Below are 136,969 nucleotides of genomic sequence, written 5' to 3' on the forward strand. Positions count from 1 at the left end.
ATATATATATATATATATTTGATTAATTTTATAATTATATAAAATTTTTAATTTTTATCTTTTAATCTTTATAATATATTTTAAAATTTATATTTTAAAATTTTTTGTTTTAATTATTAACATATATATATAGATAATATTTGTATACAAATTACTAAATTAAATCCATTCTTTCTTTGAAAATATTGTAAAAACTAATCTTATATTATTATTTAATCTTATATATATGCGATCTGTTTTTTTATAAAATATATATATATATATTTAAATATTCATTAAATATATATATATATATATATATTTAGAAAGATAAAAAAATGTGATAAATAATATATACAATGTGATAGAAAAAATTATATAAATATCATATTTTTCCGATCAAATGGCGAGCCCGACACCAGATCGCATTCACGTGCCATTCTTTCTTCCAAATTTGAAATTTATTCTGAGAAGTGTTGAATTTTACATGAAAAGAACAAACTAGTATCATACATAAATATTTTTAAAAATAAAATAAAAATAAAATTATTATATTAATATAAATAGTGTGTTTTAAATTCAATAATTTGTTACTATTTAATTAAATAAATGTATATTATTAATAATAATAAAATATTTTTTCATTTATTTTAGAAGTTTTAGTTATATTTAATAATACATATAAAATCCAGAAAACCACTCAACGAACGTTAGTTACAATATTACGTCAACATAACTCAAAATTCGCTTTCATAACAACGCTAATTTTAATGGACGAAAAGAAACCTTGTGTATTTTGACCGTATTATGCCAATTTAAATTTTTTTTAAAGATTTTTTTTGATAATTTTAAAAAAAATTAAAAGTAAGCAAGAGAAAAAAATTATTTTTTTACTTATTTAAATGTTAAAATTTTCTCAAAATTTAAAAACATAAAAATATTTGGAAGGATATATCAAAATTCATAAACCTTCTTAATTATTTTAAAAAATTCTTAAATAAAAAATATAGATTTAAATGATATTTTTTCTCTATATTTGACTCATATTTATCATTTAATTTTTATATGTAAAAAATTTCTGAATAATTTTTTATGGATACATTTATTCTTAATTAGTTCTTGTTAATATTCTCTAACTAAATGATATTTACAAAAGTAAAAATAAAAATTAGGTAGTCAAGTGATTATTTCTTTTCAAATCGAGAAGAAACTTTCAATAAAGAAGCAATACATCATCAAAATTAATAGTGTCAATCATTTTTTAACTTTTTTTTTTTTTTTGCTTAAATAGGGTGATTTGAGAAATAATAATAATATTATTATCTGTATGAAATAGAAATAACTAAATGTCGTAAAAGGTATTGTTGACATATTTTAATTTTTTGGTAATGTTGTTTTAATAAATGGCGATATAAATTTTTTAAATATAAAAATAATAATGTTGGATGAATAAAAATTGAAACTCTTCTTTTTGTGGTCCCGTGTTATTGTCATGAAACAACAATACGACACACATAAGTGTTGACTAATATTAATCCAACATTTGTTGGCAATACTTTTTATAATACTTACTTATTTTTACTTCTGACAAGTAATTTATTTTTTAATGATCCTATATTAAAAAATTATTTCTTAAATCACCCTATTTAGGTAAAAAAAACCTCATTCACCTCTTCATCCTTCAACTACAAATCTCTTAAAAATTCTAACGACTTCTCTTTGTTGCATAATCTTTTGATGAATATATGTAAATACACTTTTTTTCTTTCTTATTTTAATTAAATAATAAAAAAAAAAGAGAAAGTGAATTCCATGAAATGAAGAACAAGCAAATTGTTCTTGTTGCCTGCAAACATCTAATCAAAATTGTGAAAAAATGGAATGGAGTATTTGAGTAAGAAAAAAAAAAAAAAGAAGATTTGTAATTTGGAAAGGAAAATAGCTCATATGGAGACATAGGGAAGACAATCGAAAAAGGAAAGAACGGAAAAAAAGAGCAAGGGTAACGTGAAACAGAATAATAAGGCAATCAGAGAAAGAATAAAAGGGAAAGTTCGCAAGAACCAAACACAAAAAAATCAGTAAGAAGGACAGTAAAATGTGAAACAGAACAGAACAAAAAACTGAAAGAAATCGTAATCCAAACTCATATACTTTTTATTTTCAATCGTCAACATAAATCGTTCAAAACCTTTATTTTGCATTGTTTATTGTAGGATAATATGTATAGCTGCTCTATATTGTATCTTAAAAAATATAAATGATTTTTATTTTTTTAAAAAATATATATAATTAATTTTAAAACAAGTTCTTTTAAAAATTTTATAAATTTTTAATTAATAAAATAATTTTATAATTTTTTTTAAATAAAATTACATGAATTTGAATTTTCTATTACACTAAGTATATATAAGAACAGGAATCATATTTGTCGAGTCAAAACATGAATTAATATTTTAATAAAAAAAATTATTTTTTAAAAATAAAACAACAATAATTATTATTTAAGAGTTAAATAAATATTTTTAAAATTAAATTAAATTTATACAATTAATTAAAAATAATTATTATTTAAACAAATATTATAAGGTACTAATTGATGTTTTTTCTTTTAATTTTTAATAAATTTTGGTAGTGACTACTAATTTTTCAAACACATTTTTACTATACCATTACGATCGTTCAGGTGCGACAATCTTTTTGGCTCCTCTGCAAGGAATTATCAGCGTTAGCCAAGGCAGAGAGATCAATAATAAAGTGGTTCCTATTAATGATTTTCATTCCTCGAATGCATCTTTATTTTGGGCTTCCTCTTCCTTTCCTGCCACCAAATCTCACGACAACAAGTTTCAATCTCTACTGAGGAACGCAAAGCTCCACTTGGTTGAACTTAGGATCCTCCTCCACATTAGTTTAAAAAACATGCAATTAATTTTTGGAAAAATGAAACAACAAAAATGTAATGGTATACCCCTCCATTGAAAAGTGTGACCTTTCTATTCTTAACCCATATTTCTATTAGATAAACTCTTATTACTTTCATTATAGTCACGATTGGCCTTCATCTAAGTCTCATTACTACAATGTTACAATAATCTCTAAAATCAAACATGGAAGTGTCTTGTATGTTAGTTTGAAAAACATGTAATTAATTAAAAAAAAATGGAACAACAAAACATGCAATGGTCATACATTTTATTGATTAAACATAAAGGTCATTATCCTATACACTTCCATACTCGCCAATCCTATAAGGTATATGTTAGATTATGTAATATAACTGATGGAGAAAATTAAATAAATTTTAAGAAAAAATAAATAAAAAAATTAAGAAAACTAAATCTACTAAACCTGCCCTAAAATTAGAGAAAAAACACTTTTTAATCAAAATAATAAATACACAGATTACCGGCCAGTAAAATTTGCTGGTATTTTCTACAGGGTTCTGTACTAGTGTCTCCACGAGAACCTTTTTCCACCAATCCAAAAACTAGAGTTAAACTTGAACAAGAAGAAAAGAATGACGCGTTAAAATACATACACGTAAATCTGCTCTTACGCACTAATATGGTATGTTTTTCATATAAAAATATAATATTATTGTGGACATGAACAAGCCTTGTTGTGTTAACTGTTGTATGTTGAGGAAGAATGAGTGGCACAACCTAAAACACAAGGAAGAAGCTCTGAATTTTCGCTATCTTCAGTAACAAACAGAAAAGCACAATCCAAGAAACTTCATGAATTGAATGGCCACCAAAATCTCTCTTTCAGAGTGGCCCCAAACACTGTCCACCTATATCCTCAGTTCCCCTCTCCACGTGATGTATGCATCAGAAAAAAGCACCAATTTGTAGATCAACAACACGTGAGGTCCTATAAAATGATGCAAGCTCTTTAAGTTTTTAAATTATTTTTAATTAGATTCCTAACTACCATTCTATGATAGTTTTGTTAAGTGCATATATCTATTTACAAGTTTTCAATTAGTTCAACCAGAATTTATCAAACAATTAAACTTGTGATTTTTATTTCTTAATTATTTAAATTTTTTAAATTAAACTCTTATGCTTCATAAAACTTGAACAAAAGGATTCAATTAAAAAAATTTAAAACCCGAGCATCTAATTTCAAAATTTAAAAATATAGAGGTTTATTAAAATGATTTAGACCTGGAAATTAATTCAATAGTGGTCAATTTCAAATTTGTTAAATTCAAAGTTCAACAGGTCCAATCCAAGAAGTTGAAGGTGAAACAATAATTTAAAATATTATATACAAATAATCGAGTCAACGGTTTAATTCAACTTTTGGATCAATTAAAATTTGAATTGGGTTGATTAAAATTAAATTAAAATTTCTCAAACTCAAGAGACCAATCTCTCTAACCTGAGTCATTTTAACAAAATTTTCTATATAAAGATTAAAGAAGCGAAATTATGTTTCTCTGAGAGTGCACCACCAAATCAATATGTCACAGAGTGACGTTTTTACCACTTACGTAAAATGCATCTGCATTACATAACATTTTTGTCTAAATCTTTTAAGGAAATTTCGTTGTTTTAAGGAAATTACGTAAAACACAGTGATGAGTTATGTAATATGTGACAAGTTTGTAAAAATAAAATCATTGGTTAATGATACACAAAGGAAAATTCACCCAAAAATTTACATTTGGATTTGAATCAATGATGTGAACAGTGAAAGGGGATTGCGAAGAAAGAACGTGAAAGATTCCGAATCTACGAAGGAATCATTCTTAATTAAGACTAAGAAACCTTCACATTTGTCTGCTCCAAGACAGAGACAAGCACTGCACTCTGTTTGGAGGATTAACGAGCCCACTTATCCCAACTACACATACTTTTTCTTCAAATTTCAATTCACTTATGGTACACTTTTGGGCTGAGAAATTGAAATCGCATTTGATTATTCAAATTATTTTACTTATATGTTTGATTTATTGAAATTGTATTTCTAATTATCAGATCAATTTCATGTAATTAAAGACAACTAATTTCTGTTATATATGCATATATATTTAATTCTCAAATCGAACTTTAAAAATTATGGTTTTAAATAACAAAGATAAAAGTTTAATTTTCAATTACGTGTGATTTGATAAAAAAATAAAATAAAAAATGATGTAGTGGTTGGGATGAGAAAAATACTAGACAACTTGGCTGATTGGTTCAACCAGCCCCCCTTTTGCTTTATTGATGTTGAATTGACTCTTTACAATGATATGAATCGGCTACAAAAAGATACAACTTAAAATTAATATTTTATCATTATTGCTTTTATAATCTAAAAGCAGTTGATATGATATTTTTTTATTTTGATCATTTTACAAATCAAATTTTTTATCATTATTATTGTTTTCAAAATAATATTTTTATTAGATAATTTTTATGCGTATAAAATATATCTAATTAAAAATATATTTATTATATAACTATATAATAAATTATCAAAATTAAAAAATAATTGTCATGTTATTATTTTAAAAATTTATATAAATTAATATTTAAATGTTAATTATTCGTGTTAAATATAATAGTTATTTTTCTCATTCTTATATTAAAAAATTCTCTTATTTGATATTTAAAAAAAAATGATTGGTTTAAATGATTAATTATTCTTTAGGTGAAATGATGTCATGGTGTGTGGATAAGCAACTTAAAAACGAGCTAAAAGGAATTTTAAGCTGAATCAGATAATAAGTCAACGAATTTCAAATCATAAAATCAATACTCAAACTGAAAATAATCAAGGTTTATTAATTTAATTTAAACCTAAATATATAATAGAAACTAAATTAACATTATTTATTTAACTTAATTTTTCGGATTCATCGAATTAATTAAAATCAATTCACTCTTAGTGGCCTGAAAGGTTAATTAGGCCAAACCAAGCTCTGTTTGGGACAAATATTTTATCGTCCAATTCCAATCAAACGGTGGCTGCATGTTAGAAGCGCTAACTCAAACATCATTGATTTTTAATGCAATAGAAAGAGTTTTTTCTAAGATATTATAAATTGCAAGTAGATCAAAATGTTTCATGCATTTAGGGAGAAATAGATATATATTAAACACAATTACAACATGACATGATTATTATTTAAAATCGTGTGTACTTTAATGACTTTGACATAAATAGCTATTAAAAAATTATAATATTATAATACTTTATAAGAAAAAATAGAATCTACATATTTCTAACTCTTATAAACAAAGGGTGTTTGCAATTTGAATCTTCTTCCTTTGCTAGAAATAATTTTGATTTAGTTCGTCAAGAGTCAAGACAAAGCCTGTGGTTCTTTCTATTGACTGAAGCGTTCTGGTTGATTCTTGAAGTTGATTATGTTAATTTAGTTGTAATTAAGAAGAAAGGGTCCTAAGGATAAGATTAATGAAGAAACAATGAACAAGGAAAGGGGGACAAATGAACCAACTCAATCATGGGCTCGAGCAAAGATATATTGGGCCGTCGAGTGTTTTTTTTTAACAATTATTAAGGATACAATTAGATATGTGAATATAATTGTTTTAAGTGATGAATTGGTTAGTACAACACTTGTTTGTTAAAATACAAAATGCTCTGCATGTGGGGCTTAGGTATGTCAATTGACCCAATAGTCTTTCATTTTTTGAATTCATTTTCAAATATGCTTTTAGAGAATTTGAAGATTCATTTGTTTATTTTCTTACTGTGAGATATTAGCATTATTTCTCTTAATTGAAGATTAGCCATCTTTTATCTCTTTTGAGCACTGTTAGAAGTTTCAATATGCCTATGTCCTAAGCACATGACCTCTTGCATATCGTTGTGTGTTAACCTTGAAGAGAAGAATGAAACTGTATCATAGGTCTATCATAATTTTGCTTTTAAAACTATGATTCTTCCACACCGCAACATTTACTTCTAACATAGCTCACAAGTTAACTTATTCCTTTGCTGTTGTCCCTTTTTTTATTTTTCACAAATCATTTTCCCTTCAAGATGTGAGAAAATTTTGTTCAAATCAATTATTTAACGAACAAAATTACACGTAATATAAATCATAGTTGCTAAAAGTACACTGAAATCCATTATTATACCTCTTGTTTTTTTTGTTCAACCATTATTATACCTCTGACTCACCCCAACCTATTGTTAGAAAGGGCTTACGGGTACAAATGGCCCAAATTTAAGGCAGTTAACAAAGTGGGCTGAGATGGTTTTCTTGGGCAACACTGCAAAGGTTTAGAAGGTGAGACTTTGGCATGGTAATTGGCTATTTAGCGGTTGGACCAAAATAGGAAGTATAGTAATTTAGAGGGAAGGATTGTCACTTCTCAAATGGTCCAAAACCAAAAGATCCTAATCCTACCCTTAACATTATTAGGTTCTTTGACAAAGGATCCTAATGAAAAGGATCACTGTGGAACCCACCACTCCTAAGGGATTTTGGGGACAGGGCCAAGAAGCACAAAGAGTTCAAAGCGAGGTTTACCTTCTTCTCTTAAAATCAAATCAACGCCCACAAAAAAGTGAACGGTATTGGAGGAATATGCTTTCACCGGCCTTATCACGCAACATCCAATAACATTCAAATTAATTTCCCTCTTGCATCTTCTCTTGTCCTTTCCTTTTATCTCATCTAATTAATGTGCATCAGATTTAATTTCTTGATTTTCTTCAACTTGCATTGGCTATATAATGTCATTTCCTCATAATTTTGTGCCAAAGGTCAACATTTTGCTTCTAATGTGGTCATGCAGATAAATTACGTAACCAACAGAATAGAGGAAAGAAAGAAAAAAAATACTGGTCCAAGTGGGTTATGTAACTCTCCTGTGATTGGTTTTGCCGACATTGATAACGTTTTGAATATTGTTCGCAACATCATGAAATTGGTTTGCTAGTAGTAAACTTGGCTCTAATTTCTAATTTCTCATCCAAATTGGGTTATATATTATGATTAATATAATCATCAATTTGGTGAATAATGCAAAACCACTTCCATCAATGACAGACAAAATATTACTAGTATGTCTTTGTCCTATCCACATTTATTGCACTCCTAAGAAACCATTAGAATTGTTGGATAATTCACCTCCATTATTTTTTAAAGGATATTTTGTTGATTAATGTGTGAGAATTTTCTTAGAATTTCCAGCACCCACAAATATTTTTGTACTTATGTTGACTGACACTGGCAACAACTCTTATACATTTATGCAACTGACAATTTCCACTGTTTGTCTCTCTTTCCCTCACACCACTTTCATTCCTCTATATATATGTCCAGAACCCTACACTTATTCCTACGTACTACTTCCTCCTACCCTTAATTATCCTGTCCATCTTTTTTATCATATACCTTATTCTTGGTCACTTTAACTTCATCTCATTCATCAAAGTCATGAACAAATTTAACAAATCTGAAGTTCTAGTACTTTTTGTCCTAGCTCTTCTCCTTGTGATCACACCCTTGTTACCTTCCTCTCTTAGACCCACCTACCTTTATTTCATCTTCAATGTCCTCATCATTGCACTTGGAGCTGAAGCTGGCCTTCTTTCAGCTTTCTCTAAGCCTTTGGAAGACAGAAAGCAACCACTCTCTGTGACCCAAAAACCTGTAATGCCCCCAGAAGTGCATGAACCTGAGGAAAGGAAAGTTTCCAACATTACTGGGGGAAGTGATACCTCAGAACATAAAGAAAAAAAGGCTAAGGTTGTTGAAAAGTGTGCATCTGATGAGAAGATTATTGGTCTCACAAAAGTGGATAAGGTGAAAAAGTGTCCTTCGATGCCAAGTCTCTTGTGCATAGGAGGTGGAGAAGGTGAAGTAGAAGTGATGGATGAAGAGTTTGAAGCAGAAGACGAGGTTGGAGGAGTTAATGGGCAAGAGCTGTTTGCAAAAGCTGAGGCCTTCATTGGGAACTTCTATAAGCAGCTAAAGATGCAGAGAGAGGAAACTTGGGTTTATCAAGAAGCCTTTTAGGATTGCATTGGCTTTTCCTTTTCCTCTTGAATAAATTATTTCGACAGTGTGAAATTTAGAATCACTGTTATCATTTCTCTTTGGTGGTTCTTCTTCCACTGAATTTGTACAGATTTTAATTTGGATTTATAGGTCAAGTCTGTTTGCCAATTTCAATTTGTATTATCATCAAATAAAGTTCCTGTTAAGAGAATTTCATGTTTCTGCGATTAAATTATGACAAGTCAGTAAAAAGATAATATTCTATATATATATATATATATATATATATACATATTTAAAATTAAGGTTTTTTTTTTAATTAAAGAGATAGGAAAGATAATGTCAGCGAGACGAAGTTATATAATTATATATTTGTAATTGGATTACTGCATGACTATCACTATTTGACTGCGTCTGCTTACATGGCATGTTTCATATTTATTATTATATTTTACAAAGATAAATTATAACATGCAGTGTACAAATTATGGAATATCCATGCATCTTGCCATATAAATGATCTGCAGAGTAAAAGCGATTAACTAAAGAGATGGGTACAATGAGAAGAGTCGTGCAAAACTAAAGGAATAAATTTAGACCGTATAATTATAAAAGAATAATAAAAATTTAAAATTTAAAAATTACATAAGTAAAATAAGTAGTTTTAAAAAGTTGTTGCAAACTTATCTCATCAACCCTTGAACCAACTACTTACTTTTAACATGTTAAAATAGAGTAGCTTTTGATTAATTAAACACAAAATTGGTTTACTAGAGCCACCTATTAAAAATAAAAAAATTATATATTATTATTACAAATTATATATCTTTTTATTAAAAAATTAACGTGTCTTTTTAAAAATATTAACAATATTATCTTTTAATTTTTTTCTTTAAAAAATATACCACTTTTACATAAATAAGAGTAATTATAAACTAAAATCACAAAAGAATATAACATTTATAGTTAAAAATACATAAGAATATTTATTGTTTTGGCTATACTTGAGTTGGCTTCCTATTTTTCTGAAGTGGTGTGATGACTGATGACGTGACCAACTTGTGGGATATTGAAGGACAAAAAGCATGTTGTAAAATTTCTTTATGCAATTGGACGAAATGTATTCAAAATTATGCAGAACTCTGAAAGTGTTACTTCATGCCCACAAATAAGTGCCAGGTAATGCTAGATAGAGCCAGCTGCATATATAGAAAAGAAAGATGACGAGTGTTCAATTTGACAGAGATCAACCCTTATTTTGATTATACACCTGTCATGATTCTGTCGCATCTATCTTATCAATTGCATAGAAAAATACATGACCCCCCATGTTAATCCCCGTTCCTCATATTAAGAAGGGGACACTGTCTTTATCTGATGGGGCACCAAGTCTCTGTCCCCTTAAGAATTTCACAAAAGACCATAAGAGAAATTTGCTAGATTTTCCTTCTAATTAACCTTAGCTAACACACTCACCATTTGTTAACTTTACTTCTGTGTACAACTGTCACCTGAAAATTCACAAATGGAGAAGATTGTTAGATAGATATGTAGACTCCTGTTTATTTCACAAGATGAGAACACATTATTAGAGATGCACAATTTATAAGATAAAGTAACGGGTTACTAATATTATTAGTATTAGATTAGATGTTAACATCTTGTTACAACTTCCTAATATGTGATTCAAAAAAAGAATAGAAGTCTAACATCTATTAATAAATGGTTAGTCGGTTACCCTAGACGCGGGCTTCCTTCTAGATAAGAATATATAGAGGAGAGTCTTTGCATGTTTATCGCAATATGGTTTTTTTTCTAGCAAAGAATAGACAGCCACATATGTGGAATGAATAGTACTGCGGCAAAGGCTAGTCAATCCATATTCTTTGCTATATTGTCATTGTTGGTCTTAAATTTCTGTCAAAAATGGGAATTTTGGGTTTAATTGCTGTAAGGGCACATTCTTTTATTCTTGGGATACTTATATTTTGATTCAAACTTTAACTGGGACAGGAAAAAAGAACGACCCCAGTTGTATGTTTACGGTATTAGTAATCCAGGAAAACATTAAGTTTGGAAATTCAACATTTTTCATACTTTCACTTTTTCTTGTTGACAAAAACCATATCACAGTACTGCATAAAATTATATTTTAGTGCATAGAGATGCATGCCATTTCATTGAGGGGATGGTTAAGTTGGTGACAACCAACACTTAGTAGGTAGCGAGGTCTTTTTCTCTGGCTATTTTGAAGCAGATAATAAGTTGTAATATCTGACAAGTAATAAGAATACAGAATTTTGTCTCTTTCTCTTGCTCTCAAGAAAAGAAAGTCATTGCGTAGACATGCTATTTTGGTGTTTTTCTGTGGGGTCAATTGCCTTGGAACGTTGCTTCAGAATCTCTTTTTTATGAGATGATGCTATATTTTTTTATATAATTAAATTTGATATTATTTATTTAAATTTGCACTATATCAGGGAATCAGAATTTGATTGCTTGTGGTCCAAATATAAATTGCATGGTGTTAGTTTGAATAACGATTTAGATTATTTCAATATATTCAAAATTATTTTAATTATGAAATTAATTTATTTGGATGAATGAGATTGTGTATAGTTTCCTAGAAAAATATAGGCTGCATTTTGTTTATTAAAAAAATTGAAATTGAATAGTATAAAAAATACTTGTTTTGTATTTAGTTTTAAAAATAGTTATGAGCTATAACAAAATAAAGAAATAAATTATTTGACGGAATTTAAATATTTTTAAATTAAAAAGAATGGGATAACTTTTTTCTATCATATATAATAGCATCTAAATGCTGAACAATCAACAAGGCTGACCTCTGCTCTTTCTTCAAAGTTGGTTGTGTTGCATGGAAGCAAACAACATACAACAAAATGTTGGCAGATGACTCAATTTTCTTGTATTATTCAGCTTGTGCTGTTCTTCAACATGTATCAGAATCCACCCAAAGCCAATCTCGATCATGTGAAATCATATTTCTACAACCCAAAAAGGAACTGCATTTTGTATTTCTTAATTGAATCATTAATGTATACTTAGGTTTGTTTACAATTATTTTTAGTTATAGAATAAAAGAATTTCAATAGTGGAGGAGTATATAGAAGATCTCCATACTTGATGATGGGGTCATCAATCAAAGGTAAAATATTCTTTGGTTCCCTTGGGGCTAGAAATTCCATCTGTTTGATATGTGGCCTGCGAGTGAAGGGAAGAAAGAGGGGTCCATCTATGCAAAGCAAAGGATGCTTGTAAAGATCCTTATCTTACTTTTGATGGTTTACTCCCACCATTATTCTTCTGCTCCCTCCATATTCAAAGACAACCAAAACTTCATATCAGTTTCAATCACGGGCCTATCTCAAAATCATCGACAGAATTAAGCTAATGTCATTTTGTGATAAAATTATTTTCCTAAGTATAGTAAAATATTAACCATATCTTCTAAACAATAAATGAAGGTAAAAACTTACATCGAAGATTTAGATTTTGACCTTTCCATTTGCATGGTAAGGTCCACACTCAAGCAGTCTTTGAAGTTATAGAAAATCAGAAGTATAAGTGCACACTCAACCTAAGTGACTTAAGAAGGATCCTTACATGAGTGCTTTCGAATGGATGTATTTGGTTTTTGGGGTTAGTGCGTTTATATTTACTTAACGGGGTCCATTATACAACTACTTAGTGTGTAATTCTACATAAATGACGTTGCCAAATACAGAAATTTCCAAAAGTAGTAGAACACTTGTTGTAACTCAACATGTTTAAGATAATCGCAATCATGAGTTTTTGGTGGCGCAAGGGGGGCTAGATAGAATCCCAGACAACAATAAAAATAAAAACAGCACTAGATCTATAAGCAAAGAACTAAAGTGAAACAAACGAAGGAAGATAATAAAAAATTAAGGATGTATTCAATATAGGCTTAGTTCAAATCAAAGATCTGTCCTTTCCTTTTCCGAATGGTAGAGTACAAGAATGGAATTGATAATTGTGTTCGTCATACATTATTTTATATAACGATGGAGAGCTCGAGCAAATATCCATTCTAACTAAACGGGTGTGCAAACAGAAAGGAGTCTAATTTAAGTGACGGCGAAGGATTCGTCTTGTGTGCAAGCGAAAGAGAGAAGTTTTGTGTGCAAGCAAAGTCCAATGATTATATTTTGGGCTTATCATTTCTTGCCTGCCACAGTGAATAAAATGTCTGTTTACTGGATTTTTCAACGCACTAGTCATCCGCTGACTAATCAGCTGATTCAGCTTAGAATAGCTGAACTTGTTAAAAATTCCTAACTTTAATATTAAACCAAGATTTAATTTCCTAATTTTTTGAACCGTACGTTGAATTAGCCGTAACCCAAATGAGGCATACTTTCCAATCAATTTTATATATTTGAGAAAGGTCTGACCTGGTTATTTGATTGCAAAGAAATGACGTAAGATTAGGGAACTAGGAAATTGTAATAGGGTTTGAATCTCCGTGCATAAATTGACATCCAATTTATACAATAATGATGTTTAAATTTAAAAATTAAATGGGTAATTAACATTATCCTGTTCTTGCAAAATAAATTATAATTTTTCCTTAATAGTATTTTCTCAGATAGTGGGTAACCATTTATTACTAATGAAAAAACCTTTCTCATTTTAAATTGCAACACAATTTTATTTAGTTTCATGTTTTAGTTTTCTCTCTCTCTTCAAAGTTCAAACAAGTAAATAAAAGAAGGAAAATGAGTTTGATGATCAAGGCAATGGAATGAAGTAGGCGAGCTAAAGAAGCAAGAGAAGATGAAGTGGTGGCCCACTTTGTGAAGTAGAAGACTTCGAGGCTAGAGAAGATGCAGCAACGAGAAAAAAGTAGAAAGAGTGGAGGCAAACTTCTCTCTCGTTGCAAGTCCAGATTACATGATTCAATTAAAATTTACGTAAACAAAAATGAAATTGGACATTCAGTTTTGAGTTTGCGGTGAGATCCATTTTAGTTGTCGTGGCTTTGTTTGTTATTCTAATCCAGTTTATATATGAGATGAGCTATCTTGATTTTGTGGGCAAACTACAGAAGTAGTCAAACAGGCCTTGCGATTTCATATACCAAGTTGCACTGCTGTCTGGATAATGCGACAATTTTTAATTTTCATAGGAAATCCAAATAAGTCAATTCTAGGTGGTCCTTGTAAGAAAATTAAGAATTACTTCGCATTGACTATCACACTGATGGGCAAGACATCATATATACTCGTCTAAACTCCCAAATTACAAGTTATCACTGATCCATTAGAAAGTTCACTGCAGCTACGGATAAATTGCCATATGAAACAACAAACAAATTACTCAATAATCGCTCCCCATCATGTTATATTGTCAAAGAATATGAAGTATTCATTATGATGGTGAACAATCCTGTATTAAAACTACAACAAGAGATGAGAGACAACCTAAACAATTATTGATTACAACACCAATCTCACAGATTATTACATTCCTGTAAGGCCCGAATCATGAAGGAAGCTGCAGAGTTCTCTGCCTCCTTCACCCGAGATTTTTCATCCCCTGACATTTTAAGTATACCATCTGCAGTTGCTATTTGAACAGAGCACACAAATTTCTTTTCATGAGAGGGACCTGAATCCTTCTCGATGCTGTAAATCATTGCAGAGTAGTAAGATGATAGTCTACAAGGAGGATCAAAAGCTTCACATAATGCAACTGAACTAAAAGAATAAATAGGAAAGGAAACCAACTTTTGGACCCAAAATTACAACCTTTGATTTTGGCAAGGGTATTTTTAAATGCATGTATAAAAAAGAACAAGCAAAAGATAAATATAACTATATTATGTCACTGTACGTACTCAACATTTGAATGTTAAAATAATGCAACTGAATTGAAAATGAAAGGAAAATCCATTACCAATAATGTTATACGTTCAACATAGGAATAATGATAATAGGGCAGCAGGGGTTACTTACTTATACACTGGTTTGGACCATTTTTTCATCCCACAGAGCTCGTGTAGCTTGTGTTTGGCAGCTCCAAACACGAAGGAACCATCATCGCCAGCACAAAAATCTAACATGAAATTACTGACAGGAAGCAATTCTGCTAGCTTATGCAAAGCAATTTTAGCAGCATCAAGCTTTGCAATGTCCTTCTGATCGGAGGAAGCAGAGGCCACAAACTTTCCATCAACATAGACACTAGCAATGCTTTTGGCACCGTTCCTCCAATGCTTTATGTCAACATGTTTCCCCTTCTTCTGGCAAATCTCATAGAGCATCGTCACCGGTTGAGGCTGTTGCTCCAAATCATCCGGGGTCACCATCGGTTCCAAGAGAGCCCTAAATATCTGCCACAAATCACAAAGCAATTAACAATATCATGACGAATTGAGTGATTGATGTAAACGGTAACGGAAAGTACCACCCAGAGTTTTTGAAGGTCGAAGTTAACGTCGATGTAAACGGCGGCGGCGACGGACTCGACAATGTCGGCGAGAACCTTGGGGGCTTTGACCAAACCACCGTAGGCGACGAGGTGGTTCTCTTGGGAGACGACGTTGACGAAGTCTTTGACCTTGAGGATGAGGGGAGGGGCGTTGTGGCGGACGAAGCGGTGGAGGCCGTAGCGGATGGCAACGCGGGCGAGTTTTTCGGTGCTGACGTTGGCGGCGCGGAGGAGGGAGAGGTCGCCGGGGTCGAGAGTGGGGTAAGCGAGGAAGAGGTGATTGCTGATGGCGAGGCCCAAAACGGCGTCGCCCATGAACTCGAGGCGCTCGTAGGAGATGGCGTTGGCGAAGGAGGAGTGGGTGAGGGCGTCTTCTAGAAGCTTCTTATTTCTGAATCTGTACCCAATGGCGTTCTCCACTGCCTCCAGCAACGTCTGTTCCATCTCCGCAGATGGAGACAAAGACGACGTCGTTCCGGTGCCACAGTAGCTTGTGAGTGTGAGAGTGACGACGGATCAGGATTAACTACCCTCACACGTTTCCCTTTAGTTTTCTGCTAAGAGTGACGACGGCTCAGGATTAACTTCCCTCACACGTTTCCCTTTAGTTTTTTTTTATTTCGGTTTTCTGCTGATAAATACTCTCTCCGATTTTTTTATAAAAAATAAAATAAATTTTTTTATTTTTATTATAAAAATACATAATAATTTTAAAATATATTAATTATTAATTTTTTTATATTTTTAATAATATTATTAAATATATAAATTACTAACTATATCATTTAATATTATAAATATTTTTAAAATAAATTTTATATTTATAAAAAATAGAAGTGATTTAATTATTATTTTTAATTCTAGAAGATAATTTATATTTATTATTAAGATATTTATTTATAATAACAAAAAATGATAGCACTACTTTTTGGTCATCTCTCTCTTTTGTTTGGTCGTGAGTCATCTCAAATAAAAGCGTTGCAAGTTACATATTGTTACGATCATCGTCCGTATGATTGTCGCCCGTTCACTGCCACTGTCGTGGAAGCATCCTTGAAGCCCTTCAAATTTTATTCCTGAAACAAAATCATCAAATTACCATTTTTGCATTTTTATTTATGAAATGTTTTTAAAAAACATTAGACAAATATGGAGTACTGATTTTATAGATATACATAAGAAAGGACAATTTAGTGTGAAGAGAAGAGCAGTTCAAATAATTCATATACGATAAAAACATTTTCTTAAATGAAAGAACAATTATTCAAAAAAAGGCAAACACGTCCATCAATGTGATTCTTGGCTAGACCACCCGGTCGATGATTATTGCGGCATCCTAACTGACTTATTTCCTGCAATTTGCACTCTCCTTGGTATGGACCGGGAACTTCAAGAATTTATCACTTTCCATTGGTGGAATTCCATCGCCATCAAATTATACGTTGCATATCCTTTCTTTCTACAACATCTAATTTATAATCTCAATATTTATCACTTTCCAGTGGGGGAACCGTGTTTAGGAATACAACCCTTTTAAGTATCTTACTATAAGCTTGAACATACTAACTAAGGGGAAAAAAGAACCAACCAATTTACTACATATAAATTACCAGCACGACCGAGTACATACAGTCAATAATCACAATCTCTTTCCGCACAAAAGCAACAAACTTATCTCAAGTTTCAAAACAAATAGTTAATTGGGTCAGAAGTTTATTGAATTCCTAAGTAATATATCAATTATTAAAATAAAGTATTATCATTTTAATCATAACTAGTAAATACTGTATTATATTTTGAAATAGATGGATCATCATGAGTTTGAATTATTTATATGCCAATTAAGAGGGCTCTATTCTCATGTGATATGAGTTTACTGTAACAGAAAGAGCAATTCACTCCCAAAGATCAAATGAAAAGATAGATCATTCCCTATAAACTCTACATTCTTAGTATATGTCTAACTGAAAATGCTATTTTATGTGTCGCAAGTTTATATTTTTTCCAAACACAGAAGGGATGATGTAGAAAGCCCGGCAACGAAGCAAGATCCGTATTCTCACGACACCATCATATGATCGAATCCTCCTGCAGCTTGAAGTGAAGGAACCCGATTGACTCCAATATTATGAAGCAACTGCTGTAGCCACCTCCTAGTAGTTGGGTCTTCCTGAATACGAAAAACCAAAACCAGCTAATGTAAACAAACTAAACATGAATAATCCCTTCGAAAGGACAAGTAAAAAATAATCCCTTTGAAGAAGAGAATAAGCTTTGCTAGTTACTGCCCTACTGTAGAACGGCTTAATTTCCGATTTACTTAATCAAGTAACTCCAATCCTTTTGATAAAATCAGATTTGTATACTAATAATATCACTTACACGAAGGCAGCTATTGAATGTGGCATCTCTTAACATGTCCGGAAGACAGGATCTTAATGCCTCACAAGCACTGCATTGAAATAACCGAAATTTTATCAGAAGCTTGGGAAGAAGTAAAGGCATGGGAAGAGAACTTTCAAAATTGGAGTTGCTATCTACTTAACCAACCTCTGATTATCTGACAGGCGAAGATAACATCGAATGATATGCTTCAAAAGACGAGATGAAGGTTGCTCTACAAGAGCTGCCACCATGTTTGCCAAAACTCGACCTACAGCATAAAAGCGGTCTGCCGTAGTACAAATATATTTCAAACCAAAATCATCCAACAGAATTTTTTGAACTATAAAGGTTGCAACCTGCAGTGATGGAATTTTCATTAGACACAAATATTCCTTTTTACTAATATTTGATTTACATAAAACAGGATCAAGAGATAGAGGCAACAGCAATCAAGTAGCTTAGCATTTACAAAGCACATAAGTACATGAGTACATTAATTAGCACATAATAGTTAATCTATATTAAAGATTTAGCTCTCAAGTTTCAAGGACAATATTCGAACTCATGTAGTAAAAATATTGGTGTTGACTTGCATTTTGATGCAACTAAACATGTCAAGAAGAGTTCGATAGTCCCATGACAAGTCTGAAAGAGTAAAAGAATGTTCTTTAAAAAACACCGACGCCAAGTTCAAATGGTATTCATTTATCTTAAGCCAAGGCCAGCCTCTTCAACGGTGATCTCATTGATCAGTTAAATAGTAGCTAATTGCCTAACACTTACTGTGTAGCACTGTATTTGAACAAGCTTCATATGCATACATGTTATGTTAATCATGCATCATACAAAAAAAAAAAAAAAAAGCTCAGAGAAAAATGAAGAAGGAAATAGATTGTGAGTCCAATTCATCCAAATAAAATACTTTGCCAAACCAAATTGGTTAAAACAAGAATTAGTAAACTTAACAGTTTTTGACAATTCACTGCCCATTTCCATACTGCGCAGGCACAGTGGAATAATCTCTGTTGAAAGAAGGAAACTTATAACATCTGTATCATCAACCTGGTGAATATGAACAGAAGGGAAATTAAACAAATGAAAAAACATAAGTATAAATGATGTACATATGACATAGAAGGAAAAGAATTCAACAATCTCATGAAGGGCTTAAAATAGTTGGAGAACTTTTATTCCCAGATAATGGTGATGAATTCATTCTAACAAGTTGGAATTGTATGTCCCCAACTCCCACTACATTATGCAAAATCTTCACAAGATTGAATTTGAAACTTTAACAGATATAGCAGAAAAACTACCACGAGCATGATAAGACTATAATAAAACTAATTATTTGTGACAACTAACTTTGATAAACCATCTAGCTGTTTCCCATACATTTTATAATAATCAATAATCAGTTGTTACTATTTTTAAAATGACGTATTAATTTAAGTTACTTTCATATGTAATTTTTTACGGTAAAGGCCTTTTGTGACTATTTTTACTAATTGAAATTATTCTTTCTTCGGCATAAGTGTAACAAAAAAATATTCTTCTAATAGTCAAGCGTATGCACCAACAGAATCAGCAAGGAAGTAGTACCTTCACCAATGCACCAATGACACCAAGACTGGTAAGCCTCAAATACTCAAATGGTCTTGACTTACTTGTGGTATTAAGGAAGGGATACAGATATAGAGGTATATGAGCTGCAGATGAGAAAAGTTGTGTAAGAATGAGCAGACAAATATCTTTTTTCATTCAAGTGTTATTTTAATGAGCAAAAACCATGCAGAAATAGATATGTTAATGTCAAAGCCAACTCTATACATTTATATTACCCAAAAAAAAAAACTGTGATATGCTTGTGATTTCGGCCCAAAAGCTTCTATCTATGGATGCTTGTGACTTGTGAGCGTATAGAATTTTGCAATTAAAATTCAGACAAAAACCACAAGCAGAAAGTATGACCGGTCACTAAGAAAAAAAAAAAAAAAAAAACAGGTGGCATGACCAAAGGAGTAAGAAACTCCAATTTCAAGCAAGCAAAACTATTAAGTCTTGTGACGATAGGCAATATTAAGGGAGCACAAATTGAATTTAAAATTTATCCTCATGATTCTTTTTACACACAGAAACTAGTTACTGGATCAAAGACCTTCCAAGCAGGCCTCTTATAATACTTTAATAAATAGGAAAAAGGGAAAGATAATAAAAAGGTTCACCGTTTTTTACTTATTGAACATGCACTATACAAAGGCAAAGAACTCATTAAATGGAATAAGATAGTAATTACAACAAATACATTATAAGATACAGTGGAAACTTTGGAAAGAAGGAACTAAATTTGCAAAAGGAGAGAATTTGTCCATCTATTGAGGTTGTATGTTTATCATAACTAAGAGATCAAATTCAAAGTTGATATGCAGTCTATGATTGAGCTCATCAGCTTGGATTATATCCCTCTCTTGCCCTGATCCCTACTAGTTTCAGAGTGCTCTTTCCCACTGTCAGTATTACTCAGATAGCATCAACCAAATCTCAATAAGCTGACATCATTTCCAGCAATAAATTTTTCTTATTATAAGCACAAGTCAGTGTGTCTTTCGATTAGCTTATTCTGTGTTCAAAACAGGTTACAACAAAAAAATCCTTGAGAGAACTTTCACAAAAAGATCAGTAGAATAGTAGACACAAGTTCAGAGTCCTTGATATGAATGACTAAATTATTATTACCATTGAGGAATTGCATCCTTGTTTCAAGGTGAGATGCCACGCACTACAAGAAAAGCATGAGAATAAAGAAATGTGTTAGCATAACAATGTCACTTTTCATCTAGTTATCACATGAAGAAAAGGGGAAATAAAAGACCCAAGAGAATATAATACACGTGGCGGGACTCATTTCCAAAGCAATTTATTTTCAGTGTTAAGAATAATTTTCAGAGCATATTGAAAGTGTCTATTGTCACTCCTAAACGTCTGTTATCACTCACTTTTAAGTGATTTTTGCCTAAAATACCTCTTTTTTCTCTCTTATTACCATATTAAGGACACTCTCTTAGAAAAATTTTAAGGATATTTTACATTAAAAAAAATAAAATTAAATTGGAGTGGCTATAGACACATGCATATCACAAATGACACACTCAAGCTTGTCGCAAATCAATTCTCACCTGAAGAAGAGCAAGAGCATTGCAAACCCGATTTGATTGTGCTGGAGTAAGATTTGGCGGAGAAAGAACAGGGTATATTGAAACTATTTCCTGGAAGAAAGTAACCAAAAAAAAAAAAAAAAAAGAGTAAGAAACTCCAACCCTTAAAACAATAAATAAGCGAAATATTAGTTTGTTTGATGATACGAATTCATACAAAGGCATACCTGCAAAAGTGCTGCAATAGTACCAAATGAATTCCACAACAAAGGAGCGAGATCCTGAAACAACTCTCTCTTCTAAAAAATATTAAAAAGAGAGAGAGAGAGGGAGAAAATAGAAATTGATGAGCTCACTGTATGAGTGAGGAAGCAGCATTGACAAAGCACGAGAAGACATGCAAGAGAAAGAAAGCGACCATAGCACGTAACATCCTAATTAACAGTGCTAAGCTTGAATTTCAAACGAAACACAATCCCTAACGAATGCTTTCACTTAACGAAAACGACAGAGAAATAGAGAGAGGGAAAAGGACCTTGGAGAGTTCGAGAAGAGCGTTTTCACGGAGATCGGGATTGCTGAGTTCGAGAACGAGGTGTTCGACAGAAGCCATCTTGCGTTCCTTGTTGGCAGAGGGAGGTCCAAACGACGCGGCGTTCATGGAAATGGATTGGGGCAAATTGGCCATTAATTGATTAGGAAAATGCGTGTGAGCGCCAACTATGACTATATATAGAATTTATGAAGCATTGAGTGTAATGAGAGAGTGTATGAGATGAGTGATGAGAGCAGTTTCATTTACTCGTATGTGCGTGCGAATGTAAGCGAGAAAATGGTGCGTTTTGGAAAGACGCCGCGACACATGCTTTGCATGCCACTGAATGCAAACCATAACGCCTGTCTCTGTCACCCTACATTAACATACAATATTTTCAACAACATCATTTCACCGTGTTGTTTTCGGATATTCATTAAAAATAAAATAAAATTATTTTTAAACATATTTTTACTGTGATATATTTCAACACGATTTTAAATGAAATTTCTTATTTTTTTTAAATTAATTTTTTTATTTGAATTATGTGTAATTTTGATCTTTCAATTTATTATAATTTAATATTTTTTAATTTTGAAGTCATATAATTTTGGTCTCTTTGTTAATTTTTTATTTAAAATTTCAATTTTTTCCTTTTTATCTTTTTTTTTAAATTCTAATAGAATTAGTATATGAAATAATTTTATAAATTAAGGGGTAGAAATTTTATTGAGACTGGAGTTTCAAAAGTTTGGTATTTTTTATTTTTAGTTAAGTATGATATTTTATTTTGTTATTTTTTAGAATAATATATTTTAATTTATGAATATTTTGAGTAAAAATTGATAATTTAAGAGTTTTAGATGGAAAAAAAATAGTAAATGACTAAATTTGTTATATTTCAAAAATAGAAAAAATTAATTAGCGTAATAAATTTTTAAGAAGCAATATTGTACATGATAAAAGATGCATTTGGACAACAATTTCATTAAGTGTTTTTTTTTTTTGAAAAAAAATTACACAAGAAATTTGTAAAAACATATATTTGACCATGATACGTATTTGTACAAGTTGAAATAAATTAAAAATAACTAATTTTCATAACTTGTTTTAATAACTTATATTAAAATAATTATTCAAATAAGTTAGAAAGAGTTTATAGGAGTTATATATTGTTTTCATAAATTTTCCATAAATTCTTCTAAACAAACATCAAGTTTATTGAAATATACTTAAAATAATTTATGAAAGTTTTAAACTAGTTTCTTAAACTATTTGCAAACAGTTTCAAAGGTACTCTAAAAAGAAAAATACATTTTGTATTTATTTTTATTTTAACAACTTCTTAGAAATTTCAAACTTTTTTTTAGAAAAGTGTTATTACGTCATGAATACATATTTTTGAATTATTTTTTAAATAAATATAAAATTAAAGAAATATATTTAATAATTTTTATTTGACATTTATAGACATATTAAAAGAATCATATATCCTGCAACCGAACAAAATCATAAATGTTGGTAATATATATTAAATGTTAAGAATTAACAGATATTTAAAGTGGTAAAAATTTAGTTTTTTTTTTTTAACTAAGCTTTTGAATGTGAGTACATTATTGGGAGTCATGCTTTCCAAATCGTTTTTAATTAACCAAAAAAAAATTAGAAATAAAAAAACAAGTTAATTAAAATTTAAAACAATTTCCTACAAATTAACCTAGAAGGTGGTGAAATAATTATTTTTTTAAAGTTCATTAAGATTGATGGACGTTTAGAAAAAAAAAAATTGTGATCACTTATATATATTAAAAATATTTTAGTAAAGTTTATGATAAAATTAATACCATGATAAAAAATTTAAATAAATAGTTAATTAAACTATTTGCGTAAACATATTTAAAATTGATATTTTGATATCAAGACTATGAATGAACAAGACTCCCTTAAAATGAGGTATCTTTTTATCAATAGTGATAGTTTTTTTTTAATGTCGCAATTGATAAATAAAATTAGATTAAAGTAAAACAAAAAAATTTAAAGAATACAAGAAAAAAAAATTAACGCAAATGAATACATGATAGATCAATCCAAAAAGCAATTAATTGAATTATCATTCCACATTATAAAAAAATTATTATCCCACCAGAAAATGTCTTCACAGTATTTCAAATAATTATAGATCAATCAGGTTTTGATACCGTGTCCTCCCAAAAAAAAAAAGAAAAGAAAATCTAATCCTTCATGCAATATATTGGCCACGTTGTAGAGAGGTGCATGGCTATTAGGCTGATGTCACTGGTTTGGGTGCGTCTTTGCCTTTGTGTTCTGAGCTACCTTTATGAGGATTTGGTTCCTTCCCCTTCGTTTTCAACGCGAAGAAACGAACCCATGTGAAAATCTCCAAACCAGATGCTATGGCACCCAAGAGACTCAGAATTCCCACGAATACCCATTTCCATCCCTTTCCCCCTTCCAAAATCGAAATTCCTTGAAATATGTTTATAAATATGATAGCAAGCAATCCATAACCAAGAAAATGATGGTACATGTTCCAATACTTGCGGTAATCATCCGTCACCTTTGGCTTTAAGCGAAAAGCCAACATCTGATAACCAAATCTATATATTACTATCTTCCATCAATTTTAATATATGCAACAAGAATGAAAGTTCTTTCTTATTTTAATAATATGTAAGGTTATCAAATTCATTTTTAAAAATATTAATAAATTTTTAATATTAAACCAAAAAGACAATAAGAAAGAATAAATTTGTTTATTTTATAAAAATGGAAATCATCATTCTTTTTTTACAAATGTAATTAAATTGTGCTTGTAATCAATCCATTTATGAATATGTAATTTTAAAAAATCAATGAATAAATATGTATTTGTTAATCATTTAACACACTCTTAAAAAAAATTGTTTCTACTATTTTTTATTAAACAATGAAAATATTGTTATCCTATTAATGCCCATTCATTTTATTTATTTACAAAAATAACATGAGATAATGTAAATTTTGAAAATAATTAATTATTCTTAAATTCTTAGTTAAAACAGCTTAATCATACACATAATAAAAAATTTTAAGTTATATTTTAAACTTTTGAAACAGATGGGGTATACATATAATATCAATTCAACATTTCTAAGCTAAACTTAATTACTAGGCAACGATCCATGTACAAGTTTCTTATATATGAGAGAGAGAGAGAGAGAGAGAGAGAGAGATTACTTGGATTGTGCTAAATGTAAATATGACAATGCCAAAGGTTCGATGAGTGTGGAAGGTGTAGTATCTTGAAGAATGTCCAAGACTGAGTCCAACAGCCCAGCCAGCGGTGCCGATGAGGAAACCAGATAATTGGCAACCAATGTGCAGATGAAACCACGTTGGCTCCAATTTAAAAGGAAACACTCGAAAGTATCTCGCGATTATAATTCCAATGGGTAACAGTGTTCCCCACCCGATAATGTTCAAGACTCCGTGTACCTATATTTCAAGCATAAACCACCACTATGTATAAATATGCCTCTACACACCCCACAAGAAAAGAATATTCCTGATACAAGGCAATTCTTGTAATTTATTTGTTCAAATATGCGGTGCATCTTTGGAAATAGGTTAGAAATCCACAATGCAAATTTCATATAAAAATTACAACCAGGAGCATTAAAATAAATACGAATTTATGACTATTTAAATATAAACTCAATCATGCACATAGTTAGTCTTAATTATGAAAACTACCGGTGAGAACATATGTAACAAAACAATGTGTTCATCACCACCGCCTAAACTCAAACAATATTTATTATAGGTAAATGTTAATCATGCTTTTAAGGTATTAGTTAAGAAATTAAAAGTAAAAAAAAAATGTCAAAAATATAATAAATATACATTTCTTCATAATTTTCGATGCAATCCAATACAATATTTAAATTTTTTTCAGTTTCTTAACCAGTGCCTTAGCGAGGCCATCGTTGAAGAGAAAATGATTTCTTACCGATCTAAGGAAACTCCGATACTGTCCAGTGCTTTGGCCGCTGCTAGAAGTCAAGTCTATCGTCTCTGTGCTGTCGACATTGCGAAGAGTTGTTGGATGGCTCTTGGGATGGTTATTTTCAATTTTATTCCCTACTTGCCACACATGGTTCAGCCTTGTAATGTTATACTCTGGAGAATTAGGGAGGGTCAATCTAGCATATATGGTGTACAAATTAGACACCTCTTTCGTCATTGCCTTGTTCGACACACCAAGTCCAATGTTTGATGGCAGAAGACTGCAACCCGTTTTGGTTTCCTTGGTAACGTCGTATGTGTTTACTTCTAACAATTCATCTAAGCGTTTAATGCCAATGATAGCTTTGGTTCCAATCATCTCTGCCCTTTTCCCTGGATTCACTCCCCATGCTATCCATCCTTCGGGGGTGTTTATTTTTGCACCAAACAAGACTTCAAGGATTGTGGAGTTTGTGCTATTGTGGTAGCTCCACCCGAACTCAGCCCCAAGAGTGCGCAATCTCTTGCAGTCTGAGATGTTTCTTTGTTGTGCAAGTTTGGTAAAAGCTTCACTACAGGTTTGACTATTGTCACCATAGGCAAGGGAGAGCAAGGCCAATGACAAAATGGTTAGTGGCAATGTAGTTGAGGTTGCCATGCTTTGCTAGCTCTTCATATGTTGTCTCTTTTTCTTTTGTTTTTTGTGGTTGGAATATATATGATACGATATATAGAAAGAGCATTATAAGAAGTGATCCCTTTCTTCGGAATACCAAAGAGTAATTATTACAGTACAGCTTGTTACGTTGTAGTTCTTAGTTTTCCAAAGTGATACATTCTTGCACAACTGCTAAATTAAAATTTTCTTTAGATTTTATTAAAATAAATTATACCAAAAATTTATTAAAATAACTTATAAAAATTATAAACTATTTTCTACAAATTATTCATAAATTCTTCTGTTTCTGCTTTAAACTAACACTCGAAGAGAATCGACAGCTGTATCGTGCAGTGTAATTGTTGAATCGCTTTGAAAAAGATGGACTAAATTTACCCGAGTTCGAAGATTATGCTTCCGTGACATGTTGGAAACCCCCTTAACTTTTTGCTTTGTTATGTAAGTTCCCGAGAGGCATAACAGTCAAGTTGTGGGTGCTTACGTTGTTCTCATATTCGTTACTTTATGAGTTAGTCACCTTCGTTTCATACTTTCATGGTAAGTTTGTGTTGCAATACATAAAAATTCAGAATAGGGCGATGTTACTTAGAAATATACTTTATTTCTCAATTATAAGTACTTAAGCTATTTTAGAAAGTACATGGGTAAAGATAAGATTGATGCTAAGTTTGGATTAAGATAAATGAATATAAAGACAGAAGAGCAGTAAAAAAGTAGTAATAAACTTATATAAAAGCTATAAAGTGCTAAGAAATTGAAAAATAAGGGTTAAATATAAAAAGGTTTATGTTTGATAAATCCTTTGATGATCTATAATTTGTTGTATAATTGGTATTTATAAAGTTAAACTACCTGTTATTAACTCTCACTAAGCCTATTTATCACGTCTTTACTTTTTTATTTTCTAAATCAAGTCTACAAACAGGTAAAATCATAACTAAACAATTATAATGATGGTAACTACTTTTTACTCAATTACTAACTAAAATATCATTATTCAGTAACTAAACATCTCATCAATTGACCACATTTATTTTGTTTTTATTTTTTATTATATATATATATTTCAAATATAATTATGATATGATTAACATGTGATTTGCTTTTTATTTTATTTTTATTTTTGTTTACAGAGCAACCTATAAATTCAATTTTTGTCATCATCTTTAAAGTTCAGGGAGTAATGATGAAGATATATCTTATTCCTTTACTTGGTTATTTTCTTTTCTCTTAAAACAACTAAATCTTTTTACAACCACCTTAATGTCCATCAACAGTGCAATCTAATTAGAAAAATATGTACATTAACAATTCAACTCTCATTTATAAGGTAACTATCTTATTATTCAATGTTCTTAACATACTTGATGATCACCAAGCTTCTCGACTGGTCTTGATTGACATATTAATAATTCGTTGGCACCAAATTTTCCAATTAGATGCTTAATTTCTCAAATAAGACTCATGCTCCGGTGATGATTTTTACGCTATTAGTTCGATAACATTGGTCCGATCATTTTGCCTCTGATTTTCATTTGATTATTTTTATCATAGCAACCATTTTTACACATGTAAACACGTGTGAAATACAATTTTGGATAACTTAATTACTTTGATAATATGCATGGCTATATATTTTAAAATCAATTTAATTTTTTATATAATTAATATAAGAATATAAATCCCTAGACTACAGATTTAAAGGAAAAAAACTAGACGCGATTCTAAAAAATTAAAATTATAAAATTGTGCGCAGTATGAAATGTTTAAACAAAATAACATGTCCGAATTGGAGAGCTGAATTGTGGCGGCTTCTCACGAATTAGTCCCTCTCTCGGTGCTGAATGCTTCCATGGAGTTCAGACCTCGCAATTACAGTGCCGAGCACGAATCTCACGCGCTCCCTCGCGTACGCGCCGATGCTCATCCTCTCTCTGCTCCACCTTCACCTCCATCCATCGCCCAGGTCCGGCTCACATCACGCTTTCTCTCTCAAATTTTCTTTTCGTTAACAATTGCACAACTTGATTACCGGAAAATTGCCTGCGACTATGTAGAATCGGCTTGCGTTAAACTGTTTCGGATGCACAGCGAAATAGATCCGTTTTTCTATTTCGTGAAGTTAGGCTTTCGGTTCTATCAACCTGAAATAAGAAAACGAATGAGTCAGTTAAATTAACTTCTATTGACCTTTCATCGTGTAATTAGTTCAGTAAAATCTGAGGTAATTTGGATAAAGATTCAACCAATCATAGTCATGAATTGCAGGTTTGTAGCTTATGTAGCACTTCAATAATGCACTCTAAAAGCTGTGGAAAAGGAAGGGAGATATTTGGTTAAGTAACTACGATTTAGGACTTATTAATTTGTTGAATTCTCATATTAGGTGGACGTTGTAGATTGTGGAAACACTGATTTCTTTGATCCCCTGAGAGGGACTGATAATGATGCAAAGGCTACTCCTCCCGATGATGACAACTTGAATGAAGCTGCTGATCATCAACCAACCAAGGAGTGGACCTCTTTCAGGAGATTACTAATGCAGAGGTTTCCTGTCTCTAAAATGGTTTCGATTTCTTCAGTAAGTTTTACAGTATTTTCTTTTCCTGGTTTATATAAATTTTAAAGAAGCCGTGCTACATATAAATATTGCGGTATCTAGGGATGGCTGAGGGAAAATAAGGTATACTAGGTATAATGGAAGCATGTTTTGTGATGACATTGTAGACACTTCATATTTGGATACTGCTGGCAAATTAGGTTCAATCACAATTGATTTGGACCATGTGGTACCTCCATCTGCAAGGGTTGTTCTTTCTTTCAGGGTCTTTGTTGGGGCTGACTAGGGGAAAGCCTGGACATTTTTCTGTTTGGAGACATTTAGAGCCGTCTGATGCTGTTCTATTGGTTTCATGTGATCAAAACATGTTTAATTGGCTGCATTAACAGATTAATTATCAAATAATATCTCTCAGCATGATTTTGTGATGCTTGTTATCATAAACACACACACACACTCACTTGATAACGCTGCCACTGTGAACTAGTTGTCTACCCACTGGTATGTTGGGAAATTTTCACAAACTTTGAAATGTTCTTATGAATTAGTGATTGCTATTGTGCAATGTTGGAGGAAGTACCTGTGATATTCTTAGAGGATAGGTCTTAAAAAATTAAGCATTGGTAAATAATCCCTTATATTCTAAAACCAGTTTAGATCCTTTATCTTTAACCGTTCAGTTTTTGTTATAATTATCTAATTATTTTATTTTTAAATTACAGATGCCCGATGTATTAATGAGAAGTGGAAAATGTATGCCAAATTGCCAATATCTATTACATTGTTTTTATTTTTGTTTTTTCCTTTATTTACCTTCATTTAGTTATGTGATGTCTCAATTTTCAGTGCACGATAAATCTTCAACAGAGATGCACTTGGAGGAATTGGATGATCCCCAAAAATTTGCAGATGAGGGTGTCAAGACGATCACTTGGCAGGAGTATGTTTCTCGACTACATGAGCTCAAAGATGAAATTACTCGTTCCTGGCTTGCTGAAGATCGTGTAACATCCTTAAAGTTGTCAATAAAGGTGAACTTTGATGTATTTGATGGTTTCTTATGCAATATTACAGTTTGTACAAGTGAAATCACCTTTTTGCTTTCGAAATCACCGAGAAAGAAAAACATTCTTGCTTTTCTGTAATTCCATTTAACTTGCATTAGATTTTATGTATGATACTCATCTATTTGATTCTCTTGAGGACTTTATCTAGTAGGTTGATTGATATTTCGTCCTTTTGGATTTCTTTAAAGGCTTTGATAGAAGCTAGGAGAATCTTTGATGCTGCTTTTATTGTTAATAAGGTTGTTGATAATGCTACTTGAAGGAAGAGTAAGGGGTTTGTTTCAAAATTATGTTTTGACAGGTGACATAATTGGTTTACTTGATTCATAATGAGAAAGGTTTTGGCAATATATGGAAATGACTTAGTATAGTAATTGTTATTCTTTTAGTGTGTTGTCTCTATCTTTGTTTCTGAGAACTTTAATCTTGGTCTAGAGGAGATGACAAGTGGTATTATTAAAGGTTTGACTATGGATTTTGGATATATGGAAGGTAATCATTTGCAATTTATGAATTTTCTTTAATTTTATTGAAAACAATATTTTAATTGGATACAAGGAGCTTAGAGGGAGTGGCAACCCATTTGAAATCAAACTCATTATAGTAACTTAGTTTTGGAGACGGGGAGTGCAATCATACCAATTTATTTTCATTTCTTGTCTAAGTTGTCATGATATTAGTTAATTATATGAGTTTGAAACTGATTATTGTGTTTGCAGGTTGCTAAGCTTCTGATGGATACGTCGGTATTTGAGTTTTATCCTACACTTTTTGTTCTTGTCACTGATATCATGGACATGGTTGGAGACCTGGTTTGGCAACGCATAAAGCGGAAAGCTGAGTTTACTGAAGATGGAGCTTTACGCTACAACATAGCAGGTCCTTTGTCAATTTGAATCACTCACAAAATGATGTTTACTTACATAATTTTCAGTAATGTAATTCAGTCAGGTTAAGCATATGGCTTGTCTGAGCATGCTAACAAATTTTCAATGCATAATGTAATGCTGTGTTGTTTGATTCTTGATTATTAATTATGGATATCCAGAAATTTTCCTTGGGCATTTCTAATTGATGAAAATCTGGAAGCTTAAAGCTGCCTGCCTGTTGAATCTCTTGCTTGAGTAGGTCATGGAGAATCATGAGAAAGTCAATTGTGCCTAAGGGATTTGTTATAGTTATAGCTGCAGATATTGCTAGGGTAAGACCACAATGGCAATGCTGTGGTGGTCTTGTTGGTGATGATCATATCAGTGGCAATATCATTGTGAATTTGTGATTATGTGGTAGTTTAGATTTAAATGAGAAATTGATGAAGAAATTTGAAATTTAAGAATCTGTGGTTTCTGATTGGTCTAGGTCACAAGGCAACAACTTTTCCATCGCAACTAGGCTCGTCCTCAAATACTTCTAAATATATGAAGCTTATAAATTAACAAATTTAAAACATATTTTCCTAACTTATAAGTCACATATTATTTCTTAGTTACTTTTATTTGAATCTTGTAGAAAACTTTGAAGCAAGAGATATTTGTGCTGATGCTAAAGAAACTTGCTATAACTGGTTCAAGAAAATTGGTGCTGTGCAAGAACTTCTTCCACGCATGTGAAGTCCTTTATCCTTTGCTCTGTATTTAATTTACTCTTTATATGTTTTTCCCCAGAAGTTATTTTTCTTCTCTGCTTGTGTAGGTTTGAGACTTTTTGATACCATGCTTACCCCATTTTTTCCTATTCACAGTTATGATTTCTATGAATTCAGTTTTAAAAGACTGTTTGTGCTCACAAAAATCATAGCTTATATTTTCGTAATTGTAAAGCTAAACCTAAACCCACTTCAACAAAGAAATAGTCATGCTTATTGCCACAGGCCCACAGCTACAGTACACAAAACTAATTTTTTTGGATGAAGCATAGTCTTGTTAATATAAAAAACATTCCTGGGCCTGCACCTAACTGCTTATGCTTTGAGTTAATTTGGTTCTTTCTACGCTATCAAATCCTCTTTTGATCAAGTGCTATGGCATTTGATCAATGCTCTCTTTTTCCTTGGATTAAATTATAAATTCAGCATATGGTTTAAATGGGCTAGCTGCTGGTGATTCATTCACACTTTTATAATTGTAGGGCTTTCATTGGGGGGGGGGGGGTGTGTTAGATATAAAAGCCTAGCAGGTTGCCCGTGTACCTAGCAGTCTACATTTTTTGATCATTTGGTTTCAGTTACAGATGCTGAATAGTTGTTATACAAGTTTTGATAGTAAAACAGTTGAACTGGCTACATGTAGGATATTTTTGGGCCACTAGAGATATGGGGTGCCCTACTCCAGTGTTTATTATTTATAATTCAACATGTTTTGAAACCTCTTGTATACTGTTAATACAAATAAGATTGGGTATAATGTGACAAGCAACATTTTCTGTCAACATTGCATGAAAATTTGTTACAATATAGATCTTTTTCTGGAAACTCTTAAAAGATTTTATTCTTAACATTTTAAAAGCTGTTGCATTAAAAATGATTTCTCACTGAAATTGTACTATAGTTACTTGGAGCTTGCAATATTGCCTTGCTGGCAGTTTCTGCTTGATCAACCCTTAGAAAGTCTCGAACGCTTGGTAATGATGACAAGAGGATTAGGAGATCCAGTGGCATCTGCATTTTGCCGTCTTTATATGGCTCACTGTGCTCAGAAGCTGCCTTCACATGATATAGGTATTTTTATTAATACTAGATATCAATTCTTAGGATATATAAAACATGTATACATGAAACAGATCTGTTTCCAGATAAATTTTGGTCTGACCTTTACATAATACATATGCACATTTGCCCATGTAATTCATAATGCTCTAGCACCCTTGGAAATGGTGATCCAAGACCTCAGTGCAGTCATGAATACTTAGGATTAAATACCTCGGTTTAAAGCTTTTGTATTTCTTTCATAAATTTCCAAATTTAAAAGGCATTGAGAATTTGAAAAGTTGGCTGGTAAACATGTTATTTTACTAGTTATTTCAGAGCAAACAGAATCAATGAATCTTGATTATTGCTCCATACTTTTCTGCATGAAATTTTATGCTCTATAGCAGTTCTTGGTTGCCTTTGAATGCTTAATTTCTCTGTTATCTCTTTTTATAAAATGGGATGCAAAGGTCACTGAGTTTACTCAGTCTGAGTTTAACGTATATGTTTGCCATTATATACTTCTTTCTCATGTTTATTTTCAGAAAACTCATGTCATGAATTCTGCAACTGGAACAGGTTATCTTCTCACATGTGTTAAAGACATCAGAGTTATTTTAATGCAAATCTTGTCAGCCAATGACAGAACTAGTAAAAATGTAAAACTCAACGAAAAGTTTCAAATCAGTCTGATGGAACCAACTATTGAGTATATTATGAAGTGTATATTTAATGGGTTGTCTCAGGTATGTAATGAAGTTCCTCACAACAAGTATACTGGTTTTGGACAATATTATAGATCATATTTCCATATATCTTTGTTATAAATAGTGTATATAGTGTATAATTAAATTTCCATTGGTGGGTATGTTTGCTCTTCTATTTTTAATTTTGCTTGAGCATTTCAAGGGAATGGAAATGCAGGTTGAAACTTGAAACTTAATAAAACAGTATGCACATATAATTAGCTATATGATCAGGGTTCTTCTCATTATTATAATGAAAACTCAAGTCCTGTATCTTAATTGTCAACATGAATTATTATCATTTTTATCTTTTCATTAACTGGACAGTAGAAAAAAGAAGAAAATACTAATTTTTCCTTGTTTTTTCCCCTCTGTATCCTTTGTGTTATGCTGATTTAAGTATATCTTACTGTTCTAAAGAGACAAGTGAATGAAGTTCTATCAGAGCTTGGGTTGATGAAGAATCAACAGGATTTGGGGAGTGTTTCATGTGCTTCAATTGTTCTTCATCATTTACTGAAGGAACTCCCTATTGAAGTTATTAGTTCAAACATTGTGCAGATCCTTCATCTCATTGAATTCAGCAAGGATTATTCATTTGATCAGGTATGCATGTGCAATTTCTATCATGCCTTGAATACTTATGGTGCACATTATAAAGTAATTTAACTTATTCTAGCTGCCTTCTCTGTTTTAGTTTTTCCAATTTGCAGTTTTATTGTTCTTCTTTTTGGTGATACAGCACATGAATTACAGATTGCTTGGATTCAGGCTGTATGAAAGGAAATCCCCACTTGACATTGTCAATGCTGTGTTAGATAAAGTTATTCAGGTATTTATAAATTTCTAGTCCATCTTGCATCATTTCTGAGTTACATTATTACTTCTTTCACAATTTTTTTTTATAGGCTACTTTCTTCACAATTGCATATAAATTCTGTATTCTCTTTCATGTACCTCTCATGGTAGGCAAGATGGTGCCAGGGCATACAATCTTTTATTCTGTTCAATATGTTTAGAATGCAGGGAAGAAGTATTTGTTAATAGAAGGAGGAAAGAGACTGGGAGAGCTTAGTTAGTGTGCTCTTCATGTTAGTCTTTATTTTTTATCGTTTGTTTCTACTATGAGGATATACTACTGTCCGGTCTTGCATTTATTTCGTCAATACATTTTCTCTCTAGTCGCTTTTTTTATCAGGTGTAACCAAAACAAATATAGTAGGATGTATATATTGAAGATAGGGAATTCCCTTAAACAGCAAAATGCTTAAGATGAAAGAAACAGAAAGAAAAATAACTCAAGTAGATTTTATACCCCAAAAAAGTAGATCTCTCGTCTCTAATCCTTTGCATGCTTACTGAAAATAACCCTCACTCGTTTGTAAAATAACTTGTGAAATGTAAATGCATGTATAGACTGTAGGTTGAGCCACATCATATTCTCTGTCTCTTTCTCTTCTTTCTATTCCCTGTTTGTGTGCTTGGTTAATGATTACTACATGTAGACTTAAGGTAAAGGATATTTTACTGACTGACCCTTAACATCTGTTTCCCTACTGTTGAAAACTTGTGTGTTTAGTTAGATGTTATTATATTTAGTTACAGGGTATTAAGGAAAGTCTAACAAGTTAAGGAGGGTGCTAATTAGGGGCTGATTATTGAAAGCTAAACTACTATATACACTCTTTCCCCTAGTATATTATAAATAACACTCCCTCTCATCTTTTTCATAAGACATTTTCTAAAAGGTTTTAGTGATATTTGTTATAAACTTATAAAGCACTTTATAATTTCTATAAAGCATTTATTATTATTTTTTTTTTGTATTTGCTCTTAATAAATAGAGTTAATGAAAACCTAAACTAAAACCAACAAAGGCAAATGTTGATAGTGGAGATAGGTTCAATTATATTAAATGATAGTAAAATTGTCATGTTCTAATTTTAAAAAAAAAAATAAAGAAAATCAATTAACATTAACTACTTCTATTAGTTTGTGTAATTTAGTTAAAGGTCTCTTATAAAAAGGACCAAAGAGAGTATAAACCTTGACTTATTAAATATTGACATGTTTCTGATATATAGATAAATCTCCCAGATTTAAATTTTAACAAATAACATACCAGTGACCCCGCTTATTATATCAAGAGGTTACATTTGTGTAATTGTGTCCAATCTCTGGGCAGGTCTCTGTACGTTACTGTGTATAAGTTAATGAATTCAGATTTTGATAGTAATTTTTACCTCTGTAAAAATGTGTGCTTTCTCATGTGTAGTCTAGGCTCCATTTGTAAGCATGTTTTCCACTGTCATTTTTTTCCTCCAGGTATTTTCATTTGTTCTCTAATTTGGCTGCAACTTTAGGTTATTGCTCAGTATGATAGCCTTGATGAATACCTGAAGGTTGTAGATGCTTATGCTGATCTTATCCTTCAGAATCAGATGGTAAGCTCAAGTGAGTGAATGCAATCAGACTGCTGTTGGTTCTCTGTGTATCTTATTTATTGGGTGCAGTAATTTCTCGTCCATTTTACATGGTATATATTATTTGGGCTGATATGACCTTTTCATATCTGTGACTGTTAGAATATATATGTTGGAGATTCATAATAACTAGAGTAATATTTAATATTCTCTTTTGCAATGTTTCCTCTAAATAAAATCATTTATGCCAGGATAACCTTTTGAACACCATTTTGGAAGGCATTTCAGAGCGCGCCTATAATAAAGGAGTTACAGAGGATGAAATGCTGAGCTTGCAATCTCTCTTGGTGAAGCTTCTGTCTCATTTTAAGTGTTTGGAAGATGTGTTTTCTCTGGTATGTTCCTAATAATATATTGTTGAACTTATTATGTTTCTTTTTGTGTCTTTTATCTATTATTCTCTCTTCAATTCATGGGCTATTAATTCTAGTGGTGATTTGCTTTTTGTTATTATTTTGTAGGATCAGTTTCCTGAAATCTTAGATGTACTATCTGGGAAGTCACAGGATGTTGTCTTTCTACACATCCTTAATATGGCGACAAGGTACCATTTATTACAAACATTTTGCTTTATATACTCCTTCATTAATACATCACCCTTATTGGTACTCATATGGGGTCACTTTGGTTCTCTACTTCATATATGACATATATGTTCTTTGAGAGTTTGAGAATAATAAATTTTAATTTTTCATTTGGTTCCTTGTTGAGTTTATTGATATTTGTGTACAAATTCTATCATGAACCAACTATTGTAAAATCTTAAGCTATTAGGTGAAGTCACAGGAACGACTTTATATTACATCCCTTACACAACCTCCTCATGTAAGAGGCTGTGGAGCTTGAAGCATGGATGGTGTTCAAGTGCAATTATTTTGTGTTGATATTTAATTTTTTATTGGAAGAATTGGTGACGCAAAGTTCTAATTCTAGATCACTTGATCATAGAGGCTTTGATACTCATCATGAATCAACTATACAAAAAGTTTAAGTAATTAGATGAAGGTGCCTGAATGATTTTATATTAATCTTTAACAATCCTTCACTACAGTGGTAATTTCAGAAGGGAAATTTCTTTTAGAATTGTGAAGCTGTGCTGTTAAATCGTCTCTTAATCACTTCTTTCTTACATAATTACAAGGTCCTCTGCATCTGATTTTATTTTATTTTATTTTTTTATGGAAGAAGAAAAAAAAAAAAAAACTGTAGTGGGTGAAGAATATACTTATCAATGAAATAAAACACACTTAAATTTTATACATATTCACTAGTGAATAATGGCACCTACTGAAAATGACCATTGACTTTACTTTAAAGGGACCAAGAAATCCACTATATCCCATGAAACAGGCCAAAATTTCTTGTTAAACTTTGGCATTAGAATCCATTTAAATACCCAAATAGCTACTAACATTGTACTATTCCATAAAACCTTTCATTTCTTTCCACTCCTAAATCCCCTATACTTGGACTTCAAAAGAAGCTGTGAAGTGCCTGGAAGCTAAGTAAATATAGATGATTGTTATCACACAGTGTGTAGGGACTTGGACATCCAAGTCTAGTGACTACTATCTTGGATCCAATTTTGAAAAATATCTTACATGAACTTCGATTTTCTTAAATTAGGAACTACTATAAGGCTAAGGCATCAAGTCAGTCCAGTTAACATTAGTAAGGTTATTCCTACCCAATTAAAATTGATGGCATTTTTTTTTCCCAAAAAAATCCATGGGAAATTACATCCAGATCCTGAATCAGAACTCAATCATGTTTAGATAGTTTTATTTTTCATTTTCAAATGTTTTTCTTTCTTGATATGCTTTCTGTCTGCAGCATACTGTTTATTCTGTCTTCTGTAGTGGTTGGTGAAATGCGTGTTAAGCATTCATTTCATTGCTGATGGAATATCTATTACTATTTGTTAAGCAGGAATGATCACATTAGTGACCCAACGAGCATACAGTTGCTTTTTGAGATTTCTCAGATTCTTCATAATAATATGGAGTTTATGAACATGAAAGATGATGATGGCCAAGTGGCACGCTCAATATCTCGCTTTGTGCACATGGTAACTTGTTCCTTTGGATATTATTTCCATCCATGCTAACTTTGTTTAGTTGTGGTAATGTTGTTCTTGCCATGATTATGGTTTGTTGACTCTAAGTTGCTTCTATTTACTAGGTAGATTATGGAGCTGAGATGGAACGCCATTTAGCATTTTTGGTTGATTGCCGGGGAGCTTTTAGTAGATTAAATGAGCTCAAGGTATCTTTGTTTTTCTTTCAGTTGATTTCTGATAAAGTATACTTTTAATAAAAGAATTGCAGGTAATCTGATGTTGTTCTATAACCTAAAAATGGTGCATGAAGTGTAGCAAGGAAGTACTCATCAATGAAAATAGTTGTTTTATTACTTGCATGGCCTTCCAGAAGATTTAGTGTGCTGTGTGCTGTGAGATCACCACAGAGAGAAGTCAAGCCCAAGTTGGCCCAATAATCCTATTGGCATTGCCAACTGGCCACTAAAAGTTTAGTCTTTACCTATGATATATATTGTAATTGTAAAGAGCAGCCATTAAAATTGAGAATTTAGATGGTAGGGTTATCAGAGAGAGCAGACAAATAATAAAATGTTTATAGTTGTTGCAACTTGCAAACACTTTTGTCTTAATTTTTAATTTTAACATTAGTATTTGTTAATTTTGTGCCAAAAAATTAGATGTCTAGTGCAATACATATCTCATAAGGGTAAGTTAAGCTGATTTTCAGGTTTCTACTTAGGTCAATGCTACTAAGCAATTAATCTTTTAGTGTTTGTGTTATTATTTGTCTGTAATTGTTTTCGTATTGAAATCACATTTTATTTATTTATTTGTATAAATTAATAAAATGTCATACCTCCATTATATTTTTATTAATTATTGTATAAAATTTTAGGGTGGAAGGCTAAAATTGAGCATTTGAAAAACTAGAGTGACTAAATGTGATCAATTAAAATTGGAGAGACCAAAATCACACACGTAAAAAATGCCCTTGTAATTTTAAAATAGTGGTGACATAGTAATCACGCTTCCATGCAGGAAACTCTTGTTCACTCCAGCAATTATTTAGCAATTCAAACATTGAAATGCACCAAGAAACATCTGAGTTTTGTCAAATCCTGCATCACATTTAGTGAAGTCACAATACCATCTATTTCTGCCCAGAGGCAATTTGATCTTTTTCTGGAAACTGCAGAGGTAGGTATGTCAGTTTTTACCACATCAAAGTTGCATGTAATTTTTTTCTATATTTATATAGTCATGGATTCATTTTTTGAACTTTTCAGGTTGCATTGTTCGGGGGCTTGGTTTCTCATTTGGATGGATTGATTGATTCAGCGATCAGCTGTTTGCATACCTTAAACATAATTGATGGTTAGTAGATATGTAAAACCTGTAAATTAGTCACTGAAACATTGTGGAAGTCCTTAGAACCCATAATTGAAATTAAATGCTAATCATTTGTTACTTGTGGCATGTCTATTTTCTCATCGGATGCTAATTTTCTCGGTGCCATCATCAAACAGTGGCACTTAAAAAGGTTTTGAGAACAGTTATCACATCTAAAACTTGTTCATAGTGTCCAAAGTATAAATTGTTCTACATTTTTTAGTAAGTCAATTGCATTGGATAGAAAATCTCAATAATTTGGGCATCTTTTTTTTCTTTTTTCTTCTTTTATCCCAAGTTGGTTATCTAATGATTTGAAGGCATTTATGAACTTAGTAATTCTCTTTTCAAATTCCGAAATGAACTTAGCTAACATGGAAACTGTTATATTTTACAATTAAGTCTCCAATATGATTTTGAAGTTGAACCTATATACATGCATGGTCTTTACTTCCATGACATAATGCAATGGAAAATGATCCATAGCTGAATCTTTGTGAACATTTTTTCCATTTCACTTCATTTATTGATTAACCCAGTAACAATCTAATATATACTTATAGTCAAGCAAAAATGATGTAACAGAATGTAGGTAGGTTATTGGTTAAATTAATTTTATAATTGAATGATCAATATATGAACTGAAATTGATAAAGGCATTCAGCGGTAAATCATGTTATCATTTGGCTCATAAAGTTATATTAACTGAAATGCAAAAGTTTTAGGTGAGCTCAACTTTTGGCATTTTCCCTATTGCAATAACCCAAGGCTGTTAATGCTTAAATATTAAAGAAAATATGATCTATCAAAGCTAACTTCTTCCTGAATATAAGTACCCTAGCAATAGTTCTTAGAAACAACTACTATAAAATTGAATGCGACAATATGTTAAAGACACCCAATATTTTTTTTTCCCAAGAGGGGATTTTATTGAGCGTCATTCTCTTCGGTCTTTTGGCTGCTTATATATATCATTATGTTTTTGTTTCCATTCTAAAAGAATATTTTTTATAGTATTCTTAGATTCTAAATACAATTGACTGGTGATTTGCTTGATTTTGTAGGCTTTCGAACTACAACTGATGTTGAAGGACTAGTTTCTTCTATTAGAAAGTTATGTGGCTTCTTAATTATGGTTCCAGGTTGTTAAATATTATTTCATTTTTTTCATGTTAATTCACTTAAAAACATCAAAATCTCTTTTTGGGATACCTTCACTATTAAAATCTGTAATAGAAACATTTATATACTAGGTCCTTGTATATGTGTATTTACTTTGATTTTCTTTGACTTTATGAAGGTAATTTTAGTCTCACAGCCACCTATTTCCCAAAAAACTTATTTATATTGATCAGCTCCCAATCTTGGTAAGAATACTTACCTCGTTATTTTAATCTCTCTTTCCCGTTTCTGAGTCTTTTTTGATGATTGAAAGCCTTTGCAGGTTTGAACCAAAAATGAGGACACGGATTTTTTCTTCTATCATATTATTATTGACAACTTTATCACAAAAGAGTCTGCCATATCATGCAAATAAACTGGTACAGCTGTCATCTCTGTATTTTATCTTTGATTAAAAGGAACTTCTTCCAAATTGGACAAAACAAAATGTTGAAGTTAGTTAGACAGTATTTAGAAAAGATCTTCTTAATGTTTTGCATCCAAAGTAATGGACGTGTTTTGGTGTTCAATGGTCATAGCTCTAGTAATGACCTTCTCCTTTAGTGAATCCTTCTTTTGTTCCCTGTCACTTCTCTGTCATCCTTTCCATGCCTCCTATCTTATCAACAAAGTTCAGTAATGTCTTTGTGAGCTCATGCATTGACCTGCCAAGGCCTTTCTTTTCCTTTAGGCACAAATTGCAGGAGCATAGCGGTGGGGAGGTGAGACTATTTTATTATGATAATCTATATTTGACCATCAATGTCACTAATAATCTGGAGAAGCCATAAGCCCATAAGCCCATAATCCTCATTCCACTATAGTGTCCGTCTGAGATGTTAGTTCTGATAAGCAGTGTCTAACCAAGATTTTTCTCGAGTGTTTCACCTGTTTTTTCAAACTTGCACTGGTTAATGGTTTACGGTTTTGTAAATCAGTGTTCCTGGCTATTGGCGGTTTATGATTTATGTATCTAAAATCCAAAAGCAATATGTTTTTTTTTTCCTTTCCAGATTCCAGGCAATGACATGTTATATTATGGGGATTCATCTTACTACCAAGAACTCGTTTCTTTGTCTAGGCTTGTTCTTGAGAACTTGCTTGGTGCCGTTCAACAAGAACCTTCCCAGGTATCATCATTTTGGCCTAACAAATATCGTTGATTTATTTGACCAATTATGATAATACTGATTAATATGCTAAAATGAAGGCTGCACGAGGAATTATGGCACTTGAAGCTTGCAATTGTATTGCATCATCTTTCATGGTAAGCTGCTCTATAACTGTTTGAACTCAATTCTCATCACCATTGATGTGGGCAAAAATTGTGAAGGAAGAAAGAGAATTCAAAATTCAAATTATCATTTATAAATTCTCGACAAACATTGCAAACTACTTCCAATTTTGAAGTACTAACCTGACATGGGTAGTTAAATCAACAGGTAGTTGCTCTTTTCTCAGGCATCTCCCTGAGTTTAATCCCATTCAGGGTAACCGTTTAATAGTTATTTGACTAAAAACCTAATTATCAGGTGAAAATATTCTTTGTTGGCTAATAGAAATTTATGTATAACACTGTTCCCTATACGCAATCATATAGTTTGCAGCATTTTTCGAAAGTCATCATACTGTGTTCGTAATCACAAATTGTAAATGTTTTAGCTGCTTGGAACTGGCAGAGTTGTGTGTTTCTGAATCATAAGCAGATTCTACTTGTGTCTTCTAATCACGGTTTCTTTCTTGGTTGTTGGCAGGTAAGCAATGAATTATCGTATGTTTGCCGTACTCTGATCGAAACTGCTAGATCGTGTTTGAGTGCCCAAGACAGATACCTCCAGTCAACCATTCAACTTCTAAACAAGCAATCGCCAACTTCTGCGAAGGCCATGGTGTCTACTTCTGTATGATTGGGGTTCGTCTAGGTTGATAGATCACTTGTGACATCTATTGTAACCTTATTTTCTTCCTCTTTTTATTTTCATTTTATCTGTTCTTTCTCCGTTTGGGTTAAAGGAGCCACTACATCCGTCGTCATACTTTTTGTATTTCCATTCCTTTTCATTACTTTTCTCTTTCTTTTCAGTGGAGGGGGTTTTATTTGTATTAAATTTATTATTTACTTTAAAAATTTTAGTTTAGGCTAACGCCAATTTGCTTATTGTAAACCAATTGTCATGATGGTTTTGTGTTAAGAGTTATTAATTTGTACTACTTGGTCTAATACGAGCAACAAGTTGGATTCAAAAGGTTAGAGTTATTTGACCCTTAAAAATGACAACTTAAATTCAACCCTGTGCGGGTAGCAGATTTGTGTAAGTTCACTTGCATTATTATAATTTATAATAAAATTTAATAAATAATAATAATAGATCAACTAATATATAACTTTAATATTTTAAATTATTAAATTTTTAAGTTAAAAATGCACGATTAATAATAATAATAATAATAATAGTGGATAGTAGGTTTATTTTGGTCAACTAATACTAGTTCAAATTTTATGTTGGATTATAAATTTTTTTAAAGGGATTTGTATAAAGAAGCAGAATGAAAAGCTAATTTTTCAAAAGGGCTACATTACTGAAATGAAAAGCATAGAAAACCGCTTTCAAAATTTAAAAAGCACAGAAACCGAAGTGCAAGGGGGACTAAACTATGGTTATTAGGATGTTACTTTTTGTACAAATTTATAAAATGATAAGAAAAAGTGCCAAAAAAACCACAAAATATATAAAAAAGCAATTTCCTTAATATTATTTCACACAGTGACCAAACACAATTTATTTACGAATGGGTTTGGCCCAGAAATGCAGCAAAAACTTGGGCCATGCTTTTAAAGGTAGGGCACATTCCGAGGGACCGAGACAGAATCATCCTAAAATTGCACTCCAAAACTCATTCGTTCATTCATTCATATACATTGCGACAAACAAATACAATCTCACTCATCGTTTTAAATTTTTAGAGAGAGTGTGTGTGATTAGCCAAGTGGAGCTTCGTTCATCAACGTCGAGAAGCGATGGATCTGGAGGTGGTTGGGCGGCACGCGATGCTGTTCGACGATGACGGCATGGCGGCGTTCGTTAACTCATCGGAAGCTCTGGTGGAATGGAATTCCCTTTCCATCGATCGTTACGATGTTCGCCACCTTCTCTCCGGTCCCCTTCCCCCTCGCCCCAAGCGCCGCTCTCTTCATCCTGAACCAGACCTTGATTTCCAACGCTATCTCGATCTCCCTTCTTCTTCCGACGAACATCCACAAGGTAATCTCATTTATAATTCCTTTTCTTTTTTCTTTTATTATTACTTAAGTTCCTTTTATATCAATTCTCTTATGGTTTATTTTCCTAAATAAGTTTCTGTTCTATTTGCAACTGTATTTGTTGTTGAGTTGTCGAGATTATGTGATGTTTTCAAAACGCTAAGAGATTGAAAGCTTAATTAATGATTTCGTTTTTTTGTTGGATCTTATTCCCTGGAGAGAAATTATAAAACTTTTTGAGAGTTGAAGCTCGTCTTAAGCCAATAGTGGCTACAGTGAGAACAAGTCTATCAAATGCAAGATAGTCTGATTAATAAGGCTACAGTGTTTGTTGATCCGCGCTGCTAACGCCACCTTTAGCATGTGGTTTTGCTGTTTTTTATTGCTTCTTTGCGGGCTTTAGCTTTGAATATTTCCTTACATGATGAAAGGTTTGCGATGAACACATTCTGGTTTATAAAATAGTCTTTTTTTATCATCTTAGTTTTGTATTATATTATGTTGTGTGTATGGCACAAATGCTTTTAATGAGTCACAACTATAGATTTCGTCCTCAAAATTGAACTTTAAACAAATAAGTTTTCAAGTTGTTCTCATTTGTTGGACAAATCAATATATTGGTTTAGATATTGGGGCAACTTGGCGGTGGTGTATGTTGGTTTATGGCTATCAAGTGAAATGTATTTTCAGTGGATGTTGGAACAAATTCTCCCAACTTCTTCCTGAGACTATGTTGTGTTTTTTTGTTTGTGGTTGTGTGCTACAACAATCTTCATATTTGCAGGTGTAATTTGCTACAGTTCCTGTGTCAAAATACAAGTAAGGATGTTTTCACCTGGCTTCAATTTATGTTTTGTTTCTTTTCTGTGTTAGTGCCATTACTGTTTTAGGTGGATGATATTACTGCAGTTGAGTATTATATCTGATTCTGACGATAGATGTCACCTTTTTGTGTTTGTTTAGATGATGGTTCAGATCCAGTGAATTCAGCTAGCTACCGTGCTGTTGCCTTTTCATATGAAGATCCTAATGTGTCTATAGAGACAAAGGACAATGATAATGAGTCTGGTTTCCGTCCTAACTTCCCAGTACCAGAAAGCTTACTCCATAACCTGGTGAGTAACCTCTGTCTTAATGTAAACTTTAATCATGTGATTTTCAGATGTTACTAATTTAATTGACCTTTCATTGTTTAACCAATGTGATTAGGTGATAATTGTCTAGGGTACATATGATATTCTAAGGCTTACGATGTCTAAGTTTCAGATGCTCGGAGCATAAATGGAGTTCTTGTGACTCAAGGTAGCCATTCACAGGCACCTTGTTTCCTTTTGATGTCATGAGAAGGGGCCGTGCAGGTGGGATTAGGATGATAGAAATTCGTTGATTCTTTACCCCTTGAGAGCAAATGGGATGATACATGTCTTCATAAAGTCCTGTTTCTTGATCTTTATCATTATCCAAGTATATGTGAGGTTGTCTTGTGTTTGTTTATAAGATCTTTATGTATATAAATATTCTGCCTGGCCAGACCCTTTTTAAGTTTTTAGTCATGCTAGTTTTGAAATTCACATTTATTGATGAAGAAACACTTTTTGTTTGTTTTTCTTTTCCAGCCTCCAAATGAGAAGGTTCATCAGATTATTTCAAGGACGGCAATGTTTGTCAGCAAACATGGAAGCCAATCAGAAATTATTCTAAGGGTGAAACAAGGAGATAATCCGACATTTGGGTTCCTGATGCCTGATCATCATCTTCATGCGTATTTTAGGTTCCTTGTTGATCACCAAGAAGTTCTTAAAGTTGACAAAGATGATAGCGATTCAACCACTGACAAGAATAGGACTCAGGGTCTTGATAAAACAGGTGGTGCATTGTCTTTACTTGGATCTGCCTATGGATCTGCAGAGGATGAGGATGGTACAACTGAGAATACTCATGACTTCGAGAGAAAAGAATATGAGGGATTTTTTGATACTGTTAGTGCTCGTGCATCTCCAGGAATAGAACAAGCAGAATCTTGCTCAGATGCTGCCAAGAAGGATAGAAGCATTCCTAAAAATTCCATACCCTCTTTGAAAGAAAAAGTTCCTGTCATAAAGCGGAACCATTCTATCAGTGCTGTTAAAACAGCAACTGCAGCTAGGGCAAAAACTGATTCAGTGTCTAATGCAGAGAACAAGTCACAGACTTCTGTGCCTAGTATTGCTAAGATTGAGCTGCCTGTTGTTGAACCTCCGTCTGACTTAAAGAGAGCTATAGAGAAGATAGTTGAGTTCATTGTAAAAAATGGCAAACAATTTGAGGCTGTGCTTGCAGAACAGGATCGTGCTCATGGAAGGTTTCCATTTCTTCTGCCATCTAATCGATATCATACATACTATCTGAAAGCTCTTCAAACTGCTGAAAAGGTGTGTGTCTCAGAATCATCAAAATTTTCTGCCTACTTTTTTTGTTTGATAATGTGATTCATTGCGCCCTGAGAAATTAGATGCAATTTAGTACCTTTTAGGACAAGATCCAGGTCATCAAAGATTGAATGCTTTCTACCCTAATCCTTCCCTCTAAATCAAAAACATAATTTCTTTCATAGACATCATCAGCTGCTGACTTATTAGCAGTTCCTTACTGTTGATTATTCTTATTAGTCGCTACTCATGTTTTTATTGCCATCTGTTATGCAAATTTGTATGCATGTGACATGCATGCTTGTATATATCTCTGTATCACATACGCAATGTCTTTCCATGTCTTTCCATGTCTTTGTGATAAATTATGAATTTTCAAAGCAGTCAAGGTGATTTCTGTTCATCTTTGCCTTTCAATGATTTTCCTTCTGCGTGAAATTCATATCTAAGTAATTATTTGATTTGGGTTCTGGAGGCATTTTGTGCACCTAGTGCATTCCATGAATTTGTTGGGACACTTTCACTTGATTTACTTTAAGGTATTGTTAAATTTGGCTTTGAACTGCTACTTACTGATGTCTAATTGCTTACAGTCTAAGTTACTGGGCAAGGGCTACCAGAAGCACAATCCAGTAGGTCGTGCAGTGGACAATAATACTGCTGTACATGAAGAAAGTGACAATCTTTCATATGGATCTATGGCTTCTGATCTACCGCATGATATGGACAGAAAAGAGAAGTTCAAGATGATTATTGGCAAGTCAAAGAAGGATGGTCAAGATCCAACTACCAAAGACAGCCAAGCTCAGAACACAGTTAGCATGGATGCAGCAGCAGCAGCAGCTATTCTTCAGGCTGCCACTAGGGGTATTAAAAGGCCTAATGTGGAATTGTTTACCAAGACATCAAGTGGTAGTGGTCAAGGCCTTGGAAGTGATGGTGGGTATTTGTCCAGCTCTGGGAGTCTGTATTCATCTCAACCTCAAGGTTTGGTTGAAAATTCTAATCTGACTGCAAAGGCTAGTGCCTCTGCTCCTGTTGCCAAAGCTATCGCAGAAAAAGTAGCTATTGCAGCAGCAGGTGAGGCGGACTCCTCTGAAGCACATATGACTAAAGAGCAAAAACTTAAGGCTGAGAGATTGAAACGAGCAAAGATGTTTGCAGCCATGCTAAAAAGTGGTGTTGGAACATTTAAAAGTGAACTGCCACGAGCTTTATCAGTTGAGCCACCAGGCTCTGGACTTTCTGGTTCTGATGCTGAGGCTAGGAATCTTGTGGTTAAAGAAAGGGAAGGAAGTTCTGTTCCATTTGAAGTGGATAATTCGGATAAAAGTCAGAAGTCCGAGGAGAAACTTACTGTTGATAATAATGAACGACGATCGAAAAGAAGTTACCGTTCAAGGTCTGGTAGATATGAAGAGGAGGAAGAAGAAGAAGAAAATAAAGAAGATAAAAGGGATCGCAAACGATCTAGAAAAAAGCATTGTTCTCATCGATCTTCACACAGCAGTCGGGACAGGCATAAGCACAAGAGAAGACATTCCTCTAAAGACAAGTATTCTCACAGGGGTACTAAGCATGACAGCTCCTCTGATGATGAACATCAACACTCAAGGCAGCATCATAAATATGATAGCTCCTCAGATGAAAAGCACCATTCTTCTAAACGACGACATAGAGAGAATAGCATATCAGAGCATGAACATAGACATTCTCGGCATTCATATAAGCAGTCTAGTTCGTCTGATGCTGAGCATAGGTATCGAAGCAGAAGTGTAAAGCACAAGAGCAAATCTCATGCTGAAAGAGAAACTGACCTGGAGGAGGGCGAGATAATTATGAAATCAGATAAGTCAATAGTAACTGAGGTTGGACGTGCTAGCAGGGAGGCTTCTGCGGGATTATCCAAGTCGGATCACCATGAAAGGGCACCATCTCAATCACCTGAAATAACTGATGTTTCTGATGAACTTAGAGCCAAAATCCGAGCCATGTTGATGGCTAACTTGTAAATGCTTTACACGAGTCTGACAACTGTATTGTTTCTACTTCATAGTAATATCAGATTTCTATGGTTACATCAGGCAGAAATAATTTGGCTTTGATAATTCCTCGTTTTGTAGTTATCTAGCCCTTTGTTTGGTCTTGCCTATAAATTGAATGAAGTATTGGCTGCAAGCAAGAGATTGTGTATCAATCGTCTAATACTATATTAACCTAGAAATGGGTTTTGGGAGACCCTTTTGTGGTATACTACACATATGGAAGAGGAATTAGATAAACTCAAACTTTAATTAAACTTTGCAAGCATACAGTTTCGCCTGAATTCTGATACTACTATTAGTAAATGGTAGGCCGAGATTTCGCTTGAAAGCTCACAAAAAAAAAACCCTGTATACAATTGTTGATGAAAGATAGAAAAACTCAACAAAAATAAACTAACAATATAAGTGATGAATGTGATTACAAAAATAGATTAAAAAAAATAAAGATATGATACAAGTATATAAAAAGACTTGTATTATATCTGTATAAAAATAAAAAAAATCTTAACTTTCCGCAACTGAATTTAAAAATTTAATAATTGTAAGATTTTATTTAAAAAGTGCATTTATTATATTTTTATAACTCTAATACAATAAATATATTTTTTTTAATAAAAAAAAAATTTAGATGCCTAAACCTTTAAGATTGAAATTAACAAAAATACACAAAAATAAGAGCCCAGAGTTAATTAGGGCAAAGTAAGATCCAATAGATTCTGCGCACATCAACAATCAGGACTAGATGTCCTTTGGCTTGATTTCTCGTGTTGACAACAGATAACGTTAAACCGAAACTTGATTTGTCTTTTTAGAGTCCGGAGTTTCCATCTGTTGCATTTCAAACAAAAAGTAACCCTACTATGCCTCAGTTTTCAACCATTTGCGCTGGCATGCATATATATATACAAAGCATGTCCCTTTGTTATAGAAATTTCAACAAACAAATTGAACAGTTGGAACCAACCACAAAGCTGCATAAAAGCAGTCAAGTGATCCAACCCATCCTTTTATTTGACCTATAAAATCTATGATTTTCATATGATTAGATTTTCAATATACATCGTGCAACTGTGGCTCAGAAGTTAATCAATAGCAGCTATGCAAATTATTATGGTCGAAGATAAACCGAAACAAAAAGACCCAAGTTGCCATCTTCTTTACACAAAAACATTATTTGAACATGTGGAAATAACAACAAAGTTGGATTTCGAGCACCTCTTCCTCGTGAAAGATGTGTGACAACGTTGTGTCCGAAACACAAATCAAAACTCAAAATAATTCATAATAAATCCTTTTTGTTTTTTAGGTACATACCATAAATCCATTTTGATTGAATAGTGTTCACTGTATATCCCATTTTTTGGTGTATGAGGCAGAAAGAATAGAGAAATCAGAAAATAAAAATATGATAAAAAGAAAAAGATAAAAGGAATAAGGCGGAAGCAGATGAAACTACATGTACAAATAATTATTATTGTTTGGCATATACTTCAATTTTAGGGTAATACAACGGGGGAAAAAAAGGAAGATAGAAATTAAAAAAGAAAGTAAAATGTAAAGGAAAAAAGAAAAGCAGAGTGAAAGTGAAATATGTTACAGAAAGAATTGAGAAAAATATGAAGTAAAAGGAGATAAAAAAAAATATTGTATTTAGTAAATATTGATTAACCAAGTTTTGGAGTCAATATGTTGACTTATAACTTGCTATGGTTTGCGTTCTCTTCTTTTTCTTGATAAAATTGTTTATGCGCGTTATTTTTCTAATACCGGATAAGGAAACAAAGAAGTGTGAGTTAAGTGTGAGTATTATAAAACCAGGCCTCAGACACATAAAATTTTAAATTTCTAATATTAGAATTGATATTATATTGCATTAAAAACATAGGAAATACATGTATCCTAACTTGTTATATTAAAAAATAATTGGCGATATTACAGTGCAAGAAGACACATTAAATTCTGTAGACCAGCACAATCAAGTATCAAGGTCATGGACAACGTTTGTGTTGAATCCTTCCTCTTCTGTAATGTGGTGCTACCAACTCCTTTAGCCATGTTCTAATATCACCAACTTTCAATTTTTTTTATAAACTAATTTGTAACCACAGCTAATTACATGTTATACATATATTCTCTTATATCTTGAGCAAATTATGAACAAGCACTCAGAAAAAATTAAAAGGGAAAAGTCGACAAAACACAAATCCATACCTTTAATAATTTATCACCAGCGATTATGCATTCCGTAAATTAAATGAAAAGGGAACTATCTGTTTGATTAAATATGTCTTCTTTTCGTAATTAATTAGTAGGAAGAGATATGGTTTATAAATGCATAGTAAATTGACCCGAGAAATTCTCAAATTAAACTTCCAGTATTGCTTGCAGTTGATGCAAGGAGATGGATTAACCATCACAAATGAGTCAAATTTTTCTTTTTCTTTTTACGTTTACATATAGAGTCAATTTAACGAAGCCATTAAAAAAAGATACATGAAAGATTGAGGAAAATTAAAATAAAAAAGAAATGTTGTTGGATCTTGAATGCTGCTAACAATTTATAAGTCAAAATCTCTTTCTCTCGTTCCTGTCTTTTCAGTTTGTAGACCTTTAGAAAACTGCCACGTGGGCCCTTACGCACCATCTTACCTCAGTTCTCAAATCTTTTCCCAATAATCAGTTTCGTTCTTCTCACACGTAATATTTGGTCTTAGTCAAAACCCATTTTTTATTGCCGAGTCCATTGCATCTCTCTCTCTCTCTCTCTTTAATAATTTGTGGGCACATGCATGTAGGGGACTCTTCTCTGATACTCATCCAACAACTTTCTTCCTCCCAAAGCACAGTTAACACATAATAAGACTGCTCCAAAACGTAGTATATATTATATGATTGACATGGAACCCACTTGGAATGATGCCATTGTGAAGGGTAATTCTACTGTCGCACATTCTTCTGATCCTGTCATGTCCTTTAGAGGGAAACCCCTTGTCATGGATGAGCATGATTTCTTCGCTGAGAAGAAAAAAGAAAGTGAAGATGATGATCCAATGGAGCATAGTGTGGAGAATGTTCATGTAGATGTAGGAAACTCTTACATTTCCTTAGATTTAATTATTTTTAACTTTTATCTTAACTATATTTTTAAATGTATTATTCTGTTCTTGTTGTTAATCTATAGACTAGTTTAGATCTTCTTACGAAGAATACCGGTGGCAACAAATCATCAGGGGAAGATGCGGGATTGGAGACTATGGATGATAAGAAAAATGAGGTACGATAATTTGTGCATGTCTTGGATATATATGTATATTTTATTTATATAATTTTATCAAACAGGTAGCACGTTAATGATGTATATATATATAATAAAGTAATTTATGATTATTTGTATGTGTATAGTTTGTAGATTTGCTAGCTGAATTGGAACAGATGAATGCTGAAAATCAACGTTTAAGAGATACGATTGATCAGGTGAACAACAACTACAATGTCCTACGCATGCAACTTATCAAGCTAACACACATGCAGCGTAGCCATGGGGTACGTAATTCTTCTTTCTTCTTTCTTTTTCTTTTTTTAGCTTACTGAATATCAAAGGAATCCCATGAATAAGTAGTGGAATCTATGAATTAATTTATATGAAGTAGCATATCCATCTTAAATTTCTTGAGTTAGAATAGAAAACAAATTAATTCCAGAAATGTTCATATATATCCAAAGCTGAAAAAATGTAATTGTGTGTTTATTTGGTTTTGTGTAGAACAACCGAGTTAATGAGGAGAAAGAAGATTTGATTGCAAGGCCATTTTTAGAGATGGGTGTTGCTGAGAAGGATGAGCCTTCCCATTCCCAGCAATCTCCAGGGGTAAAACTGAGAGAAAACAAAAGTATGGTTGATTTGATGGATCAGTGCAAGGGACAAGATATTGCTGTTTTGGAGCCAGATAAGGTGGATTCTGGAAAGGAATCTTCAAAAGCCAGAATGGAAGAGAAGCACTCTCACGCTGACCAAGCATTAATCCCTTCAGGGTGCCTCTCTAACAAAGTTCCTAGGTTGGATCAAGCATCAGAAACCATGTCAATGATCAAGAAAGCTCGTGTATCAGTTCGAGCAAGATCAGATTCTTCAATGGTAAGTAAACTATAAAAAATTAAATATATTGGCAAATGCAGGTTAATTTTGATCTCCAATAATAACATATACACCTAGCCTTAGATAAAAAGAATGAAAGAAAAATAAAAGATGTGAATATGCAATATAATGTGACAAAAAGAGAGAGATGAAGTGAAAGAAAGAGGGAGGTATGAGTGTATATATGAATATCATTGTTGTTAGTAAAATCAACTAATAGAATGTTCGGGATTGGGACCTTATTTGAATATTTTTCAAAATCAAGTTACCTAGAAATTATAATTTATAAGTGTTAAAATAAATGTAGATTTATGACTAATTAAATATGAATCGAAACAGAAAATTGAAATAAACTAGTGAGCAAGGTGACTTCTAAAATGAAAATGGATATAATTTATATATGTGATGTTGCATAGCTTAATTTCTTGTGTGTCATGAAACTACACTGTTGTCAATTTACGTTGGATGGAATATTTTATAAAGATTGCAGATGGATGCCAATGGCGGAAGTATGGGCAAAAGATGGCGAAAGGGAATCCTTGTCCACGAGCTTATTATCGTTGCACAATGAGTACTGGTTGTCCAGTACGCAAACAAGTATGCATTCTACCAAATTAAAATTTACTCTCCTTTGCGTTTCTTTTTCGGTGTTAGGAAACAAGAAACTGCTGGTGGATAGAAAGAGAAATTAAAACTTAATTTGTTGCGAAATTCTTGCATTAATTGAGTGCAAATTGCAACATTATTAGTAATACATTGGTGAATATACAATTTATTTAATAGAAATCAGTGAAATGTAAATACTTTACTAGCTAGTTTAATGCACCCCAAGTCAAGTACATTTAGATCTATACAAGAATTTCTCTTTTGGCAATTGATCCCTTTCCAATCTCAAGATCAACTAATTTAATTATTATTAGGTTAGAAGCATGCATGTTCTTTTTTTCATTATGTTTTACAAGGCACATAATACGCTCGAAAATGATAGCTTAAACGTGACCATGACTACCTAGCGATCAGAACCTGGATCATTTATTCAGGTGCTTTCTAAGAAATCTTGAAGGATGATGAAACTTGGCTAGTTGGCTAATGGTTAAAATGACATTGGGAAGGATTACATTTTGTCCCTAACATGAACATTATAATGAAGGAAAATGTTCTTAGGGAGAGATATAAAAAATAAGTGAGAAATAGAATTACTAATATATAATGTCACAAATTTCAATTGCCCAAATACTAAAACTGAGCACCAACGGATGGATTTTATGTTTCTAATTTATAGGTACAAAGGTGTGCTGAAGATCGAAGTGTGCTGATTACTACATATGAAGGGCAGCATAACCATCCACTCCCTCCTACGGCTCAAGCAATGGCTTCAACAACATCTGCAGCAGCCTCAATGCTTCTTTCTGGATCAATGCCAAGCTCAGATGGCCTAATTAATCCAAGCATATTAGAAAGTGCTGCACTTCCATGCTCTCAAAACATGGCTACTCTTTCTGCCTCAGCCCCATTTCCTACCATCACACTTGATCTCACTCAAAATGCTTCCAATTCGTCACAGCTTCAAAGGGAACAACCTCAGAACCAACTTAACCTTCTAACTCCAATTTTGGCTCATAATTTTGCATCAGTTCCAAAATTATTTGGACAGACACTGTCTGATCAAACTAAGTTTTCTGGCTTACATGAGTCTCAAGGAATGGACACAACTTCCTCATTTGCTAACACATTCAATGCAGCTAGTGCTGCTATCACAGCAGATCCAAATTTAACTGCAGCTCTTGTGGCAGCTTTAACATCTATCATTGGAAGTTCACATTCAACCATCAATGGCACCAATAATACAAGTGGAGATGAGCAGTGCAATAATGCATGAGACTAATTAGTTTTGTTGGTATCATTTTCTATGGAAACCGGTTTTAGTTTATCTTTTTAATATCCAAGACAGGTAGATTTTGTTTTCTAGTCATAAATATCTTGAGTACAAAGGATCTTACATTGATGAATCACTATATTAATCTTCATTATTTGAAACTAATAAGCTTCAGGTTGAAGAGTTAATAAGGCAGTTGTAAAATTTACCGGAGTCCGCAAAATAAAAGTATTTATGCGTTCTATTTTAGAACTTTTATCCAATATAGTATCTTATTACCATAACATTTTGCTAGCATTATGATCTATATTGTACAAATATATATGACGTGTTTTTAACTCTTTAAAATGGCCAAAGCAGGCTCTACAAAATTTGGTTCTTTTAAACGTGCACGGGAAAAGTTTTGAACTATAACGAGAAGTTTCTGATCTTAAGGTTGGCAATTTTTTTAGCCAAATTTTATTTGAGTATTTGAATATAAAAAGTATAAATAAGTATTTATGATTAAAAAAAAATAATCCCTAGTAATATATAGGATTTAAGAGATTCAATAAAAATATCTTCAAAACTATCGGATCACTTATAATTTTTAAAAATAAAAAATGGTTTTTGTACAACTTTTTTCTTTATATTTTAGGTGTATTTTGTATATATGTGTATGCTAAAAATAAAAATGATTATATACAATATTATCTATGATATTAATTTTTAGTTATTTAAAATTATTTTACAGATTTAAATTAATCAAAAAGAACAATGAAAATGAACTGTTCAAAAGAAAAGGCAGGACTGGCCCAAAAGAAAGAGAATGGAGACATCACAACCTTTGGCCCGTTATTGAAAAACAAAATGTTAACCAAGTCGTCTTCTCTTATGGCATATATATACTGACAGTGATACATTTTGCTTCTTGCACGGTGGAAACGCTGTTTTGTAGCCGTTGTCTGCCTTCAATATAGAAAGCTATTCATTCTCCACAAAGAACCTTCAGGGTATTCTATTTTTAACTCAAAACTTTTCATTGTTGTTTCAAAAAAATCAGTTTTGGATTGTTCTTGCCTCCTCTATTTTTTTATTTTTTTTCTTCTTCTCTTATGATCCTCAATAGTGCTTTTGGTCTGGATTCTACCGCCGTCTCTTCTGAAGCGTGGTTTTTAAGCATATACCTTTATGCTCAAACTATTCGTCTTGTTTCTTGGCATAGAAAAAAGTGATTCCACTCAAAGCAGTTTACTTTATTTTAGGCTTTTTTTTTTTAATTATTATTATTATTGCATTTTAAGTTACTTTCATGTCCTCTTGCTTTCTATATTTAAATATGAAGTTTTTGAAATTTCAGTGTTAAATTAATGGTTTTTATGTGCCTCTGTAATAACATATAAGGATTTTGTTTTGTGCAGCAACTCCAATAGAACACAATGAGTGCTGCTTCTTTGTTATTCTCATGTTCTATGCATGCGGGTGTCTCTCATCCCAAGGTGGCTGCAAAATCTTATGCATGTTGTTTTCTCAATCAGCCATGGAATCTTTTGAAGTTAACATCATCTGGGAATGCTGGATTTTTGAAAAAATCAAAACTTTCTTACAGGGGGGATGAGATTCTGCATAGGGCAGGGGCTGTTCAAGTTGAAAGTGCACCCTCCTTCTCTGTGGGGCAAAAATTTCAACTTGATGATGTGATTGAGGCTCAGCAATTTGACCGAGAGACTCTCAATGCAATATTTGAAGTTGCAAGGAGTATGGAGAAGATTAAAAGTAACTCACCTGGTAGCCAAATGCTGAAGGGTTACCTCATGGCTACCTTGTTTTATGAACCATCCACTAGAACTAGGCTTTCATTTGAGTCTGCCATGAAAAGATTAGGTGGGGATGTTTTGACAACTGAAAATGCAAGGGAGTTTTCCTCTGCTGCTAAAGGAGAGACACTGGAAGGCACGTCCTTTCAATTAGTAATGCGAATTTTTTTATTTGTGGGTTTATTTCATTGTTCTATCAAAAATTGGACTTTCATGGAACTTTGCTTCTTGCAGATACTATAAGGACTGTTGAAGGTTACTCTGATATAATTGTAATGCGGCACTTCGAAAGCGGCGCAGCCAGAAGAGCTGCAGCGACTGCTAGCATTCCTGTGATCAATGCAGGGGATGGTCCTGGACAGCATCCCTCCCAGGTATGAACGAATTTGCTGCTGGATAGTTTAGAAATTTGATGCTCCATTAATAATGTTGCCTATATATTACCATAAGATGATTACTTCTTCCACCCTAACTACATACAGTACTTTTAAACTGCATAAATTGGACCACATAATTTGCATTTGTGGTATTTGCTTTACAGCCCTCCTTTTGTTAAAGCCATGAATTAGCATTGTGCACCACATCAAACTTGTTGCCTTGACTTGTTTCTTAAGGAAATATTACAAATTTTTGGTGAAGTGTGTTACCTTGTCACAAAAACCTTTTAAGTTTTAAACAACACCCAATATTCTGCTAATGTAGTCATAGTGTATTGAAACATAAAGAGTATCTACTTCTTCATTTAATCTCTGACAGGAAGTTGATGAGGTAGAAGGATTTTCAATGATCCATGCCAGTAGTGTAAATTTGGTCCATTTATGAATCATACCTTATGACTCCCACTCAGGAAATTGTCTTTTCCTCAGTTAAGCAGAAGAACACTATTTTCAGTGGCTGATATACAAAGTTAGAGATAGATGTCAAAAACTAGTTGAACTACTGAAATTAAAATATATGGTTTTATTTTTCTAGTGAAACACATGATGTATAGAATTGAGATGGTAATTTCCTGGGTATATCTGGAGTACGCACTTGTTTCCTAGCCAATTGGGACATATTATAGACTTTTCCACCTGAAAGTAACTTAAAAGTATAAATTTTTTCTTAGGTTCACACCTTCATGTATATTGTATTTTCTTAGGTTCATACCTTCATGTATGCTTCATTTACACTTAATCAGATGAATTTTTGTGACCTTTTATCTATTGCTTATGCATTCTACTATATTTCTAATAATTTGAATGGCAAATGAATGGTACTATTTTGTGTTTCAAAACTCTGTTTTTTCAAACTGCTCAGGCACTGCTAGATGTTTATACCATTGAAAGAGAGATAGGAAAACTGGACGGAATTAGAGTTGGGCTTGTGGGAGACCTTGCTAATGGGAGGACAGTTCGCTCACTCGCATACTTACTAGCCAAGTATCAAGATTTGAAATTTTATTTTGTCTCTCCTAATGTGGTTAAAATGAAGGTAAATGTGGCAATACTAGTTGTTATTTCATGAACAGGATAAGATGTTTGAGAAGTTTCAGGACATAATTAGTGATGGAATTTATTTTTTCTATAGGATGACATAAAAGACTACCTAACATCAAAGGGAGTGGAGTGGGAAGAAAGTTCTGATTTGATGGAAGTGGCTTCTAAGTGTGATGTGGTTTATCAAACCCGCATTCAAAAGGAAAGATTTGGAGAGAAAATTGACCTTTATGAAGAGGCAAGAGGCAAGTATATTGTAAATCAAGATGTTCTAAAGGTGATGCAAAAACATGCTGTGGTTATGCACCCTCTTCCAAGACTTGACGAAGTAAGCAGCACATATTGCCATGTCATGTGATATATGTACTATCATTATGAACATAAGCATTAAGATTAAATAAACTAAATTGGTCCCTTAATTTCATACAGATCACAGTGGATGTTGATGCTGATCCAAGAGCTGCTTACTTTAGGCAGGCAAAGAATGGTTTATATATTCGAATGGCTCTGTTAAAGGTATTGCTTCTTGGTTGGTAAAGGGTGCATTCACAGTTCCAAGTGAATAGGATGATCTAATGTCAAATATCCACATGGGCGTTGCAGATAGTGTAAGAGAGAATAAATAAATAAATTTCCTTTCTACATCAGTAAAATTACCTTTTAATTGCAAGTTTTTTCCCCTTCAAATGCACAATGTGTGCTGTGCAGTGTTGCTTTTGACTTGGTACCTTGAGCATGTAGAATGGGCTTGCCTTTGACTTGGTTGCCTTGGTTAGTAAGAGCAATTCCAAGGTTTCTTGTTCCGTCAATCACAAGGCACATGGTCAGCATCAGAGATGCCACGTGTTCTCTGCCTAATATATATGATTACTGCATGATATAAACTCTTAATGCATCTTAAAAACGAGTATATAATTATTTTTTTCGTTATTCTTCATTAATGCATAATAATATTTACAAGATATAATAATAAATAATCTTTTTGAAAATTAAATTTTTCACGCCGTCGAAGTGTGATTTTTTACCTTTATTGACACCAATTTATGTTAAGCTTCCGGGATTTTTTTTGTTTAGAAATGGGCATCATAATACTTCATGAAATTATAAATCGATATCGCATAGTAAAAAACAAATTTACAACGAACTAGTGTTATTAACATTCTATTTTTTTGGGTCAGGTGTTACTAACTCATTCAAATTTGGTGAGGTGTTATTAATTCATGGTCAAAACTTTTGCCGGATTACGTAGACCCTTTCATTCAGTGCCGAACTTCAATTCGATAAGGGCTTCTGATCCAAATACCTCGAAAAAATAACTGGATTGTTTTAGAAAAAGTAATTAAGCCCACGGTTTTTCAACCTGATTTCACTCAACCCAAAGTCGGGCCAGCCAACACATTAAGTATTTATTATTTTATGTTATCAACTAGGAAAATTTACCAATTTTATTCGAAAAATAGAGACCCAATTGAAAAAACTATGATTTCTTTATATATTATTGAACCCAACTTCTACAAGGAGAGTTCGCTGGTTAGTAAATAAGCTCCATGAAGGAACTATTATTGGCAACTGCTGCGACAACGGGAATACCCTCTGATTTGTTTAACTGTAACCAATGAAAGAAACTTGGAAAAATGAATAGACCACATCATTCTACAGCAATTCAACGTCAAGAGTAACGTCAATAGATTACACAAAAAAAAAAAAAAAAAAAAGTTGCGTGAATAATATAAAAAGACATGGAAAAATGAAAGCAGCATCCCTAGTATAATACATCAAAACAAATTCAAGCCAGGAGTATAATTTAATGAAACCCGTTTTTTCTATAGCTAAACAGGCCTGCTAATATGTAGGGAACTTAGGATCCACATTGTGGGCCCAAGACTCTAAGCCCCCAACAATATCCTTGGCAGAAGTGAAACCCAATTTTTGAAGATACTGAACAGCCTTTTGAGAATCATTTCCCCTTCTGCATACTACATACAATTGTGCACTTGATCCAGAAACCACACCACTGTCCTCTTCCTCTTTCTTCAAAGCTGATGATATTTCCGGCAACCTAACCTCTAATGTTGAGAGTGGAATGTTAAGGGACTTCGGGAGAGATACAATCTTGAAATGGTGAGCCGGTCTAACATCAACCAGCACATGTGGTTCCTTCTTAAGAATTATTTCACTGTATTCCTTGCTGCTGATTCTTGATTCACTGGGAAGTAGATTTAACTTCACAGGAGGCTGCATATGCGTGGAATGCATTAATGATATTGAAAATCTCAAAATAATATATTCGAAGACAATTTTGTAGGCTTTTGGGAGGAATTTGATCTCCAACAATCTCATCCAACACAAAGTGCAGATGAAAAATATACATAACTTGAAACAATCTCATTTAAATACAACGGAGGTAGAAGCTCAAGGCAAGAGTAACGATTTCATACCACACGCAAGGGAGTCTGAGTGAACTTCTCATAATCAAATTCTCGGAATTGCTGTTGGGCAAATGTAGCATTTTCTCCACAAGCTTTACACTCCACAGACCTTCCTCTAATTTTGACCTGTGCAATAAAAACATAATCAGTATCTAATATACAAGATCTTGCTATCGTACCATGGTCAAAATCATTATATAAATTGTTGACTTTGTATATTCAATGTCTATCCTTGGCAGGGAAAATATTCTGATAAAAAATGAGGTTTTATCCATTATATATTTACTTTGGGACAGCATAATAACGATTATGATTTGGAACTAACAAGTCTCAGTTTAATTTTGGACAGTCAGTTTGATAAACAATTTCTTATAAGAATTTTTTAAAAGAAATAATCGTCTGCAGGACAATAATTATAATTTAGAGAAAAATTAGTGTGAATGAGGATTGAGGAGAATCTCTCAATAGTATCAATTCCTCTAAAGAGAATTTAAGGCACACATCCTTGAGTGGGAAAAATGTTAACCTAATAGTCCTAACACCACTAGGATACAAAACCCTAACTTTTTATTCAACTAATTGTTTGAAATAAAATCCTAATATATAAGAAAATCCTGACAATCAAACAACTAATAGATGGCCCACTTATAAAATCCTAATAGACAAATGAGATTAATCCTTAATCTTAACACTGCTTTCCCATACTGCATTACTCAGAAATAATCATCCATTACTATCCTCTCAATTCCATCTTAATTCCATCTTCCTGGGCAATACAAAAAATAATGACTATAACATACAATAAGCAAGGTTGTGGAGTTTTTAACATACAGTACGAATTCGTCCAGCCAATGCATCAAAGAGAAGCATCCTTCCTGAGAGTGGTTCACCAACAGAAGCTACAATCTTAATAGCCTCGAGAGCTTGGAGACACCCAATTATACCAGGAACTGAAAACATTAAGAGCAAACGTCAGAAAACCAGAACAAATGGTAAGAGTAGGAAAAATAAAATAAAAAGATTCTAGTCAGAAGTAACCCATGTTGAATGATAAATATTTACAATCACACACATGGATGATATAAAGCCCAGAATCCAGTAATTCATAGTTTGGCTAAATTAATTATAAATGAAACAACTTGAACATTCCACCCCAGTTGAATTTTTCATAACAGTCCTACTAAAGAGTACACTCCATGGTAAACAAAATGAAATTGCAATATGCACAGTGTCCTAATTGCTTGTCATTTATGAGATTAGGAAAAATTTTATGTTGGCTGTGAACGTAACAGTGACAGAAGTATATATTACTGAGTCTATGGCTCAGCTTCATAATGAACATAGGCGAGCATAAGAATTTTGTCATAAGATTGACATTGTTCATGCTTATATAAATGTCTAGGAGACTAGTACTGAAAATTAAAACTGATTCAGCTCACAAAAACACTAGTAAATTTACCTACTCCTAGAACTCCACCGTCAGCACAACTTTGGCAAGCTGTTCTAGGTGGTGGAATTGGAAAGAGGCATCGATAGCAAGGACCACCATTGTAATTGTAGACAGTGAGCTGCAGCATAAGTTTCCATGGTTATACCTCAAATTTATGTGATATAATTGAGCACATAGGATAGGAGTACTAGTTCCTCAATGAAGCACCGTTCTACTTAAATGCCAGAAAAAAATATTTAGACATGTACCTGCCCTTCCAATCCCAATGCAGCACCTGATACAAGAGGCTGCACCACATGAAAACAATTAAGTATAAGGAACAAAAGGAAAAAGAAATGGTTAACTGAATGGAATATAAGAAAGCCATATAATTATACATAGCTTCTCAAATTTACAATGAATTAAAAAATGTGATGCCTAGAGAGAGCAATTGCACAAAGATTTTTAGGGGTAATAACTCAGCAGATACACTTTGAAATTTTTTTTAGGTATCAAGAAGCACATAGGACCCACACAGAACTTCCTTCTTGTTGAATTAATATAGGTATTGCACACTTTAATGAATCAAACACTAAAACCAATGCTGACTCAGAAAGTGCATTCATGAAGGAACCAAAAAATTTAAGTAACAAGGGAAAAGACACGTAGACATCAATTCAAATGGTCACAATTTGTTCATACATCAAAACATTAAGATTTACCTTTCCTAGTACCACACAGCAATCACTGATCAAGTACCTGGTAGGAGCATTATCTGTTGCATCTACTATTAAATCATATCTAACAAATTCACATAATAAAAAAATCACATGGTCAGTGGTAATATTCAAAGTGAAACGGATACGGCAAGCATAGAAGAAGAGGCATCAAGCAAAAAGAAAGATCATATTTACAATAGAAAGCATACTTGCTGAAAATTTCCAAAGCATTGGAATTCTGCAAAGCTTCTTCATATTCCACAACTTGAATAGAAGAATTGATCCTAATATTAAAAACATCTTAGTTCCGAGAACATTGATACAAATATAACAAAATTTTGAAAAGATAAAATTCACATGAGGATTTATTTTCATTTTCTCCATGAAAATTAATGTGACGAGAGGTGAGAGAGCAACATACGAGCGACAAGCTGCAGCAGCAGATTTGACCTTCGGCTTGCCAACAAATGCTTCCGTGTGGATTATCTGAAATACAGCACAAATGAGTTGAAAATAATAACAATTGCAAAGTTACGAAAAATTTCAGTAAATTAACGCAAACACAAAATGCAAGGCACATGTTAACAACTTGTACTCGCAAAAGTAATCACTCAAAAGGCCATTGCCAGACACAAACACAACAACACACAAGATACGTGTAACACCTGCCACATCAAAAGGTGAGAGGGTTTAAAAAGACAAAATCTCACCTGCCTATGCATATTATTGAGCTCAACCACGTCATGATCAATAATACCCAAGCGCCCTGCATATAGATTTTCAAAAGTGTAAGCTCCAAGAAAAGAATAGTCTAATGCAATAAAGATTATAAGTGCCATATTTTACCAACACCAGAAGCTGCAAGGTATAACAATGCAGGAGCACCCAATCCTCCAGCTCCCACAACTAAAATTGATGACTTCAACAGATTTGCTTGCCCTGCACTCCATACACACAACAATGTGGAAAAACAAAATTAAGACTAAAAAAATCATATACGAATGCAGAATATAGCTCTATTTTTCCCACTGAAAAAAACACAAGGAAAATGCAATTGTAAAAGATAATTAAGGTTACTACTTAGAACTAACTATATTTAACACTTCAACTTACATTTGCAACGAACATACTTTAACTAATGAATTTAAATTAAATTAGGGTTAATTTGCATGATATATATAAAGATATAAAATGTTGAAGAGAAGACCTTGAACACCGAAGGAAGGAAGCATGAGATGGCGACTGTATCTGTGGATCATGTCACGTGTCAATCCGTTTGTAGGGTACAATGAAGAACCATCATCGGATACGGCGTCGTTTTGGAGATTAATATCTCTGAGTTGAGCTTCGAGCACTGAGATTTTATGTTCGATTTTGGTCTTTTCGTTCTTCAGTGAATTGAGTTCACGAAGAATCTCAGACGCCGACATAGCCCCAAGCAAAATAGACTCTGTTGACCAAAAGTCAGTGTTCGATCTTTGCTCTGAGCAAACGCCCAACACCAAACAAAACCAGGGTTTTCTAGCTGTAACTGCCGCTGTTTCAAAACTCAATTTCGGATAAGCGTTTCTTTGGATTGGAATATTTGAAAAAAGTTATGAAAATTTTTGTTTTGTTTTCGTTTGACAATTTTTGAAAAATCTATCTGGATTTATTATAAAAATTGATTGAGATAAAATCTAATTCATGTTTGGATATTGTTATTAAAAAGTAATTTTAACTTAATCTATTAACTTTGGAGTATATAAAAATATTAATTTTACATATTTAAATTATAATTTGCTGATTTTAAATTGAGTTCAGTACGTCATATCATTATGTAAGTGATTTTATCTAACGAAATAAAATTTTATTGTAGTTATCTATTACAATTAAAATTTAATTAAATATATTAACATCAATCAAAGTTTGTATACACTTATCTAATCATGCATTATGTATAAGTAAAAATTCAGAATTAGATATTTTTATTATGATTAATTTAATAATTTTACTAACTTGGTTTTTTAATTTAAACATATAAAAATAATATATTTATTAAAAAATAGTACTTCTATACTCTAAATTTATAATTTTTTAAAAAATAAAAGCATGCTATTTTTTTAAAATGAATCTTAAAGATAAAGTTAATATTTTATATTTAATGTATATTTTAATTAATTAACAATTATAAAAATTTTATATTAATAATAATTAAAATTATACTCTTTAAGTTCGGTTGATTCAACTCAAATCATTTAGTTGAATAAAATTAAATACATAAAATAGTATATTTGTAGTTAAAAAAAACACTTATTATAAACCGTTACCCCGTTAAAAAAAAAATCAAATATGATAACACGTGGGAGACTCCCGCATAGGTTTGTTTTAAATTCTAATAATATTGATGTTGATTTTTAGAAGAGTTAATATTTAAAGAAATTATGCACAAAAATTAAACTGAATAATAATATATATTTGAAAAATAATAGTTAAAATAATAATAAAAACCTTTGCTCCTTTTAAGAGTAAGAAATCGTTTGGAGTGAAGCAAACCCAAGGCCTTGCAACATAAAAAATCTTTTTATTATTTCATTTGTATAAAAGTATTTCATGCAATCATTGGTGATAGATAAATGTAGAATATTCAAAAAAAAATTCAATATTTTTAACTCGTGAAAAGGAATTATCTTGATCACATATGAATACGACCCATTAGAGATCTCAACTTTTTCTGTTAAAAGTAATATTTAAAAACCGAACATAGCTTTCAGGGTTAATCATGCTAAGAGTCTAATCAAATTTAGATATAATATTTTAAATTTTATCATTTTATTAAAATTATAATTTTACTTTAATAATATATAATAAAAATTAAAATTGATTGATAAAATAAAATTCTTAACTTTTAAGTAAAAATAATATTAAAAAGAATTAAAATACTACACCTAAATTTAGTTATAAGTAAAATTAATTTTAATTATAGGTGTAGATAGATTTATTGGATTAGCATTAACAAATGGCAATAAATGGATATCTGCATCAAGTTAAGGTGCAATCTTGTCCTTTTGTTTTTTATTTAAACCGACACCACAGCTAAAGTGTCTCAACTCAAATTGCAATATTTTCTCTTTAACATTCCCTCTGGAAAGGAAGAACCATGTCTGGTGCTCAGTTCCACTCTCTTCTTCATGCCACTTCAAGATCCTCCTTGGGAAAGCCTAATAGACCATTCTTAAACAACACCATTAAGGTATCACCTTTATTTTTATGGTTTTTTTTTTCTGGGTGTTTTTGTTATTCTTTTAACTTCCATCCCAATAGTTCTACTTTTATTTGCTTTTTTGCTGTAAAGTTACTAATTTATATTAGCTACTTGCTGTGCAAATTTTTATTCTTTTGTAAGAACGATCCCACCAGGAAATTAAATCAGATAAACAAAAAGAGTGGGATTTTAATTTTTAATCGTTATGTTTGAGAAGGAAAACTTCATTCATGTTTCAGTCTTCTGAGTGATCCTATTCTTGAAAGTGAAAATCAAGGTTTGTTGTACTTGAAAGTGCAATAAAGGGTTTCCTATAGGAGTGATAAAAACTATTGATTTTATGTATTAATAATATGAACATGTTTTTACAGTGACCAATAAGTAGTGTAGTCTTTTTTTGTTACTGAATGAATGAATGAATCAGAATTATGGGCAAGCAAGCAATGGAAACCGTAGTCGTTTGATGGAAGAGAGGGCACCTTCCACAGCTGAAGAGTTCCAAAGAGTTGCTGAGGAGAAGGCCAGGGAAGGGGTGGCAAGTAAGAAAGTTGATAAGTCATATGATAATGCAGAAAAAGAGGGTATTATTGGTGACTCTAAGGATGAATCTGTCAAGAACAGGTATAAAGATTCTCTTAGGAGGGGCGATTAGGAATCTACTCTCTCAGATTTCTATCTATAGTGCAGTCAAAATGTGTAAGATTGTGTTACTTTCAGACAGCTTCCCTTTCAAGTGTTTGTTTCTGCAGTAGAAGAAAGCTTCAATCTTTATTAGTGATATTATGAATCACTCTTGGCTTGTGTATATGTAACTATTTGAAATCCTGGGTTTGGAGGATCAAACTCCATCTTTGTTGTAGTTGATTGTTTGGTTGATTGAATATGTTAAAATTTTGAAATCATGGCCTAGTTAATCGGACAAAACAAGTATCACAAGTTCGCAATTTTTTGTTCAGTTTCTGCATTTAAAGACATACAATAAGAAATTTAATAATAATATTTTTCATTAAAAATTATAACATTTAATGTATTAATACATGTAATATTTTATAATTTGTTATATATAGATTTTTATTGTATGTTTTTGTACATAAATTAATATAAAAAATAGTTTTCTAAATAGGTGTATCAAAATAGAAAAGATTACATTTATAAGTTCCCTAAATCTATTAATTAAAAAATATTATCATTATACATTCAATATTTTAAATTAATTTAAATATTAAATAAATTAGTATTTTCACTTGATAAATTTAAATATATTTGTTATATTCTCATACTAATCTTTTAAATAAGTTTTTATTAATTTTTAAAATAAATACTAAATGGAATATTGTATATATTTATTATTTTAAAAATTAAAAAATATTTAATAATTTAAAAAACTATATACATAAAAATAGAAAGATTTAAAATTATTCCTATTTAAATTATCATTAAATTGGTATAAAACTTATAGAGGTCATTAATTATATTTTATTTGATAAAAAATTATTTTTAGTTTTTAATATAATCATATCATATTATTTTTGTTTTTATTTATTAAGAAAAAAATTATACAAATTAATAATTTCAATTATTTTACTATAATTAATAGCTAAATTTACTAATATATTTTTTATTAATAAGTGCTTTTTATTTTTGAGCTACTCAGACTGTATCAATATTTTATATGAATAAAAGAACATTAATAAAAAAATTATTATTTTGAATTTCTATATAAACAAACCAATAAAAACAATTTTTTTCTTCATCTTGAGGATTTATAAAAAGAAATAAAGATTACTTATCATGATAAGAGAATTTATTTTTTTGTTGGTCGTGTCGTGATAAGAGAATTCAAGGCTGTGTGTTGGGTCATTCGGGACGCGTAAGTGTGTTATTAGCAGAGGGCAATATTAACACAGCCAAACACATCACAGCAGAATCAACAATTCTTGTCACCAAAAAAAAATTAAAAAAGAAACAATTCTACATTTATTGTGGTTAGCTTTTTTTTTTGTGTCAAAAGAAGTAAAATTTGTGGCCATTTAAACACTTCCTTTTCTCCTAAGGTGCTTTCGTAAAGTTAAGTTAGATGTGTCATTCTAGTGAAAGAAATGTTTGAGGGCCCTCCATTGAAGTTATGTTATTGTCTAACCCCAATTTGTAGTTGGGAGGTATCATCCACTTTGAAATTGATTGAATGAGAGACATCACGACCTAATTTAGCACTTATCTTCACTGGATTGTGCATTATTGTGCTTATGCAAATTGGTTCATGTAAAGTCTATTTTATAAGATTTTTTCATTAGTTTATAGTTTATAGTTTATTTTATTACTTTATATGCTTTGGTTAAAATAAAAGTATTTCATAAACAAACTTTTCTCATTAATTCATAATGGCATTATTCAAAGTATATTTTCAATTTATATTTTATAATTTACTATTATTATTTTATCCTTAATATTTTTCTAAAATTTCTTATTTATTGTATTTTTAATATTATATTAGTTATTTCAGTAAATTTCTCATTAAATATTACTTATTTTTATTTTTCATAAAATATTGATTTTAAATAAAATTATCAAAGATCAACTTTTACCTAATTTTTAATTAATTTATTAGCTATTTTTGTCAAACTTAAACATAAGCTATGTACTTGTATGTAATAGGTTGATATCCGTATTGTGAGCTTGAAGGCTACTACGCATGTTTATTGATTTTGTAAATATATACTATTATTGCTAGATCGAAAGGTACGCAACCAAGCTATTAAGTTTGACTTAATATTATAAAATATTATCTATTTAAATAAAAAAAAGTTAACATTAATATATAATTATTAAAAAATAAAAAATATCAAGTTCAATTGTCTGACTTAATGTTAATTTTAAAATTTTGAACCCATTAAAGCTAGCTTAAAAAAGATGATGAGTTAGTTTTGTGAAAATAGATCGAAACAAAATGAGCAGATTCCTTATGTAAAAGGCAAGATATGTATGCCCACAAAGAGTTTGGTAGGTAGAAATAGAATGCAAAATAAATTTTGTGTTACCATTAATTATACACAAACAAATTTTATGTTTGACAAAGGATGAAGTAACCAATAAGTAGTAGAAAGACAAATAGTCAAAGAAACAACATATCAACACCAAGTGTGTTAGGTGTTCTTATCATGCTTGAATTTAACTTTTCTGACTGACAAAAAATAATTTCATGTGCCTTATGTTATGTGTTGTACGTAAATTTAAACTGAATGATGCTAGTTGTTGAAATAGGAATATGGCCAAAACTAAGTACAAGTCCATATACAATTTACACCTGTTAAGCACACATTAAAATTGTTTTTATAATGTGTAATATTTAAATGATACGAAAAAATAATTTCAAATAAAGAAATATTTTTAAAATGTTATTATTATAGTAAATAATATTTTCAGAATTAATAAAAATTCTAATATAGATCAGGTTCTTAATACGTGACAGAGAACTAAAGAATGAGTATTAACATAAATGAACATTTTTTATTTCTCTGAAATTAGGGGCAGACATATTGAGAGTATATATCAAGATTCAGGTGATAGCTAACCAAAATTGTCATTTAATTTAATAAATTTACTAATATAACTACAAAGCTTTCCACTATGGATGGGAATTTTAAATGCCATAAAAAAAAAAACAATGTTATCAATGTAGGTTGGGCTTGAGCTGAACTCCACCCCGTAGCGTATGTATCTCGTGCACTCACTGGATTGAGCCTGAAAAATGAAATCATTTGTTTGGTTCAGTTTATGGGCTTTATTTTAATATTCCCTAAAACATGACATTTCTAAATAAAATTTTGTCATCAGTAAAGATTTTTAAAGTATTTTAGATAAAAAGTTGAATTGTGTATCAGCCTGCAAAAATTAGTGGCTGGAACCAAATGGCTAAATTCAGTTATTCCTCTTAAAATTTTCAATTTCCAAGCAGTACATTGGTTCTTTTTCTTTTATCTTTCAAGTTTTTATTTTTTTGTGTTAATTTGCATCTACCTATGCCATTTTATTTTAATTTCGACTTAACTCTATTAAAAAGTGATAAAATTCGCGCATTAAAAATTTTATTAGCATTTTTTTCCAGCATTAAGTTCTGCCCAGCTGAAACTACTTTCTGACTTATGTTTGACTTTCTGCCATTGCTACTTGAGTTAACGTGATTTTGATGAAATTTCCAGACTCATTAAAAGTGTGCATCTAAATCGTGAATGCCCTGAACCATCACGAATTGCCATTATTGTTTCATGAATTTCTTGCACGATTAATAATTAGTATGCTTCATTCAATGTTGCGACGTTGGCTTTAGCCTATGCCTACGGTGCAAGGTGACATTTCTGGCTTGTGCACTATTCCTTTTACGACATTCAAACATTCTTGCGTTGTAAATATGGTATTAACTGTGCTTCACCGCATGTTCCAATGCCTTTGTGTTTCTTCTATTCCCACAAGGAAAACGACACTTCCTAAATAAAAATAAAAATGTTCCAAAGTAAAAATAGTACTGACCGTGTTGCCACTTCCACGCGCTACATTTGTGCGTTAACAAAGATGGGTTATATGGTGTGACGTGTTGGGTTTCAACGTTCGAACCTTGTGATTGGGACCAATACTTGAATTTTGAGGACTCGAAACAAAGCATCGTGGCACTAAATCCTGCTTGATTTTCGTTTTGGGTGGCTTTTCCATGTGGCTCATGCGAGGCCATTACCCCGCAAATTTGGTTCCATGGAAAAAGTGCTTTTGGGCATGTTGATTCTACCATTGCAACCGTAATTGAAGGATCAGATCATAACCATAGTTATGGAGAAAAAGAAACCCAAGAATCCCGTGATTTGAAAAAACAAAAACCAATTCTTTTCATATTAGTGAGATTTTCAATCCCTGTTCCTTCATGCTCCAAGTGTTGCAAATAAAACTTGCCTTTTTGTGTCGGTAGGTGCAACTATTACTATTAGGTTGCCAATCTATCAAACTCGAAACTTTTCTTTCAATTGACGTTGAAATTCAATAAATTTTCACACTTCTACTTTATTTAATCAGTTTTCTTTCTTTGTGATAAATTTTAAGGTTTGAATAAACTCGCACACCAGTAAATAAAGGATAGAGCCCTCTTTCACCATTTATGCTCACTTTTTCCGTTTACTAAGTACAAATGGTACAATTGGCGATTCCACCTAATGTCCCTAGACGCTTTTTTGCGCCTTGAGTAACAATATTGTATATATCTAACTATATACTCAAATTGCAATGGCAGTATCTATCTAATGCCATAAAACTATAAGTCTATAACCATAGTATATGCCAAAAACTTCTCTATAATCTCTCAATTAGCTAGAAGCTACCAAAGATGGTTCATTGTTATAAACATCACCTTCGGATCCATACAATCTAGCAAAAACCCCTACAAGTGCCGCCGTATTGTATGTACAAGCCTCTGTCTGCATGTAATTGCTCCTGTCATCTTTAAACTGGTCCATTATGTCAGGCCCACCAACGAGGGCCCCAATGAGTACATTGGGATTGGGCCCGGGCCGTCCATACCAGTTATCATAACCCTGAGTGCACCCAATAAAACCCTTGTTCCCATTGTATGATTCAATGGATGCACCCCTATGGTGCACCCTCCGGGGGAAATTGGATCCGTGGCCTACTATGTAGCTCATACCCATTGGATTAGAACCCAAGATGTAATCAACTTGTGATTTTGCAAAGGCAAATAACTCATTGGAACCCGCTTCCCCTTTTTGGCAATTAAGCTTCTGACCTGTGGCTAAGAGATGATCAGAGTACACTGTGAGAAGAAACGACGCCGTTGCGACATATTGCATGTTGTTCCATTGGCGGACATACAGTAACCCTCCTGGGGTGCGCTGCACGTTAGTAACGTTGTTGAGGTTGAGACACGCGCAGAGGTAGTGTTCGGCTTTTGAACGATACTGTTTGAGTATGACTTCGTGTTTCTTGTGCTTCTCCTCCATGAGAAGCTGTTAAAAGCAAAATAAAAAAATTGCATTGATCTCATAATAGACCCAATAAAATTCACAGTTACTCCTTAAAATAAGAACTTTATAAGCGTTTTTTAGACTTTTACTCAAAATAAATGAATAAATAATCTAAAGAAATAAACCATGGCCCAAAAGTGAGGTACAATAGTAGCACTTCTAATGAACCTTTTTTGACATTTTAAAACTTAAGAAGGTAGAAGAATAATTAATGAAAGATTAGAATTTAGAAAAAGGACATGCTTTAGTTGGGAAATGTGTGAGAAAAGAGAGATTTATAATTACCATAGAAGCAATGGCTTGAAGACCTGCGTACTTGACATCCCAGCTGAATTCAGTCATGGCCCAAGTGGTCCCACCAAAGTCATAAGCTTTGTCCAAAAAATAGTTCAAATATTCTTCCTTTTCGGTGGCCCTATAAAGCCAAATCGCTGCCCAAAGTAACTCATCCATGTACCCACTAACCGAAGTATAATATCCTTTAGCCACTCCAACACTCTCATCATATTTCCCCTTAAACTTGTCACCAAACTCAAACAACTACACAACACAACCACATTCATATTATAATATCTATCACCACCAATTATCCATAGTCAAATTAAAAGTTATAATTCAATTAAATTAATCCAATTCAACTGTGTAATGCGTTGAATAACAACAACAATATATATATAATCAGTTACTAACCAAGTCCAACATACCTGTTGCGCATGGTGCAAAAGTAGTTGAGAGTAATGTGGGTTTGTTCTCCTAAACAAAATGGATGCCGCTGCCAACGCTGCCGCCGTCTCGCCGGCGACATCGGAGCCGGGCTGGTTCCGGTCAATCCTATAAGCTCGCCGTGACGTCGTCATGTCCTCCGGCCGCTGCCAACAGTAGTGATCAGTATCGCCGTCACCCACCTGAAAGTTGTCAGTCATAAGCTACATTCATAATTTATATACAGGGTTTCAAGTTCATGTCCAGCCGCGAGTGATGCAACGCGCCATGACGGCGAGTCGGCCCAGAAACTCATGATGAATCCGCTGACTGTTCCGACAACTGAATCTATTCCGCCGGTGAGTTTGGAAGGAGTATTAGCATTCATCCCATTCTCAACGGCGGCGCGTGGGGTAACTAATTTTCAAAGATTAAAAATCAGTGGAATTATAAGAAATGAATTGAAATAAATACCTCAACCCAAAGAACATTTGGTCGTGTGTGGGCCTTGATGAAATAATCGGTGCCCCACTTGATGGCCTCCAGCGCGTGAGAATACTCGCCGGCACCAGCGATTTGTTCCCCGTATTCTAAGACAGCCCATGAGAGGAGTGTTATGGTAAATGCCATTGGAAGCCCAAACTTAACGTTATCCCCAGCATCATAGTAACCTCCCACCAAGTCCACCTACGTGCCCAAAAACACAAACAACATTGGAGTGAATGAAAATTGAAACATGAAACATGGGTAGACAGAAAAAGAAAAAAAGAACACAGTTTAGATAGAAAGTAATCAATGAATGTACCCCTTGTTCTAGACCATCAGTGAGGGCAGAATGGTGACGCCAAGTGACCCTTTGGTTGTGGGGTAAGCGACCTGAACGCTGAGATTCAAAGTAAAGGAGGCTCTGGGAGAGGGCTTGGCCATAGTTGAAGGACTCACATAAAGGAAGGAAGATTGTGGTGAGAGAGAGTAAAGCAATGCATAGTGTCAAAGACGGAGTGTTGTTTTGAACTTTGTCTTTCTTCATTTCTCCGTCTTTAACGTATGAAATATGAATCTCTCTACCTCTGTGTATCAGTGTATATATTTAGTGTAGGGAGATTAACAGGGGCATCAGTCATCATCTTGCTACGTTGTTGGCTAGTATATTTTGTCTCTCATTTGTTTTGTTTGTAAACAAATTCAAATACCCCAATAGGATTTTACAAAATTTCATTTTGAATCAAGGCGCGTGAGGAACACCGTTGGGGTGAATTTCCTCTGTAATTGAACAGCAGTATATATTTGTTGAAGAACACTTGAAACCATAAGGAGCAAATGACTTTTGCGGTTTCGAAATTCTTTTTTTTTTTCTAATTTATTTTATTTATAAAAAATATTATTATTTTTAGTCTAAAATGTAAAAATAAAGACAAAATTCATTTAATGCTACATTTGTTTCGATACTTTTATTTGTTTATATTTATATTAAAAGCACCTTCACCCACCCGTATAACCGGATAAATTCATTAAATACATGAGTTATAAATTTGACCAATTATTATTTTAAATATTTTTAAAAAGTTAACATCCATTAATATCTAGTATTAATTTTTTGCACTTAATAAATTTTAATAAAATAGAAGATTAATTAATTCAACGTTTGGTTTAAATTTTTTTTAAGCAAATTAATTTTACATAATTTTTATAGAAAACTAAAAACATATTCACTTTTTACTCATATAAACGGGTAGATTCATTCTTTGAATGTATGAATTATAAATTTGACCTTTTATTATTTTTTTAAAATATACTGTAAATTTATGATATGTAACTTTTTTTATTAATTTTGATGAAGTAGTTGTTTATTTTTTATAAAAGATATTATAAATAGTATAGGAATATTATTTTGTATAAAAATAATAAAAAAATTATTTATTATCTTACAATGTTTTATATAAATATATTATTTAATATTTTATGTATTATATATATTTAATAAATATAGCATTTAATATCAAAATATAATCATCTTATATCTAAAAAGTCACGTACCTAATAAATATATTGTAATTAATGAATATAATATTTTTAGTTTAAAGTTATTTGCTCAAGTATTTAACATTTTTAGGATTCAAATTTGAAACTATATTACATAATTTAGTGTCATTTAATTCACGTACTCTATAGTTAATGAATATTATATTTAATAATATTGCATAAATTATTTAAATTTAAGGCAACTCATAATATTTTATTTAGATTAACAATTAATATAACAAATATGTGTGTGATTAATTTTACATCTTGTGTGTGTAAATATTGATTTAAATTTGATTTTAAATTTTGTTATAAAATAATTTTATTATAATGAATGATTAAAAAAAAGTAATATAATTCATGTTAAAGAAATAAAAATACAATTTTTAGTATTAGTAAACATGCTAACTGCATGAAAAATCACTTTAATAATATTGTTTGACAGAAAGTTTTAACTTTTAATTTTTTTTAATCAATGTTTAGTTAGTATTTGCCTAAAATTTTAATGTACATATTTTAATTTTCAATATTATTTTTAATTAATCAAAAGCCATACACCTAATAAATATACTACAATGAATTAATATAACATTTAAAATTGCTATTTAAATTCATTATATATACTACACTTATTAAATATACCATTTAATGTCACAGTGCAGTCAATTTTACTTTCAAAAAATATGTTTACAAACTAAATTTATTTTTTTTAAATAAACATTATAGTATATATTTTTAGTTATTAAAATCATAGCAATTATTTTTTTGTTTAGTAATAATGTTTCTAACATGAAAAGTCGTTTACGTAATTAAATACATTATAAAAAAGGAATATAAATTTATTAATATTTTAAAATTAATTTGTAATAATATACTAGTATCATTTAATATAAAAGTATAGTCAAATATACTTTTACAATATGTTTTAAACTAAATTTATTCCAAATAATTATAACAAATAATAACTTTGTTTTGCGGCATTGTTTGTATAAAAAAAAATTCAGACCATTAATTAATTAAAATATTAAATGAATATAATTTTATATATTTATTATAAAAATTTAATAACTTTTATTACTTCGACAATACGAGATTAAATGATAGTGTAAAAATATTTTATATTGTTCTTACATTTTAATCAAATTCAAAAATACATTTTTTTAGTATATATTTTTAAATGTTAAATTCATAACAATTAACTTTCTATTTAGTAATATTTTTTCCAATCAATTTTATTATATAAAATGTCAAAAACTGAATAGAAATATTATAATTAAAGAATATAATATTTAATATCAAAATACTGTCAATTGAAAAAAAAATTATATATTACTTTAATTAGTTATTTTAAATTTAGTTTAAATTAAATAATTATAAAATACAATTAAAATATCTTAAATTTTTATATTTTAAAAGTATACATTACATTGAATAAAATATTAAATAATTTAAAATAATAAAAAAATTGTAAATATAAGTTATATGATAGAAAATTTAATCTAGCGATCAATTTAAGATAAAATTATATAAAAAATTACTAAATCTAATTAAATTGGTAGTTCTTATATTTTAATTTATATTTATTTTTATTTTTTATAATTCAAATTATATAACTGATTTTAAATTTTCATTCAATAATTAATAAAAATATAATAAATATGTAACATGTTATTAATTGCTATATCAATTTATGATTAAATAAAACTATTTATATAGTTAATATATTTCAATTAAATTTAATTACAATTGTTGATAAATAATGAATATGCCAAACTTTTTTATTTTATTTTAGCGTTTATATTTTGCCGTGGTCTAAATCTCTTTAGGTACTAACCTGTTTTTTATTTATGAACCTAATAAACTTCAAGTGAAAATATACTCAACGCTACGAATTTTGAAATTTTACGAGCATTTATTTAACATAATAAATTAAAATATTCATCATCTACAATTACTCAAAAAATGAATCCTACGAGTAGTTTTAGATCCTGATAAACCATCGGAATCAAATATGCAAGTTTGGGGGAAAAACAAAACTTAGGTCATAACAATTGATTTATAAATCATGTTAACCGTTAATTTTAATTTAAAAATTTCGTTACATTGGCCCAACTGAGAAACAAACCCTCACATTGCAGTCAACTTTATAGCGATTTTAATTTATTTTCTTACACAAAGAAGAACGGTACAGAAGTGTTAGGGGGTCAGTAAGTTCTAAACCCATTATTATCGAAGAGCGAAGCTTGAAATAAATGAGCCCTCATGCAAATTAGCGTATCTGAATCTTTGGATCCCCATTAAAATGACCCAAAATTGTTTTTATTTTATTATAATCTGCTTCAAAAATGACGTTTGATTGATTCTAACCAAAATCAATTTTGTCTTTAAACTTCCATTTAAAGTCAAAATGTTTATTTTAAGACAAATTTTTTAAACACAAGTCACATCAATTTAAACTCATTTTTAAACAATTAATTTTAAATATCAAATTCATTAAAATAACTCTTTGCAACACACACACACACACGAGAGACAAAACTGCAGATCTTTAGATGCTTTCATTGGTGTTCATATTAGTGAGATCAAAAATTAATTTTTATTCAAAAATTACACTAAAACCACTAAGTTTTGTCCTCATTCAAATATCAAGCCTATTCATCTGTGTTCCTCTAGAAAGCAAACACACTTTATTATTTTATCACACTATTTATTTAAAAAATATAAGGTCAGGCCCATTCAGATTCACATATCCATTGGGTTCCAATCACTTCTAGCATCCAAGGCATGCTCACTCAGAGACACCATCTAACAAGCAGCCACATATCATAGATTACATGCTCAGATACATGAAGATTGTATATTAAGCACCCAAACCTAGGCTATCAGCTTTCAAGTTCAAACGTCAAATGTTATTCTACTCACTCTTATGGACAAAAGAAGCGTTGGACTTGTAAGTCCAACAACATGGGCAGTATAGTAGTAACTGATAGAAGCTGCATCTTTTGCACCAACCTTAGTTAAACTAGTTAAGATTATGATGCAGGGTAAACCATAACCACATCCTTAGACAAGAGAACCTCCTGTCTGATGGAGCATGGCATCTATTTCATCCCCATCCTCCATTTCAAGCTGCACCAAAAATATGAGTCAGAAACCATACATATAACAACAACAACAACAATAACAACCAAGTTTTATCTCATCTCACTAGTTGAGGTTGGGCCAAGTCAGAAACCATACATATACACACAACAAAAATTAACAAATGTTGACAGTATAAACATTAATTATAAACAGATAATAGCATATGCAAACCTCATCTGGAGTCTGCTCCGATCGTAGGCGACGGCCATCAAACAGAAAAGCAACAGAGTTTAAATCCAGTGACTGTCGTTCACAGTAAGCATTCATAAGCTTTTTCAAGTGAGTGCTCCTCTTGATCCGGAAAAAAGTTTCGTTTCCATCCTACGGTATCGAAGGTCAGATTAGCCTATTCACTCTCATGTATATTCCATACCTCCAATTTTATTATGATGCTATCATATAAAGGTTCAATTGAAAAGCCTAAAATGAGAAAGCCGTAACATTTTGATAAGCCTAGATGGCAAAGTATAACCATTTAAATATAGTGTGTTTAACTTCTGCTTCCACTTGTCAAAAATTAAGCAAGAACACTCCAAATTGTTTCCCAATAGTAAACTAAAATGCTGGATTGAGTATCTTGCTCTTGTTAAAATAGCGAGTGCATGACCTTTACAAATTTTATGAGAATAGCCACTCATCTAAAACCTTGTTTTAGTTTTAAAACCTCAATCAGACCGGCCTGTTCTACCAACTGGACCATGAAACCGCCACGCTTTTTGTTCAATTACCCTTGATAATATTATTTGGCTCAATGCCTCAATCATAGTCGAATCAACTGAACCATGCACCAAAGGTATTCTCAGTTCAATATCAAGTTTTAAAGTTGTCATTAATCTAAAGTCAAGCCTGATATTGTCAAAACAGAAAAGGTACACGAAACTAATATAGAATTTAGGACAACGATAAATAGACTATAACCCTCCTTCCATAAAACCTATATTCAGATCTAAGAGACCTGAATAGCAGAAAAAAGTCCAGATGTCCAAGCAAACAATCATATTCTGGTGCTGCTTGGCTATCTGAAGTAGAGATTCAATATGGAAATGGTTTAATACACATAATCCCATACCTAAGTAAAGGGAGCTAAAACAAACTAATTAAATTCTACTTTATCCAGATGATTAAATAATTTGAATTTCCCTACAGAGGAATTAAATTCTCAGCATAGGTTTGATTGCAAAACAGTTTAACCGCCGCCATAATTAAGCACATCAGGCACAAACTTCGCAGTCAACATTCAACAAGTAATTTTAAGAAAAAACAGAACAAGTTTCTGTTTTTCTTCAACCCCATTAACTCAAAAGTCCCAAACCGTGATCAAAGCCACCCATTAATGCAAAACCCGAAAAATTAAAAATAAATAAAAACGAAGAAAACCTTCATGACAGAAGAAATAAATCTAGAAAAGTAGAAGATAAAGTGAAATTACAAACCTGTCCCTTGACCTTGAGGCTGATGTGTGCAGCTCCCTGATCGGTGGGTTTCTTATCTTCCTCGTTGGCCATGCCCGACATCTTCACCTCAATTCTCCCAAACAACAACGTTTGTTCCTCCTTTCCTCTTAGAACAACTACTTATATAAACGGCCATGAATCTAACCAAAGTGATGCACGCCTTAGATCTTATTGGAACACATGTATCACCCTCATCAATATCTCTCTTCCCGGTCAAACTTTAACTTCTTAAGTCGGTTTATGAGTTATTTGGTTTTTGGTCATTGTTCTGTCAGTTTTTATTGGGCCCACTATACCATTTGGGTTTTAACTCTAGAAGCCCATCAGGATATGGTATTGCTGTATTGGGCCTGCCAACCTTTAATGAAAAGCTTGTACTCAAAGAGAAAATGAAATGAGTCTGGCCTTTCACAAGGATTTGGATGGCCCAAAATTTGCATTGTACTATGAAATGGGGTTGCAAAGAGTAAAGAGAGGAAATAATGAGACATAAGTATAAGATTGTTTTAAGTATATTCATAAGTTGTTGACTATATATATATATATATATATATATATATATAAAATTATTAGTTTATGTTTACTTCTTTAGTTCAGATATATTGTGATAATTTGTCCTTGGAGTTCAAGCATTCTAAATTAATTTGTTGGTTTAAAGTTAAAAAATATTGCTACATATATCATTTATTTGTGGGGAGGGATAGAACAAGGATTAATGTGAAGTATAAACAATATGATGTATATAATTGGGTATACCCCACTTCCACCGAATGGACAAATAGACACCTCCACCTCCTTGGCCTTATCTGTACAATAAGGGCTTCCTCTTTTAATGGTTAGATAAAAACCTCTTCCATTTGGTCATGAGTCAAACACTAGACAGAGACATGGCCATTGAAAACTATATGCCTAGAACAAATTTTTACCCCACAATTTCTCGATCAAACTCCAGCAACCTAGCTAGGTGACCAAATGAACCAACCACGAAAACGTATGCTGAACTTCCTTCATAAATACCCTCCAATTTTAGCTAAAAAAGAAACCGGAAATTGCCTTGTTAGCTTATTTTTAGGGACGAATTCACCTAAAATCTTACGTTTTAATTGAACACTTTACAATTTAATTTATATCAGTAAGCCTCTTTATGTGATAAAAGTTTAAGCTTAAAGAATGAATAATGTATTCATTTTTTAAAAATAGGATGGCAAAAATAAGCTATTTATTATTTAATTATAAAAACTTTAATATTATGAAGAATAACTTTTAAAAAATAATAATGTGAAAAACATTATGAATGATTTTATTTCTATTACGTTTAGTCCTTCCCCTTTACAAATCGTGGTAGTTTGGACACCAAAATATACAATAATATCAAAATTTGTTATACATGACCCCAACACTAGCTAGGAACGACTCTTACCGACTAAGAGAGAACCAATCAAAATGAACTGCCATTTTTTAGTATGAGTGATGCTCCTGAGAGTTTAAGTGTGAAACGTCTAAACTCCCTATTGCTTATTGAGATTTCTAAAATAAATGAAACCAGTGTGAAATTGATATAATGCAGTTTGACTCGATGAAAAATGAGTTTCATAGTGTGCAGAGCATATTAATTTTACAATCAATCTTTATAATTAATGATTTGTTGATAACGAATCAACAATATATCTTTTTTAAATTTATTTTGATTAATCATAGGCAAATAAAAATAATGATTTTCATATAGTAAAAAGAATGTTAGGGTAACAAAATTTTGCTGACCTGAATTGGGATCTTCATTATTTGCATGATCCCATAGCAATGCCCCTTGTGTGGTGTAGAGAGTTGAACCGAAAGAAAGAATACCCTCCAACCACTTCCTTTAGTTAATTCAACGATAATCCCAATGGCTACTATTATTGCTTTCTTTACTGTTAAGATTAAATTAGAGAAAATAGAAAGGCTGAAGAAAACAAGTTACTTTGATGTTTCATTTGTACGAAAGTATCGATTTTATTCTTCATCCGCAAGATTTTTTAATTAGCAGAAGGTCCCCACCGCCCATTGGATTCATAATGGGAAGGTTAGTTGGTTGTTTGTGCCATGGAAGAATGATGCATTTCACCCACTCATCTACGCCTTTATTCATTTTCCTAAATAATTGCACGTCATTTATACTCTACTCATTTCTGTTTCTTACACCATTACATACGGCAAAATCACTAATAAAATAAATTTAATTATAATTAAAATGATAAAAATTACTCAGATATAAAATAATTTATCTATATTTAGTTTTCAATCATGGGAGTTTTGATTGTATAGAGTACAATAATGTTAGATGAAAATGATTACTTTTCTCTGAAAATAGAGTATTGATAAGAAATGAATGAAAAAAGAGAGTTTGGGGTAGGGACCGATGATGTGATAACGACCGCATCGACCTTCACTTAGTATTTTAAAGATTTTGAAAATAACAATTTGACTTTTAAATACTTTAATTCAATCACCCAATGATATTATTGTAGTATTAAAATATTTAACATTATATATTAAGGGCAAACTATATTAATTATGCGCTACTCAAAAGTCATTATTTTAGAGCTAATTTGATATTGATTGTCATTCACTATTTAAAGATTGACTTGAATTTTTACTCATTTTCTATTTAACAGGGTGCCCAAATTAAATGTCATTAAACCTTAAATACACGACATGATCAAACTATAAAGGTTTAATTTTGACATATCATTATCGTTAAAAAAAATGCACACTATCATTTAGTATACTCTATCATATTATTTAATAATATACATATTGATTAAGAAAACTCTAACTCTAATATATCTATAGTAGCTATATAAAATTATAATAATTTCATATCAATCTATAAGTTTACATCTTAATAATAATAACAATAATAACTGTTCAATGGCTAGCTAGTGTATTTATAAAGACTAAGTACGAACATAATTGTGTAGTGTGGAAATCTTGCACTCAAGACAAAAGATTGGAGGAGTAATTCTATCCATGTACACTCCCCCCCTATAGAATAAAGTATTATTAGAAGATAGCAAATTATCTCTATGTCGTCTAACTGTTGGACTACATATGATGGATAAATTCTATTGTGAATAATAATAATTGTGCTTGATATCCGAGAAAAAAAAAAACAACGAATATTTGTACAATTTTTGGTTGTTGCTTTGCATCGAAAAACAATTGGTTATCCTCAAGATAACGAATAATTTCCATCAAATTAGTGGGAAGAAGAAGAAGAAAAAATCCCCACTTGATGGTAGAAATTCCCACCGAGAGTCATAATCATTTCAAAGCAATGGCCATAACATTACCTGGCGTGTGCTTTAATGAAATGCATAAGAAAGAGGGATAGAGCCATTTTCACACACTAGTCCACCATGGAAAATTTCCAACATTCTCATTTGCTACTTCTGTGATTTTCAAACGAAGATAATCATTATTGATCCTGTTCCGTTTCTTCTATCTCAAGTTTTCATCACTAACTACTTGTCCGCTTGAAATGTTGAAGTCTTGCGGCTTCCTTTGGTTTCATATTGAGGTTCCTTTCAGTTGATCTGCACCAGTTGATAAAATAAGGATGCGTACTAAACTTGAGCTCTTTATTAATTGAATACATATATAATGCAATTTGACAGAAGAAAGAAAAAACATTTTTTAGAACTGTGGATAAGCCCTGGTTATCACAGAAAATGCCACAGCCGCATATATATACAAAGATATTTGTTGACTAATTTTTCAAGTGTACCCTATATACTGGGAAATAAAATAGGTTTCAAAATAACTTGGATGCTCGGATAACAGAGATTTTAGGTGAAAAAGAAAATCTTGAGTGCATAGGAAAGTAGGAAAATGTCCACTTTAATTACGTGATTGCCTTCGTTTCAACATCTTAAAACATTTACATTACATATTTTGGGTAGTTGTTTAAACAGATTTGATATTTTAGAAAACAATTTGATTAACTAGTCATAGTTTGGCAACCTAATTAATGTCAGAGTTTAGAATTTAGCCATGAATTAAACAATTGGCCATCAAGCTTCTGATTATTTCGTGGGGGAAACTTCACTATTTAAACAAAAGTACACATGTTTCCTTGTGGCCGTGGGAGTGGGAGCAAGAAGAACGTTAACGCGATAAACTAATACACGGTTTTAGCTTTCCACATACTTAGTTGAAGAAAAAAGGAATTAGAAAACCTTTTACGAGAAATGGAAGAAGAATGAAGGAAGAGAAAGGTTACACACACAAATTATTTGGCCGACGTGATCAAATAAATAAATGACTAATTTATTATACTTTTTTAATGGTTTGAACAAATAGGTGATTGAGCTAACGTAGTATACTAATGTGTCTATATCGTCAATGATAATATGAATGAACGTAAAATCTCATTGGATAAAATAATGGGACAATGCTGTCACGGCGATGCCTACTATATATTATCATATGCATAGTTCTGAATTAATGAATCCCATCCATTTTTTTGTTTTTACCCAAAAGAACCAAAACTAAGGGCATCAAAATCAAATCAAGCATTGCTGGATAGCAAAGTCCAACGTTCAAATTTGAGCAAAATTATTAAATCCTAGGCCCAATTTCTGCAAATTCATCATTGTACCACGATAAAAAAATAAAAATAGAAAAACATGTACCCCCCCCCCCTCCCCCCCACTCACCCTTCACAATCGCATCCTCACCCCGTCTAATTCGTGACGTGTCCTTGTCCACAACGCTGAACCAAAGGAGACACTCCACGTGTACGGTCAGCAAGATAACCCCACTCAAGATCCAACGGACATTATGCTAATATTATATTTTATTTTTTTTCAAAAACTTGGTTTTTTCTCTGTTAACATTTTCTAACCTAACATTAGCGGTTCTGAGATAGTGCATTGGTGAGTGGGTCTCCAACGAGGGTCCCACCAATGCAAATGCATAAAGCGAAAGCTCTTTATCTTCAACCCTCCTGGCCCACTCATTCTCTATAAAATTCCACACCCTTTCATCGCAATCAAGGGTAACTGCTATTTTTTCTTTCTTTCTCTGTTCTGCATGCTCTGCTTCACTCAGAAACAGAGCATGGCTTCTCTCACATTCTCGTTCTCCCTCTTCTTCATGCTTACTACATTCTATGCTTCATCATCAGGTAAATCAGCTCTTGCTTCTTTAAACATGCATTTTCTTTTGCTTCTTAGTTTTTACAATACTTGCTTGCCTATATGTTTAAACGTGAATGCAATCTTTCAACGTGTTTTTCAGAAGCGGGTTCTATCGGAATTAACTACGGAAGAGTGGCGAACGACCTACCTACCCCGGCGAAGGTGGTGGAGCTTCTGAAGACTCAGGGTCTGAACCGTGTGAAGCTCTACGACACCGACGCCACCGTGCTAAACGCGTTTGCCAACTCGGGCATCAAGGTGGTGGTTGCCATGCCAAACGAGCTTCTCTCAAACGCCGCCGCGGATCAATCCTTCACCGACGCATGGGTCCAAGCAAACATCTCAAAATACTACCCAGCCACCCAAATCGAAGCCATAGCCGTGGGAAACGAAGTGTTCGTTGACCCAAACAACACCACAAAGTTCCTCGTACCTGCCATGAACAACGTCCACGCTTCACTCTCCAAGTACAACCTCGACAGCAACATCAAAATCTCGTCACCAATCGCACTCTCCGCTCTTCAAACCTCATACCCAACCTCGTCCGGTGCGTTCAAAACCGAACTGGTCGAACAGGTTATAAAACCGATGCTGGATTTCCTTCGCAAAACCGGGTCATACCTCATGGTTAACGCGTACCCGTTCTTCGCGTATTCGGCAAACTCCGACACGATCGCGTTGAACTACGCGCTCTTCAAGGATAACCCTGGGGTCGTTGATTCGGGTAACGGCTTGCGATACACGAACCTCTTCGACGCTCAAGTCGACGCCGTTTTTGCTGCCATGTCAGCACTTCAATACGACGACGTCAAGATCGAGGTTTCGGAGACGGGTTGGCCCTCCGCTGGGGACTCTAACGAGATTGGAGCTGGCCCAGACAATGCGGCGTCGTATAACGGAAACTTGGTTCGGCGCGTGTTGGGTGGGAGTGGAACCCCCTTGAGGCCCAAGGATCCACTTAACGTTTTTTTGTTCGCGCTCTTCAACGAGAACCAGAAACAAGGCCCAACATCGGAGAGAAACTATGGGCTTTTCTATCCAAGTGAACAGAAGGTTTATGATATTCCGTTGACGGTTAAGGAGGTTAATGAAGCGCCTTCAAACAGCGTGTCGAAGAGTGAGGTTCCGGTGTCGACGACGTCGTTTCGGGGCCAGACGTGGTGCGTGGCGAACGGTGCTTCTTCGGTTGAGAAGCTGGCGAACGCTCTTAATTACGCATGTGGGGAAGGTGGTGCTGATTGCACTCCAATTCAACCGGATGCCACGTGTTACAATCCCAACACGTTGGAGGCTCACGCTTCCTACGCTTTCAACAGTTACTATCAGAAGAAGTCACGTGCAACTGGCACGTGCGATTTTGGTGGGACTGCTTATGTCGTCACTCAACCTCCCAGTAAGTGTATCTTTCATTTTCCCCTTTCAAAAAAGCTTTGCATTAAAATGTGCATCAAGTTAGATTTTAACTTATGTTGACACTGTGATTTGTGAATCGTTGTTGCAGAGTATGGGAACTGCGAATTCCCCACAGGATACTGAATGGACGGAGATGGAGTGGGTTAGGTGAAAACCTATATTTGGATTTTTCAGATGGATTCGGTGCAGATTTTATCCTTTTACTCTTCCTTGGTAGCACGCTTATGTAGGCTTCGAGACACGTGCCATGCTTTTATTGTTTTCTTTCGATTTATTTATAATAAATATATTTATGAGTAGCTTGGAAGATTACTTTCACTCATTTCTTTGTAATTATCCCTATTTATTTTTTAATTAATATATACAATACATTTCTTACCATCCTTTGTTTCTTCTGTGTTTTATTCGAAGCTCGATTTCTTTTTATTCTCTTTAAAATATTTTCATTTTGTTGCTTTGCGAGATAATGTGACAAATTACAACTAGAATCTTTATTGTATGTTAAGCGTGACTTCTATTTATTTAAAGTAGTTAGAACTATCATATACATTTTTATTGGACTATCTAGTACCCAAAATGAAGGTTAATAATTGGCTCAATTAAAAATCATGATATCACGCATTCTCACCATTTTTAACGTAAACGTGATTTCTATACGTATATAAACTAATCACTAAACAAATTGATAGGTTGCCTCTGAAGGGCAAACCAAAGCCCTACTTAGTACATATCCAGCATGTCTAACATGTAAAAAGAATCAGAGGATAAAAGCTTTCATCAATTATTTTTCGTTTATGGCGAATTGGTGTGAACTTGGTTTAAGTTGTTTATTAAATACAATCATATGTTTTTATCAATTTTCAAATATTTTGAGTTTTCGTATGAACTAAATGTTTCCAAACATGCACTTTGTTTGAATTTCTACATTTAACATTATATATCTGAAGATGAAAATTGAATGATATTATTTCTATTTCCCTTATGACAATCAATCCACTCTCATCCTTTCAATTGATTGCAAAATGCAAAATGCAAATCCAAATTATATTGAAAATATTTATATTGGCAAATCACTTTCCATTCGTCTTAATTATATAATAAAACCAAATATTTATTATTTATAGATATTATTCTTTTTCACACATTTTTGTTTTTCTAATTTTATAACACGTACTTTTCAGGCTTATAATATATGATTAAATGCATTTTCAATTGTTCAATTCAAAATGTTTCCTTAAATTTCTATAAGCAATGGTCAATTTTTTATAATTACATTGAGAATAATAAAACATTTATAAATTATCAGTAAAATAACTTTAAACATTTTTAAAGTTATTATTAATATGAGACAATTATTAATTGCCCTTTTAAATTGTCATTTTTAATATTTTCTGACTTGCGTGTTTTTAGGTATATTATTTCCCTCCTCAATCTTATTTTTTCAGTTCTAAACATTAAGTATATGTTCGTTTAAGTAAAAAATATCCATTATGTAATGGAACTAACCAAACCTATTTGTTAAATCTATGTACACAGAAATCGAATTTAAAACTATTTTAAGAATCAAGACTCGTTGATCTCCCTCCCTTTTACTTAAATAATCTTTTCAACAGTACAACTACTCATGATGCGTTACATTTTAGAAAATGCAACTATAAAAGTGTGTTTGTCTATAAACAAGTAAAGGCAAATTCAAACTCAATTTAGTTTGAAGCATACAGCGATTTAAACCCACTCTTACTAAAATTCAAGTGAACATATCCTTGCATAATAATGTAAAGATAACCTTACTCTAAAAAAAATGTTTCAAACCACTCTGTCCTGAATATTTTAAGCTTGTCCTTAATATTTATGGATATATTACTAAACACAGTCTTTTTAAATACATATATCGTATATTTACATTTTATCAATTTATTTGTATGTGTCTCTCTCTCTTCAATCATATCAAAAGCAAAAATTTGGAAACATCGTAGGGTGTAGCCTACAGTGGGTTGCAGGGGGTAGGCAAAAAATTATTTCCATAATTTGTATTCAAACAACTCTACTGATATGTAAAAAATATATATTTTTTAGTAAACAGTTATCGCTTTTAATATAACAAATTGTTATTTATATTCTAAAATTATTAAATCTGGGGGCAAATAATTATAAATATTAAGAATCATGATTTCAATAGGAGATTTACTTGTTATAAAAGGACATAAAATATTACGGTGAAAGACATGAACTTTTTCTCAAAGCTCAAAATCAATTCCCTTGTTTCAATTTTGTTTTTTGCACTGGCAAAAACAATTGTTTGGGTCTCTCACGAAAAACCCCACCTCAAGTATATGGGCTTCTTTAATAGCAGCATTTATTTTGCTTATTGCACGGAACCCAACAATATTATCTTCTTTATGGGTCAACAACATCTAAAGTTCTATATATTTAAATAATGCAGCGTCACTCACAGAATAAAACCTGAAAATGTTAAAAGGCCTCTGGCCCAGCTCTGCATAATTTTGAGTAACATTTTATCTCCTGACCCGAAAAACTATTTTTTTATTTATCTTATGAATGTTTCAATATCTTATTAAATAGTTAAATTTCAAATATTTTTCTTTTCAATTTCTCAAACAAAATCTTAATTAAAAAATAAATATAATTATGAATTAATGTAAAAAACTATATATTTTGAGGAGTCAAATAATCAAATTTAGAGGCTGAATTATTATTATTTTAATTAAATCAATACAATATGCTTTAAGGGTTCACTGTTTATTGAATAACTAGAGAAACCATAACACTGCTCGAGGAATGTTAAGAACTGAGCAAGGTCTGCAACTCATACAGACGAATTTTCTGGGGTGCTGTACCTGTATCCTCCTTGCGAGGCATTGACAAATGAACGGAAATGGAAACTGTGTCTTTTCCCAACTACTCTTTTTCTATTTTTTAAAATATTACCCAATAACCACAAAATTCTTGGATGAAGATTACACTTTTTCTTCGTTGAGATGGAATAAAATCTCGTTATAAAAAATAATTATAAACATCTTTTAATTTATTGTAACAACTTTTTTTTTAATGACGATAGATTCTTAATATCTTACTTTTAAAAATAATTATTAAATATATAATCTATATTCTTTCATATAATAAAATTTTATTAAATAAATATTCAATTAAATTGTATTTTTTAAAAACACTCTGACGACTGATTCTTTTATTGAAAAGTAAGATTTTTTTTTTAAGAGCAACCAAAGTCAAGCTTTGTAGTATTAATGTATATTTAATTTTATATGTAATGGTCATGCATCTACATTTATTTTATCACTATTAAAAATAATTTTTCAGCTTAAATATTTTCAGTGAATTTTAAAATTTTAAATAATTTTAATTCTAACTTTTTTATAAAATTTTTTAAAGATTCAATAAAAATAAAAACCAACATGTATAAATATTTTAATGCAATATATTAATATCAAAAGTAAAAAGTAAAAAAATTAAAATAACTAAAATAAAAATGTTGCTAAAAGATGAAGACTAAAAATATATTTAAAATTAGTTTTTACATTGAATTTACTATTATTTTAACATTAAATTAAACATACGTTCAAATATATATTTAGACAACATATATAATCGTATAAAACTGTATGTTAATATAAAAGTTATAATTTCTAGCATTAAAATAAATTAATATCTAAGTAATTTAACGTCAACTGAAAAATCTTATTAATACCTTTACAACAGAGTTGAAAAAGAAATACATGGATTCCTTTTAATTTATTATTATTCATATTATTGTTTCTTTAAAAATTCTTTTCTTTTTCACGACAAAAAAAATCCCTTTTATTGTAAAAAAACAATTTCCCTGCTGTGATTGCTAAGCAGCCATGGCTGATGAAAGACTTTTTAATTTTGGGGAAAAATATTAGGTCTTGGAATTTATGACATGCAATATAAACATTGAATGGTTGAGGCAGATGAAATTGAAGATTGGAGTAGGATTGAAAAATAAAAACCATAGGGTAAAGGAGGGATAGATGCAGCAGTTGGGGGGTGAGCATATGATATTATTAGTTGGGGTTGGTGTTGGGGTGTTGGTGTGGTGTGTGGTGTGTGGTGTGTGGTGTGTGGACGGAATAATAAAAAGCCTAACCGACCACAGCAGGGGCATGAATGGATAAGCATGAAAATGTTGCGTAACAAAATGCAAATGCAAATGCATTCCAATGCGCGGGTGCATCATTTTCCCGCGCAAGAATCACCCAACAAATAAAAGAAAAAGACAAAAAGCGTGTGTGAGAGAGAGAGATTGGACTTCACTTGAGAATGAGATTATTGCGTTTCCCGAGCACAAACTCGCGTGCCCGCTTCGCTTGGACAAACTAAACTATATTTTTCTTTTTAAATTAAATTCAAAAAAGTTGTGGCCATTTCCCATTTCCCATTTCCCAGAGTCCCCACTACAAACTCTGCATCCTGTCTTCTTTTTTTCTTTCTCTCTCCCTTTCAACTTCTATAATAACCCCCTAATATCAACTAACTTTTCAACACATTTACATCTCTCCATTTTATTTTATTTTTATTGTAATTAAAGTACTTGTATTTCAAAATCATATTTAAATTAATGTAAAAAAAACATTACTCTTACTTTAAATAAAAATTGTATAAAAAAATTAAAATATTGTTAAACAAAATTAATTTTATAAAATTGAATCCATTTAAATTTAATTTTATAAATATATAACTAAACATATGGTAGACAGGTAGAAGTCTCTAGGAGCTGAGGAGTGATTTCTTTTAACACATAAATTCTTCTCATCTGAAATAACTTTAAACGTACGAGTTCATATTTTTATTTTGCTGGTCATTGAATTGAAAATTTATTTTAAAATAAAAATAATAATAAATATTTTTTAGCATATACCTGAATTATTTTTTTTAAATATATAAAAAATATTTATTAAAATATATCTGGACTTGGAGTTTACTCATTTTTTTATTTTTATTAAAAATATTTATGTCAATGTGAAACTTTAACAAAAAAGATTAACAGTCCTTAGACAAAAATAATTGCTTTTAATTAAAGTCACATGCCTTATTCTAAGGCTGTGTTTGGATTAGTGATCAAGAGTAAAATAAGATAAAATAAAGTGGTATTTGATTAAATTACAATGTCATACTAATTATGGATTTATGGAATGATTTCGACAAGCTTTAAACCTCAAGCTTGTAAAATTAAAACCATTAAAACACACGGTAATTAACTTTTCTTTTTTTTTACTCTTTCGTGCTCTTAAAATTTTCCTTCACTACTGCAGAGTCTTTTATCATGTTAAAATGCAGCCCTATCATTCATGAAAAAAAGGGGGAAAAAACTTATAATGCATGTAATGTGTATGTACATGAAAAAGGTTTGAGGTGGTTAAATAAAGCTGCATGTATGTATTCTTGCTGCAAAAGGAACCCTTGTCAAGCTCTCTGGCCTGAACTACAACCCAATGTCCAGCTCTCGAAGCAAGCGCAATGCAGAGGCAGAGAAATGAAGGTGAGTTACTGTTGGTGTAGAAAGAAACGAGGTGGAGAAGATTGAGGAGTTTCTATTACCAATTTACCATTAGACCAGTGGGGTCAAGTCCTTGCCCCTTAATGCACTGTATGGATCCCTATTCTCACAAGGAAAAGCATAACTTAGCCGTAAAGAAAGTTATAAATCAAATTCAATGTTTTTTTGTTGCTATTATAAATCAATTTAATCCCCTATTCACATTTGACATTAAAAAATCTGTAAACTTGACTATTACTTGAATCTTTAAAAATGGTACTGCTACTACCCTAGTCAATTTGAACCTAACGTTGCCAGAGAACAATAATAGTTCCTGAATTTTAATATCCTTCAGTTAACTAGCACTCTGGATGACTAGATTTAAACTTATCCATATCAACATAAAGTTCTAAAAAATATTAATTTTTCCTAAATCATGAGCATCATCTATAAAAATTAATACTGTTTAAGCCGAAAATATACACATTATGGTATGAATAACCTTTTTTAAATATTTTTTCAATTTCAGAAATTTAACTTGGACTACTTTGTTAATTTTTAATGTTAAAACTTTAAAGTTGAATTTAAAAATATTTTTTTCTAAAATATTGAAGATAAAAATTAATCTGTCACAATAACTAAAACCATGAACTCTTTTTTATGTAAAGAACAAGTCAAAGGCCCAAGAACAAATTAATCAAAATAGTCCGTGGGTAGTAACATCCATGACATCAAAAGTAAGCATCTAAGAAGGAGGGTGTTCATAAATCATTAATCACTTATTGTGAGAACCACTTTAACAAGCTATTTTCTTGATAAATGGTGGTGATAAGTTTGCCATTTTTCCTGCTAGTCATCGACTTGAGCCCGTCTCTTTATGCAAAATCTGGGTGCCTCGGCATCGCTGCGGCATTGCATTGCTCGGAGTCAACAATAGTGAGATTGAATATTATAAAAAATTAAGAATCTCTTTTGGGTGAATTTTACTATTCACCCCAAAACATTGCTTCTCACTCTATTCTTATTCTCAACCTATCTCTTTTCCTTTGCCACCATGTGGGTGTTCCAAGATATCTAGAAAACCATCATCGTTTTGGTTTACTACTACTTTATCATCCCCGATCACTCCACAACCCCATCTTTGCCATGAAGGTACCATTTTCCCCTTTCGCTACGACACCTTACTTTCAAGCAATATTTTTATTCATTTCTATGTAATAATTAAAATATAATAATAAAGTTAAGTAAGGTAAAAAGTTTAACACATAATATATGAAAATATAAAAAAATATTTAATGAAAAAAATATTATTTATCAAATTTTTTAATTAATATTCTACAAATAATGGTAAGTGGAAATCTAAAAGTAAAGTTGAAATTGAATGGGTATAAAAACTGCATTAAGATAAATCAGAAATAAAAGGGGCAAAAGGACAATTGGTAGGGGTGTATTTGGAGGGGGCATTACAAATGTGGATAAGATGTGGATTGACCAAGTCACGAGTGAAAGGAGATGACTCTTTCTTAGACGCTGTGTGGTTGTCCACCATCACATCTAATGAACCATTTTTAATTTTCTAGAATGAGCCATGAGGCCAAAATGAACCCAAGTCAGATTAGGGTGGCTACGGTTGTGTGGGTCCACCTTGGGTTGAGTAAGTGACTAGTTCTATTAATAAATATTTCTGGAATACTTTATACTTTATTAAATAATATTTTTTTTTATCAAGCTAGATAAATTTTAAAATTAAGTGAATTTAACCTCCCATTGATTCCTTTATATATTAAATTTACACTTTTAAATAATTTCTCTCAGTTTTATTATAAATTAAATCAATTTAATCGTCTTATGCTGTAAACTTCTCAACTGTAACATTATTAAGTTACACTCTAAATTAAAATTAAATAAATCAGAATATTTTCTATTTAAATTCTAATTTGTATCTGGTAAAAAATAAATAAATTTTATCAGATTTTAACTAAAATTCTCGATGATAAACTTTTTAAATTATTTCATATTGTAAGTCTAATTCCGTCATAAATCTTCAATACACAAATTTTTTTTAACTAACATTTAATTAAGTATATGTTGTATTTTTATGTAAAAAATATGTCATTGTATTGCCATTTTGTTTTCAATCTCTAAGTTGAAAACTTGTTTCAAACCTTGAGTTTATAATTTTTTTCTTTTTAATTTACCCTCATCTATGTGAAGAAAGATGCAGTGATTGTGCATCCTTGTGCCCCACCAATTTTTTTCCTAGTTTTTAAGGAGCTGTTTGGTTCTATAATATTTTTTTAATTTTTTATTTTGTTTAATTTTCTCTTTCATCTACGAAAAGTAAAATGTTCTATCTTTTTTATTTTATTTTTCTTTCATATTTTTTAACTGCTTTTTTAACTCTTAAATAAAGTTTTAAAAGTTTTTAGATGACGATTAAAGAAAGTAGTAAACATCTTAATTATTACTTTTAATTTTAAATGGAATACGCATTTAATTACTTCACAAAATTTAAGAAACATAGTTAGTTTAATTAGTGACATTAATGTCATCAATAATTTGTGTCATTTTTTAAAATTATTGAGACATGCTATCTTATTTTTCTTCGATCTAATTAATTAATTTGTTTCCATTAAAGATATCCTTATAAAAATTCTTTAAGCAAATTTATATTTAGGACCAGAGGCAGTGGTACAGTAATTTCATTAATCAATTGAAGCATAATTAAAATAAAAAAATATGACTTCATTAAAATATTAAAATGATGTATGATATAACTTTTTAATAGAAGATTTTTATAGTTTTTTAATAATGTTTTTTCAATTCATGCAATATTATAGAAGATAAAAAAAATATATAATAAATCTTTATTAAAAATGACATAATTTAATGTTGCTTAATGCATTGATTGTTTTGAATATTATAAATAGTTTTATAACAACTTTTTTTATATAATTTTTTAATTATGCACATTGTTGCACATGGTAAAATTTTTTTAATAAAATAACTCTCAATATTAAGATATTTTATATCAGTTTAAAATACAATAAAGATATTTTTTAAGACTATATAATTAAAAAAAAAACCAACTCTTGAAAATAAGTTAAACTTTAATTTTTATTATGCTAATAGAAAATAGAAATTACATTACACTGTATTAAAATTAAAAGAAGATGTGTGTGTTTTTACTTTTTAAAATTATTTAACTGTCTTTAAGTTACATACTGGGTATTTATTAATATTTTTCTAATTTAAAATAGAGGGACTACTTTCTTTTCCCTCTGTGTGTATATTAGAGAGTATTGGAGAAGGATGTAGGGGCATAGATGGGGAAAGCATTTTACATTTTTTGAAAGTTAGGCTCAATCATGCGTTGGAGGGAATACCAAGGAATAAATGATATAAAGAAAAAGAAATTAATGGGGTCATGTGAAATGAGTGAGCATATAAACATCCATTATTCTCTCTCTTTTCTTTTTAAATATCTTTATTTTAGTAAATGTTACACGTACTATTCACATAATAAAATGTAACTAAAAATGTACTGCTATTTAAGAAAAAAAGGTATCATTTCACTTATTTAATCTTTAATTAAAATTTAATTCAATTTAAACTCAATTAAGTTGGATCAACTTTTAGTCTGTTTGACTAGAAAAAAAGTAAGTAAATATTTAAAATTTTAGTCTATTTGTTTGCTTAAATAAATCTTATGTTGCACAGTTGTTTTATTAAATTATATAACCACAAAAATTATAGAATAAAAAACACGAAAAGGTACAAAGGTGAGTATCAAATTAATTTAAAGTAGTAAATTTATGAATTATAATTTTAAAGATATATACTTCATAATATGCAGTAATATACTATTTTTAATAAAATTACATGCAAAATATATCAACCCTGATTTAAAATTGGGTAACACGTAGTGACATGTTAATTTGCAATTATGTTAATTTTTATAATTGGATCTAAAATTTTGATAAAATTATTTTTTATTTATCATTATTTTTATTAGAATTAACTATTTTATTAATATTTTAAAGTTGACTTATAGTTTAAGACGAAGAAATAATAATAATAATAATAATAATAATTATTTAATTTAATTTAATAAAACTATAATCACAATAAAAAGGCACTATTTTTACTCGTCCGTTTCTTTGGAAAAGAAAAATGGAATTTTAAGTATTAATAATGTAAATCATACAATTTTTAATAATAAAGTTACTTAGCCTCACCAACAAATACAACATGAAGAAGCAATTTTACTAAATTGATAATATAATCCTTAAACACTGGAATCTATTAAAGTTAATTAAAAATGTTAAAATTAAAATCAATGTTTTGAATCTAAAACGAAGGCTATTAAAATTAATTAAAGAACTTACTGGTCTGATTATTTTGACCACTTTTTTCTCGCCATATAACAGTGACCAATAATTGATAGAATTACATATAAAGATATTATAGTGTTAGAAAACAGATATGAATGGTTCACACAGGCGGTTACACGCTGTTTATTTTAAACGAAAGTTGGTTCACGCCACTAATTAATAAAGTTGCTATTGAAAATATTTGGCCGGCTATGAATGCCACTCACGCATCTCACAGTCAACTCCTTCTCCCTCAGCCAAAATCATTGAAGAGAAAATACAAACAAACTTTTTTTTTAGAAGAAAAATTTATTTAGATTATTACAAATTGGCGTAAAATCTGTACAAAATCGAAATCTATTGCTTCACAGGCAGGAAATTTTATTCATTTATTAAGATTTAAGATACAGATAAGATCCCCTGTGCTGTGCGTTTCACCACTCTGCGTGTGCCCACTGAAAAAGCCAAAAAAAAAAAAAAGAGAGAGAGGTATGATATCATGAAAGTGACCTCACCAGAACAAAAGTACACCAACCAACCAAAGGCAAATTTACCCCAAGAAACCACAAGGGCCTTATCGTCATTACACGACCACTCTTTAACCTTAAGTCCTTAACTCACTCTTCCTAGTTTGTAATAAATATTAAAAAAACAAGGTAAAATGACAAAAAAGAGAAGTAGAAGATAAAGGAGGGGATAAAGAAAGCAAGACAGGAGGTGAGTTTGTGAAGGAAGGCAGAAAGGTAAAGAAATCGAGAAAAAAAAAAAAAAGAAAAAAAGAAAAGAAAATGGCATTAGAGACAGAGAGAGGCAGAGAAACCCACAGAGAGAAGAAAGAAGCGAACACGCTTGTCATCCATTTATTATTATTAATATATTTTTTGTGTGTGTAGTTGAAGGAGCAGAAGAAGAAGAAGAAGAGAAGGTGGTACCGCCTCCAACTCTCTCTCTCTCTCTATCTATATTCATCATCTTAGACACTCATCCATCTCCCTAACAGCCATCAAACCCCATTAATATTTCACACCCTGAAATGTCTCTCTGAGTCCAAAGACTGCACCTTTTTGTGTCGGGTGAATCTGGGTGTTTCGATTTCCTTTCACTTCAGATGAGGAGGGGCAGAGGAGGAGCCACTGCCGCAGCTACTGCGGCGGCGGAGGTTGACGGATCCGGTGCGAGGAACGTTTTAAAGGAGCCTCGTTACCGTGGCGTGAGAAAGAGACCATGGGGGAGATTCGCAGCAGAGATCAGAGACCCTTTGAAGAAAGCGAGGGTTTGGTTAGGAACCTTCGATTCCGCGGAGGAAGCTGCTAGAGCCTACGACGCAGCCGCTAGGAGTCTCCGAGGTCCCAAAGCTAAAACAAATTTCCCTCTCTCACCCTTCTGTTACCATCATCCAACCACCGATCCCTTCTTCTACAACGGTTTTCAAGACCAACACAGCAACCTTCATAACATTAACAACCCTCAGAGACCCACCTCTAGCGGCATGAGTAGCACCGTCGAGTCCTTCAGTGGGCCCCGCCCTCACTCCGTTAAGCCTCCTTCTGCGACGCCGTTTTTGACTGCCACTCGCAGGTACCCTCGGACACCCCCTGTTGTTCCCGAAGATTGCCACAGCGACTGTGACTCCTCCTCCTCCGTATTAGACGACAGAGATAATAACATTGTTTCGTCGTCGTTTCGGCCCCCCTTGCCTTTCGATCTCAATGCGCTGCCTTTTGATGATGACGATGCTCGTGCCGATGTTAACGATAACGATCTTCGATGCACCGCGCTTTGCCTCTGATGCTGCTCCTAGCGCAAATTATTTTTAATTTCTTATTTTTTTACCCTTCTCCACTTGATTTTTTGTTATTTTTTTTCTTGCCATGCGGAAAAAAAATTAAAATGATGATGATGATGATGATCAGATGTAAGATTATGGTAATATGATCTTAATTCTGTGAGAGGATGATTCCGAGCTTTTCGTTTCTTTTTTTAATTTTATCTAAAAGGAAATATTAAAGTTAGAAAAAAAATGGAGGAAGTAATTATGATCTGATTGTTGAAGGATGTGTTTATGGATATGGAAGGGGTTTGTTGTGGGTATCTAATGTTGGTTTGGGTTGCTTACTCTCTAATTCTCACGGATACTCTTCTCTGTGTCTATGTATAATACTAGTTAACAAACAAATTCAGTGTTGTTCTAACCTTGTTAGATTTGGTTAGTTCTCCTCGTTATTTTTGGGTAATTTGGTTTCTATTTTTGTTTTGGCTGTTTTTATGTCTTAATTTCGTCATTGCAATGTTAGAACTCATTGCATACTTTGCATTTGGATGATTTTTGGTGGAAATGAATGTTTAGATGATGAGGGGAAACATAGTTTCTCGTGTAGGTACCATAGGTTTTGTTGTAGTTCTCATGTTTTTATTAATTTTATTTCCTTACCCTTGTGACCAAGTCTAAGCAGAGAGGTTCCAAAGGGAACTTTGTTTGGTGAGTGATGTAGGTGGTGATTATTTCTTCCTACCTTTACTTATTTTGTGAGCAATTGCAACAGGAAAAGAACTATCATTTTGCCTCCAATGGTACTCAAGCTGTTTGGCAGCGTGGGTGATTTAGACTTAGGGTGTGAATGATTGGACCGGGAAAAATGATTTCTTTTTTTCTTTTGTGACGTTTTTCTTCTTAGAAATAATGGCTTGTAACGCCGTAAATTAGGTTGTGTAAGAAAAGTATCGACAAATCGCAATTCCATGATTGTTGGTTTTGTCATTAAATTTTAGCGATCTGACCTAACGTTCTTTAGTGGAACACTATGTTAGAAAAGTTTGAATGATGATGCCTTTGTCCTCTTTCTCTTCTAACTTGTGGTTCCTCTTTGAATGGTGATCGGAAAATCCAAAGAGAGGAAGGTGTTGTGTTTATAGAAGGTGTTTGCGTGAAAGAAATTCGGGTTTCCTTGCATATTCCCTTTCCTACCCCACACTTAATGAAACCAACGTGACGCATGTAGAAACCGCGGGAATGATAGGTTGTTCTTGTGTTTGTTTTCATTCAATAGTGAGGATAGATAATAATAATAAGATGCAATAGTAAGGATTTCTGAAAAGTCAACGCAACAACTAACGCCAACCTAAACGCGCACTCTCCGTTTGAAGTGACCCTTCATTAGAGGCCTCTATTGTATCCACTTCTATGTTGAGGCCTAACCATTCTTGCATGCCAACCTTGGTGCCCTTCACCTTGCCACTTATTTCCTTGTCTAGCAATGATATGCAATATCTCTTTATGGGATTGATTAACGCCACACAAATGTGACCTTTGATTGAGATACTACTTGTGGAAGAAATTTGGGAACCATGAATTAGTGAGATCTCAGTAATAAGTTCCCTTCAAATCATCCTTCTCCCTTTGATTTTTAACTTGATTGTCTCTCTCCATTACAATTACATTCAAGCTATAAAGGAAAAACAATAATTGTGTCATTTGTGTGATGTCTATCTTATTCCTCTTGTTTAATGCTATGTGATTGTAAGCCCACTAATATTTGTATATGAAGCTGTCTTAGAAGATTAAGAACTTGGTTTTTTTTTAAACGGATAAACAATATGACTAGGCTTTTGGGCAGCGTTATTTTACCAAAATAAAAGAAGGAAATAAAAGTATGGTCATTAGATGGAACAAAACCGGTTGATGCCCATCACCCATAATCGATTCATTCTTTAGATTAAGATTTGCAATAATGGATTTGGCTATAGGAATTGTGTTCTGAAATGCATTGAATTGTGATTAGAGGCAAGGGTAGGTATCTGAATTTCTTAATAGGAAGTGTTTGTTTAAGTTTGGACCACCTCTTAGTTGCGGGCATTATTCTCAAGGTTGAACAAGTATGTGCCATTGTGCCTTGTTTCATCCACTATTGTCTTACCCTGAAATTTGGGGTGAGGGCAAGTGGGGACTAAGTGTAGAAAAAGTAGTTGACGCTGGCAGGGATTTGTGGTCCACAAACATATTATCTATCATGCCCTCCATTTGCATTATATAGACCTGTTTCAAGAAACAACTATGTGGCCCGATTAACATGTCCCACTAAGGATTTTCAAGCCCGTGACATGCTCATACACGCAATCCAAACGCTATCGCCACGATATGGTAAATTTAAAGACAATCTTTTCTTCTTTGGTAACAAAAGAAACAAATTACTATCTAGTAGTTATTAGTAACTATGATGCTATAGACATTTGAGATGCTCAAGATATAAAGAAATTGAATAACTAATCAATTGGTCTTCAAAATTTATCTTTCTTTATGGCTTTTATCTATCGAAACTAATCTGGCTTACTTATTGAAATCAATTCTTTTCATTCCAAATAAATCTTATACATGCCTTATAGAGTTATTAGTTTTTTGGTATATATTTAAAAATTTGCTGGTCTTGTTCGGTAATTTTAATAAATGATTATTTCAAAATTTGAATGGTATTAATGGCAAGCGAAGAGGAGGGGCAATTGGAGCTTCAATCACAAAAGCAGAAGAGTTCACTCTTTGCTATTAATCGAGCTTTGCTCTTTGATCGGTCCGTTCCCGAGGCTATTTGTTTCATGTTGACTCTTACAGATTTCTTAATATTAATAGGGTCTGTTTAGCGAGTGCTTAAGGACACTGAATTAACAATTTAATTATTTTTATTAGAAATCACGGTAGGGTAATTAAAAATTATGGTGACGTGAGAGTATATTAGTAATGCTATTTCATTTTGATTCTTTAATCAGCATCCTTGATGTATTTATCAGCACTTTCGACAATAACATTATTCAATATTTCTCTTGTTAATGCATGCGGAGCTTGTTCAGGCAAGAAAGATTATATATGTTGGTATGTGTGATTTTATTTCAAGAAGCTTATCCTACTTGAAAATTATATGTATAGTATATGTTTATGTGTGAAGTGATATGCAATTGAAATTGCTTATATCAAGAGGTTCATCTTAGCATTATCTTCCTCTCTCGTTTATATATATATTAAAAGTATTTTGTAACCTTACACGTGTTTTATATATGTAGTATCTGCACACGATTTCATCGAGTTCAATAAAAATAGAAGTTTTACTCGTTGCATATCATTTGAATCTTGAAAACTGTTAACCGACGTGCATATTTTATGTCCAATTGTGACTGCTATCGTGTTCCGTTGTGGGGCAATTTATCCTCCCCCAATTAAAAAAGAAAGAGAGAAACAAGATACAGTAAAGCACTATCCTTTTTCATAAATTATACGAATACCCAAGAGGAAAAAACCGAAACATGGTAAGCAATTCTCAATCTTTTTTTATAACTATTTATAGAGATTTTAAGTGAAGAAAGGAAAAGCGAATCGACTATCATAACAAATAGTTATAAAATAGAAATGTGTAATTTATCCGGATGTGGAAACTATTATTATGATCGGCAATAATTATGTCTGCTACAGCAAATAACAAAGGAATTGGACCATGAAACATTTTTTTTTCTTGGGGTGTCATATTTTCCATAGGCTGACAATTTCTATCAAGTGCGACAAAGATGTTTTATCTCTATTCAAGAAGGGAAAAAGGTTCCGTGATAACAAAAAGAGAAAGAAAAATGTCATGGAGTGTGTTGAACTCGTTGCATGCTTGTTACTTTGCCGAATATTGTTCCTATTTCCTAGGCCTATGTTCCGGATTGATAAAAAAGATGGAACAAAGCAAAATGAAAAAGAATGATCTTAAGTTTCAATGTCTGGATATTTAAAATAGGATGGAATGGAACGTAACTTAGAATGATCTCATTCGATTGAATATAGCTCTTTTTTTCCTTCCCAACCGAATAGAACGGCATAAAACCTTGCGCTATTTCGCTTTATAAAAAAGGTAACCTCGTTCCATCTTATTCTACTCCACTCCAATTTGTTTCATCTCATTTCATTTTAATCACCGTTAAATATCTGATGTGTCATGAAGTAATAATGAATGGTTTACTTAAACAGTGTTCATTCTACAAGAAAAATATAGATGCTTGTCACATGAATACACTAGATTTAAAATTCGTTTAGCTTACAAGATTGAATATGGGGCCAATGAGGTATATGAACAACTTGAAGCGTTCAAAAAACGATACAACTACATCAATGTGTTATCTATTGAATTACGTGTATGTGAAAATTTTATACAAATGGTATTATTCTTTTGTTATACGATTTACCTTCCTGTTTAATCCACCTTTAACTGAAGCAAACCTCAAGCATTATGAAGTACGGAGATAATGAATTGTATAATACAGATAGTGATCATCTAAAGTGCGTTTGTATCCAAAGTGCACAAAACAATTAAGGTATATCCACTATTGATTTAATTTAACGTATACTGTGAACCTAACCCACTAAAATTCAGGGGTAGAGGGACACCCTTGTACACTTCATAGACAAGCTCATTTAGAGGAGCTTTATCCTTAAGACAAGGTTACTTCCCAGATATGCGCCAGTAGTTATAAATCATGTGTCCAAAAATTGAATGCAACGGCCACAAATTAATGCAATTCACATGATAGAGATCCAAAAATCTAATTAAATGTCACATTTTTGGTCATACTATATACTTCAACCACAGAATCGTTATCATGTATAAAGGAAAAAACAAATCAGGCTAATCAACTTAATTCTTGCAAGCACAGAATGTTCATTGGATCACAAAGTTCTAAGGACGTAATGGCATTACAAAGCACAATTGCTCAACTGTATAATATGCGAAGAAACAAGATGTCAATTATATTTTAAGAAATTTCTAACCATAATCTCAAATTAACAAACAAGACTTCAAATATCAGATCCTAGGGTTCCACAGTGGTCACCTGTTGCCACTCTCCATCTACAGCTTCCTTCCATAATGTAACATTGTTGTTCCCATCGGCCACAGCCAATATGTTTCCTGTCAATGACCATGAAACCCTCCAAACGGGGGTCTTGAAATCGTTCAAAATCTTGCCTTCCCATTGATCTCCTTCCCTGGCCACAGTCCAAATAATAACTTTACCATCCTGGGAAGCACTAGCAATCGTAGATTTGGGAAGTCCCAAATTGGGTGCCCAAGCAACATCTCGAACCCAATCTGTATGCATCTGAAGAGCAGGAAAGCAGTCCATCTTCCAAAGTCCATTGTTCAGCTTCCATACCTTCACAGTATTATCACAACCACCTGAGCATAGCTTATGTACAGGATCAAGCAATCCAGCACCTACAAGCGCACCAGGTGCCATCGATGGAGCCCACGACACAGAAGTGACACCAACAGGGTGAGCCTGGTCAATCCTTGAAGTGTCCCAGCCACCATCTGCTCTCGCGGTGAACACCGAGATATTCCCATCCGATGAACCACAAGCCAAGCAAAGACCCAACTCGTGAGGCGCCCAAACCACTGAATTGATAGATGACTTGTGTTCATCAAAGACATGAGCTTGAGTCCATTCATTTTGGTTACCCTCCTTCCATACAATAACACGCCCATCATATGAACACGAGGCAAGTAGAGATCCAAATTTAGGGTGAGCCCACGCCACCTGCCAAACGGGTCCTTGGTGACCAGTGAGCGTTGCTAGATGCTGAGAAGCCGTGTTGCTAACCCCAATTATCTTAATGGTGTGATCAGATGAGGCTGTAGCCAGCCTCTTGCCATAGTAATCCATTGCAACATCATGAACCGTATCTTGATGACCCGTTTCAACCTTTTGAGCAGGCATGTTTCTGCAATCAACACATTCCCCATTTGAACAGTTAGCTCCAAGTAAACATTTTGCAAATGAAACTAAACTAAACTAAAATCTGTGTTTAATTTCTCTTCCCAATGTCGTAAAACCCATCTCAAATCAGACAGCAACATTCAGTAAAATCTAAAAATATATAATTTTCCTAACACAACTAGAAGCTAGCTTCAATTCAACCAAGCAGCTATTTATTATTCAAGCTTTAAGAACAATTCAAAAAATGCAGGAACCAAAATAATAATATTCAAAAACCCTATTTTCCCACGCTCACAATGTTGCGGAGAAATCCCAATCCCACGTTAAAGATAGAAAAATTGGCGGCGAGGACCGATTATGGATGAGATTACAGAATGGCAGAAGAAACGCAACAAGCAATTCGAAAAACCCAGAAATTAACAAACAAAAGGATGAAAGGAACGAAAATGTGAAGATCTAGTTAGAAAATGAACAGATCCAAAGAGAGAGTACCTGTGAGTGTAAGAGAAGAAAACACAGCGTGGATCTCAAATGAGAAAAAAAAAGAAAAAAGAAAAAAGAAAAAGAACGGAACGAGGTGAGTGAGGTGAAGTTAGGAAAAGCTCTGGCGCTTGGAAATCAAAGATCTGCATTATTACATTCAGTAACACATCCCTCGGGACTTTCGGTTTTTTTTTTTATGGGCTACCTTTCGGGTTTATATTGTTATGCTTTGGGCTATTTAGCCCAATTATCTTCCTATCATTTGATCTATGATTATATACAAAAAAATCTGGAGTAGGGACGTGTATAGAATAAAATTATACTAATTTCTCAAAGAAAGGATGTTAATTTAAAAATATGTTAAGTTTATAAATATTTTAATTTAAATCAATGTTACGCTATTATTTAATAGTTCTCTCACTTTTCGTGTATATATTCTTTGAAAATGACAGTTTGAGAAAATATGATGATGGCAATGGTCAGGGGTGAGCATAAGATGGATTAAGCTTGATTCTTATATAATTCGAATTTTGTTCTTTTTGGGCCGAAATTGAACTCGAAGAAGTATATGATAACATAAGAAAAGATCATATCAATTTGATTTGTTAACATAATAAGAAATTTTAATAATTGATATGGTTAAATTGTAAAATTAAAATAGTATAAGATAAAAATGAAGTAATGAGTGATAAGTAATTCTCTATAAACGAGTCAAACATTTTCCCGAGATAGTCAAATTAATTTAGAAGACCCAAAAAGATTTATTAAAATAAAAAAGATGAATAGAGAGGGGGAGACACAAACCTCCATTTGACAATCCGAATCAGCGAGCAAGGGTGAGTGCAGAGTACGACAAGAAGTGAGTAAATTCTTATTTCTTACCTCATTTAGACGAAACTCCCAATTCTACTTCATATCTGTTAAACAAAACAAGGTTGGTTAAAGCACCATTTTGCGCCAAATTGCGCCAACTCTGCTTTCTATCGTCCATACGGCACCGCTGATGGTACTCTTAATCGTCGTATAGCACTCACGTTTTCTGTTCACTAAAGTTTAAAGCGGAACATCTGAAACGCTACGAGAATCTCAAACCGCGATTTAGAAGCTCTTCTGGGATTAATGGAGTTCGATCCGATCCCAATCGGTTCGTGCTCCAAAGACCACCGAACTATCTACCAGGAGTGGTTCAATTATGCTGATTCAGGTGCACCGCGTCTTTGATTGATTTTTTTTTATTTTTTTTTTGCTTTTTTTTTGGTTCTGTTCTTCTTACAAATTTCACCGTACACTTCGTTTTTCAGATGGTGATGGCCGCATTACGGGGAGTGATGCTACTAAGTTTTTCGCCATGTCCAGTTTGTCTCGCCAGAATCTTAAGCAGGTTTTCTTTCTATTTTCCGTTTTTCCTTATGTTCGCTCTTTTTGGATTGAGTATAGGCAGGAATTGGGAAGAGTGAAAGTGGATGTAATTGGAATCATGAGCGAAAAATCTAAGATATGATTGCTTAGTTAGGGGATAAAGAGAAAAGTGATTGAAGTTGGGCATTGTTAGCATGCCTTACCTAATCTTATTCTGTTTTCCTTATGGATGAAATAAAGTGAGGTGAAATTGGAGGGAACTTGCAGTGCAATATGGTTTTATGAGTTGGCCCTATTTTCGTTAACTTCGTGGATTTGTGTAATTGTAATGTATATTTATTTACAATTTCGTTCCAAACAGTAAGTATCAATATGTTGTTTACTTTCAATTTTCATGTCTTCTCTATATCCGCTATCAAGCATGCATTGATGAACTTTGAACTTCATCCGTCCTTTCTATCTTAAATCCCTCTCTATTTTTTTTTTTATCTCTGATTATCAAACTTAATTGTCGGCCTTAAACCAATTTGACCTTTGATATGTGGGAATGAATCGTAGGTTATCCAATACCTACATTGGTTTTGATTTTTTGCTTCAGATTGAAATCTGAACTGATGCTGGTAGGGTATAGAGAATATTATACTGTTAGTGAACTATAGTGTCAACTATTTAGACTTTAAAAAACTTTATTGCTATTTGCTAGTGAAATATTTTAGTTACTCTTATGATGTGGTACTTAAATGTTTCATGATAATGTTTAATTTTGAACTCTTACAATTTCACCTCATGTAAAGGTGCCCTTGAAACTGTTTTATTTCTAACAACTGTAATGGTTTTGGCATTTAATTTTGAGTTGTTGACATATGTTATACTTGCTGATAAATATTTGTGTTGTCTTATTTCTTTCTATATTGTTAACTAAGGTGTTGCTTTGTTTGCTCCTGTTGTCGAAATAAGGTGTGGGCTATTGCTGATTCAAAGCGACAAGGGTATCTTGGTTTCACAGAATTTATCATTGCTATGCAGGTAAAAATGTGTTATGCTTTGTTGAAGTTTATTGGTGATAATTTTCCAAAATCTGATGCATTTGAAATGTAGTTAGTTTCTTTAGCACAATCTGGGCACTCAATAACAAATGATCTGCTGACTAGTGATGGTAAGTTATTTATGTTTGGTTTTTTCTTCTATTTCTTTGTTTGGATGATTTTTTTTATCATTGTATTAGTCTGTAATGCACATTGGTGGTGCTGTGCTTGTCTGCATAAGTTGATTATGAATATCTTCATATAGATTTTACCTAATGAAAGCTTAATTTTTATTTCAGTTGATTTTAAAAATCTGAAACCTCCCACAATGGAGGGTTTGGATGCATTACTAGTTGTAAGTATTTCATTACATGGTTAATTCTTTGCCCAGTGTTTAACATTTTTATGTTTATTTAGTTTAAGTGCTTACTGTTTGACTTTGTTTATCCAGAAGAAAAAGCACAAACAAAAAGAGGTTGATGTAAATGGTAATATATTTCTCATTTCATTGAATATGGGCATTCATATTGATTTTTTTTTCCTTTCTTTCTTTCTCTTGAAAATCCAAGTTAATTAATTAGCAATAATTCAGGTAGTTCTCAATTGGAGACATCACTATCAAGTAATTGGTTTTCTTCAAAGTCAACAAAAAAGGTAAGCATTCTGTTACTGTTATATTGTTTGATTTTGCGAGCATCATCCTTACCTTCCACTAGAAAACATACTGTATATTCATTTCAAGTTTTCAACTAATGACCAGCTTGATTTGCATTCTTTACCTGCTTTATTTCGTTCTGGTTTCATTTAGTGTCATCATGATCTTGAGACATATACATGCCAGAGTATGGTTCAGTTGCTCTGTAATTCTTTTTAAGATGATGAAATAAATATATTTAGGTAATTATTATAGCGCCCTGAAACCAATCTTATTATTGATTTCAACGTAACTGTCTAAGTGATATAGGCCGATAATACTAATGTGATGTGCCTGATACTCCACAGGTGAATATTGATGTTGGTTTAAAATTGTTGTTATCTAATTTCTTCTTTTGGGCTTACAAAATATGCATCTTCCCTTGCATCTATCTCATTTAGTTGCTGATGTTGCATAAATCAAGTTTACTGTACCCTGGGGCCATCCTCTAGTGTAGACATGTCCTCTAGAACCTTTTATCTGTGCTTGTTACTTCTTTGCTGGTTCCAGTTCTATAAACTTGTCAATTTTTTATAGGTTTTTTCCTTGAAATTTGGGTACATATGTCCATAGGTGCCTCTTTCCTCTGTGACATCAATAATTGATGGCTTGAAGAGACTCTACATTCAGAAGTTGAAGCCTTTAGAAGTTACTTACCGATTTAATGATTTTGTATCCCCATTACTGGTCAGTAAGCTATTCTATTTATAAATAACTGGTTACTACATATTTACTGCTGTCATTTTCTTAATGCCGTTATGTTTCTATGTTTTCAATATGGCATAGATACACAATTAGTTTCTTTATTGATTGTAATTCCTTACATATTGTAGACAAATAGTGATTTTGATGCCAAACCAATGGTTATGCTTTTGGGTCAGTACTCAACTGGTAAAACAACATTTATCAAACATCTGCTTAAAAGTAGCTATCCAGGCACGTGATTCTCCTTTCTCTATATCCATATATGTATATCTGTGGCACTGCTTATATCTGATTTATGAATACATAATTCTAAGTCCTCCCACAACTTTCTCCTAATCCTTCTACTTACTAAATGAGGAAAGTATTAAATGATTTTTATGTTAAGATATTAAATGCATTTACTTTTTCTTTTAATACTTTCTTTTTAACTATATGTTACTAATTTTTGTCTTGTTTTCCTCATAATTGCTAATAGGAGCACATATTGGACCTGAGCCTACAACTGACAGGTTTGTTGTTGTCATGGTATGTGTCAGTCAAATTAGTTTCTTTCATGACTGTTTAATACCTTAAATGTTTTCTCAGGTTTATGCTTACACAATTTGACTTGTTATTCTTGATGAGATTCAACTTCTTGGTGAAAGTTATGAAGCACCAATGCCGCTATTTCTTGCAGTGTTGGAGTGTCACTCATGACTCCAACACTAACATTCCTTTGATACTTGTATGACACATGTTGGACACTATTGGACTAGTGTCTAATTAAAAAAATTAACTTTTGACCAATAGGACACACTAGACATGGTTTGGTCATTCAGCTGGCATGAATATGGCCTGACACTTCAAAGGACAGGGCTGTTTAAAAAAATTATTGTGTAAAAAACAATTAAGGTTTAGAAAACAAAAATATAAAAACGTATAATAAAATATTTAAATGATTCTAAATGCTATAAGAAACTTCTCTGAGGAAAATGTAAAATAATGTTGGGGCTTTATTATCATAGGAAATATTAAAGCTTAGCAAGTTATTTGAGAAGGTGAATATATACATTTTGATTCTTAATTTATATATTTTGTTACATTTCAACAATAATAACAAAAGTCTTATCCCCATATGTGAGGTTAACTACATAGATCACATGATACCATTGGACTCGATAAAAAATCAAATTATTAAAGATATTTTGTTACGTTACTCTTTTTTAATTTCATTTGACTTGCAAATGTGCAAATGCACATCCTTTCACATATATTTATGTATGGTGCCATGTCTTGTGTTCTTTATATTTTGGAGATTGCCCTATGTTTGTGCTTGGTAGTGTGGAATATCTAAAATTTGGCCATGAAACTCAGTAATTTGTACTGTAGCATTAGTGTCAAGACTTGATGATTTGATTTATTATAGTTTTCTTGGTATATAAGTTATTGCATTAGTTCTAACTAGCTAATGGTACCAAATACCAATGTACAGTCTGGACCTGATGAGAGGAGCATTCCTGGAAATACTGTTGCTGTCCAAGCAAACATGCCATTTAGTGGTCTTACAACTTTTGGCACAGCATTTTTGTCAAAATTTGAGTGCTCACAAATGCCTCATCCTGTAAGTTGATCTAGAGCCTTTAGAAAATGTTTATGAGATTTCCTTTATAGAACTTAACTATTTTTCAATTGTCCGAAGCTTCTGGAACACATCACATTTGTGGACACTCCTGGAGTTCTATCTGGAGAAAAGCAACGGACACAAAGGGCATATGATTTTACAGGTGTAACATCTTGGTTTGCTGCTAAGTGTGATTTAATACTGCTTCTGTTTGATCCTCACAAACTTGACATAAGTGATGAGTTCAATCGTGTGATATCATCCTTGCGGGGGCATGATGACAAAATTCGAGTGGTTTTGAACAAGGCAGACCAAGTTGATACTCAACAAGTAAGAGCTTGCATAGTCAAACTTCTATTTCTCTATTTGATGGATCTTTCACAAGATGGCCTGGTGAAATCTGTCCTATATTTGGCCCCATGTTGCAGCTGATGAGGGTTTATGGAGCCTTGATGTGGTCACTTGGGAAAGTGCTAAAGACACCTGAAGTAACGCGTGTGTATATTGGGTATGTCACTTTACGTATGTGCATGAACTCCACTCTCAAATGTTAAAGTGTTGTCTTTGACGTGAGAGCTGGAGAGACACTGCTTTGTTTCTACGATCTTTTTTTTCAGTCTTTTTTTGGACGTCAATGCTATTTTTGTGGTGGAAGACATCTTTTTTTGGTCCCCCACCTTTTACTATGCTCTTTGCAATTTAGACATGATATAACTGTCTTCCGTTTCCCTGTTTATGAGATTTCCACATGTTCTTTTGTGCTTAATTAACTATCTTTTGGCAGCTCCTTCAATGACAAGCCTGTAAGTGATGCTGTTACTGGTCCAATTGGTAAAGAACTCTTTGAAAAGGAACAGGATGACCTCCTTTCAGATCTGAAAGATATACCAAAAGCGGCTTGTGATCGAAGAGTGAGTTAATATATTTATTTTGGTTATCATATTAATAGTTTTGCACTAAAATGAGATTATTTAGGCTTTCATGCTCGTGTTAGCAAATAAATTATGAAGATTAAAAGATAGCTGACATAGTCGATATAGTAAGTCTTTTGATCAGAATTTTTTTTGTGAAGTTAATTGAAAAAACTAATATTGTCCGCTCTTGTAGGATCATTTTGTCCATGCACGAGTTTGGTACCATAGAATTTCCTTTTGCTGTGGCATAGATTATATATTTGCCTTTTGTAGGCATTTATCTCTTCTATTTCAGCATCCAGTTTATGATTAATTTATTGAAGTAACCTTGCATAATTAATGTATCATTTGTATATATTGACTATTACAGATCAATGAATTTGTAAAACGAGCCCGGGCAGCCAAGATTCATGCTTACATTATCAGTCATCTTAAAAAGGAAATGCCTGCTATGATGGGCAAAGCTAAAGCTCAGCAAAAGCTCATTGATAATTTGGCAGGTGAATTTGGAAAGGTATGAATCAAACTGTACATCCATTCTGCTTACCTGCTTGTCTCTGACAGTACTTAAAGTGCATATATATGACCGTCAAATTCAATTCAAAACAGGTACAAAGAGAGTTCCATTTACCTCCTGGGGACTTCCCAAATGTTGAGCATTTCAGAGAGATTTTGAGTGGTTACAATTTTGACAAGTTTGAAAAACTGAAACCAAAAATGATACAAGCGGTTGATGACATGCTAGGTTATGACATTCCTAATCTCTTGAAGAATTTTAGGAATCCCTATGATTAAACTTATGAAGAATTAAGTCAGTGATATAATTAGATATTTAGATTAGTTGGAGGACAGTTGTAGCATACAAATTTTCCGTGCTCTTCTTGTAATGAACCCGCATCATGGGATCTTTATGCAATGTGTCATCCGGTGCCGGCTCTTCCGTAGTAGAGAGTTATATTGTTCAATATTTGTATTTTGTACTTCCGTATCTTTTGTCATCAACGAAATGGTTTCAAGACCGAAAATAAAAGGAAAACACAATTATTCCTTTGCCTCAAGTTTGTTATGTGTGCAATGCAGCTAAAGATGATGAAAAATGGGTTGGTCTTCTTGTCAGGGAAATGTGTATTGCTTGCTGAAGTTTGAATCTTGGTTTACTGCCCAACTTGTTTATTTAAACATGGAATTTGAGATTACGTCCTTCGGATATCATTGTCTTAAAGAAATGATACATTGAAAATAACTTATCAAAGTCAATTTTTTTAATAACTTATTCATAAGCTCTTTTCTTTAAAATTCTTAATCATTTATTTATCATATATTAAGATATTCTATCCAGTGGAAATTTTATATTTTTAATATAATGAATATTGTATTTTCAAATGAAACTATTTACACTTGCAGTTATTTTTAATATGTAATAGTATATTTTAGATTTTACATACTATATTATCAAAAGTGAAAAATATTATTATTATATATATATATATATATATTAAAGTAAACAATACTGATGTAATGTAGCATTTTTTTTTATTTGGTTTAATTTGGATCTTATTTGAGTCACACATTTGAATATATGAATAAATTTATTATTGAAAATTTTCAAAACTTTACTTAATTAATACTAAACTGTTTGCTATTCAAACTAATATTCATTGACATGACACATTTAATAATATAGCACAATTTTTTGTTATAATATATAATATATTTAAAATTTTATTTTAATTTTTAAAAAATGATTATTTACTTTTTAATTTTTTTTTACAAAGTTATTGAAATAAATACTTATTTTTAAAATAAATTAAATCTTAAATTGCATTATGTCAAGATTGTTTTGGTAAATTTCTGTAACAAATTAAATAATAAAGATTCTTATTATAATATAAAATATATTTATCATAAAAAATTTTAACTACTTTTACGTTAGGATATATAAAAATATTTCAAAATTATATATAATAAAATATAGTGTTTTTTAAAAGTTATGAACATATGAAGTTGAAAAATTACTATTTTTAGTGATAAATTTTTTTAAAAAAAAGTGATGAAGTATAAAAAATTAAAATTGTCAATGATAATATTTAAAATAATAATAAAATATTTAAAAATATATAAAAAACAGATAAATTGCAAAAATTGTGAATGGCAATTTAGAAAAAATTATAAAATATAATTTTACCAAAAGAATTTACATCTTTGTAATTTAAAAATAAAAACTAAAAAAAAAAAAAATACCTCAACCCAAGGTTGTTTCCATCGAAGTAAAACGTAAGGGCGATATAGTCCATAAACTCATATGGATGTTCCTCTCTCCTCTGTAAGCACTTTCCCGTTTCCATTTCTCTGTTTTTCCATAAACACGGCTTCTCGTAGACTCTTTTTCCTCTGCATTGGACATCCATTTTGAAGTCTTCTTCTTTCGTCGTTTAACTTCCTTAGCTATGTTCTTCCACAAGGTTTTGTCCCGTTTCTCCACCTCTGCTTCTCGAAGCTCACTTCACTCTGCTTCTCGAAGATGCCAACACCTACCCATCTTCACCAATCAAGTACATTCTCTCGTTCCCCAACCATCCAATAAGGTGCTTTGCCACGGTTCCTAAAAAAAAAATTTGATTTTTTGCATTTTTTATGCTTTAGGGTTTTGCCAGGGTTTTAGGGGTTTGCTTAAAATTTTACTATTTTAACCCTTTAAAAGTTGATTCTTACCTTTGTGTTCCATTTGTTATTTCTTTCGATTTTGTTGTGTCCATGGATGGTTCAATTCGGTTCCATGTGTGGCGATATATATCCTAATTGATTATATTGATGAAGGTTCGATGATAAGGTTTCAGCTACATTGCATATATTTTTCAGAGTTTATTCATTTCAATTAGGGTTATGGTTGCTTGTATTGCAGAAATTCGTATTTGTGCAGGTTGGACTAGGTTGTTCAGTGTTGCATTAGAGAGTATAAAACCTAATTATTGCTTTTGTGTCTCTTTTGGGGGTAATTAATCTGTTTTAGCTATTCGTTTTGAATTCAGATACTCAGAGAGCAATTTACGAATGTCATTTTATTGTTTAGAAAATAAAAAAATAAATTGAATGTCTTCTGTCATTTTGATGCTCTTGATTTGAATTGTCCATTTTAGCCAGGGTTTTATCATGGGGTGTTTTGTTATGTTGCGTTAATAAATTTTTTATTAGCCTGTTAATCTTAGTTAGTATTGTATTAAAATAACAAGGGTTTATGAAGTATTTTCTCTTTCCTGGATAAGTATTTAATGGTTGACAAATTTTTTTAAGAAGTCATTCTTTAATTGAAATCAAAGAAAATGTGATTGATGAAAAATTCTGTAATGTGATACTCACGTGCTTTTATCTTCTTCTATTATTTTTTTTTTCGTCTCTTTCTTGATCGCTGTTGTTTTTTAAAAATATAATGTGAAGGATAATTGGTTTTAAATGTCTTTTATATATGAACGAACGATAGGTCCAAATTTTTGTTCTTCATATGTAAATGGTACTACGAAAATTGATTATATGGTGATTATCATTATCCTATGCTCTAGGACTCAGTTATCTTCCTTAAAGTTTTTATTGAGTGAATTTTAGTGATGCATTTAAAAATTCTCATTAAGTTCCGCATACGCTTTCTAATGTTCCAGTTGATTCCAGTTCAAGTCAAATTATTACCACCAGCGATAAATTCATTATCAACTCAAAGACTTGGGTTTTCTTCATTATCTTCAACTGAAACTAATGACAAAGAAAAAGGGAATAATGTACAAAATGGAGATTCTGCAAATGATGACCCTGCAAAAGCAAACGAAGAGGTGAAGAATATTGATCAAGCTGGACAAACTGAACCTGGAGATAAAACAGAGAAATCAGGTTCTAGTTCAGATTCTCAATCTCAGACTGTCAAAAGAAGAAGTGGAGGTATTAAACGAACTGCATTTTCTGATTCTGATTCAGATTCAGAGAGTGAATGTGATCTATCCAGGGATGATTTGATTAAACTAGTAGCGGAGAAGGAGGAACTTGTGCAGTTAAAGCACAAAGAGATTGAAAAGATGAAGGACAAAGTTTTGCGGACGTATGCAGAGATGGAGAATGTCATGGAAAGGACTAGACGTGAAGCAGATAATTCAAAAAAATTTGCCATACAGGTCTAAGTTTGAGCCCTTTTGTACCAAATAATTTCCTTTTCAACTAAGTGCTGAGTGTTTTAAATATTCTGTAGAGTTTTGCAAAGAGTTTACTAGATGTTGCGGACAATTTGGGAAGAGCTTCCTCTGTGGTAAAGGAGAGTTTTTCAAAAATTGATACATCAAGTGACTCTTCTGAAGCTGTAAAACTGCTGAAAACCCTTCTGCAAGGGGTTGAAATGACTGAGAAACAACTATCAGAGGTATATTTTTCTGCTTTTTGTTGTTTCTGTTTAATTGGAAAAGTCAAAGCTAATCTATTATCCAATCTTTTGTTGAGTCATTTTTATAGTTGAAGTGTTTTCCTTTCTTTTCTTCAATCTAAGTTTACATTTAAACTGTTTTGTTTAGTAATGATAGATGGTTAATTGGGTAATGTGAGGCTAAGGGTGATTTGTAGGGACTATGAGAGAAGATTAGGGACTTGTATTTGTTTCTGTTTTCCAATTGGCATTTTTTTAAAAAATAAACATGAACGTTTTGGAAATTATTTTTTTATTCCAATTGCTTATAATTACTTTCTAAATTGTTGTAAAAGAATAGAATTAGTTTTTTGTACTGAATGCACTAAATTTGAGAGTGGCTAGATTTTAATTAAGATATTTAATTTACCGTTTGATTTGATGAGTCTATGGTTGCCATGGGGAATGGGGAAAAGCTTCAGTACATTCCTGTGCCATCGGGTCGACAGTCAGACTCAACTTTATATAACTTATAAGCATATTATGAATTTTTTGCCAGTTATATTTTACTACACATTATTGGTTTGCTTTGAAATAATGTTCTTCTGGGGACAGTAAAGTGCTTCAGCCTTCAGCCTCTTCTAAAGCTAGCTACTTCTGCTTACAGGTACTTAAAAAGTTTGGTGTTGAAAAGTTTGATCCTACAAATGAGCCCTTTGATCCACACAGGCATAATGCCATCTTCCAAATCCCTGATGGTTCCAAGCCTCCAGGAACTGTTGCAGTTGTTCTGAAGGTATCCATAATTTTTAGTGGAACAACTGTGATTCGATTTTTCCAGTTTTAAAGTTTGTTTCAACCCTTAAAAACTCGTGGCATGTGTTATTTTTGGTGTAAGATGGATGCATACTTGAAAGGTGGTGGGATATTTCTATTCGCTAGAGATAATTTTGAGATATTGCTGCATTTGTATTTTTGTTGTTTCTACATCTTCTTTATAATTTTGAAAATGATGAGATACAAATTCCTAGTCATGTTCTCATCCTTCACTACCCCGCTAAGCATATTACTCTTGCAACCCTCCTTGCTGCTCCTTAGAATCATCCCAGAGAATAACATACTTTCATCCTTTCCAAGTGCTTTAGAAAACACATGAGACTATAGTTGCAGTTATAACAAATGGATAAATTTAATTTAGTTACTGATGTAAAAATATTTATTTAATATATATTACCTTACTGTATGTTAATTCTTTTAAAAATAAACCTGTTTGCATATCAGAGGAGCTAGTAACGCACTTTTTCAACACACTTTCTATTATTAGGTTGATTTCATGATGGTGGTCCGTACTCTATTTAGCAGACCCAAGTGCAATTTACCTAATAATAATAGGTGTTTTGCTAGTATTTCTCTTGCCATATCTAATTGTGTTGGACATCAACATAGTTTTTGGTTAATGCCCTGCGACAAGTTATGATAGTGACAAACTTTTTTGTTATTCATGATTGCATGACAAAGGGTTTTGGTTTTATTTCATTGAAAGTTGGGAGGAACGTGATCTTATGCTTGGTTTTGTCGGGTAGTTTATGTAGGAGATTAAAGAAATGAATAAATTATGTCTTATTGTTGTGTTTGCAGGCAGGATATATGCTTTATGATCGTGTTATTCGCCCTGCGGAAGTTGGTGTAACTCAAGCGGTTGAGAATGATGGAAAAGATAGCATAGCTGAAAAAGGGTCATAGGAGAAAGATTCCTGAGTTGATTCTATTGGGTATTGTTTCACTTAAATATGTATCTTCAGAAGCACTATCATGTGCACTCCTTGGCACTACTAGTTCTATTTTCCTTGCCTTTTCCCAGCATGCAACACACTATTCTTTTCAACTGATCTTATATCTAGAGAGTAACATGATAGCATAAGATGGGTTTGCATCCATCAGTTTTTGATTGTATCGATGCTGTTTATACTGAGTCATTATAGTAAAATCTTTGGTAGGGGGCATGCGCGTGTCTTACACACTTTACTAGTTCTAGTCCCCTTTTTTTAAGATCACAATTGATGCAATGTAGCACACCAATTTTATAAATAAATAGTGATGGGGCTTTTAAAATGTGAGAAATCGAGTTTGTAAATTAGAGTTATTACTTAGAAAGTATCTGTCGCCAAAAAGGGGCAGGAGAAATGGTGGCAGTATATTATATATTATCCGACATTTATTTAACACATTTTATTATGTGTATAAATTTTGTTAATCAGACAAATATAATTTGCAAGGTTATTTGTTTAGGTTAGCACGGCATTATGCCCAAGGAAATCATTATATTAGTGATTATTCTTTGTATCATACTGATAAAAGAAAGATGTATGAACACTAATATTATCCTCTTAAACTATATTCTAACACCTTCAAAAACACAAAATATAATAGAACTGGTTAAAATATTTAATAAATTTAAAATTAAAATATTAACTCTTTTCTTAAAATATAAATAAAAGGATTGTATTATGGATTATTTGATATAATAGATTTATAATTTTTTAAGTAATAGTTATTGATTTATATATACTGTTCTCTATAATTATCAAGGAAAGAAAGATAAGGCAAGAGAAAGCCATTATATTTAATGGTAATTTTTTAATCAAAATAACTACCAAGCACAGTTGAGAATAATAATTAATAATTATTTATTGCATTTAGTGATAATTATGTAAAAAAAAGGAGCAATTTTTGGTAATAGTTAAATAGATTGTTTTAATCAATTAATAATCCATTTAATTATTTTATCAATTTAAATTGTTAAATTTTAACCTTATTCATACAAATAAAATGTATCACAAATATTAGGAAAATAAAAATGTTTTTTTTTTAAATATTTAGTTTACCCTATTAATCAGCCAAATATCTTAAGTTGGCCTCGGAAGCCCATCTTTGTCTCCAAATATCGATTTATGCTCTTCGATAAGACTAACACACTGTGATGTTTGATACTTTCTTATTAGAAAATATATTAATTATATATTCATATATGCAAATTAATTTAGAATATTTAATAATTTTCAGGTAGTAATGATTGAAATAGCTAGATTTGTGTTTTACTTCCAATTATTAAGGAATGAAGATAAAGACAATTTTGTGTCAAATGTATTTGTAATTAATTATTTGCTTATATATATATGAAACATGATGTTTATGCTCCTATGACTAACTCAACACTGATAATCTACCATGGAATTGTTTCCTGGACCAATGATTTTCTTTCTAATATTTTCTACTGGTGGTTTTTTTCCTCTTGCTAGAGCCACAAATTGTGGTGGGAATATCATTGCAAATACCATCACTGATGGTCGCTCTGGCCATATAACATTCAGAACTTTTTTAATTTTTTAAGAGTTCTTATAAAATATTTTATTAGTATATAATTCCTTTTTTTTTAGTTATTAATTATAGTTTATTTAATTGACGCGATCCAACAAAAAACTTGAAACTTTAAAGTATTTCAAAGGATCACATTAGTTAGAAAGATTAAAAATAATTATTTATATAAAAGTAAAGATTATTTATTAAAAAAAACTTTATAAGAACTAAGTTTAAATTATATTGCTACTTTTATAATAATTAAACACTTAATTAAGTTTAAATTAAAATGTTACTACTTAATATCAGCAGGTCTATAATTTTGTTTAAATTAAAAAGTTTATAATTCTGTTTGAACATATTCTAATTGTGTAGAGAAAAGGTTTACATTCCCTTAGAAAAGCCATGCATCATTTTGGAAGGAGCTGGTAGCGAGTCCACGCTCATCAGTTACGGTGATCATGGAATAACAGACATAAGTGCTACATTCACTTCATTGCCACAATATGTGGTTGCAATTGGCATTGGCTTCAAGGTTAATCACAAACAAATTATAGAGCAATCAATTTCATTACTCTACAATCCTTGTTTCTAATGCATCATTATTATTATTATTTTTAAATTTCAGAACTCGTATAATATTTTGACACGATTAAATAAGTTAGAAACAGTAGAAATAATAAGATGGAAATAGTAAAATTTTATTAAATATAAAATATTCATTATTTAATCCGTACTTTATTTTTTAACAAAATTTTACCATTATTAAAAACTTAAAAAAATTAAGAAAGGACTTGTTCTTAAAATTTTCATTTTGAAAATGAAATTACTAAACATTAGTTATGTAGTTTTTCACTAGCAGAATTGCACAATGAACGCTGTGGGGAGGTATAGTTCTCTAGGTTTTGTCACAGCCCAACGCAGGGTTTCAACAAATGATTCAAGTGGTTTTGTATTTAAGGGTGGTTCCATTGTTGGGAGTAATAAAGTGAATTTAGGAAGAGCATGGGGCCCTCATTCAAGAGTTATATTTTATGGAACAAACTTCTAGGGATGGGATGCTTGGCACTTCCAAGGCCTGGAGTAAGTTTCAATAAATACATGCTTTCAAAATGATAATGCTTAATTAATTAATTAATAATCTTAACATCTGCATGATTTTGTTAATTTGATTTTTTTAACCTGTAAAATGTTGTACAGGAATAAGAAGATATATATAATAACTTTTAATAAAACTTATAAAATTTATGTAATTTACTAAATATTATCATTTTTAATAAAAAATTTGCTATATATATTTTTTATGATGTGCAATATTGTACATATTAAAAATTTGTTATTAATTTATATATACAGTGTCCGAAAAAACTCACTTATCTAATTACATATCCATAATTAATTTCATTATGCTCTAGTTAATATTTTGGTCAAAGAATTTTATTTTATTTTTTTACAAAGATAGGGGTTTGAATTTTTATTTTTTTTTGGCTAGCTTAGCATTATAGCCAATTCCCACATTTTAGTTGGGCTGTAAGGCCCTAGTAGGGTATGTATGGGTGCATTCAGATTTAAATTCAATTAACTATAAATTTACATGTTAATGTAATTTTAAAATATGTTTATATGCAGTTTGAAACACCTTTTAAATTTAAATAGGCACATTTTTTTTAGTAGCTGGTCATTTCTATTATTTGTTAGGTTCACTTTCTTCAATTAAGTGGTTGGACAATTCTAGGTAAAATTGATATTGTTTTTCACACCAAAAGGTTGAAATAAAAAAAACATTTTTCTTTAATTATAAAACAGTCCAAGTAATTGAATACAATATAAATCCATGGTTTAATTAAAAAATTAATTTTTTTTTTGTGTGTATTGATATTTTATATTATAAAAATATTTTTATATTCTCTGAATTTATAAACAAATTTGCCAGGGATAGATTCACTTACGCTGAAGTTGTGTGTGAAGGAGCAGGAGCTGATACTTCAAGGCGTGTACAGTGGGGGAAGAAGTTGAATCGTTCACAGATAGAACAACATTTTTCTGTAACCTCTTTTATCAATACTGATAGATGGCTCCATAACTTACCAATTATCTCCTAATAATTTATTTTCCCTCTTTTGGCCTTCAAATTTGTTGTATATATATGGCTAAGATTGGCTTAGTTTGGTAATCTCTAACAGTTAATCTTTGTATGCTAACTAAGAAATGTAGCTGTTAATTTATCATCAGAACAAAAATATTAATTACATTTCTAATAAAATGAATGTTCAATTCTTGTGTTACACTTCTCTTCTTATGTTAAATTTAAATCTTTGTATACTAATTCATACCTTATTTTTGTATCAAGCAAGTTATGGTCTAGTTCTAAAAATTTTTATGTTACCTTGAAATTATAAATTGTTATTGAAGGCTTTTAAATCTTTTAAATTGTTCTAAAATTTAAATCTTCCTAAACTTTTAAAACTACTAACATGTTATTTTGACCAGAAGGGATTCAGATCACTTACACATGTAGTTTAGAGTTTAGTTCTAATATCTATGAGCTTGGAAATATATATTATTTAGAGGACCCTCACTTTAATTAATAATTAATCATGAGATTAGTTTTTTTAGCTTCCTAATAAAAGCACATTTTAAGAATTAGCATGTAAATAATAAGTAAAATAATTTAATTAACCAAAATGATGAGACAGGCTAGCCCTGCATATGCTTAACATTTAAGAATCTTTCTTACTATGGATTATATAAAGCAGAAATTTAAGATTTCTTTATTTTTTTTGGAAACGTTTTGTACTTTTATTTTTTATTTTCACTTTAAATTATAAAATTATAATTTTATTTTTATTCTGATTTATGTTTTTGAAATTTGTAAAATAAACAGTAAAAACAGAAACAAGTTATTTTAATATTTTTTATACAAATATTTAAAAAATAATTAAAATTTTTTTTCTGAAACTAAACCACTCCTTAAAATTTACATCATCCATTTTTTTAATCTAAAATATGAAAGAACACACCTATCTTTATTTTTAAAATAGTATTAAAATATGAGTTTAATGCTACCTCTACCATAACCATTATGTAATTTTATATCTCTTAGTAATTTAATTTTAAAATTCTTGTAATCACATTTTGTCAAAAGTTTAGTTAAAATTCTCAAATTCTTATTTTTATTTAAATAATTGATTATTTTTAAGATAAAAACAATTTAAAAGACTTAAGAATGGGAAATTTGATGAAATGGAAGGATTGAATGTGGGGCTCATGATTTTGATTGGGACAAATGTTGGAATTTTCTGATTTAAGTGGTAAGTTTCAAGTGAATCAATGATTTAATTGTCATGATCTGTGAGAATTTTAAATAGTAAATGATAATTTAGAAAATTTAAATAAAAATATCTATAAAAGAAACAACTTTAAAATTTTAAAAATATTTAAATAAATATATTGAAAAAATAAAATTAAGACCAACCTACTGTGAGCCATAGTCTTTAGTGGATTAAGTTAAAAAAAATTAATTTAATTTAGACTAGCAAAATTGAAATCTAAAATGAGTAAAAACTTATTTTTTGAGTCTTAATTGATTTGAGTTAAAAAGTTTAAATTTAAATTCAAATTTTAAAATCTAAATACCACATTTTATTGAATAGTTTAGACCAATTTAGTTAAATAGACACATTTTGAAACAATTTAATTTTAAAGAAACAATCTGAGGAAATAATCATTTTATTACAATATAAAGTTTATCTATGTGGAAGAAGAAAATCATCATCAGTGCAATTTCGTTGGTATTGACAACAAATATTTTTTACAAAAATGATTCTCTTATATTATGTTTTGACACAAGAAATATAGTAAATAAACAGATGAAAGTATTTAATATATTTAAAGATAAAATATTTAACTCATTTCTTAAAATATATGGTTTTCTAATATTAACAAGAAAAAAATTGCAAGAAAAGCCATTATTTTTAAAGGTAAAAAATAAATTAATAATAGTAAAATTTAACAAAATCTAATTTTAATGATAATTTTCATAAAATAATCTAAGAATTTAATAAAATATATTATATGCACTTCATCTTTTTATTATCTAACACTTCAAAAAGTATTAAATAGTACTCCTTTTATGTATAATTTTTTCTTTTTTCAGCTTTTGCAATATATATATATATATATATATATATATATATATAAAATAATTTTTAAGAACAATTAAAGATAAAAATTAATCATTATCTATAAGATTAAATGAGAATTATGTTTAAAAATAATAAGTTTTTGCTACAGTTAAATTAAGTAGTTTATTTTATAAAATAATTACTTTAAATATTTAATAAATTAAAAATATTAATTTTAAAACTTATTTATACAAAATTAGTAATTATTTTAGTATCACAAAAGATTAGGGAAATAAAATTTAAATATTTATAGAATGCACATTTTTAAACAGTGTCAAATATCTTTAAGTAGTTACCGTCGTTGGAAACTTGTCCTCAGATATCCATCTATGCTCTTTATTCTAATCATAAATGACACTGATATTAACTATATATGCAAATTAATTTAGAATATTTAATATTTTTCATGTAAAAATATTCAACTGGCTAGATTTGTGTTTTACTTAAAATTATCAAGGAAAGAGCATAAAGACAATTTTTTTCCAAATGTATTTACAATTATTTATATGCTTATTCCACCATGATTAACTCAACACTGATCATCTACCATGAAATTGTTTCCTCGACCGATGATTTTCTTTCTAATCTTGTGCACTAGCTATTTTTTCTCTCTTGGTAGAGCTGCAGATTGTGGTGGGAAGATAATTGTATATAACATCACTGTTGCTCAACATGGCAAAGGAGATTTCAAAACTGTTCAAGCTGCCATTGATTCTATAAGGAGTAACAATAATCAATGGGTTAAGATTCACATAAAACCTGGCTTGTATATGTAAGTTGAAACGTTGTTATATTAAGTTCACATAAAAAATTAAAGCTAACCACTATGTTTGTGCACGTTGTAATTAATTTTGTAGAGAAAAGGTTCATATTCCCAGAGAAAAGCCATGCATCATTTTAGAAGGAGCAGGTAGCCCAACCACATTAATCTCTTATGGTGACTTCCAAAAAACAGGTTTGAGTGCTACATTTACATCATCTCCACCCAATGTGATTGTGAGTGGCATCACCTTCAAGGTAAATGCATGCATAATCAAATTAAGGATATAGCAAACCATTTTCGCAACTCTCCATATTATTAATCTTTGTTTTCTTAATGTGTGATTACAGAATTCACATAATTTGGGGCATGAATGGACCAAAAGAAAAGTCTTACCCGCAGTGGCAGCGAGAGTATATGGAGAGAAATCTTTCTTCTTTAAATGCAGTTTCTTAGGTGTTCAAGACACCTTGTTTGATGTAATGGGACGCCATTACTTTAAAGATTGCTATATTCAGGGTGCAATCGACTTCATTTTTGGTGCAGGCCAATCTTTTTATGAGGTAATAAATAATATACTTTTTAATGTGCTCTCAAGGATTTATATTTTCAAAAATTAATAAATATTTTTAAATTATTATATTTTATGTTAATAATGTATAAATTCTGTCATACTTTACATTTTTTTAATTCTTTTTCAATATTGAAACAAGAAAGTATTTTTTTTAATAATTTTATTTATTTTTTACTTTGTATGTTTACAAATTATTTTTATTACTAAATAAAGAAATTATAAATATTTTTTTATGATCCATAAGTGTACATACTTAATTCATTTAACATTTACTTTCTAAATCATATAATTAAAACTTGTTCATTTAACGTGGCCTTGCACTTGTTGTAGAGTTGTGTGATCAACGCCACAGGGAGGGGTACCCTTACAGGTTTTGTCACAGCCCAAAGCAGGAATTCAGCAAGTGACACAGGTGGTTTTATATTTAAGGGGGGTTCCCTTATTGGGACTGGTAAAGTGAATTTAGGAAGGCCATGGGGCCCTTACTCCAGAGTTATTTTTTATGGAACATACTTTTCTTCCATAATAACTCCCAATGGATGGAATGCTTGGAACGTCGTGGGCCAAGAGTAAGTTTAAATAAATAATTAAATTAATACACCCTTTAAATAATAACACAAAATCAATTAATTATCACGACCTATCACAAGCCTATGAAAATTAGAAATTAAACCAGGCAAGCGCCAATATATCATACTAGGCACATTTCCTTTTGTTACCTTTTAAGGATACATGAAGTGCATGTCATGAAAAAATACATATATAATTTTTATATATCCTTATAAAGGAAAACAGGTTTTTATATAAAATGCAAAGCTTTAATTTTGTCTTAATTAATTTGTAAAAAAATTGTGCAGGAATAAGTTAACGTATGGTGAAGTTGGATGTACAGGACCTGGGGCTGATACTTCTAAGCGTGTCCCGTGGGAGAAGAAGCTAAATCCTTTACAGATGGAAGGAGAATTTTCTTTAGCTTCTTTTATCAATAAAGATGGATGGCTTGAGAACTTACCAACTATCTCCTAATTAATAATTTATTTTCCCTCTATTGGGCTTCACATTTGTTGTTAATTAGTTGAGTGATCTCCAACTTTTACTAACAAATGTAGATGTTTGCCATATATGAACAATTAATCTTTTGTACTTTTAATAAAATGAATTTTGTTCAGTTCTTGTGTTACACTATTATTCTTTTAATCAAATGATTATTAATAATTTAATAGCTAAACACATAATAAAAATTTTATTATTTTTAATATTATTTTAAAAACTTCTTAAACATACTTTAAGTTCACCAACTCAAATACATATGAGCTAATAAATAATATATAAGTAAATTTCACCGCACATATATAAATTATTTATTAAATTTAATATATATATATATATAAATTAAAAATTATTATTAAATACTACATTAATAAAATATATTATGTTTATTACTTTTATTAAATATAATATATTTCTATGCGGCCATTTTCATCAATAAATTTGATAGAAAAACTTAACACTGCACAAAAAAAGTAATTATTTCTAAATTTAATATATAAAATATATACTAAAAAATTTATTATATTTCATTATTATTTTATAAAACATACTTTAAATTAACAAAATTTTGTGCATGTAAATCGGTAAGCTATAAATTCACTACATACACTAACATGAAATGCTGTATTTATCAAATATAATTAAATTAATTTAAAATGAATATCAAATATTATATATGTTAATCAATATATTTGTTGGGATTATTAAATGTATGGCCTTTTATACTATTGAAATTTCATTATAAAATTTATTACTAAACATTATCATAATTTTAATTACTAAATTAAAAAAAGTAAGTTTTTTACTATATTTATTACTTGAGAATAATATTAACATATAATAAAATATTTATTCTTTTTTACTAAAAAATTAATTAATATGAGATATGCTTTAAATTACTTATTTTATCTGTCATTTTAAACAATGGACCATGATGAGGTGATGATGCATTATGACTCACATAAATCTGCTTTATATAAAGAGTTTAGCTCAAATTATCATTTTAAATTCTCTAATAATTTATTTTATTTTATTTTTTGCATCCAGTCATGGCAACTGAGCTGGATAGTTTAAATAGACTAAGATCGCTATATTTAAGGCAAATTGGACTAATTTTTTAGGGGGTAGCCAATCTTATTATGAAGTGATATAGAATAAAATTAATTTTTAAGTTGCTTATATTTTTTATACTTAGTATTTTTTTTAAATTAATGATTTTTTAAAATAATTTTACCCTTAGTATTTAGTGTGTGTTTCATAGAGGTTAATAAATAAGTAAAATATTAACTAAAATAGTAGGTGTGTAGAATAATAAAATATTAAATAATAATATTCAGAGATATTTATCATATCTATTATATTTTAATCGTTAAAAAGATAGTATTATTTTAGATGAAATGTAATATTAATAATTAGTAGGATTTCATTTTCAGTTTGGTTTTAGATGCGTAAATTAATTATTATTCCTGCTCTTCAATATTTTCAAAGATAATTTGTGTGGGGCAAAAGGTAGAAAGAGTGGCTTGGATGATTGGGAAAGGCTGTCTGAAATCAGAAATAGGGTGAGTAACTAAAGATTTAGAAGTATATAATATAACTTCATTAGAAAACTAGCTATGGAATTTATCATATACCACAGAAAGAACAGGTCCCTTGAGAATATTTGGACCACTCTTAGTATAATTTTAGCAATATTAAAGAAGATGAGTATGATATCGAACTTGATGATGCAAATGTACATTGGATTGCAATTTGGTATAAATGTAAAGTAATTGTTCAGATAGAGGATGTGAAGAAAGAGACACATTTTAATTTTATCCACATGAGCATTCATGCCTTTTTTTTTTTTTTTTCTTTAATGTCTCAACTTGCGTTTAAATCTCAACCCAATATTTTTATCTTGTTTATTTCATTGCTGAAATTTTAAAAAATATCAATTCTTTGTATAGTATTTTTTTATATGAATTTTTGTTAATTTAATATTTATTCAGGTACAAAACACGATAAATAAAGGCAATATGTTAATTTTCTTATTACATTCTCATCAGATTTTTAATATCTCTTTATTTATTTTCTTTACAAAATTTGGAGACGTAAAAATGAGAAATAAAAAAAATAAAAAAATAAAACATATGCTTTCAACTTGTAAAAATAAATTAAAATAAAAAACTTCGTTTCTTTAGGAAGATCTAAGTGATGAAATGAAGGAATAATGTTTATTATGGGAAAAACACCTTTCCTATAATTTCATTGATGTAAATTATCTTAATTTCGGTGACAAACTTTCTAATTATTTTTTTAACATGTGTAACATTATAAATGATAAAAAAATTATATATAATAAACTTTTATTTAAAATTATAAAATTTAATGTTATTGAATACATTGAAAATATTAAATATTATAATTTACATTAAATTTATATGTATTATGAAAATCTATTTTATATAATTTTTTATCTGGTACAATATTGCGCAATTTAAAATTTTTCATTATTTTTATTTTTAAATATTTTTAAAAATAATTCAAGCAATGGTAGAAGGCAGAAAGAGTAGCTTGCATGAGATGGAAAAGAGTGTAACTGAAATCAGAAAAAGGGGAAGAACTAAAGATTTGGAAGCCTTTAATATAACTTTATTAGAAAATCAGCAATGAAGGGCTTTATTGTATACAAATGCAATTTAAATACCATATTGAACAGTACAAAGAGGTTGCTTTAGTGCTTGACCCTTGTTTTGTTAGAAGTATTTGGACCACTCTTAATATAATTCTAGCAATATTAAAGAAGATGAGTATGAGACCAAACCTCACTATGCAAACGTACATGTGATTGCAATTTGGTATAAATGTGAAGTAATTGATAAGATGGAGGATGTGAAGAAAGAGAAACATTTTAATTCTACCCACCTAATCATTCATGCCTTTTTATAAAATTTTCTTTAACATCTAAGCTTATGTTTAAATCCCAACCCAATATTTCTAGCTCATTTTTCATTACTGAAAATTTCCAATAATCGATTTCAGGTTTAGTATATTTTTCATATGAATTTGTGTTAATTTAATACTTATGCTCAAAACAAGATAAATAAAGGCATCATGCTATTTTTCTTGTCATATATATTCTCATAAGATTTTTAATATCTCCTTACTTATTTTTTTCATTAAATTTGGAATGTAAAGATGAAAAATAGAAGGGGGAACAAATCCCGAAAAGAAACCTATGCTTTCAGCTTGAACTAAAAATGATGTCAATTATTTAATCAAACACATTTCAATGGTACACGGAATCTTTGAATATGTTAATGCAATAAATTTTTTCATTAAAAAAAGTGCATTTTTCTTTCATCCCTTGCACTATAAATTTGATCTCAATTCTGCGTAATTACCATAATCAATCTATCATCCATATAAGCAAGGTTCATTAGCATCACCATTTACCATGGCATGCACAACTAGAATCTTGGTGTTTGTAACATTGATGCTTGCTAGCACTGTAGTGCTAGGGAAGCTCCATGACATCTCTGAATGTGGAAGTAATTTGTTATCAGTTTTAGAGGCATGTAGCCAGTTCATACGAAAGGACGGGCCAAAGGTTTCACCATCAGATAAATGTTGTGAAGTTTTGAAAAAAGTTGATATACCCTGTCTCTGTAAAAATTTTCCACCTGAAATTGAGGGCAAGATCAGCATGGAAAAAGCTGTCTATGTAGCCCAGACTTGTGGCTGCTCTGTTCCTAAGGGAACCAAGTGTGGAAGTAAGCTTTCTATCATCTTTAATGTCATTTTCATTTTACTCTCTTCATTTTAGCTTTATCTAAGTTTAAACATCTTAAGTGAACTACGGAAATTAAAATATTATATTAGAATTATATTACTCTCTTCATCATGTATGATATTTTTTCTTCCATCATTATGTGTTTTTTTCAGGCTACACTGTTCCTCCAGCTGCTCATCTCTAGGACTGGTGAACTTCAAGAATCAGGACTCATATATATATATATATATGCATGCAGCTTCCCCGTTACTTCAGGGGTCATGAATAAGCCTTAAACATTGTCTTCTGTTTTTTTTTTCTCGTGTCCTTTGGTTTGGTGTGATATTAGAGGGAATTCAATTTTAATTTGAAACAGTTATAATATATATTTCAATAACATTTTCTTCGAGTATAGTTTTATCTTAATATTTTAATATAATTATTAAATAAAAATAAATTAATTTAATATCTTGGTAAAATCAGCAGAGAAAATTTTTGTTGCTCCAGGTAAAATGATTGCATAAAAATCTTTAAAGTTAGAATGATATGCTCATAAGGGACAGTTTGACAAGAAACATGCAGAATTAATATTCTAAGTAAGAAAAAATAATGACATATTTTTAGAATAAAAAAGTATTCCAATATTATGAATAAGAACATTTAATGGGGTTGCTTAACCCATTTCATATCTAAGTTAAGCAATTATTTTCCAGTACTCAAGATCAGTATCATGAGTGTTGCTTGTGGTGGCAGACGAGTTAGATTTTCAATATGGCCCAAAATCATACAATTTATCAAAGTAAATATACTTAAAAATAGAAAATGACATATATTAAAAAAATATTATTAAATACTATATTCCTCAAATGTATCATGTTTATCACTTTTATTGAATACAATACATTTCCATGCAATGTATGGTCATTTTTATCAATAAATTTGGTAGAAAAACTTAATACAACACAAAAAAAGTAATTATTTCTAAATTTAATATATAAAATATATACTAAAATTTTTATTATATTTCATCATTATTTTATAAAACAATTTAAATTCACAAAATTTTGTGCATGTAAATTGATTGTTGGGCTTATTAAATATTATATATGTTAATCAAAATATTTGTTGATCTTATTAAATGTATGGCCTTTATATTAATGAAATTTAATTATAAAATTTATTACTAAATCCTATCAAAATTTACTAAAATTCAAAAGTAAGTTTTACTAAATTTAATACTTGAGAATAATACTAAAATATACTAAAATCTTTATTATTTTTCCTTTTTATCTAAAAACTTAATTTATTAATATGAAACATGCTTTAAATTACTTATTTTATCTGTCATTTTAAAAGATTGACACATAATGATAATGATTCAGCCCAACTCACATAAATATGCTACAGAGTTTAGCTTGAATTTTCATTGTAAATGCTCTGATAAATTTAATTTTTATTTCTTGCATCGAGTCATGTCAACTGAGTTGAATAGATTAAATTAACCAAAATTGCTATATTTAAGGTAAATTGGACTAAATTTTTAGGGTAGCTAATAATAAAATCTTATTATGAAGTGATACAGAATAAAATTAAGTTTCAAACTGCTTCTATTTTTTTTTAATATTTTAGTTTTTTTTATTTTTTATAAATTAATATTTTTAAAAATAATTTTACCCTTAGTATTTAATGTGTGGTTTATAGAGGTTAATAAATAAAAAAAATATTAATCAAGATACGATGTTGGGGAGGGGGATAATAAAATATTAAATAACAATCTTTAGAGATATTTTTAATATCTATTATATTTTAATTCTTATGCAAAATTCTAATAGTTAAAAATAAAATAATTTTATATTTTGGATGACATGAAATAATTAATAATTAGGATCATTTGTTTTCAATTGGTTTTTGGTTTGTGCAAACTCTGTTCCATTGGGAACATAAATAGTTATTAAATTATGTTATTTATGCAAAATTCTAAAGTTAAATTTCTAAAGATAATTTGGGCGGCAAGAGAAGGTAGAAAGAGTGGGTTGAATGAGTTAGGAATGAATTGAACCAAAATCAGAAATTAAAGATTTGAAAGCATTTAATATAACAGAGAAACCATCAACAAATTTAATATCTGCCTTCTCACACGGCTAAGTTCAGCATGGCGTGAAATGACGACGCTCATCGCGAGCTTTTTATTGCCACTTTTACCCTTTGATGTACGTGCTTTTAAAAGAACTCGATAAAATATGATTTTATTTTCTATAAATATAGTTAATTTATTTTTATTTTTAAACTACTTATTGATTTGATATGTTTGTAAATGAATATTTTATGATTCTAATAATAAGAAACACGTAAGCCTTTATCATATAAATAAATAGAGATAAATAAAGGAGGACGTTTAAATACTTGAGGATGGATAAATTATTTAAGTCAAAATTATGTATGAGCTTCAATGAATTTTTCTTTTAACGGTTAGGAATAAATTATATAAAGATAATATAATTGAGTTTGTGATATTCTCATATTTTTTTACATAATTAATAGATTGTTTGTATAATTTATTAAAATAAATTATTAATTTATTTTAATAAATTTTATGAACAAAACTCTATTATATTCTAATTCTTATGTGATTGGGAAAGCAACAGATATACTTCATTTATTGAAAGACATAAAATTTGGTGATTGGTAAAAAAGGTCATGCCGTGTGCCTTTAGAATTTGGATAATTTAATGTCATCCATATGATGCAAATGTACATGTAATCCCAAATTGGTATAAATGTAAAGTAATTGTTCAAATGCAAACAAAGTGACACTTCTGGTTTCACTCAGCTAGTCATTCATGCCCTTTTCTTTAATGTCTCAACTTACGTTTAATTCTCAACCCAATATTTTTAGCTTCATTTCATTACTGAAATTTTTTGAAAAATAGATATTTGTGTTTAATATATTTTATATATACTAATTTGTGTTAATTTGATATTTACTCCCGCTCAAAACAAGACAAATAAAGACATAATGCTATTTTTCTCGTTACATTCTCATCAGAATTTTAATCTTTTTATTTAGTTTCTTCGCAAAATTTGGAGATGTAAAGATGAGAAACAGAAGGGGAAAACAATTCCAAAAGTGAAACTGTATGCTTTCAGTTTGAACTAAAAAAAATGTCAATTATTTAATTAATCATATGAGTACACGGAATTTTCAAGTAAGTTAATGTCATAAATTCTTTCATTTAAAAAAAGCACCTTTTCCTCTCATCATTGTACTATAAATTTGATCCCAATTCTGCATTTTTATCATAATTAATCTTACATCCTCTGTCTAACCAATATTCATTAGTATCACTATTCACAATGGCATGCACAAGATTCCATTATTGACTATGTTATCCAGACACTCATCTCAGGCAACATAAAGTTAAGTTTATTAGCATCTTTGCAGAATGTGGTATAGGAAAGTTACCTTAACTTTTTCTTTGTCAATCTCTCACCACCCTCAAGCTTAAAAATATAGCTACTGAGACCACAACTTTTGACTTTGTATTGTAAGAATTACTAATCTGTACGGAAGCGAAAATGGATCAATGCACTACCATTTATCAAGCTAATTTGCCATACCTAGCTTCTAACACCTACACCCACAATGAGTTAGAATAATTAACACATCGCCACAACCATTTATCAATAAACGCCTAGTTAAACCATTATACATTCTTAATGCCCAAGCTACCATTATTTCGTGGTTTACAAATCGTTTCTCATTTCACCCAAAGAAACCTAATTCTAAGTTTGAAAAAGATGTAAATATCTTTTAATTTTTAATATATTAAAATAATCACAACTCTTAATTTATAGAAGACATATAATGCAATTTCAAGTTTATAGGTATCAATAGCAAGTACTAAACTTTAAAACTTATCATATCATATAATTTGTAGATACATAATCATCTATATATTTCATAGTGATGTTATAATTTTTTTTGTAAAATAATACATTTTTTAATTAATTAATTAATATATCTATTGGTTTCTTAATAGTAATAATGATAAAAGAATAATAAAAACAACAATACATTATTTTTGTATTAAATTATTAACCTACATTTTAGAAGTTTTTTCATAAGTCATTGTTTGTCTTATTAATTATTTATTAATATTTTAATGTAAAATGTTAGAAAAAATTATAATTTACTATTTAATTTATAGGTTTATAATTATTTATACATTTTATTAAAAATATTGTAATTATTTTATAAAATAAATAATTTGTAAATAATTAATTTATATATATTTATTCCTTTTATGTCTTATCTTGACAAATTTTGTTCAGACAAGACATACAACGTGTAAGATAAAATAAATTTTTTGTATACAAGACATGAGCGTATACAAGATATACGGCATGTGAGAAAAAATAAATTTTGTTTAGACAAGACATATTGACGTGTAAGAAACAATAAATTTTATTTAGACAAGACACATTGACGTGTAAGATAAAATAAATTTTATTTAAGACATGTGAGCGTGTACAAGATATACGGCGCGTATAAAATAAAATAAATTTTATTTAGACAAAACATACGAGCGTGTGTACAAAACATATGTTTCGTATAAAAAAATAAAATAAAATAATTTTTAAAAAATAACTATTTAAATCATTTGGAAAGGGAAAGAGAAAGAAGAAGAAAGACAACACTCAAGAAAAAAGTTTTCTCATAAAAAGAAGATGAAGAATTCAGTGGAAATTGAAGGTGGAAACACTTCTAAGTTTGGCAGAGAGAACACAGCAATAAGAGGAACGACAAGAATAACAAAAAACAAAAGGAGAAGAAAAAGAGAACAGCAACTTGCCGGATGAAGTGATCCATAACATCCTCTCTTTTGTGGACGCAACAAAAGTTGTTCAAACTAGCGTTCTGAGCAAGTGTTGGAAGCAGCTTTGGACTTTAGTTACAGTCCTTAATTTGCACGATGATTCCTTTGACGACCTTTTTTTTTTAAAAAAAATGTTTTATCAATCAGTTCTAGCTTCACGTGCTAGGCCGAACTCAATGATGGGAACATGGTAGATTCCATTATTGACTATGTTATCCAGACACTCATCTCCCGCCACAACTTTTGACTTTGTATTGTAGGAATTACTATTATGTGCGGAAGCGAAAATGGATCAATGCATTAACCTCATGCCATTGCAAATTTGGTTCACAATCACAGAACTTATTCGGAATTGATGATTGTCTCTACAAACCAACACAAGACTTTTCAGTGTGCTTTATCCTCACTCACACACTTTTCAGGAACTTCCGAGAAGGTCACTCATCCCATAATTTCTCTAAGTAGCTTAACTTTAGAATTCTTATGTGATAGGCCACCGAAAAGTAAATACATTTTATTGGTATAAGTAATCATAATTAATTCATTTAAGTAATCCTCAATTGTATACACAGTCTTTGGATCCCTCTCATTCTAGTGTAAGTTCAATTCATTCATGTGTCCCTTACTGCCGGAAGTTTGCTAGGAGCCGCTCATTGTCCGTGCTACAATGCACCAATGATCACTCCCCACCTTCGCCTAGCGCCTGGATGTCACATATGGTGTGTGTTTAGACTGAATAAAGGAGCAAATTCAGTGACATAAAATAAATGAGAGTGCAAAATATTTATAAGGATCTTCCCATCATAAAGCCCCATTCAAAAATTAGCAGAGGTAACCTCTGTATAAAATAAAAACTGAATGTTGTTAATGGGGATGCAAATCATATTATATTCCTATTTTTATGTTCCTTAAAGATAAGAACTAAAACTAAAATGGGTTGCTAATATTCTCCTACTTGGTCCATTAATCCCATTATCAACCATAATAAGAAACCAAATATATGAATCATGGTGATAGTTCCTCCAATGGTAAGTATTATCTCCCATGTATCACAATATACTAAGTGTCTCAACACTAGCTCTCAACTTAATGAATAAACCACATGTTTATTCAAGGTCAAATTGAACAATATTTCTCAATCAAACAAAAGTGCGCACAAAATGAAAGAGAAAACATTAAAACTGAATAAAAAGTTTTATCAAAACAATAAAAGTACCCATAATGATTGTCACATCATGGAACCAAGTCTCATTCATACTACATGATCCTTTAAATTCTTTGGTGGCATGCCTTTAGTTAAAGGATCGGCAATCGACAACTCAGTGTTAACGTGCTTAATGACCACTTTTTTCCCCCTAACACGTTCTCTTATAGCTAAATACTTAATATTGAAGTGTTTACTTTTACTTCCACTCTTATTATTATTAGTCATAAATGCTGCAACAAAGTTGTCACAGTACACCCTCAATGGCCTAGAAATATAGTCCATAACTCTAAGCGCATATATAAAAGTCTTCAACCATTCACCATATGAGGTAGCCTCAAAACAAGAAACGAACTCAGCCTCCATAGTGGAAGTAGCAGTCAAGGTCTACTTCACGCTGCTCCAAGACATAGCTCCACAAGTTAAGATAAAAATGTAACTAGATGTAAATTTTCTGGTATCAATGTAGCCAACAAAGTCTGAATCAGAGTAGCCTATTACTTCAAAGTCATCAATCCGTATGTACATAAACATATAATTCTTTGGTCCTTGAAGATATCTTATTACTTTCTTTTTAGCTTTCAAATGGTTAACACCTGGATTATTCTGATATCTTCCTAAAACTCCAATTGCAAATGCAATATCAAGTCTTGTGCAAACTTGAGCATACATAAGACTTCCAACAGTTGAAGCATACAGAATATTTTTCATATGTTCCCGCTCAATGTCATTCTTCGTGCGTTGACTCAATTCAAGTTTATCACCATTAGTTAAAGGAGCTACACTTGGTGAACAATCTTTCATGTTAAACCTCTTTAAAATCTTGTTGATATAGGTTTCTTTAGACAAATCCAAAATATCTCGAGATCTTTCTCTATGGATCTTAATGCTTATGACATAAGATGCCTCACCCATATCTTTTATATCAAAGTTCTTTGAGAAAAATTGTTTCAATTCATATAGCATACTCTTATCATTAGCTGCAAGCAAAATATCATCCACCTATAAAACAAGAAACCAAATCTTACTCCCACTAACCTTAAGATAATACATTGATCCATGATATTTTCTTCAAAACCGAATGAAGATATGACTTCATGAAATTTTAGATACCATTGGTGGGAAGCTTGTTTTAATGTATATATAGACTTATTAGCAGACCAGATGTTCACCGTTACTAAAGAAGAATCCTTCAGGTTGTTTTATATAAACCTCTTCTTCTAGATCACCATTGAGAAATGTTGTCTTCACATCCATTTAATGTAACTCAAGGTCAAAATGAGCTACCAAAATCATAATTACTCGAAAAGAATCCCTTTTAGACACGGGAGAAAAAGTCTCCTTGTAATCGATTCATTCTCTTTGAGTGAACCCTTTGATAACAAGCCTTGCCTTATGTCTCTCAATGTTGCCTTGTGTGTCTTTCTTTGTTTTAAAAACTCACCTACATCTAATGACTTTTATACCATCAGACAACTCAACAAGATTCTAGACTTTGTTAAATGTCATAGATTTGATTCTTTAGAACTCATGGCTTGTAAAATCGTTTCATGATCATTTTTTGCTCCTATATTAGAATTTGATTCTTGTATATACACTACATAGTGACTAAAAATTGCCGACTTTCTGACTCTAGTAGATCTTTCTAATGTTACCTCATTGTGTTAATGAGAAACTTGTTGTTCAACTAGTTGCTTAACATGTTTATCAGCATTTACTTGTTACTCCTCATCAACAACTCGATCTACAAAATCATCTTCAACAACTTGTGAAATTTACATAACTGGTTGTCTGATACGCTCTTGAACTGGAGAAGCGTGAATGATTATCAATCTATCATTTGACTCTGAGGGTTTAACTTTATAATGATTTGTTTCAAGAACAGTGTCTTGAATTAGGTCACTCCTACTAATTAAATCATTTTCAAAAAAACTTTGCATTTCTTGATTCCACAACTCTAGTGGTATAAGATGAACAATAGAACCTATACCCTTTAAACTTTTTAGCATATACAATGAAATATCCACTAACAATCCTAGGGTCAAGTTTCTTTTCCTGTTGGTTATAAATTATTGCTTCAAACGGACATCCTAAATGTGTATATGTCACAAACTAGGTTTCTAACCCTTGAACAATTCAAAATGTGTCTTTGAGATAGCCTTAGTTGGAACTCTATTTAATATATACACAGCCGCCTTAAGTGCTTCAGTCTACAAGAATTGAAGAAGTCTTACATTGCTCCTCATGCTTCTCACTATATCCATTAAAGTTCGATTCCTTCTTTTTGCTACACCATTTTGATCTGGAGAACCAAGCATAGTGTATTAGGCAACAAACCCATGTTCTTGAAGGAATTTCGCAAATGAACCAGGTCTTGTCCATTCTTTCTATATATACCATAGTGTTCTTCACCTCTATCTAATCTCGTAATCTTAATTTGCTTTCCACATTGCAACTCTACTTCAGCCTTGAAAACTTTAAAGGCATCCAAAGCTTCATCTTTAGAATGAAGCAAGTGGAGATACATATATCGTAAGTAATCATCTATGAAGGTGATAAAATATCTTAGACTACTCGCGTTCATGTGTGGACAACAAAAATTTATATGAATGATCTCTAACAGGTTTGAACTTCTCTTGACACAAGTTTTAGACTTGTTAGTTTGCTTACCCTTAATGTAATTCACACAGGTCTCAAAATTAATAAAGTCTAAAGCACTAAGTATTCCTTCATTTACTAACTGCTTAATTTTTCTTTGTGATTAACTTGATTCTTTTTACTCCTCGCAGAGGTAGTTAAGTTCACCCTCTCTTTCTTCCATTAGTAATCTTTCCTCTTCTTAAGCACACATAGTCAATAATTCATTAATAGACCATTTATCCTTATGTGTGTTATAAGAGATCTTCAAAAGGGCATTTTGATGAGCCAAGGTGCACAAAATATAATGCAATAAGAAGGAATCAGACATGGTAACCTACAAGGCTTTCAGTTGAGCTACTATATCCCTTATGCGCATGATGTGATTACGCACTCCTCTAATCTCAGTGAGCTTCATGGATAAAAATTACATTATAAGGGTGCTGGCAAGAGATTTATCAGAAGTAGTAAATTGTTCATCAATTGCCTACACAAAATATAAATGATAGATAAACACGTGTCATTATTTGTGTATGCATGTATTCGCTTTATTCATGACATTTGTATGAGTCAGCAAATGCGTTGTTCATGTCATGGAATTAACCTTGGGACTGGGAGGAGCAACCAAATTTTTGGGAAGAGCAACTGATTTTTCTAGAGGAACAACTAACTTTTTGGGAGAAGCAA

At 31.3% G+C, this 136,969-nt stretch overlaps 19 protein-coding genes and 1 pseudogene across 48 annotated transcripts; 13 read left to right on the plus strand and 7 right to left on the minus strand.

Annotated features, from left to right (window-relative positions):
• The first annotated feature begins 8,389 nt into the window (after window positions 1–8,389).
• Window positions 8,390–8,971, plus strand: LOC113874569. Its single transcript, XM_027512789.1, has one exon. The coding sequence runs from the start codon at window positions 8,390–8,392 to the stop codon at window positions 8,969–8,971; it is 582 nt and encodes a 193-aa protein (XP_027368590.1).
• Window positions 8,972–14,162: 5,191 nt separating this feature from the next.
• On the minus strand, window positions 14,163–16,036 carry LOC113847537 (ribonuclease 3-like protein 2). Of its 3 annotated transcripts, none has more exons than XM_027476707.1 (3): window positions 15,407–16,036; window positions 14,956–15,332; window positions 14,163–14,625 (listed from the first exon to the last, which is right to left on the minus strand). In XM_027476707.1, the coding sequence occupies exons 1-3, from the start codon at window positions 15,872–15,874 to the stop codon at window positions 14,451–14,453; spliced, it is 1,020 nt and encodes a 339-aa protein (XP_027332508.1). In that variant the 5' UTR covers window positions 15,875–16,036; the 3' UTR covers window positions 14,163–14,450. The 3 variants fall into 3 exon arrangements, with proteins under 3 accessions (XP_027332508.1, XP_027332509.1, XP_027332507.1); XM_027476708.1 differs by having other exon boundaries at window positions 14,319–14,625; window positions 15,437–15,968; XM_027476706.1 differs by having other exon boundaries at window positions 14,320–14,658.
• A 1,453-nt stretch (window positions 16,037–17,489) lies between these two features.
• LOC113848241 (CCR4-NOT transcription complex subunit 9-like) lies at window positions 17,490–21,658 on the minus strand. The gene is made up of 9 exons (XM_027477660.1): window positions 21,506–21,658; window positions 21,198–21,269; window positions 20,992–21,081; window positions 20,552–20,594; window positions 19,418–19,524; window positions 18,782–18,877; window positions 17,981–18,171; window positions 17,813–17,882; window positions 17,490–17,600 (listed from the first exon to the last, which is right to left on the minus strand). Exons 1-9 carry the CDS (start codon window positions 21,656–21,658, stop codon window positions 17,490–17,492), a joined length of 933 nt encoding a protein of 310 aa, XP_027333461.1.
• Window positions 21,659–23,786: 2,128 nt separating this feature from the next.
• Window positions 23,787–26,186, minus strand: LOC113874570 (annotated as a pseudogene).
• Window positions 26,187–27,957: 1,771 nt separating this feature from the next.
• Window positions 27,958–42,607, plus strand: LOC113846075 (UPF0505 protein). 9 transcript variants are annotated; one of them, XM_027473931.1, is made up of 23 exons: window positions 27,958–28,155; window positions 28,576–28,770; window positions 29,472–29,502; window positions 29,596–29,780; window positions 30,536–30,695; window positions 31,326–31,422; window positions 32,363–32,532; window positions 33,082–33,248; window positions 33,669–33,854; window positions 33,991–34,080; window positions 35,612–35,692; window positions 35,923–36,066; window positions 36,193–36,275; window positions 37,661–37,799; window positions 37,913–37,996; window positions 38,811–38,969; window positions 39,059–39,146; window positions 40,226–40,303; window positions 40,462–40,528; window positions 40,606–40,702; window positions 41,336–41,452; window positions 41,533–41,589; window positions 42,077–42,607. In XM_027473931.1, exons 1-23 carry the CDS (start codon window positions 28,042–28,044, stop codon window positions 42,227–42,229), a joined length of 2,742 nt encoding a protein of 913 aa, XP_027329732.1. In that variant the 5' UTR covers window positions 27,958–28,041; the 3' UTR covers window positions 42,230–42,607. The 9 variants fall into 9 exon arrangements, 8 of the variants coding, with proteins under 8 accessions (XP_027329732.1, XP_027329737.1, XP_027329731.1 ...); XM_027473936.1 differs by having other exon boundaries at window positions 28,022–28,155; window positions 35,612–35,702; window positions 35,951–36,018; window positions 37,658–37,799; window positions 42,077–42,407; XM_027473930.1 differs by having other exon boundaries at window positions 28,022–28,155; window positions 37,658–37,799; window positions 42,077–42,407.
• Window positions 42,608–43,108: 501 nt separating this feature from the next.
• LOC113846733 (splicing factor, suppressor of white-apricot homolog) lies at window positions 43,109–48,312 on the plus strand. 12 transcript variants are annotated; one of them, XM_027475324.1, is made up of 7 exons: window positions 43,109–43,161; window positions 43,288–43,585; window positions 44,369–44,403; window positions 44,548–44,699; window positions 44,794–44,942; window positions 45,201–45,995; window positions 46,586–48,297. In XM_027475324.1, exons 6-7 carry the CDS (start codon window positions 45,243–45,245, stop codon window positions 48,002–48,004), a joined length of 2,172 nt encoding a protein of 723 aa, XP_027331125.1. In that variant the 5' UTR covers window positions 43,109–43,161; window positions 43,288–43,585; window positions 44,369–44,403; window positions 44,548–44,699; window positions 44,794–44,942; window positions 45,201–45,242; the 3' UTR covers window positions 48,005–48,297. The 12 variants fall into 12 exon arrangements, with proteins under 12 accessions (XP_027331125.1, XP_027331118.1, XP_027331116.1 ...); XM_027475322.1 differs by lacking the exon at window positions 43,109–43,161 and having other exon boundaries at window positions 43,236–43,585; window positions 44,851–45,059; XM_027475325.1 differs by lacking the exon at window positions 43,109–43,161 and having other exon boundaries at window positions 43,342–43,585; window positions 44,845–45,059.
• A 2,622-nt stretch (window positions 48,313–50,934) lies between these two features.
• LOC113874571 (probable WRKY transcription factor 31) lies at window positions 50,935–54,051 on the plus strand. Its single transcript, XM_027512790.1, has 6 exons — window positions 50,935–51,120; window positions 51,219–51,311; window positions 51,440–51,580; window positions 51,801–52,172; window positions 52,656–52,769; window positions 53,455–54,051. Exons 1-6 carry the CDS (start codon window positions 50,935–50,937, stop codon window positions 54,049–54,051), a joined length of 1,503 nt encoding a protein of 500 aa, XP_027368591.1.
• Window positions 54,052–54,900: 849 nt separating this feature from the next.
• LOC113847462 (aspartate carbamoyltransferase 1, chloroplastic-like) lies at window positions 54,901–58,127 on the plus strand. 2 transcript variants are annotated; one of them, XM_027476592.1, is made up of 6 exons: window positions 54,901–55,040; window positions 55,461–55,980; window positions 56,079–56,218; window positions 57,144–57,317; window positions 57,414–57,650; window positions 57,752–57,999. In XM_027476592.1, exons 2-6 carry the CDS (start codon window positions 55,467–55,469, stop codon window positions 57,857–57,859), a joined length of 1,173 nt encoding a protein of 390 aa, XP_027332393.1. In that variant the 5' UTR covers window positions 54,901–55,040; window positions 55,461–55,466; the 3' UTR covers window positions 57,860–57,999. The 2 variants fall into 2 exon arrangements, with proteins under 2 accessions (XP_027332393.1, XP_027332392.1); XM_027476591.1 differs by having other exon boundaries at window positions 54,963–55,040; window positions 55,449–55,980; window positions 57,752–58,127.
• Window positions 58,128–58,952: 825 nt separating this feature from the next.
• LOC113846921 (adenylyltransferase and sulfurtransferase MOCS3) lies at window positions 58,953–63,476 on the minus strand. 2 transcript variants are annotated; one of them, XM_027475675.1, is made up of 11 exons: window positions 63,107–63,476; window positions 62,746–62,838; window positions 62,610–62,665; window positions 62,321–62,385; window positions 62,109–62,183; window positions 61,903–61,981; window positions 61,450–61,488; window positions 61,211–61,319; window positions 60,583–60,701; window positions 59,761–59,877; window positions 58,953–59,557 (listed from the first exon to the last, which is right to left on the minus strand). In XM_027475675.1, the coding sequence occupies exons 1-11, from the start codon at window positions 63,327–63,329 to the stop codon at window positions 59,165–59,167; spliced, it is 1,368 nt and encodes a 455-aa protein (XP_027331476.1). In that variant the 5' UTR covers window positions 63,330–63,476; the 3' UTR covers window positions 58,953–59,164. The 2 variants fall into 2 exon arrangements, with proteins under 2 accessions (XP_027331476.1, XP_027331477.1); XM_027475676.1 differs by having other exon boundaries at window positions 62,746–62,757; window positions 63,107–63,413.
• A 1,510-nt stretch (window positions 63,477–64,986) lies between these two features.
• On the plus strand, window positions 64,987–66,036 carry LOC113848048. The gene is made up of 2 exons (XM_027477411.1): window positions 64,987–65,131; window positions 65,568–66,036. The coding sequence occupies exons 1-2, from the start codon at window positions 65,039–65,041 to the stop codon at window positions 65,793–65,795; spliced, it is 321 nt and encodes a 106-aa protein (XP_027333212.1). The 5' UTR covers window positions 64,987–65,038; the 3' UTR covers window positions 65,796–66,036.
• A 4,455-nt stretch (window positions 66,037–70,491) lies between these two features.
• Window positions 70,492–72,898, minus strand: LOC113874572 (endoglucanase 11-like). The gene is made up of 5 exons (XM_027512791.1): window positions 72,674–72,898; window positions 72,343–72,555; window positions 71,871–72,071; window positions 71,452–71,706; window positions 70,492–71,148 (listed from the first exon to the last, which is right to left on the minus strand). Exons 1-5 carry the CDS (start codon window positions 72,896–72,898, stop codon window positions 70,492–70,494), a joined length of 1,551 nt encoding a protein of 516 aa, XP_027368592.1.
• A 3,578-nt stretch (window positions 72,899–76,476) lies between these two features.
• LOC113846773 (small ubiquitin-related modifier 1-like) lies at window positions 76,477–78,699 on the minus strand. Its single transcript, XM_027475396.1, has 3 exons — window positions 78,468–78,699; window positions 77,206–77,355; window positions 76,477–77,019 (listed from the first exon to the last, which is right to left on the minus strand). The coding sequence occupies exons 1-3, from the start codon at window positions 78,546–78,548 to the stop codon at window positions 76,954–76,956; spliced, it is 297 nt and encodes a 98-aa protein (XP_027331197.1). The 5' UTR covers window positions 78,549–78,699; the 3' UTR covers window positions 76,477–76,953.
• A 4,829-nt stretch (window positions 78,700–83,528) lies between these two features.
• Window positions 83,529–85,576, plus strand: LOC113846225 (glucan endo-1,3-beta-glucosidase 12). 3 transcript variants are annotated; one of them, XM_027474246.1, is made up of 3 exons: window positions 83,529–83,655; window positions 83,769–85,061; window positions 85,170–85,576. In XM_027474246.1, exons 1-3 carry the CDS (start codon window positions 83,562–83,564, stop codon window positions 85,202–85,204), a joined length of 1,422 nt encoding a protein of 473 aa, XP_027330047.1. In that variant the 5' UTR covers window positions 83,529–83,561; the 3' UTR covers window positions 85,205–85,576. The 3 variants fall into 3 exon arrangements, with proteins under 3 accessions (XP_027330047.1, XP_027330046.1, XP_027330048.1); XM_027474247.1 differs by having other exon boundaries at window positions 83,574–83,655; window positions 83,772–85,061; XM_027474245.1 differs by having other exon boundaries at window positions 83,769–85,461.
• Window positions 85,577–95,685: 10,109 nt separating this feature from the next.
• Window positions 95,686–97,191, plus strand: LOC113846905 (ethylene-responsive transcription factor 3). Its single transcript, XM_027475641.1, has 2 exons — window positions 95,686–95,733; window positions 95,884–97,191. The coding sequence occupies exon 2, from the start codon at window positions 96,099–96,101 to the stop codon at window positions 96,777–96,779; it is 681 nt and encodes a 226-aa protein (XP_027331442.1). The 5' UTR covers window positions 95,686–95,733; window positions 95,884–96,098; the 3' UTR covers window positions 96,780–97,191.
• A 4,398-nt stretch (window positions 97,192–101,589) lies between these two features.
• On the minus strand, window positions 101,590–103,393 carry LOC113847025 (protein transport protein SEC13 homolog B). Of its 2 annotated transcripts, none has more exons than XM_027475852.1 (2): window positions 103,220–103,393; window positions 101,590–102,731 (listed from the first exon to the last, which is right to left on the minus strand). In XM_027475852.1, the coding sequence occupies exon 2, from the start codon at window positions 102,725–102,727 to the stop codon at window positions 101,822–101,824; it is 906 nt and encodes a 301-aa protein (XP_027331653.1). In that variant the 5' UTR covers window positions 102,728–102,731; window positions 103,220–103,393; the 3' UTR covers window positions 101,590–101,821. The 2 variants fall into 2 exon arrangements, with proteins under 2 accessions (XP_027331653.1, XP_027331654.1); XM_027475853.1 differs by lacking the exon at window positions 103,220–103,393 and adding an exon at window positions 103,023–103,206 and having other exon boundaries at window positions 101,599–102,731.
• A 583-nt stretch (window positions 103,394–103,976) lies between these two features.
• LOC113846345 (EH domain-containing protein 1) lies at window positions 103,977–110,560 on the plus strand. 3 transcript variants are annotated; one of them, XM_027474484.1, is made up of 17 exons: window positions 103,977–104,069; window positions 104,263–104,414; window positions 104,512–104,591; window positions 105,527–105,595; window positions 105,668–105,725; window positions 105,894–105,949; window positions 106,046–106,082; window positions 106,187–106,248; window positions 106,862–106,975; window positions 107,122–107,224; window positions 107,469–107,518; window positions 108,465–108,593; window positions 108,672–108,923; window positions 109,022–109,101; window positions 109,378–109,504; window positions 109,878–110,021; window positions 110,117–110,560. In XM_027474484.1, the coding sequence occupies exons 2-17, from the start codon at window positions 104,330–104,332 to the stop codon at window positions 110,300–110,302; spliced, it is 1,632 nt and encodes a 543-aa protein (XP_027330285.1). In that variant the 5' UTR covers window positions 103,977–104,069; window positions 104,263–104,329; the 3' UTR covers window positions 110,303–110,560. The 3 variants fall into 3 exon arrangements, with proteins under 3 accessions (XP_027330285.1, XP_027330283.1, XP_027330286.1); XM_027474482.1 differs by having other exon boundaries at window positions 104,056–104,144; XM_027474485.1 differs by lacking the exons at window positions 103,977–104,069; window positions 104,263–104,414 and having other exon boundaries at window positions 104,547–104,591; window positions 105,672–105,725.
• A 1,232-nt stretch (window positions 110,561–111,792) lies between these two features.
• LOC113847517 (grpE protein homolog 2, mitochondrial) lies at window positions 111,793–116,143 on the plus strand. Of its 2 annotated transcripts, none has more exons than XM_027476680.1 (5): window positions 111,793–112,059; window positions 113,161–113,664; window positions 113,739–113,906; window positions 114,553–114,681; window positions 115,524–116,143. In XM_027476680.1, exons 1-5 carry the CDS (start codon window positions 111,955–111,957, stop codon window positions 115,626–115,628), a joined length of 1,011 nt encoding a protein of 336 aa, XP_027332481.1. In that variant the 5' UTR covers window positions 111,793–111,954; the 3' UTR covers window positions 115,629–116,143. The 2 variants fall into 2 exon arrangements, with proteins under 2 accessions (XP_027332481.1, XP_027332480.1); XM_027476679.1 differs by having other exon boundaries at window positions 111,826–112,092.
• A 970-nt stretch (window positions 116,144–117,113) lies between these two features.
• On the plus strand, window positions 117,114–119,344 carry LOC113874573 (putative pectinesterase 52). The gene is made up of 4 exons (XM_027512792.1): window positions 117,114–117,231; window positions 117,620–117,777; window positions 118,105–118,274; window positions 119,176–119,344. Exons 1-4 carry the CDS (start codon window positions 117,114–117,116, stop codon window positions 119,342–119,344), a joined length of 615 nt encoding a protein of 204 aa, XP_027368593.1.
• Window positions 119,345–121,995: 2,651 nt separating this feature from the next.
• Window positions 121,996–123,786, plus strand: LOC113874575 (probable pectinesterase 66). Its single transcript, XM_027512793.1, has 5 exons — window positions 121,996–122,198; window positions 122,284–122,443; window positions 122,537–122,749; window positions 123,091–123,329; window positions 123,618–123,786. The coding sequence occupies exons 1-5, from the start codon at window positions 121,996–121,998 to the stop codon at window positions 123,784–123,786; spliced, it is 984 nt and encodes a 327-aa protein (XP_027368594.1).
• Window positions 123,787–127,249: 3,463 nt separating this feature from the next.
• LOC113874576 lies at window positions 127,250–127,769 on the plus strand. Its single transcript, XM_027512794.1, has 2 exons — window positions 127,250–127,565; window positions 127,738–127,769. The coding sequence occupies exons 1-2, from the start codon at window positions 127,250–127,252 to the stop codon at window positions 127,767–127,769; spliced, it is 348 nt and encodes a 115-aa protein (XP_027368595.1).
• The last annotated feature ends 9,200 nt before the right edge of the window (window positions 127,770–136,969 follow it).

This window comes from Abrus precatorius, unplaced genomic scaffold (genome assembly GCF_003935025.1).
Source record: "Abrus precatorius isolate BTA unplaced genomic scaffold, Abrus_2018 Scaffold8, whole genome shotgun sequence".
NCBI classification, from domain to species: Eukaryota; Viridiplantae; Streptophyta; class Magnoliopsida; order Fabales; family Fabaceae; genus Abrus; species Abrus precatorius.

Coding starts and splice junctions, on each gene's coding strand:
- LOC113874569 (XM_027512789.1), top strand. CDS start 8,390: ATGAACAAATTTAACAAATCTGAAGTTCTAGTACTTTTTGTCCTAGCT.
- LOC113847537 (XM_027476706.1), bottom strand. CDS start 15,874: ATGGAACAGACGTTGCTGGAGGCAGTGGAGAACGCCATTGGGTACAGA. Junction 15,333..15,406: donor ACCTTCAAAAACTCTGGGTG/GTACTTTCCGTT, acceptor GATTTGTGGCAG/ATATTTAGGGCTCTCTTGGA. Junction 14,659..14,955: donor TGGTCCAAACCAGTGTATAA/GTAAGTAACCCC, acceptor TCCTCCTTGTAG/ACTATCATCTTACTACTCTG.
- LOC113848241 (XM_027477660.1), bottom strand. CDS start 21,658: ATGGCCAATTTGCCCCAATCCATTTCCATGAACGCCGCGTCGTTTGGA. Junction 19,525..20,551: donor AAGGATGCAATTCCTCAATG/GTAATAATAATT, acceptor TCTCATCTGCAG/CTCATATACCTCTATATCTG. Junction 17,883..17,980: donor CGCCTGTCAGATAATCAGAG/GTTGGTTAAGTA, acceptor ATTTCAATGCAG/TGCTTGTGAGGCATTAAGAT.
- LOC113846075 (XM_027473930.1), top strand. CDS start 28,042: ATGGAGTTCAGACCTCGCAATTACAGTGCCGAGCACGAATCTCACGCG. Junction 33,249..33,668: donor TATTTAATGGGTTGTCTCAG/GTATGTAATGAA, acceptor ACTGTTCTAAAG/AGACAAGTGAATGAAGTTCT. Junction 34,081..35,611: donor TGTTAGATAAAGTTATTCAG/GTATTTATAAAT, acceptor CTGCAACTTTAG/GTTATTGCTCAGTATGATAG.
- LOC113846733 (XM_027475315.1), top strand. CDS start 43,342: ATGGATCTGGAGGTGGTTGGGCGGCACGCGATGCTGTTCGACGATGAC. Junction 44,700..45,200: donor AAAGCTTACTCCATAACCTG/GTGAGTAACCTC, acceptor TTTCTTTTCCAG/CCTCCAAATGAGAAGGTTCA. Junction 45,996..46,585: donor CTCTTCAAACTGCTGAAAAG/GTGTGTGTCTCA, acceptor AATTGCTTACAG/TCTAAGTTACTGGGCAAGGG.
- LOC113874571 (XM_027512790.1), top strand. CDS start 50,935: ATGGAACCCACTTGGAATGATGCCATTGTGAAGGGTAATTCTACTGTC. Junction 51,121..51,218: donor TGGAGAATGTTCATGTAGAT/GTAGGAAACTCT, acceptor GTTAATCTATAG/ACTAGTTTAGATCTTCTTAC. Junction 52,173..52,655: donor CAAGATCAGATTCTTCAATG/GTAAGTAAACTA, acceptor TATTTTATAAAG/ATTGCAGATGGATGCCAATG.
- LOC113847462 (XM_027476592.1), top strand. CDS start 55,467: ATGAGTGCTGCTTCTTTGTTATTCTCATGTTCTATGCATGCGGGTGTC. Junction 57,318..57,413: donor CTAATGTGGTTAAAATGAAG/GTAAATGTGGCA, acceptor TTTTTTCTATAG/GATGACATAAAAGACTACCT. Junction 57,651..57,751: donor CTCTTCCAAGACTTGACGAA/GTAAGCAGCACA, acceptor AATTTCATACAG/ATCACAGTGGATGTTGATGC.
- LOC113846921 (XM_027475675.1), bottom strand. CDS start 63,329: ATGTCGGCGTCTGAGATTCTTCGTGAACTCAATTCACTGAAGAACGAA. Junction 62,666..62,745: donor CCTTGCAGCTTCTGGTGTTG/GTAAAATATGGC, acceptor ATCTATATGCAG/GGCGCTTGGGTATTATTGAT. Junction 62,386..62,609: donor TCAATAATATGCATAGGCAG/GTGAGATTTTGT, acceptor GCTGTATTTCAG/ATAATCCACACGGAAGCATT.
- LOC113848048 (XM_027477411.1), top strand. CDS start 65,039: ATGTCTGGTGCTCAGTTCCACTCTCTTCTTCATGCCACTTCAAGATCC. Junction 65,132..65,567: donor TCTTAAACAACACCATTAAG/GTATCACCTTTA, acceptor TGAATGAATCAG/AATTATGGGCAAGCAAGCAA.
- LOC113874572 (XM_027512791.1), bottom strand. CDS start 72,898: ATGAAGAAAGACAAAGTTCAAAACAACACTCCGTCTTTGACACTATGC. Junction 72,556..72,673: donor CTGATGGTCTAGAACAAGGG/GTACATTCATTG, acceptor TTGGGCACGTAG/GTGGACTTGGTGGGAGGTTA. Junction 72,072..72,342: donor CAAATGTTCTTTGGGTTGAG/GTATTTATTTCA, acceptor GACAACTTTCAG/GTGGGTGACGGCGATACTGA.
- LOC113846773 (XM_027475396.1), bottom strand. CDS start 78,548: ATGTCGGGCATGGCCAACGAGGAAGATAAGAAACCCACCGATCAGGGA. Junction 77,356..78,467: donor GCCTCAAGGTCAAGGGACAG/GTTTGTAATTTC, acceptor TCGATACCGTAG/GATGGAAACGAAACTTTTTT. Junction 77,020..77,205: donor CGGAGCAGACTCCAGATGAG/GTTTGCATATGC, acceptor TTTTTGGTGCAG/CTTGAAATGGAGGATGGGGA.
- LOC113846225 (XM_027474245.1), top strand. CDS start 83,562: ATGCTCTGCTTCACTCAGAAACAGAGCATGGCTTCTCTCACATTCTCG. Junction 83,656..83,768: donor ATTCTATGCTTCATCATCAG/GTAAATCAGCTC, acceptor CGTGTTTTTCAG/AAGCGGGTTCTATCGGAATT.
- LOC113846905 (XM_027475641.1), top strand. CDS start 96,099: ATGAGGAGGGGCAGAGGAGGAGCCACTGCCGCAGCTACTGCGGCGGCG.
- LOC113847025 (XM_027475852.1), bottom strand. CDS start 102,727: ATGCCTGCTCAAAAGGTTGAAACGGGTCATCAAGATACGGTTCATGAT.
- LOC113846345 (XM_027474484.1), top strand. CDS start 104,330: ATGGAGTTCGATCCGATCCCAATCGGTTCGTGCTCCAAAGACCACCGA. Junction 106,249..106,861: donor CTTCAAAGTCAACAAAAAAG/GTAAGCATTCTG, acceptor ATATGTCCATAG/GTGCCTCTTTCCTCTGTGAC. Junction 109,505..109,877: donor AAGCGGCTTGTGATCGAAGA/GTGAGTTAATAT, acceptor TGACTATTACAG/ATCAATGAATTTGTAAAACG.
- LOC113847517 (XM_027476679.1), top strand. CDS start 111,955: ATGTTCTTCCACAAGGTTTTGTCCCGTTTCTCCACCTCTGCTTCTCGA. Junction 112,093..113,160: donor TTCCCCAACCATCCAATAAG/GTGCTTTGCCAC, acceptor CTAATGTTCCAG/TTGATTCCAGTTCAAGTCAA. Junction 113,665..113,738: donor CAAAAAAATTTGCCATACAG/GTCTAAGTTTGA, acceptor AATATTCTGTAG/AGTTTTGCAAAGAGTTTACT.
- LOC113874573 (XM_027512792.1), top strand. CDS start 117,114: ATGGAATTGTTTCCTGGACCAATGATTTTCTTTCTAATATTTTCTACT. Junction 117,232..117,619: donor TGCAAATACCATCACTGATG/GTCGCTCTGGCC, acceptor AATTGTGTAGAG/AAAAGGTTTACATTCCCTTA. Junction 117,778..118,104: donor CAATTGGCATTGGCTTCAAG/GTTAATCACAAA, acceptor TTTCACTAGCAG/AATTGCACAATGAACGCTGT.
- LOC113874575 (XM_027512793.1), top strand. CDS start 121,996: ATGATTTTCTTTCTAATCTTGTGCACTAGCTATTTTTTCTCTCTTGGT. Junction 122,444..122,536: donor TGAGTGGCATCACCTTCAAG/GTAAATGCATGC, acceptor GTGTGATTACAG/AATTCACATAATTTGGGGCA. Junction 122,750..123,090: donor CAGGCCAATCTTTTTATGAG/GTAATAAATAAT, acceptor CACTTGTTGTAG/AGTTGTGTGATCAACGCCAC.
- LOC113874576 (XM_027512794.1), top strand. CDS start 127,250: ATGGCATGCACAACTAGAATCTTGGTGTTTGTAACATTGATGCTTGCT. Junction 127,566..127,737: donor TAAGGGAACCAAGTGTGGAA/GTAAGCTTTCTA, acceptor TGTTTTTTTCAG/GCTACACTGTTCCTCCAGCT.